Here is a 113,823-nt window from a genome sequence, read left to right on the forward strand (position 1 = left end):
TTTCCATGCAGAGGAGTGTGACTGGAAATGTCAATCGAGACAAAGGGGAGGATTCGAGGAAAATGTATGGGGAACAGCCTGGGCACTTCCTATGGTCACCACCTACAGTGCACTTACTATGGTCATCACCTACTGAGCACTTCCTATGGTCACCACTTACTGGGCACTTACTATGGTCACCACCTGCTTGGCATTTACTATGGTCACCACCTACTAGGCACTTACTATAGTCACAACCTACTAGGCATTTCCTATGGTCACCACCTAAAGGATACTTATTATGGACACCACCTAAAGAATACTTATTATGGACACCACCTACAGTGCACCTACCGTGGTCACCACCTACTGGGCACTTACTGTGGTCATCACCTACTGGGCATTTACTGTAGTCACCACCTACTGGGCACTTACTATGGTCACCACCTACAGTGCACCTACTATGGTACTACAAATACCAGAAGAACAGTCCCAGCCCGTGCTCAATCAATAAATGGATAATAAGTAAAAAAATGTCTCTTACTTTTTCATGTGCAGGAATCGTTGGCACTTGCAATGGTCCGGATGCCCGGAGAGTCTTGTCCGGCTCAGACAAAATATGCAGGTTGAAGAGGTTCCAGCACACCGTACAATTGCTATTTTAAATGATTATTTGATTTTTATTATGAAGACATGCTTCGATTTAAAAACTTAATGGAAAACACATCAAAAGTCCCAGTGCAGACAGGATGGGGGGGGGGGGGGGAATAATAAAGCCTATGCGTTTCGGGGGTATAACCCCTTAAAATAGCAATTGTACGGTGTGCTGGAACCTCTTCAACCTTGTGCATTTACAATGGTCACCACCTACTGGGCACTTACAATGGTCACCACCTACTGGGCACTTACAATGGTCACTACCTACTGGGCACTTACTATGTTCACCACCTACTGGGCACTTACTTTGGTCACCACCTACTGGGCACTTGCAAACACACTTGCATATTGTATGACTTTTCTTTTTTTTTTTTTGGTATTTGCTCTTTGCTTGAAGTCCATAATGCTTGATTCGCATCTACGCTTGGGTTTCCGTTCAGGGAGTCCACTTGGGGACCGCCCGAACATAAACCTAATCCACATAAAAAAGTGGTTACTCTAGGAAACCCACGGACCCCATACGCTGAAATGGGGTCCATGTGATTTCTGCTTGGTTTCCACACGAAAAATGCAGAGAGAAACGTACTGCTTGAATTTTTCATGCAGAGGGGAACGGAGTGGCCCAAGCGCAGATGTGAACTGGGGCTAAGGCTTGGGCAACATGATGACTTTGGCCACGACTCCTCTCACGTCACCATGTCACCCTGCTACTCCTCTACTAATGTAAATGAATGGAGTAGCATGATTGACCCGGAGGATGTTGCAACTTCTTGTTGCAAAAACATTGAATGCTATTCGATTTTTCTAGGACTAGAAGTCATGGTTGCAACATCCTTGGGTCATTGCCAGGAAGCCTTAGCCTAAAGATATCATTGCAAATGTGTTTCAGATGAGACCGCCACCTAACTGGTGAGAAAGGAAGGAGACAGTGTTACATCTATGGCAGCTTTAGGGGCTGATGGTGTCTGCTCAGTACAACGGGGGTGAACATGTGCTCCGGCTCTCTGAATACATAGCACGAGATTCATCTCTGTCCTTCTGTCATTAAATAAAGACAAGGTCAGCGTCTTATCCAGACAGCAAAGGAAGTCCGGAATAGAAAGTATAGGAGGTGATAGCAAGCTAAGGATGCAAGAGGAACACATTCACTTATTTCTGCTTGCCTCCATACATCACCTACTTATGAATTATGAGTATTAATCCATAGTAAGCATTAAAGACAAAATTCAGATGAAGGAGAATGATCCAAATAGTGCGATGGAGGATCTGTCACCTCTCCTAACATGTCTGCATTAGTAAATACTTGTATTCCACCTTACATAACAATTCTGTATTGTGTGGTCCTCTGTTACTCCTCCTGGAAATGTATAAATACTTGGACTACTGGGTTATACTGTTCCTCTGGTCAAATGAATCTGTCCCTACATGTTCAGACAAATGCCCATTATTACCCAGAGTCTGTAAAGACACACTTTATCCATAAGTGGAATGGTAACATACAGTTGTTAAAGGGGTTTCCCAGTCCTTAAAGGGATTCTATCAGAATCCAATTTTTTAAGACTAACACGTAGGAATAGCCTTAAGAAAGGTCATTCTTCTCCTACCTTTAGAAGTCTTCTCCACACCGCCGTTCCGGTGATATTCTTGGTTTTCTGCGGTATGCAAATTATTTTTCTTGCAGCATTGGGGGCGTTCCCAGTGCTGCATGGAAAATCTCCATCGCGCCTTATCTTCTTCTGGAACGCCTTTCTGCCACATCTTCTTCCAGCCTGGTCTTCAAAATCCTAGGCATGCGCAGTCGGCTCTGCCATTAGGCTTCGGGCAGAGCCGACTGCGCATGTCTGTGGCCATTTTGTTGTGGCCATTTACACGAACGTACTGTGTAAGCAGCCACAAGAAAATGGCCGCAGACATGCGCAGTCGGCTCTGCCCGAAGCCCAATGCATATGTAATCCATATGCATGAAATATATAATAAATACACATATACAAAGTAAGGGTGCATTCACACTGAGTAAACGCTAGCTTATTCTGAACGTAAAACACGTTCAGAATAAGCGGCGTCTAAAGCAGCTCCATTCATTTCTATGGGAGCGGGGATACGAGCGCTCCCCATAGAAATGAATGGGCTGCTTCTTTCACTCCGTGCAGTCCCATTGAAGTGAATGGGGAGTGCCGGCGTGTACGCTCCGGCATGAGCAGAGCTTGCCGTACACGCCGGCACTCCCCATTCACTTCAATGGGACTGCACGGAGTGAAAGAAGCAGCCCATTCATTTCTATGGGGAGCGCTCGTATCCCCGCTCCCATAGAAATGAATGGAGCTGCTTTAGACGCCGCTTATTCTGAACGTGTTTTACGTTCAGAATAAGCTAGCGTTTACTCAGTGTGAATGCACCCTAAAATATGACCTACATTCAGTGCACAAGATAGTAAACCCAATAAATAAATATACTCGCGCTCGTAGTGTGAGCCTAACACGTGAAATATTGGATCAAACACGTAAATCCCTAGAAATCCCTTTATCATGGTTCAGTTTTACCGTGAGCAGATCATAGAAATCCGGCACAGTCTGCCTATAAGTAATAGTTTGGGTCTCGAGGCTAAGTGATGATAGATGCATTATGCATTAAATGCTTATCTGTCAATATTCCTGAATTCAGACGCGGCCAAAATACACCCTGTCCCCAGTTCACCCTATCTGGGCAAAAATATAAGCACATTGATAACCATGCTGTCATGGAGGACTCCAAAACTTGTCTTCCGTCACCTGTTTTAGGATGGCCACATATTACACTATAAGGCCCAAAGCATGAGGAGTATACTAAGGGTGAATGGAGTGGCCTCCCATACCCATGGCTTCAAGGGTGGGCCCACAGCCATTGCCATTTTAATGTGATTTTGTCATGTGAATCATTGCGAAACAAGGCTTTGTACAATGCTCCCTGGCCCAAAGACTTGATGTACATTGTGGTTACAGCAGTTCTTATCTGCAGGACCTACACACATAGAGCCACATGACCATATGTCTGCAGGTCCTATTACTATTGAAAAACCTGCACAGGTAAGATCAAATGACCATATCTATGATGAACTTAAAGGGTTTTGCAACACCCAGGTGATTTTTTTTTTTACATTTTTTATACTGAATAGGTCAATAGTATCTGATGGGTGGGGGTCCGACACCTCCCAGTGCTGGAAGTCTATTCAGGTAATAGGCTTAGAACTGCAGTAATTCAGTACCACTGTGAAGTTTCTAATTATGTAATGTATGAAAAAACAATGTTATCCTTTAAAGCTGAATGCTAGATATAGTTGCTTATGCTTGAAACTGCTATAATGTTATATGATAAGATGGCGCCTGCATCCAGGATGGGTGCAAGAAAAACAAATGCTTGGCTTGCTGCCACAAGACAGCTCCCTAATGTCACCACGCAGAAGCGGGAGTAGCTGGCTATATATGGCACTGCTTAAACGTTTTTCTGTTTGATTGAGATGTACCATACCAATCAGGGATGAATATGAAACCTTACGTTGTTGTTATATCACTTCCCTTCTCTGATACTATTTAACTCTGTGGTCTCAATAAAAAGTGTGTCAGCATACATTTTAGCTGAGAAAAGAATGAACACCAATACAGAGTGCTGTGACTTCTTGACTGCCAGCCCTCAGCTTTATTAATTAGGACAACGACAGTTACCTGAGATTAATGGTCAATTAGTCATAAACGCAACTATGACCCTATCAGCACCACTACTGCCTATAACTTGAATAGGAGCAGTATTGTTCCAACCCTGTCATGTGCTGTAGGCAACCATTGGGATCTACTGATAAGTGCTGGACTCCCACTAACCCCGTTAAAGTAAACTTCTGTGTCATATCCGCCTCAAAACCCTGAACAAAAAGACGGCTTCCATTGAAATCAATGGGAGCTGCTCAGGTCTTTTTTCTGGGAGCCGGTTTGTTCCAGCTGTTTTCTAAAGGAAATAATCTGCACTTTTGTTGTGTCTGTGAAAAGCTTTACTTCAACTAGGGCAACAAGAAACTTCTTCTTCTATGAGATTAGTATAGAAAAACCTCAAAATGCCTCTATATTATGATATTGCAGATTGCAACGTATGGTATTTTATCCTACTGGTGGCGCTATCTATCAATCTGGCCATTAAACATCCCCTCTCGATTTGGATGATCAAGTCTTGCAAAATATTATCCACACCAATAAACTTACCACCTTGTGGAGCTATTGGACTGGTTTCTTGTCCGCAATCCCGTGGAGTCACCATTCTGTGGATATTTACAATGTCCATGATCCAAATTCTCAGAGTGATTTTCCAATGGGAGCATTTAAAGGGTTAAAAAAAGAGGAAAATTAACATATATGGATGATTTCCAGAATATTAATTGTTACACAATTATTCAGATACCCTTAGATTTAGCTATTATGATGGAACAGAAAAACTCTCATATCTAACCATCTGCCCCAAATTAGGTTTTCAAATGGACCGGACAATTTCGAAGATTCGCCAGAAGATGGCGCCACCATACTAAAGAAATACATATTGTATGAAATTTGCCACCTCCTCCCCTCAGGTATTGCGCTTAATGAGTTAATAATTGGGCACCATTTTTATGTAAAACATGTATGGAATGAAATTTAGCAGGATATTTGCAATTTAATCTCTCTTGAAGCTGCTAATAATGAGCGCTATAGCCAATTTAGCTAATAGATATTTCTTTACCCTCAATGTAACAGAATATATATGCAAAGTGCTGTATACTGCAGTGAAAGCTTCACACGTGTCAGATTTGTGGCAGAAATTTTTGAAGAAAAGAAATGACTGAAAACCTGTCGTATAGTGTACACGTGCTCTATGTGCTAGGATTATATACAGATTGACTAGAAGAGACCATCAGCTACAGCAGGGGTGTAACTAGCAGGGTAGCCGACATAGCAGCTGCTGTGGACCCCGACAACCAAGGGGCCCATCCTCACTGATAACTGGGGTGTGACTACTGATAACTATGGATGAGGATGTGGAAGACTGACCGTGCCTCCATTATTATGCTGGGACATCATAATAACTGCGTGTGACATCATTATAATTACTATCTTCATACACTGTGATGTCACAGTACACATAGTGATATTTTTGTGTGTGCACTATCCCTGTGCTATGACATCATAGGGGTCATTATCCCTGTACTGTGACATCATTGTGTGTATTATCCCTGTACTGTGACATCACTGTGTTTATTATCCCTGTACTGTGACATCACTGTGTGTATTATCCCTGTACTGTGACATCACTATGTGTATTATCCCTGTACTGTGACATCACTGTGTGTATTATCCCTGTACTGTGACATCACTGTGTGTATTATCTCTGTACTGTGACATCACTGTGTGTATTATCTCTGTACTGTGACATCACTGTGTGTATTATCTCTGTACTGTGACATCACTGTGTGTATTATCCTGTACTGTGACATCACTGTGTGTATTATCTCCGTACTGTGACATCACTGTGTGTATTATCTCTGTACTGTGACATCACTGTGTGTATTATCTCCGTACTGTGACATCACTGCGTGTATTATCCCTGTACTGTGACATCACTGTGTGTATTATCCCTGTACTGTGACATCACTGTGTGTATTATCCCTGTACTGTGACATCACTGTGTGTATTATCCTGTACTGTGACATCACTGTGTGTATTATCCCTGTACTGTGACATCACTGTTTATTATCCCTGTACTGTGACATCACTGTGTGTATTATCCCTGTACTGTGATGTCACCGTATGCATTATCCCTGCAGTGTGACATCACTGTGTGTATTATCCTGGGACTGTGACATCACTGTGTGTATTATCTCTGTACTGTGACATCACTGTGTGTATTATCCCTGTACTGTGACATCACTGTCTGTATTATCCCTGTACTGTGACATCACTGTGTGTATTATCCTTGTACTGTGACATCACTGTGGGTATTATCCCTGTACTGTGACATCACTGTGTGTATTATCCCTGTACTATGACATCACTGTGTGTATTATCCTGTACTGTGACATCACTGTGTATTATCCCTGTACTGTGACATCACTGTGTTTATTATCCTTGTACTGTGACATCACTGTGTGTATTATTCCTGTACTGTGACATCACTGTGTGTATTATCTCCGTACTGTGACATCACTGTGTGTATTATCCTTGTACTGTGACATCACTGTGTGTATTATCCCTGTACTGTGACATCACTATGTGTATTATCTCTGTACTGTGACATCACTGTGTGTATTATCTCCGTACTGTGACATCACTGTGTGTATTATCCCTATACTGTGACATTACTGTGTGTATTGTCCCTATACTGTGACATCACTGTGTGTATTATCCTGTACTGTGACATCACTGTGTGTATTATCCCTGTACTGTGACATCACTGTGTGTATTATCTCCGTACTGTGACATCACTGTGTGTATTATCCCTATACTGTGACATTACTGTGTGTATTGTCCCTATACTGTGACATCACTGTGTGTATTATCCCTGTACTGTGACATCACTGTGTGTATTATCCCTGTACTGTGACATCACTGTGTGTATTATCTCTGTACTGTGACATCACTGTGTGTATTATCCCTGTATTGTGACATCACTGAACTGAAATCATTATGTGTGTTATCTGTAACATGCCATGAAATCTGCATGGATATGTGCCTAGCCTGCCGATCTGTACAGATTTACAGAGGAGTTTATCTATTACAATGAGAAGATACAGGACATAGTCAGCGCTCCTTTCTAGATTTTTTATAGAATTATCCATCTAATATCCAGGGTTATAGGGTGAGGCTGTGATTGTGTAGTATATTCTGGCAGTGGTCTGGATCCGCTTTATATGCTTAGGATTATGTATCCTTGGCCACTACTGACACATTTGGGCTGTCATTCATGGCGTCTCTGGAGACTGGCACAGGTTATGGCCGAATTCACCCATATAAATAATCAGGGGGTTGGCAGCGGACATTCCTCACTACTTGTATAGACCGCACATTACTGACACAATATTAGCCAACTGCTTTCTGGAACATATAAGGAAAAAAAATCATTATAGAATTATATCATACAATAGTCAGTCTGCAGCTTCAGCACAATACACGTAGAGAAGGAGACGGGCAGGCAGCATGGGGGGAGTCATGCTTCACCAATCTGTCAATCGTCAGCGAAGGAGGGTGAAAGGCAAGATTGGCAAGCTGTAGACAGGAGCTGTCAGCAAGGTGTTACGTCTGATATGTAAATCTGGCAGGGTTGCTCTTTAATGTCATGCATGGATGTTAGCCGACATGGCCTCAATATCACCGCCTCACAGCGCCTATGTATGTTTTACACTTATCCTGACCCTGACTTTACACATGACTAATGGAGAGTTCCAGCACTGTCGGGACTGATATCCAGGGAAACATATTCTGATAGTGGCCCGAGACCCTTCATTTCTACAAGACTGGGCAAGAAGACTAGGATATAGTATAAAAGTACTGTCCCCATCCAAGTGTGCTGAAGCCAACAAGATGAGGTTCCCAAGGCTCCTACCATAGGATATAGCACAGCAGGGTCCTATGTTACTTCATATAGTGTAGGGCCGTGATGGCGCGGGTGTCAGAGGTGGCACTCAGAGCCCTCTCTTTGGGCACCCATCTATAGAGCAGATTATACTGTGTGGGGGCCACTGTGGAGCAAATTGTACTGTGTGGGGACCACTGTGCAGCAGATTGTACTGTGTGGGGGCCACTGTGGAGCTGATTGTATTGTGTGGGGCCACTGTGGAGCAGATTATACTGTGTGGGGACCACTGTGCAGCAGATTGTACTGTGTGGGGGCCACTGTGCAGCAGATTATACTATGTGGGGGGCTACTGTGCAGCAGATTATACTGTGTGGGGGCCACTGTGCAGCAGATTGTACTGTGTGGAGGCCACTGTGCAGCAGATTGTACTGTGTGGGGGCCAATGTGCAGCAGATTATACTGTGTGGGGGCCACTGTGCAGCAGATTATACTGTGTGGGGACCACTGTGAAGCAGATTGTACTGTGTGGGGGCCACTGTGCAGCAGATTATACTGTGTGAGGGCCACTGTGCAGCAGATTATACTGTGTGAGGGCCACTGTGGAGATGATTGTACTGTGTGGGGGCCACTGTGGAGCTGATTGTATTGTGTGGGGCCACTGTGGAGCAGATTATACTGTGTGGGGACCACTGTTCAGCAGATTGTACTGTGTGGGGGCCACTGTGCAGCAGATTATACTGTGTGGGGGGCTATTGTGCAGCAGATTATACTGTGTGGGGGCCACTGTGCAGCAGATTGTACTGTGTGGAGGCCACTGTGCAGCAGATTGTACTGTGTGGGGGCCAATGTGCAGCAGATTATACTGTGTGGGGGCCACTGTGCAGCAGATTATACTGTGTGGGGGCCACTGTGCAGCAGATTATACTGTGTGGGGGCCACTGTGCAGCAGATTATACTGTGTGGGGACCACTGTGAAGCAGATTGTACTGTGTGGGGGCCACTGTGCAGCAGATTATACTGTGTGAGGGCCATTGTGCAGCAGATTATACTGTGTGAGGGCCACTGTGGAGATGATTGTACTGTGTGGGGGCCACTGTGGAGCAAATTATACTGTGTGAGGGCCACTGCAGCAGATTATACTGTGTGGGGGCCACTGTGCAGCAGATTATACTGTGTGTGGGGTCACTGTGGAGCAGATTGTACTATGTGGGGACTACCGTGCAGCAAATTATACTGTGTGGGGGCCACTGTGAAGCTGATTGTACTGTGTGGGGCCCCCTGTGGAGCAGATTGTACTGTGTGGGGGCCACTGTGGAGCTGATTGTACTGTGTGTGGGTCACTGTGAAGCAGATTGTACAGTGTGGTGGCCACTGTGGAGCTGATTGTACTGTGTGGGGCCCTCTGTGGAGCAGATTGTACTGTGTGGGGGTCACTGTGAAGCAAACTGGACTGTGTGAGAGTCACAGTGGAGCAGAAAGTTCTATAAAGCCCCATTCGTATGACCATATTTTGCAGGTCTGTAATTGTGGATCCGCACATTATTAAGGTTAAATTGCTGTGTTGGCACTTTGTGATAATTTAGTGGGTTTTGGGTTACAGTTTGGGCACTCAGTCTCTAAAAGGTTCGCCATCACTGCCCTAAGGCCTCCTTGTGAATGAGTGCCAGTGGGCTTGTGACATTGGTGCTTCATTCACTTGTATTGGGTGACAGGCAGCACTGGAGATCACAGTCCCAACAGCCCCATAGAAGTGAATGGAGCGTCGGTCACGCAACCACATTGGCGCTTGGTTCACAAGGAGGTTTTAGGGGGACTTTTGTCAGATTATTGGGGGACTTCAGCCATCGGACACTTATTCCCTGTCCTGTGGATAAAGTTTAAGTGTCTATAATGGGGCAACCTCTTTAACCGGTTAAAGCCCTCATAACAACACCATTTATATTTGTCATTGAGTTTGCTGGACTTAGTCATTGGGATGATGTGCTATCAAATGTAGGTATGACTTGTAGGGTGTAGACATTGGCACTGACTGGCACTTCCACCCATTCACTCCCCAGCTACACCCACTCCACGCCCCAAACTCTATATGATAGAGATCTGTTGCAAGGTTATTCTTGCTGTCAAAAAACTCTGAACCCGAATTGGGAACCTGACGGGCACCATTAAGAGATGTCAGGATCCCGGTAACCTAATAGGACATATGGAAAGTGTTGTCCTGATGGGAGAATCCTATTAATGATCAGTTCCAAACTGGGAATGGTTCTGAGTCAACAAGGGGGACGTATCATCACTTCCAGGATCCCGCCTGGTCACCCCAAATTTTGATATGATTTAGATTTCACTTCATTTTGTTAACTGACAAAATATTAACCCTTCTATTTCTGAAATCGTTCTCACTTTCCAGTTTTTTTCTACACCCGCCTAAAATATTTGCACGTTACCATATATCACCTATACTGATGATGATATCATTGCATTACGTATTATACAACAGCATGTTTCATAGCCTAATATTCTTTATTGTTTATTAAAGAAAAATAAAACCCATCTAGCTATCTAATAGGCCGTGTTGTACGCTATTTACTGCCGGGTCTGAACCACATCATGATGTATAGTGCAATGTGTGCTAAATAAGCAAGTAAATGAGCAGAGAATGGCCCGCGGAGCTCTCCGGACTGCACATTATGCAAGTGATTGAAGTTTTATTATGATTCATACTGTCTTGGAATCCACAGCTGTAATCCTGGCCAAGTGGCGACGGCGGCGGCAGCTACCACAGCTGACACCAGAAGGCATTATACACGGCCACATCAAACAATGCCGACTGCTGGCAGCAATACGGAAAAAAGGCAAAAACATTACTGAGATTTATTGTGTCAAAGAGTGTATTGTACAATGTAAACACACACCTACAAAACTCAGGAGCCTGGAGGTATCACATTAGACAAGTGGATGTGAAATAACTATAGACAGGGGTGTAGCAATACGGGGTGCAGAAGTACAACCCAAATGCTACTCTATAACATAAGGTGGCATACGGTAAGTGTACGGCCCTATATTTTCATATATTTTGCACTGGGGCCTAAGAGTGTCAAGTCACCCCCCTAGTGGCGTAACTACAGTCTTCTGGGTCTGGGTGCAAACTTTTGTCTGGGGCCCCTATTTCCTTCCTAGAGCGAATTCTTGATAGCGCCGGTTACGGGCACTGCAGCGATATCTCAGATACTTGAAAGGGGTACAGCCTTAGTACCCACAACTGCAGTTATCAAGAATACGGTGAGTGAGCAGCGCAGCACCCGGCATGTAAACAATACTGGGACAGTATAATATGCTCCACAGTGGCCCCCACACAGTATTACATGCTCCACAGTGGCCCCCAAACAGTATTACGTGTACCACTGTGGTCCCACACAGTATTATATGCTCACAATGGCCCCGGAGTGGATGTTCAAACCAGGACAGGTGAGTATAAGTGTTTTTTAAATTTTTATACACCTCCCCTGGGCTGGCATTTAATGGCCCCTTTCCATTAATAATATGTATAGCAGTCAGGAAACAAGGCTTTCTGCGGTCTCCATGGTCGGTCTCCATGACCTCTCTGGGCCCGGTCGTGCTCCCTGTGACCACGATCATTATGCCACTGCGCACCCCTGTCTGTTTACCCTGGAATAAAAATCTGATCATGACCATGTTCTTCCTGTCGGATGTGGCCCATGTGCTCGTCATATTTCTCAGACTGACCACAGCCCTATGAATGGATCTCACAGCATCATAGTGAGCTCCTGAATGGCCGGAGCATTACCCCACGTACAGTAGTGGAACTCTCATTTGGGAACTCTCTGCATCATAACCCAGAAGGATCCAGTCTCTTCCATCCAACGGCATTGGTTAGTCCAGGGATGGTGTAGAAAATAAAAAAACTTTTATACTCATCTTCCGCTACTTCTTTTGGGCCTCCTCACTGTGTTTGGTGCGTCAGTCTCCCCAGTGACGTCATGTGCCGAGGGTCAGCATAGTGGTCTGTGATTGGGCCTCAGAGGTAACACCGAGCGTCATGTTGTGCAATGACCCCGAGTGCATGACGTCATCAGGAGAGAGCCAAATGCCACTGGGAGGCCCAGAACTTGTATTTTTTTCACCTCCCTGGGCCTCCACCTATTAGACTCTGGGGTCTGAAGAGACCCCAGAGTATAATAATTTACCGTAAAGCGTATCGCGGCAGCCATATTAATTCACCCAACACAGGTTCCCAATTGTTTTGTTAAAAACAGAACAATTTGGGATATTCGGGTCCAACCCAGCTTGTGATGAGGCAGGTCGCCCATCTATGTTTTTTTACATTTGGGTGAATGCAGCCTAAGACTGTGTGGTATACATATGATATTTTTCTTGGCCTGCCACTTCTGGGCTTAACAAGAACTGTCCCTGTGGTCTTCCATTTCCTTACTATGTTCCTCACAGTGGAAACTGACAGATTAAATCTCTGAGACAACTTTTTGTATCCTTCCGCTGAACAACTATGTTGAACAATCTTTGTTTTCAGATCATTTGAGAGTTGTTTTGAGTAGCCCATGATGCCACTCTTCAGAGGAGATTCAAATAGGAGATCAACTTGCAATTGGCCACCTTAAATACCTTTTCTTATGATTGGATACATCTGGCTATGAAGTTCAAAGCTCACTGAGGTTACAAAACCAATTTTGTGCTTCAGTAAGTCAGTAAAAAGTAGTTAGGAGTATTCAAATCAATAAAATGATAAGGGTGCCCATACTTTTGCACCGGTCAAATTTTGGTTTAATGCATATTGCGCATTTTCTGTTAGTACAATAAACCTCATTTCAATCCTGAAATATTACTGTGTCCATCAGTTATTAGATATATCAAACTGAAATGGCTGTTGCAAACACCAAAATATTTAGAACTAAAAATGATTAAGATTAATAGGGGTGCCCAAACTTTTTCATAGGACTGTATATAAGAGTGTGAGAGTAATGGACGTCACTGTATGCCTATACCTCCATGCAATGGGAAACCCTACTATGACAGACACCACAAAACGCGGTGTGAAAACAGCCTAAAAGGCAATAATAGACACAAAAAAATCCCAATTTTTCAGAATGACTGAACTGTTCACAAGATTCTATTATGATGGATGTCTCGGTATCTTCCAAGACAAAATGATTTTGCCTTCCTACAGTAACAATATATTAATCATATTTTTGTGGGCTGACATCTGTTCTACATGCTCCACTACTGCAATGAAACCATCAGGATGTGAAATGCTGCTGACACTCTCCTTATCACATATTACCACTAAAAGTCCTTGGGGCTGGTGATCTGTCTTCATCAAAGGGACAAGAAGTAGCTAAGAGCATAATTTATGTAAATCCTGGAGTCTGATGATCATCTTGTCTTCGTTTGGAGATAGGCAGGCCAGCTTTAGACAGAGATGCTAACGCAACAAAAGACTATATGGTAGCCTTAAAGCAAAGCCGAATCCCCAGCTGCCTAGCAACCCTGCCAGAACTAATGGTCACAAATGAGATTTAATGGGATATTGTGCTCCGCATCCTACAAGCTGTAGTGCGTCTTCATTACTGGGAAGAACTAAGCTTGTAGCGAATGTTTAAAGGGAACCTGTCGGGAGCATCAATGGCCCCAACCATAGTCAGCATGAAATCCCGATAGGGTTCTCACCCTTGTCTAGGAATGAGCAGGGAACGGGGAGAAGAGTAGGCAAGGCAGCTTCTTGTTGGCTTGACTAGATCGATAAGTGTCTTCCTATACCTTCCTGAGACCTGTCAATCAAGCCGAGCAGGGAGAAGTCAGAAGGGAGCCGGACAGACTCTTCTCCCCATTCCCGGCTATTATGGGTTGCTTGTAATGTTGGGATTTCATATTGCCTGTAGTTGGACAGTATCAAGCTCCAGGCTAAGGGGTAATCCAGGCTAAATAAGTGATTACCTATCCTTAGGATAGGTTATTAAAGAGTTAAAGATTGGTAGGAGTCTGACACCCGAGGCCCCAGGTAGATCAGCTATTTGAGAAGGCTCGTCAGTACTTACCAAGCACAGGGCTGTACACGTGTATACTGTATCTCAACTCAGCCCATTCACATGTATATGACTGGTCGGACCATGAGAACAATGAATGTGACCTGTGCAGCGGAAGGGCGCTCTGGACACTTCAAATGGCTAATCCGCGTGGGGGCAAAGTGCTGGACACCTATGGATCTTCTATTCTAAGGTCGAATAATAGAAAAAGTGCAAATTTTTGGCAGAAACAGCCATATGCCTTTTTTTTTAAATTAAATTCTCTTAGTGGGGCAAATTATTAGGACTGTGTAAAGGTTAGGCCTCATGTACACAATTGAGGCGGAGTGGGGGGATGGATGGCATCCAACTGTCTTCCACCCCCATTGATACAGGATGAAGCATTGTACGCTCCCTCAGACGGCATACTCGGTCATGTGCATGTAGCCTAAAATTAGACAATCTTAGGCTCTATTCAGATCATGGCCATCCATTTACATAGACAGCAATGTTAAAAACAAACAAACAAAAAAAAAGGATCAGTTGGTATTTATTTTTTTTTGGAAAAACAAAAAACATTATATATATATTTATTTATATATTTAGATTATACAGTCCTATGAAAAAGTTTGGGCACCCCTATTAATCTTAATCATTTTTAGTTCTAAATATTTTGGTATTTGCAGCAGCCATTTCAGTTTGATATATCTAATAACTGATGGACACAGTAATATTTCAGGATTGAAATGAGGTTTATTGTACTAACAGAAAATGTGCAATATGCATTAAACCAAAATTTGACCGGTGCAAAAGTATGGGCACCTCAACAGAAAAGTGACATTAATATTTAGTAGATCCTCCTTTTGCAAAGATAACAGCCTCTAGTCGCCTCCTGTAGCTTTTAATCAGTTCCTGGATCCTGGATAAAGGTATTTTGGACAAACAATTCAAATTCAGTTAAGTTAGATGGTTGCCGAGCATGGACAGCCCGCTTCAAATCATCCCACAGATGTTCAATGATATTCAGGTCTGGGGACTGGGATGGCCATTCCAGAACATTGTAATTGTTCCTCTGCATGAATGCCTGAGGATTTGGAGCGGTGTTTTGGATCATTGTCTTGCTGAAATATCCATCCCCGGCGTAACTTCAACTTCGTCACTGATTCTTGAACATTATTCTGAAGAATCTGCTGATACTGAGTGGAATCCATGCGACTCTCAACTTTAACAAGATTCCCGATGCCGGCATTGGCCACACAGCCCCAAAGCATGATGGAACCTCCACCAAATTTTACAGTGGGTAGCATGTGTTTTTCTTGGAATGCTGTTTCTTTTTGGACGCCATGCATAACGCCTTTTTTTATAACCAAACAACTCAATTTTTGTTTCCAAAATGAAGCTGCCTTGTCCAAATGTGCTTTTTCATACCTCAGGCAACTCTATTTGTGGCGTACGTGCAGAAACGGCTTCTTTCTCATCACTCTCCCATACAGCTTCTATTTGTGCAAAGTGCGCTGTATAGTTGACCGATGCACAGTGACACCATCTGCAGCAAGATGATGCTGCAGCTCTTTGGAGGTGGTCTGTGGATTGTCCTTGACTGTTCTCACCATTCTTCTTCTCTGCCTTTCTGATATTTTTCTTGGCCTGCCACTTCTGGGCTTAACAAGAACTGTCCCTGTGGTCTTCCATTTCCTTACTATGTTCCTCACAGTGGAAACTGACAGGTTAAATCTCTGAGACAACGTTTTGTATCCTTCCCCTGAACAACTATGTTGAACAATCTTTGTTTTCAGATCATTTGAGAGCGGGCTGTCCATGTTCGGCGACCATCAAACTTAACTGAACTTGAATTGTTTTGTAGAAAGAAATGGTCCAAAATACCTTTATCCAGGATCCAGGAACTGATTAAAAGCTACAGGAAGCGACTAGAGGCTGTTATCTTTGCAAAAGGAGGATCTACTAAATATTAATGTCACTTTTCTGTTGAGGTGCCCATACTTTTGCACCGGTCAAATTTTGGTTTAATGCATATTGCGCATTTTCTGTTAGTACAATAAACCTCATTTCAATCCTGAAATATTACTGTGTCCATCAGTTATTAGATATATCAAACTGAAATGGCTGCTGCAAACACCAAAATATTTAGAACTAAAAATGATTAAGATTAATAGGGGTGCCCAAACTTTTTCATAGGACTGTATTTATTTTTTGAGTTGCCATTTTGTGACATCGGTAAGATTTTCATATGTCAGAGGGTATGTATGATGGTTACGTATGATGGGTATGTATGATGGGATACCATTTGGGGTGTTCCCCACTTTTAATTCCTTGGGTGAAGCAAAATGGTGAAAAAAAAAGCCTTTCAGCCATTTCGATTTTATTTCCACTACAGTATTCACCGTATATTTTTTTTTTTATAGACACCATTTTCAAACTTGAGGACGTCTAATGTATTAATTTTTGTTTATTTTTAAATATTTTTTTTTAATTTTTTTATACCTTTTAAGGTAGCTTAAACCTGCAAACTTTAGATCACCTGTATCATAGACCGCAATATTACTGTGTTGCAGTCTATGGAGAACCCTATGTAGCTGATGAAGCATGAAATTGTGCCAATACTTCTCTCCACATAGTGTACGACCCCCCCCTCCCAGTGGCATCGGTCACCCAAATAGCACACTCATTAAGCCTGCAGTCACACAACCGCGATTCATCCCTGTAACGTGGTCCGTGTGTGGTCTGTATGTCGGGAGCAGGACTCCTAGCAGTATAGTTATGTATGATGTTAGGAGTCTCTGCACCCCAGTGACACACTGTCCTGGACTATAATTACTATGGGATAGTATGTCACTGGGGTGCAGGGACTCCTAACATGATACGTAACTATACAGCTAGGACTCCCTCTACCAGCATGATTTTCAGGCTGGTAAGTCCGGCCAATACACAGACGGGTGAAATTTGGTTGTGTGACTGCAGGGTTACGATATGTGGTTTCTGCCTCAAAATCAGCAGCAAATTCTGCCTGAACCACTCTCCATAGACTTCAATAGGAGGCAGATAAACATAAGCCTCACAGGATTCTGCTTGAGAAATCCCATTAGGGTCAGTGCACACTGAGTTTTTAGCGCTGATTTTGACGCTGAATCCGCCTCAACATCGGCCTCCTGATGAGTTCTATTGGGATGCTTTTTTTGGAGGCTGATTTTGAGGCGGATTCAGCGTCAAAATCAGGGCCAAAAAACTCAGTGTACACTGACCCTTAAAGGGAATGGCAGGTGGAAAATTCAGGAGCGGAATTTGATGAAGTGGAAATATTCAGCTTCAGAATGTGAACATACCCTAATACTCTCCTATACGAGTCCCTAATACTAGTCTTCTCCTATAACCCCCCTCCCCCACTCCAGGTTAGGCGCTGTACACATGACAGTGTCCGTGTATCACGCTGTGACATCCGTGTGACATCCAGGAATAGGCCCTGTCCTGATGTGTGTCATGTGTATGGGGCCATAGACATGTATGGGTCGGTGTCTTTCCCTGTGACTCCCTGCCCCCCTCCACTCTCTGCTCTTTCCTTCTTCCTCCCATTTCCCTCCTATACTCTGCAGTCTGGGGGTTTCCTCCCCTTCCACTCGGGTCACATGACCTCATTTAACTGTCTGCATTCCGGCTGCTACCTTGTTATCATGGTTACCGACTGTTTACAAGTCACGTGATGTCTATAGCTACCAAATATGGGCGTAGCTTAGCGCAGTCCAGCGCTGTGATTGGTTGGGGTAGAAAAGGATTACCCGGGAAACAGGCAGGGGGCGGAGACTGCGGGAGAAACCCGGAAGGAAGGAGGAAAGTAAACATGGATTGGGGGCGGAGCCTCATCTAGACGGAGGCGGACAGCCGGGGAGCCGGGACCGGACAGTACCGGAGACGTGCTGTATACGGGAGAGGTAGAGCTGGTGTATGGCGGGTGTATGGGGAGGGACACTGTGCTTGTATGTAATGGAGCCATGATAGAAGGAGCACGGACACGTCAACAATGCTGAGCTCACTTTACTGCTGACTGCTAGGACAACACATCCCTATAGGAAGCTATAGGAGGAAAGGAGGACAAAGACTGACCTCCAAGCTCCATAGTGTCCACCAGTACAGCGTGTCTACAGCAATCTGATCAATTAAAGGGATTGTCCATAAGCTTGTCTACATGAATCTGATAAATTAAAGGGATTGTCCATAATCTTGTCTACATGAATGTGATGAATTAAAGGGATTGTCCATAATCTTGTCTACATGAATCTGATAAATTAAAGGGATTGTCCATAATCTTGTCTACATGAATGTGATGAATTAAAGGGATTGTCCATAATATTGTCTACATGAATGTGATGAATTAAAGGGATTGTCCATAATCTTGTCTACATGAATCTGATAAATTAAAGGGATTGTCCATGATCTTGTCTACATGAATCTGATAAATTAAAGGGATTGTCCATAATCTTGTCTACATGAATGTGATGAATTAAAGGGATTGTCCATAATCTTGTCTACATGAATCTGATAAATTAAAGGGATTGTCCATGATCTTGTCTACATGAATCTGATAAATTAAAGGGATTGTCCATAATCTTGTTTACATGAATCTGATAAATTAAAGGGATTGTCCACGATCTTGTCTCATGATTAGGTAATGGACAAGTAATGGTGTGATCTAGGGACAAAAAGGGAGTTACAGTTGAATTTCCCGCTGTTCGAGCCGCCATACCAATCCTTACCACTAGGTGTTTGTTTACAGGTATGGAAGACATTGACTGTATGTCAATGGATAGATGTTATCCCCATAATCTGTATGTTAATATACAGTGTCAATGGGCCTATCTGCAATATATATCCACATATCCCACCTCTGGGACACGTACCTATCTCTAAAATGATTCCCCCAGCCTCCATGCCCTGGCTCATACCTGGACATGACATAGCTAAGAAGACTTTCCTCCGTGGATCACTGTTCTACGCTGTTTCTGTAACTCCCATTCACTACTATATGATTACGGAAACTGAGCTCGGAGGGCTTGGCTGTTTCCATAAGTCCGACCATCGAGAACAGTCTTCTCAGCGAGGTCCCTGTCAGGGGAAAGAGTTTGGGAAAGGGTGGACTCATTTCAGATGCAGGTCCCAGAGGTGCATATGCCATAAATGTCATACACTTTAATAAAGGGTTGTTCCATTATGGACTCCTATTGCCTATCCTCTGGACAGGGGATAAGTGTCTGATCACTGGAACACCGGGCCCCTCAATGATCAGGAGGACAAGGCACAGAGAGTTCCCCTAAAACCTCTTTGTGAAGGGAGTGCCAGTGCGCTTGCATGATCAGCGATTCATTCACTTCTATGGGGCTGTTGGTAATGTAACTTCTAACAGCAGCCTCAGCCCTATAAAAGTGAACTGGTCACGCAACCGCACTCGTGCTCTATTCACAAGGGGGACTTTCCAATCCCTGATCACTGGAGGACCCGGCATTTGGCACCCCAGTGGATTGCACACTGATCTCCTGTCCTGTGCATAGGATATGTGTGTCTATTATGGCACAACCCCTTTAAGGCCAGTGAAAAATTGTGTTCATTTTGCAACATATTTTTATATTGTCTGCCACTGATTCGGGGGTGGAAACTGCCCTGTAAATCCGTGGCAAATCCTTCTGTGTGAATTTACCTTAAAGGAATTTCTGACATTTTTAAGCTGTTTTGCTAAAGGAAGACAAGGTAGGGCTACTTTAACACTGCGTCTAAGGATATGTTCACACGTAGGAATTTGTTGCTAATTTAGTCCACTATAAAATCAGCTCCAGATGTCGCCCTGAATCTGCTCGCCATTGTTCTCAATGGAAAATTGAAGCAGGATGGATAAGAAGCTAAGCGTCCTGCTCGATCTTGGTTTAGATTCTGTTCCTGATCAGCCGCAGTACCTGAAGCTTGAGACGCTGCTTATTAGACTCATTCATCTGAGAGTGAAAGGATGGAAAGCAGAAGGGGCACTGAACCCGCCCTATGTGTCCGCGGAAAACAGCGATCCCCTGTGTGCCATGCAATCTCCATCAGTGTCATAAAAGTGAATGAATTGGTTATCATGCGAGCAATCTACTGCGTCATTCACACAAGGGGCCAGTGGTAGGACCCCCAATGATCACACATTTATCTCCTATCCTGTATATGTGTGTGTGTGTATGTAATATATTATACATAAATTAATTACATAGGATTTTTCCTGGGAAACTTCTATTAGAGGCATTTTTGATTATTTTTCACACAGATAAGAGATTTATTCTTGCTTCCTATAGGTTGAGAGACTTTAAAAATTCTACATGACCCTCAACGCTTGCCTTTTTTTTTTTTCTTTCTTCTGATAAGACAGATGGCAGACTCTCCCCCATCCTCTATGTTTTCCATAGCAGAGTTCCCACCAAATGAGCAAGGTGCGGCTCTGCCTGGAACGGATCCTCCATCTTCTCGAGATGTAAAAGGACATCGGAGTTCCCCTAACCTGAGACGAAGCAAAGGTAAGGCTGTACTGTTTGTTGTCTCTATAATATAAGCAGAGGCATGTTTTAAAGGGGCAGAAGATGCTCACGGGCGGACACTTTTCAAACCCATTCAAATGAATGGGTTTGAAAACTGACTGCCGGTTTCCATCACCTGTCCAGTTTCTCGGGCAGAAGACGTAAACCTCCAAAACGGAGACCGGGCGCCGGTGTGAACCCGCCCTAACATCTAAAGTAAAGTACAAAACGTAGGAGTGACACAAGTACTGCCAGAAAATCAAAAGTTGTCCGAAAGTTTAGTTCTTTAATTGTTAAAATGTAATTTTCTTTTGTAGCTTCTTTGCTATACAAGTTGATGGGGTAGGGATGCACTAGCCAGTTTACAGTGGCCGTATATATACAACTTTGCGCTTTTTATAGGAAAAGAACCCCGTATGCGAGCCGAATCTGCTTCAGAGGCCCAGGAGACAGACTATGTCGGCGAGCTCAGTCAGTTTCGCTCACGGTCACAATCTGCACCATCTTCCCTAATGGTTGCTGCTCGGTATGGACGAGAGCTAAGAAGAATGAGTGATGAATTTGATCAAAGCTTCACGGTAATCCCTTTGCCAGGGTTGGTCCATAATGTAAAAGCCATTCATTGACAGATGGCAAGCACCACAGCCAGAGCCATATTCCCATCTGGGCATTCCAGGCTATATACACAGGATATGTCAATTGTGAGACTCACGTTTTTCGCAGTAGGAGTCCCCTGTCCCTCGTGTCACAACTGCACTGAAGGAGGAGATGGCCACGCATGCACAGATCTCCACCATTATTCTTGTATAAGTGAATGGAGAGATCCAATAAACCCATATAATGGCAATCTGTGGCACACAATAATTAGTGAATTTACCTGAATGGTGAGAGAAGGAAACATTTATAAGAGTCAGTAAAATGTATACAAATAATAAAAGTAACAATCATAGAATGTGTAACACAATTCAATCACTACATCTTCCATTCTATAAACTATTTTCAGGGTCTTCCTCGTCCAAAAAGTGCAAGTGCAGCAGCTCAGATGACCGGAAATAAGAGTATACGGCAAATGATACTTGATTTATTGCGATGGAAAGGCAAAGACAAGAGCGAATCAGAGAGTGAGAAGAGTTAAATTTTCCCTGTGGAGGAGCAAAGTGAGGTAAGTCCACTTCTACATTGTGCAATGGTAAACCGAAAATGTACAAAATTCCTTTTTATCCCATTTTGTCTCATCATAGTTAAAACCATGAACTCGCCCCCTTACCAGCCAGATGCCACCATGGCTATTGATCAAGGCATCTGAAGAGCTGAGCTGCCGGAGTCTCTGAGTATTTTCCATCTCCGGCAGTGAATCACAGGTCCTGTAACATGACAGTGTTGTACTACGAGGGTCCATTCATACGGAGGAATTTGGTGTGGCATTTCAGCACTGAAAAAAAAGCCTCCCATTGACTTCAGTGGGTTCCTTTTTCTGCTAGAAGTCAATGGGAGGCTTTTTTTTCAGCGCTGAAATTCCACACCAAATTCCTCACCATTTTCCTCTTTGTGAATGGACCCTGACAATCAGCAGACCTACTATAGTGTGGGACGTCTATGTGATTTATAGGTAATCTATTAACAGAACCACTAAACATATTGACGGCACTTAATCCCGGTATTCGATGCAAGAATGAGTTGTTGTTTTTTTTATTATTTATTTAAGACATTCCATCCCTAATGTTTTGGTCAGACACCGCGACTCGCTTCCTGGAAGTAGCAAGCTTTCCCCTACAATGGAAACTTTTGGGATAGAATCTACTACTTGACTATGCTTTGACTATGCTGTGTAAGCGGCCACAAGAAAATAGCTATCCCTATGTGTGTTTGGGGTTTTCTCCTAAGAAGTAGGACTGGGCAATTATGTTCCAAGTCTTGATTGACTGAACGTTTTGCCTCCATTACAATTAATGGGACCCTTAGCTGCCCAGCAATGTCATGCCAAGCCATTGAATTTTGAATTTCGGTTATTGTGACATCCTGATTGGATAGTGTGTGGTTAGTAACAGTAATGGTGTGACATATGGATGAAAGATAATTGATATCAGATCAAGAAATTGAGCAGATTGTCTGGCGTTACATCTTGGATTAATAGCTTCTCTCTCCCTACAGCTGCGACGAAAGTGACCGCGGTCTTCTTCACTACTTCAGCGACATGACAATGAATGGTCACTCATAGCCGTTACCTTAAGATGGACTGAACTACTGAGATGAATTTATCTGCATGAAGACGTGGGCATCCCACATGAGCGTATACGCTGAAGTTACCCAATGTGCCACTATATATATATTTAAGGGTTTTTGCAGTTTTTTTTTTTTAGTATTTTAAAGAACAAGACATTTTATAAGAAGAGCACAGAACAATGAAATGTGAATTTGAGGAATTTTTTTTATCATATTTTTTGTGCCGACCTCATTTTAATAGGAAACTTTTATCACAATGAGGAATGTGGTTATTTTATACAACATTAGAAGCAACTATATCATTTCTACCATATACATGATCAGTTTTCTATAGATGGAGCTATGGCTCATTGTGCTGCTTCAATCATATTTGCATCAAATAAAATAATCAGGTTTTGTTTAGATTGTAGTTTGTTTTTTGTTTAATCTTATTAAAGTGAACCTGTCAGGTGAATTCTGCTGACCTATTGGAGAAGCTGAGCTCTGTGATATATAGGGTTATGGGATAGGAGAGAAGCTGAGCTCTGTAATATGTAGGGTTATAGGATAGAGGAGAAAAGCTGAGCTCTGTGATATATAGCATTACATGGTAGAGGAGAGAAGCTGAGCTCTGTGATATATAGAGTTATATGGTAGAGGAGAGAAGCTGAGCTCTGTGATATATAGGGTTATATGGTAGAGGGGAGAAGCTGAGCTCTGTGATATATAGGGTTATATGATACAGGAGAGAAGCTGAGCTCTGTGATATATAGGATTACATGGTAGAGGAGAGAAGCTCAGCTCTGTGATATATAGGGTTATAGGATTGAGGAGAGAAGCTGAGCTCTGTGATATATAGGGTTATGGGATAGAGGAGAGAAGCTGAGCTCTGTGATATATAGGGTTATAGGATAGAAGAGAGAAGCTGAGCTCTGATATATAGGGTTATGGGATAGAGGAGAGAAGCTGAGCTCTGTGATATATAGGGTTATATGATAGAGGAGAGAAGCTCAGCTCTGTGATATATAGGGTTATAGGATAGGAGAGAAGCTGAGCTCTGTGGTATATAGGATTATATTATAGAGGAGAGAAGCTGAGCTCTGTGATATATAGGGTTATAGAGGAGAGAAGCTGAGCTCTGTGATATATAGGATTATATGATAGAGGGAGAGAAGCTGAGCTCTGTGATATATAGGATGATATGATGGAGGAGAGAAGCTGAGCTCTGTGATATATAGAGTTATATGATAGAGGGAGAGAAGCTGAGCTCTGTGATATATAGGGTTATAGGATACAGGAGAGAAGCTGAGTTCTATGATATATAGGGTTATATGATAGAGGGAGAGAAGCTGAGCTCTGTGATATATAGGCTGATATGATGGAGGAGAGAAGCTGAGCTCTGTGATATATAGGATGATATGATGGAGGAGAGAAGCTGAGCTCTGTGATATATAGGGTTATAGGATACAGGAGAGAAGCTGAGTTCTATGATATATAGGGTTATATGATAGAGGGAGAGAAGCTGAGCTCTGTGATATATAGGATGATATGATGGAGGAGAGAAGCTGAGCTCTGTGATATATAGGGTTATATGATAGAGGGAGAGAAGCTGAGCTCTGTGATATATAGGATGATATGATAGAGGAGAGAAGCTGAGCTCTGTGATATATAGGGTTATATGATAGGAAAGAAGCTGAGCTCTGTAATATGTAGGGTTATAGGATAGAGGAGAAAAGCTGAGCTCTGTGATATATAGGATGATATGACAGAGGAGAGAAGCTGAGCTCTGTGATATATAGGATTATATGATAGAGGGAGAAGCTGAGCTCTGTCATATATAGGGTTATAGGATAGAGGGAGAGAAGCTGAGCTCTGTGATATATAGGGTTATATGATAGAGGAGAGAAGCTGAGCTCTGTGATATATAGGGTTATATGATAGAGGAGAGAAGCTGAGCTCTGTGATTTATAGGGTTATAGGATAGAGGGAGAGAAGCTGAGCTCTGTGATATATAGGGTTATATGATAGAGGAGAGAAGCTGAGCTCTGTGATATATATGATTGTATGATAGAGGGAGAAGCTGAGCTCTGTCATATATAGGGTTATAGGATAGAGGGAGAGAAGCTGAGCTCTGTGATATATAGGATGATATGATAGAGGAGAGAAGCTGGGCTCTGTGATATATAGGGTTATATGATAGAGGGGAGAAGCTGAGCTCTGTGATATATAGGGTTATGGGATAGAGGAGAGAAGCTCAGCTCTATGATATATAGGGTTATATGATAGAGGAGAGAAGCTGAGCTCTGTGATATATAGGTTTATAGGATAGAGGAGAGAAGCTGAGCTCTGTGATATATAGGGTTATGGGATAGAGGAGAGAAGCTCAGCTCTATGATATATAGGGTTATATGATAGAGGAGAGAAGCTCAGCTCTGTGATATATAGGGTTATAGGACAGAGGAGAGAAGCTGAGCTCTGTGATATATAGGGTTATATGATAGAGGGGAGAAGCTGAGCTCTGTGATATATAGGGTTATATGATAGAGGAGAGAAGCTCAGCTCTGTGATATATAGGGTTATATGATGGATATCACAGAGCCCAGCTTCTCTCCTCTATAATATAACCCTATATATCACAGAGCTCAGCTTCTCTCCTCTATAATATAACCCTATATATCACAGAGCTCAGCTTCTCTCCTCTATAATATAACCCTATATATCACAGAGCTCAGCTTCTCTCCTCCATCATATAATCCTATATATCACAGAGCTCAGCTTCTCTCCTCTATCATATAATCCTATATATCACAGAGCTCAGCTTCTCTCCTCTACCATATAATCCTATATATCACAGAGCTCAGCTTCTCTCCTCTATCATATATCCCTATATATCACACAGCTCAGCTTCTCTCCTCTACCATATAATCTTATATATCACAGAGCTCAGCCTAACCTACTATATTCATATAGTATACTAGCAGTTACCCGTGACTTCGTCTGTGGGTTGGTGGTGGCGCTGAACCACTTATATTTCTTGTCCCCCCATCTCTGCACCCAGTTTCTTGTCCTCCCATCTCCGCCCCCAGTTTCTTGTCCCCCCTATCTTTGCTCCCAGGTTCATGTTCCCCCCCTACATCAGCCCCAGTGTAGTTGGACTCACCTTGCCACGCTCCCCCGCCGCTCGCTCACTGCACATAGTTGTCGGGCGGCTGGCTGCGTGTGGCATATATGAGGCAGAGCGGGGGCCGGCGTCAGGTTGCTATGACAGCCGGAAGCCTTGCGCTGCCTCCCTGGCCTGTCAGTTTTTCGCGTCTATTGCAGCCTAGGCAGGTAGACTGCAATAGAGGCGCCGGTATTATACAGTGCATTGCAGAATACCGGAGCCTCTATTGCAGTCTACCTGCCATACGCAGCCAGCCACCCGACAGCTATGTGCAGTGAGCGAGCGGAGAGAGCGGCGGGGGGGAGCGTGGCAAGGTGAGTCCAACTACAGTGGGGCCGATGTTTGGGGGGGACATGGAGCTGGGGAATGTGGTTGATCCCTGGGGACACCGACCTAGGGACACCCCCTCCCTAACCCCCTGTACCGACCTGTTATGTGGTGAGTGGTGTTCAGTCGTCTCTGGCAGTACCATGTAGTGACACCGCACATGCTGGACGACTATTCCATTCATTTGAGGGTCACAGTTCTCAGGTTCTTGTGATCATTAGGGGCCCAGCAGTAAGATCTCCACCAATACCTATAAGTTTCAGTCTTGTGACGACCGCTTTAATAAATCCATCTAAGGCTATTGAACAGTTATAAAATGTGCTGTAACAGTAATTGGACATATAGATTACTGTCACATTGGCAGCATTTTGTTAGATTTGTCATATTCCTCATCTACATATTCCAGATAGTTCCAGAGCTAAACCTTGCATATGAATCAGGCCTTGACTGTCATTTTGGCTGGTTCATTTCTACTATTAAGAAAACAGAATCTGCACAATTGTGATTTATGGGCAAAAAAACCTGCAATGTAAATTACTGCAATAAGCCGCCCGGAATAGCAGAGGAAATGCTTCATTACATGCAGGGCCGACGACGCTTTATCTGGCTAGGAGTGTTCAGTAAAACATGAATATTGTCTTCTTTCTTAATCTGCATATCACAATGTATTACCGGGAGACTCGCATAGTTAATTCTGATTAGGAACATTGAGCATTGATCATAGTATCTACACAACACCGCCGCCACCTAGTGGCCAGATCACAGCAAAGTACTTCTGTAGCGTCAAATGGCACAATCCATTTTACGTGGAGATTTCAATTCATTGTAATAAAGATCTATTCACACTGCAGTATATTCGGGGAATTGCCAGGAACGCTTCCAACAGATACTTTGGACCCAAAGCAATCAATGTTTTTATTTATTCATGTCACTTGCATATTCCGCAGCATTCACTGTCAGCGCTCATGTCTGTCCCTGCGCCCATTTGCTCTCAGAATCTAGTTTCCCCATCCCAAACACACTCTAAGGCCAGTTGTAGATGAGTCTTATATAGGTGAATCCATGCACCTATACGGCAGCTGCGAATCCCAACCCGACAAGTCTGTGCAGGTCATGACGTTCATGGTTGGGCTGGAATTTGCACCCATAGGGCGCTCATGTAAAAGTGGTCTAGGGCCGATCTCAGTATGATTTTGGGGCGTAACCAAAACACAGGAAGAACATGCAAGCGCCATGCAGTATCCATCACATGGTTGGATGCCCCACAGCGCCAACCACTGAGCCGCCACATGCATGCCAAAATAATAGGGCACATTCATAACGCAAACAATTGTGCAATTTTTTGTGCATACCAGTTTAGCACCTTTTTCTCCTCTATTTGCCGCTCAAATCACTTTCTAAAAAAATGGTGTTCACCCCTAAGGGTAAGTTCTCACGGGGAGCATAAAGGTGGATTTTGGCAGAGAGTGACGCGGGGAGCGGGGTCAAAACCCACCTGCTACAACTGTCGGAAGCTTCCCGGCTCAAATGAATGGGTCGACACCAGAGGTTGCGGACGCCGCGGCTTGACGAGCCACAGAATCCATCTGGAGAAAGGGCAGCTCGCTTCTTTTTCCCGTGAGCTGCAACATGCCGTAGACCACCATTGTGAGGGGGCGGTTTATGACGTGGATTACATGCCATAATCTGCCCCCTCTGTGCCTGTGTGAACTAGCCCAAACATATTTAAAGGGGTTATCCACTTTCTAATATTGACGGCATGACACCTTGGACCCCCGCAGATCAGCTGCTCTAGAGCACTATGGTAATGCTTACATGGTGGGAGACGTGCTGCAGTACCTAAAGCCACCACCACACTTTGTACAGTTAGCAGCACAGCTCCCGCCATTACTAGTAGCCATGGTGCCTCAAAGTAGTTGATCCGCAGGGATCCTGGATGTCAGATCTAATATAGATGGCCTATCCTAAGAATCAGAAAGTAGATAACCCCTCTAACATATTGACTTCACAAGATATGCCACAATTATTAAGATGTCTGTGCCTTCTGAGGTCGGGGGACCCTTTTAGTCTCCTAATATTTTGTAGTCAAGGAACAACATATGCAAATTTTCCCAGTGCCTAGGCCGAAAAGTACATGCAGTGTGAACAGAGCCCAATCTACTTGTTCTCTGGCTGCAGCTTAACCACACTGAAAACAGCACAAATACAAGCATCTATAGACGGTAGAAGGTTGCACCCGTCGTCCAAGTGCTAAACATATGCTGAGCGGTAATAGTCTGAACACCATCGCTGGCCCCGGAGCAGAGTGCTGGAACTGTGGGATAGAACGGAGAAATGGGCAAAGACGCCAGAGACAGCTGCTGCCTGTTCAGCCTTTCAAAAACTGACAAGCCGACCAAGACTCTGACAATGTGCGGACGCATATGTGTATTATAATATACTAGTGGGAGTGAAAACAGACATGGATTAGAAAACGCCAAGTTTCTCTCTTCCCTGGGGAGCGTGTATTCTACCATCGCTGCTTTTTTTAAATTGTCTTTTTGACCGCTTTATCTTATCAGATGGTATTTTGCAGGGGGAAAAAAAATCCCATTAGGAGATGTTGGCGCAGATTTAGTCAAAAATGCCAAAGAAAAATGCGTAGGATTTTGGCTAAGTCGCCTTTGGTACAGCTTAGGGTAAGTAATGAGGGGTTTGAGCAAGTTAAACTTGCAGATGGGTAGACCCTCACCGATCGGGGAACAAAATAGCCCTGTTGCTCAGAGTGATCATCAGGCAGCGATCGCTTTATTTCGGCTCCAATACGCCCACTGAAATAAATTGAATGGCGTGCGTTGCCCGACCACCGTGTTATTTAGAACAGGGGACTAAACAACCCTGCCCTCCTGACTGGCGGAGGTCTCAGTCGTCTGACCGCCTCTGATCAGCTAGATATCCCATATCCTGTGGATAGAAGGTAACTTGTCACATGGAACGTTACGGAAACCCAGCTTTTTTTTTTTTTTTTGTGCAGATTTTGTTGCTGTTTTTTGAGGCAAAGCCAAGAGTGGATTGGGCAGACGGGAGAAGTATAAGAACTTCCTATACATTTCCCATTCCTTTTCTAGCCATCCTTGGCTTTGGCTTAAAAACCGCATCAAAATCTGCAACGTGGGGCCTTAGCCTAAAGATCACGTGGCACAGTCGCAGCGAGTTAGTCGCACCGCTGGAAAAAAAAAACGCAGCACAAAGTGTCTTGCGCTTCGGGTTTGAACCAGCAGCAGATCTGGTTCTGGCTAGGGGTCCAGCACGGTTTTCAACATTTGCAATGCAAAAACTGAACATGAGCCCTGCTGTAGGGGCTGCACCTGCAGAAAAGAACAGCAATTTTTGCTCAGTTTTTGCAGCTGGTGGAACCGCTCACTTTGGACATCCTGCACTGGACCCTTAAAGGGGTTGTGACACTACTGTCTACAGAATAGGTGACATGAACAAGCTCCTGAAAATCCCCCTATAGCCTCCCTGTGAATGAAGCCCCGATGCACTTGTATAAACGGAGCTCCATTCACTTCTATAGATAACTGCAGCCCCCAGAAATGAATAGAACGCCAGCCATGGAAGAGCAGCTTGGCTACTAGCCTTAGTCATATTCCAAGGCTTGTTAAAGAGCTGGACATTGACACCAGTAGGTGGCGCTAAAGACACAGATCTCCTTTACTGTGTAGTAAGGGTGCATTCACACTTCGGATACACTGACTGATTCTGAACGTTGAGGGTGCGTTCACACAATGTAACGTGGAGCGGCCGCAAAATAACGCGGCGTATACGCTCCTATCTCCCATTGAAATGAATGGGAACATTTTGAGTGCGTAATCTGCCGACACATGTATACGTGCCAGATCACGCTCCACGTTACATCGTGTGAACGCACCCTAAAACACGTTCAGAATCAGCGCGTATAAAGCAGATCCCATTCATTTCAATGGGAGCCGGCATATGAGCGCTCCCCATTGAAATGAATGGGCTGCTTTTTTCTCTCATTCCGAGCCATACGCGCGAGCGCTTCCCATTCACTTCAATGGGAGCGCTTGTAGAGAAAAAAGCAGCCCATTCATTTCAATGGGGAGCGCTCATATGCCGGCTCCCATTGAAATGAATGGGATCTGCTTTATACGCGCTGATTCTGAACGTGTTTTAGGGTGCGTTCACACGATGTAACGTGGAGCGTGATCTGGCACGTATACATGTGTCGGCAGATTACGCACTCAAGATGTTCCCATTCATTTCAATGGGAGATAGGAGCGTATACGCCGCGTTATTTTGCGACCGCTCCACGTTACATTGTGTGAACGCACCCTCAACGTTCAGAATCAGTCAGTGTATCCGAAGTGTGAATGCACCCTAAGACCTGCCTGCACATCTATGTGAATGTTCAGAGTACAGAGTAATAACACATTGAGTCATTAACGTAAAACATCTTTATTAATAAATGTATACAGCGTGGCGGTTTGTAGCACATACTTAGTCCTGATGTATCATCCAATGCTGCAGCTGTATTGAATTGTTCCATAAGAGCATGGTCACACACAGCAGATTTGTTGCAGAAAAGTCTGTACATTACAAGGGGACGTATAAAACAACTGCACTCGGATAACTGGAATCGATTCAATTGCAGATATTCATGCCATAAATCTGCCTGGTGTGAATATACCCTAAGGCTAGGGTCACACGGTGGAATTTCCTCAGTGAAAACTGCTGCAAAAATTTACTGCTAGCTGGAACAATAAACCTCCTGATCTATTTCTGCGAGTGAATGGGAATAGGGAAGGAAGATTTCCGCATTGGATTTAGCATGGCGGGTCCCACTGCAAAATTCACCACGTGACCCTGATCTAAGAGTTATAAGACACAGAGGAGTCTGGATCAGGACGAAACGTAGTAATATGGCTTCCTTCACACAACCATAGTGGTTTTTAGTGTCTTGCAATCAGACTTGTATGATCCCCTACACTTATACGTACCACAAGGCCGCAAAAAACGCGCACAGGAATGCAGGTGTCCGTACATTGATCCGGAACTGCAGTCGTGTGAAGAAGGACAATACACCCAATATAGTACGCTCCACACTACTAAAGGGACCCGAACAATGTGCAGGGAAAGAAGGCGATGAACAAGTATTTCAGAGAGTTCTTGCAATCTAACACCTTACAGGCAGTCTGGCAGCTGCGGAGATAACATACAGAACATATCCGTTGCCTCGCTGACCGGGTCAACACCCAAATCGCTTACAATCGGATAGTATATAGGCACAGGAGAAGTTCTATATGAAGGGATAATCCAGTCCCCCGGCATCACCACCCCACAGATCTGCAAATGTTCCCTCCAATATTTCTCAGCCTGCATAATTACACTGTGTGAACAGGAGCGACACCAGAACAAGAGAGATCACAACTAAGAATTATCCTTAATTAAATCCATTACCACATACAATTGCAGTTAATATCAATTCGCAGGTTTTGACACTTGTTTTCAACATGACGTAACTTTTTGGTTAAAGCCGCCCTTCGGTGCACAATAAAAATTTCACACACATACTGACAAACAAGATTTTAGTATTTCGGCTTGTCCAATTGCCAAACCCCTCTTCATTTTTGTAAAATGACCCCCAGGTTCTTGGGTTGCACCATGCACAGGGGCAGGATTATTATTAAAAATCTAATTTCTGCACTGCCATTTCCAAACAGGGGGCATGGCAAGGGCCTGCAGGGTGCACGGCCTGGTGGAGGGTGCGCATTATTTATGAGGCGACGTGCACCTTGTCATCCCCTGCAGCAATGGGATTATGAATAGACCTTCATCAGACAACGTTGCGCAGGAGGGATCAGGAAGAGGACAGTTGTAAGCACTGATGTCTGATGAAGGTCCGAGACACCGAAACGTCACATGTCAATTTTTGGATTGCCAATAAATGGGAAATTTTCTTGCATGCTATTTTGAGTGCTGGAATCTTTTTGGCTAACCAAACAGTGGACGGAACCGGAAGCAATGTCTCCCTGCACGGTTGTGTAGTGCCTGTTCCAAGTAAATGGAGCAGAGCTGCAATAATAAAGTACGACTAAAGGGGGTGCAGTCGTACCAGGGCCCAGGAGCCTTCGGGGGCCCATAAGCACTGGCATCAGTATTAAGGTTGTAGCTTCCATCCGGCCCATAAGCCAAGGAGACCCACAGATTCCCCTAACCACACTAAGGTGGATTAAACTCCTTAGCCCCCGTAACCATCACTATCAAGAATTCACTGTAGGGATGAGGGAGGGGGCCCCGGACAAAAGATTGCACCGGGGCCCACAAGACTTTGGTTACGCCACTGACTATTACACAGTATACAGAGCTGTCTGCTTCCTGGCTCTGTCCACTGTAGAGTTCAAGCGCTCAAGAAAAATCATCACCAAATCCGTGGGGGTGTGAATAAGACCTTGGGGAGTAAGATTTCAAAATGATACCGTATATTTGGCCTATAGTAAAAAAAAAACCCGTCACCAAGTCCCAACAGACATAAGAATAAAACCTCCTGCCAGTCTGCTGGTCCTAGGCCACCCCAGTAGGATCCCAGCAGTATTTCTTCTCGGTGCCATCGCCTTTTAGGAGTTCGACTTCTTCACTACTCAGCTCAAAATCCCAGACGTTAAAATTCTCCTTTATTCTGACTGACGAAGAAGCTTTAGGAATAACCCCGACACCTTGCTGTAGAGCCCACTTGAGTAACACTTGGGATGGAGTGCGCCCGTGTGCTTTCGCCACTTTGCATACTTCTACGTTTTCCAGAAGATGCCCACAGCCCAGGGAAGAGTAAGCCTGCAGGTGAACGCCATTTTGTTGACACCAACTGAGAAGAGAGGTTTGCGGGAGGCGCGGGTGAAATTCCACCTGTAGAACAGCGGGTGGCACTCTGCACGATCCTAAGAGCTGTGCCATGTGAGCCACTGTATAGTTAGACACACCTAGAGCCTTTATGGCGCCAGTCTGATACACGTCCTCCAAGGCCTTCCAGGTCTCTTCTCTAATAGCCGGGTTACGGGCATCGTCGCTTCGCCAGCCCTGCTTCCCCGGCCAGTGAATGAGGTAGAGGTCCAGGTAATCCAAACCCAAATCAGACAGACTCTTCAAGCAGGCATCACGGGCCCCGGGGCCTAAATCTGAAGGTGATAACTTGCTGGTAATGAAGATATCCGAGCGACTTAAGCCGTACTTGGGCAGCAGCTGGCGCAACGCTTGGCCGAGATCGGACTCATTACGATAGACCGAAGCTGTATCAAATGAACGGTAGCCATATTCCAACGCGGCATCTACAGCCTGGGTTATACTTTCTAGTCCCCTCATACGAAATGTGCCCAGGCCAAGAAGGGGCATGGTCACCCCATTATTAAGGGTCACCGTCTGCTGCTGATCTGCAGGGGAAGAGAAATCACAATCCATAAGAACAAAAGAAATCGTACAAGACGTCTCAGGTAGAGATGAGCGAACACTGTTCGGATCAGCCGATCCGAACAGCACGCACCCATAGAAATGAATGGAAGCACCTGTGACGCTGACATTGCCGGGGGCCGGCCAGCGTCACAGGTGCTTCCATTCATGTCTATGGGAGCGTGCTGTTCGGATCGGCTGATCCGAACAGTGTTCGCTCATCTCTAGTCTCAGGTATTCCTGCAATGCACAAAACATACATGAACAACATACACAACCTGATACGGGATGTGCCACGAATGACACGCACTCCTCTAACCGGTTTTCTAGAACAATTCCTCCATTTTTTTTTTTTTTTTTTTACAACATAGCTTACTACTTTCTTTTCTATAGGGACACAATGAAATTGCCCAAATCCTTTACTTCTGACATCCCCTTGAAGTGGAAAGTCAGCGGGGCCCCATACCCATCAGAGAGTTGGGCAGCTTTGCTAAAATTGTAGGTTTGGAGACATTAAAGGGGTTGTCCAGCACCAGATTGACTTTTCATATTGATGACCTATCCACTGGATAGGTCATCAGTATGTGATCTGTCCTATACCCAGGTCCCGCACAGATCAGCTGTTCTAGGACCCCCCTTTTGGGTCTGCAGCTCAGCGGCCCCTCCCACTGGTGGAATTGCAGCACCACTCCTTTAATTTGTTAGCACCCATCCACTAACAGCTGATCTGTGTGGGGTCCAGGTGTCAGACCAACCCTGTATGAAAGATCTCAAACTCTTTAGGCTTTTACCATATGATGTATCATTGCCATACAAGGACTGTGCATGGTCTGGTAAGGATGTATTCAGATGGTGCACAGCTTTTATTGCTGAAAAACATTTAATGTTTGTAAAACCAGAAGTTACACCAAAAACCGGATGCAGTTCTGAGTGCATTGTCTGAATACAGCCTAATACTCCCCTCCCCCACCTTAGACCAGTACTATTTCCTTGATGTCACCTACCTACTGCTATCTCTGCACCAGGATAATGTCGCCCCCTAATTCAGTTTCTTTGGGCTCAGCTGCTGCAGAACAGCTTCATGCACCAGAATGGAGTACTATGGAGCAGGACAGCAGCAAGGGATCAGTGATGCCCATTACAAGGAATATGACAATCCTGCACAAGTGCACCTCCCACTAGCGCCCCCCACAGTCCATGCCGTACCCCCTTCGTGAAACTTACCGCCCTGCTTATCCATGTCTACAGACTACAGCACGACGAAAGTCACGTGGATTGAGGGGGCGGGGTTACGAAAGCCCCGCCTTCGGTGAGTGACGTCCCGGCTGATCCCGCCTCTAGGCGGAGCTGTGCGCTGATGACTTAACCCTTTGTGGTGCCCTGGCTGTGGCCACACTGCGGTCGTGTCATACTAATGTCTGTGTACACATTAGAGAAACTTTCCATGCGGTTGTTTCTTCAGAAAAAGACATGTCAGGCAAAAATCACACAGGAAGTTTGGAGCCGTTTATTATGAGGTGTGAGTGACCTAGTCCTGCTGTGGCACTACAACTCCCAGCATGGCCTGACATGGCACCAGAACCTGTGACGGACCAACCAGTCCTACAACAGCTAGGGCAGTGTTCACACCTTGTGAATAATTCTGTTTACAATGCGTCTAATTCCGCAGCTTCTGAGCCATTTCTGTCCAGAACAATGACGGAAAGTTGCCGGACTCCATACTAGTCACTGGGGAGGAGGATTCATCAAAGACCATGGAAAAACCTGGTCACATGGCTCACACCTGGTTCCATGGTGTAATGGTTAGCACTCTGGACTTTGAATCCAGCGATCCGAGTTCAAATCTCGGTGGAACCTGAAGTGTTTTTATTTCTACATCCAAATTCTCAGCCCCTCCTGCCGCCTCCAACTCAAGAACATCCATCAAATCCGCTCCTTCCTCAGCCCAGAAACTGCAAAGATGCTCGTCCAGGCCCTCATAATCTCCCGCTTAGATTACTGTAACACCCTTCTCCGTGGCCTCCCGGCCAATACTCTCGCCCCCCTCCAGTCCACCTCAAACTGTGCCGCTCACTTAATCCACCATTCCCCCCCCATCTTCATCGGCTGCTCCCCTCTGCCAGTCCCTCCACTGGCTACCTGTTGCCCAATGAATAGAGTTCAAGTTACTAACACTGACATACAAAGCCATCCACAACCTGTCCCCTCCATATATCTCTGACCTCATCTCCCGCTACCTGCCCACACATAACCTCCGATCCTCCAATGACCTCCTACTCCGCTCTGCTCTCATCCGCTCCTCACACAACCGTCTCCAAGACTTCTCCTGTGCATCCCCCATACTCTGGAACTCCTTACAAGACACATAAGACTGACCCCCACAATCACAGGCTTCAAGAAGGCCCTGAAGACTCCCCTATTCAGGAAGGCCTACAACCTCCAATAACACTATCACCGCACTGCTATCTGAACTGTCGCTACCCTCATCTTATGTCTCTACCCCCCCCCCCCCTTCCCTCATAGATTGTAAGCCCTCGCGGGCAGTGCCCTCTACCCCACTGTGCCAGCCGATCACTGTTAGTATTGTATTTGTTTTGTATATTTTGTGTACCGTATTTAAACCCCAAATGTAAAGCACCATGGAATTAATATAATAATGTACAGCACCACAGAATTAATATACCGTATATACTCGAGTATAAGCCAACCCGAATATAAGCCGAGGCCCCTAATTTTACCACAAAAAACTGGGAAAACTTATTGACTAGAGTATAAGCCGGGGGGGGGGGGGGGGGAATGCAGCAGCTACTGGAAAATTTCTAAAATTAAAATGGTCGGAGTTTTTGGGTGCAGTAGTTGCTGGGGAAGGGGAGGGGGTGTTTTGGTTGTCTGTCGGCCCCTTCCCTGAGCTTGAGGACTGAGTTTTTTTCCCCCACTTGGAATTCAGCCTGGCTGACTATAGGGGATCTGCAGTGCTCCTATTAACCCCTTCCCGACGGAACAGGAGCACTGCAGATCCCCTATATTCAGTAGACCGGGCACTGTCAGACACAGGGAGACCTAATGTGTATGTGTTTCATAGTCATTTTCTACTTTTACATGTATTCTAGGGAAAGGAGGGATTTACAACTTTTATTTACTTTATATTTTTTAAAGTTTCTTTTTTTTTTTTCACTATTTTATGGGAGATTCTATACATTACTATTGCGAATGGTCATAGACCCCCCCCCCTTCCCAAAAAAAAAAATTTCTTTTGCTTGACTCGAGTATAAGCCGAGGGGGGATTTTTCAGCACAAAAACTGTGCTGAAAAATTCGGCTTACACGCAAGTATATACGGTAATAATATACAGCACCATGGAATTAATATAATAACGTACAGCTCCATGGAATTAATATAATAATTTTTAGCACCATGGAGTTAATATAATAATGTTCATCACTACGGAATTAATATACCGTATTTTCCGGACTATAAGGCGCACATAAAAACCTACGATTTCCTCAGAAATCGTAAGTGCGGCTTATAGTCCGGTGCGGCTTATATATGGATGGAAGCGGCGGCAAAGACTGCGTGCCGCTTCCATACATACATAAAAGGCACCGTAAGGGTGCATTCACACTACCGAACGCCGGCGTGTATCACAGCCGTACACGCCGGCGTTACAGCAGGGCTGCCGGACACTTCCTATTCATTTCTATGGGAGCAGGCATGCGAGCGCTCCCCATAGAAATGAATGGACAGACACTTCCCATTCATTTCTATGGGAGCCGGCATGAGAGCACTCCCTATAGAAATGAATGGAAAAAAGCAGTCCATTCATTTCTATGGGGAGCGCTCGCATGTCGGCTCCCATAGAAATGAATGGGAAGTGTCCGGCAGCCCTGCTGTCACGCCGGCCTGAAACAGAACGTGAAACTTACCCAGCGGTGCAGGGCGGGCGGGCGGGCATTCAGGCCTCCTCTGCCTCCGATGTTCCGTCCTTCTCCTCCGGCGCTCGCTGATAATGGCCGGGGCGCATGCGCAATATCATAATGCTTCTACTGCGCATGTGCTCTGGCCATTATCAGCTTGCGAGCGCCGGAGGAGGACGGAACATCGGAGGAAGAGGAGGCCTGAATGCCCGCCCACCCTACACCGCTCGGTAAGTTTCACATTCTGTTTCAGGCTTTTATTTTAAAACGGGGGGGGGGGGGGGGGGGGGTAGTTTAACCTAACGTTTACGGTTGGGCTCTATCAGCATGATTTTGCTGATAGAGCCCCTCCTCGCCTGCCGAGCGCTTCCAATAGAAGCGGCTGGCACGCGGGGGGTTAAGCGGCCGCTGGCAAAGTCTGCCTGCCGCCGCTTTCAATAAGATATAATGCGCACCGGACTGCGGCTTATAGTCCGGTGCGCCTTATATATGAACCGAGACGGACTATAAGGCGCTCATGGGCAATGCGGCTTATAGTCCAGTGCGCCTTATAGTCCGTAAAATACGGTAATAATATTCAGCTCTACGGAATTAAAGGTGCTATATAAATAAACAATAATAATAATAATGATAATTCTGCACTGTGGGGTGACATGTTTAAGGGGTTATGCCATGAAGCAAGAACAGGGGTCCTTTTCTCTACTGCAAATTCAACTTGACCACAGCCAGGCTGAATATGGGGCTGATTGGTGGTGAACACTGGCGCCCCCATTCATTCAATGGCAGTGCTAGAGATAGCCAAGTGCTGTACTTCAGCTGTCTCCAGTGCTCTTATTGAAGTGAATGGGAGAGCCAGTGTCAGGTGGTCAGTCTCAATGTACAGTGGGATAAACCATTTTTGGGATTGGTGGGGGTCTTAGTGGTCAGGCCCCCATTTTTCCTTATCCAGGCCTTTGTATGACCTGTGTTTTCTGACGCAGGCCTGTGTAATGGCGATTACATCAAGTGAGTTATATGCTCACTGCTGAGTACTTTGCTTTTTGGGGCACTTGGTGCTGATACTTGAGCCCCCCATTCCTAGCAGTATTTGTAAAGACACTGTGACATCACTCATATGGGCACACCAAGGGACTCTATTAGTACATTACACGGTACGGCACTATTTAATTGGACACCATGATGTATTATATTTCATGACAGTTTGGAGTAGTTGTGCTTTCTATAACATATAGTCCCCGTGTTCTCATAAAAATAATAATACAAGTGCGATCCTTCCTCTCCCTTTATACACATACAGTAAGAGGACACAAAGGAATATTCAACTTTATGATATATCTTATAGCTGTCTGCATCAAGCACCTGTAGAGAGATACACCTGGTAGTGTCTTCTATAATCTAAGGAGACATCAAGTCTTAGCCATGAAATACCAAAAATTATGTAAATGCCTGTCATTATAAAGCCGGCTCTATAAAGTGTGGCATTCCTATTATTATCTCGCCCCTCCCAAATAGTAAGAAGATGATGCCTATATTCATCATGGAGATAGGGTGAAGTTCTTTAAAGGAACACTAAACCTACAAATCAACGATGTATATACAGTGTGTAAACTAGGAAAAAAATTTAGGGGGAACTCTGAAATAAAGTCCTCCCCAGCCACCCCCTCCTAAAGGCTGTGACCGACCAAACAACGACCACCCTAGCCCTCATTCCCGCACACTCTATTATGCCCCATAGTGGCCCCTGCACACAGTATTATCCCCCATAGTGGCCCCTGCACACAGTATTATGTCCCATAGTGGCCCCTGCACACAGTATTATCCCCCATAGTGGCCCCTGCACACAGTATTATCCCCCATAGTTGCCCCTGCACACAGTATTATGCCCCATAGTGGCCCCTGCACACAGTATTATGCCCCATAGTGGCCCCTGCAAACAGTATTATGTCCCATAGTGGCCCCTGCACACAGTATTATGTCCCATAGTGGCCCCTGCACACAGTATTATGCCCCATAGTGGCCCCTGCACACAGTATTATGTCCCTTAGTGGCCCCTGCACACAGTATTATGCCCCATAGTGGCCCCTGCACAAAGTATTATGCCCTATAGTGGCCCCTGCACACAGTATTATCCCTCATAGTGGCCCCTGCACACAGTATTATGCCCTATAGTGGCCCCTGCACACAGTATTATCCCTCATAGTGGCCCCTGCACACAGTATTATCCCCCATAGTGGCCCCTGCACATAGTATTATCCCCCATAGTGACCCCTGCACATAGTATTATCCCCCATAGTGACCCCTGCACACAGTATTATGTCCCATAGTGGCCCCTGCACATAGTATTATCCCCCATAGTGGCCCCTGCACACAGTATTATGTCCCATAGTGGCCCCTGCACATAGTATTATCCCCCATAGTGACCCCTGCACACAGTATTATGTCCCATAGTGGCCCCTGCGCACAGTATTATGTCCCATAGTGGCTCCTGCACACAGTATTATGTCCCATAGTGGCCCCTGCACACAGTATTATGTCCCATAGTGGCCCCTGCACACAGTATTATGTCCCATAGTGGCCCCTGCACACAGTATTATGTCCCATAGTGGTCCCTGTGCACGGTATTATCCCTCATAGTGGCCCCTGCACACAGTATTATGCCCTATAGTGGCCCCTGCACACAGTATTATCCCTCATAGTGGCCCCTGCACACAGTATTATCCCCCATAGTGGCCCCTGCACATAGTATTATCCCCCATAGTGACCCCTGCACATAGTATTATCCCCCATAGTGACCCCTGCACACAGTATTATGTCCCATAGTGGCCCCTGCACATAGTATTATCCCCCATAGTGGCCCCTGCACACAGTATTATGTCCCATAGTGGCCCCTGCACATAGTATTATCCCCCATAGTGACCCCTGCACACAGTATTATGTCCCATAGTGGCCCCTGCGCACAGTATTATGTCCCATAGTGGCTCCTGCACACAGTATTATGTCCCATAGTGGCCCCTGCACACAGTATTATGTCCCATAGTGGCCCCTGCACACAGTATTATGTCCCATAGTGGCCCCTGCACACAGTATTATGTCCCATAGTGGTCCCTGTGCACGGTATTATCCCCCATAGTGGCCCCTGCGCACAGTATTATGTCCCATAGTGGTCCCTGTGCACAGTATGCCTCATAGTATCCCCTGCACTGCCCCTTCTTCTTCCATATCCTTTTGTCCAATGATTCATTGGCGACTTGAACCTACAACGTCCCTGTAAAATCAGACAAAACCTAATAATCCAAGTAATCTGAAGAGTTCCACAAGGGCATCGAGATGTCTATGAAAGTAATCCTATCACGTGTATGATGAGGAACGAATCTATGGACGTGGAATATTCCTGGAAATATACAGTTACATGGTTTGATAGTTCGCAATGCAGCCAGGTAACAGGTCTAATGTAGAATCCTTGTTACTAAGAGACATCACAGGAAGTTTTATTACAGCTCGCTTTAAACAAGTGACATATAAGACGATGCAGAATTGGAAGCCTTTCCCACCCACAATCTATAAATTACTAATCTTCTCCTTCCACATTACAAGCGCTCCGGTACGTCTCCTGGCCCCGGGGCCCTCCATTATTTGTCTTATTTATCTCTCTCCTGTACCACATAAATACATATCTAAGACTGCAGAGTCTGCATTTACACTTACAGCACGAGACATCCATTGCCGCTGCTCTGCCACAATGGATTAGTTTGGATGTTTTAGAGGCGTCACAAAAGTTCTATTAAGTACAGTAGGACATCGGCGGCCGTAGCTGCAAGGTAACAAAACACTATTAACAAATGGATCAATATATCCCGCGCCATAAAATGGTGTAAATATGGCTGTTAAATTGACGCAGATTGTAAGCGCCATTTCACATGCATCAGATTTGAGTCAGAACGTCTTATAATCATATCCAAATTCCATATAAAACCATATGAGAAATAGATGCAAATCTTTGCTCGATCTTATGGCAGATAGAGAATTTGAAGCAGAATTTGCAAATTCCACAGCAGATTCTGAATTGCTGAAGCAGAATTTTTAGATTCTACAAATTCCACCCTGATCACCGAACCTTCTCGCACCTTGCTTAAAGTCTACATAAAGGGACTTAGAAATACTAAATAAATGGTTTTGCCATATTGGACAGCACCTATAAGAGAGTAAAGACTGCTTGCGCCAGCCGGATCAGCTGATCAGCGTGGGGTCCATGTGTCAAACCACCATCAATTTCATGCTGATGAATAATCCTGTGGATAGGTCATCAATATCCAAAACACATGAGATCTTAGACAACGCCTTGAAACACTTATACAAACACAGACTTTCTACAGCGGTTAATAATGGGATGTATTCCACCACAACTGACTTTCTACATCAATTGCAGTGAATAGTGCGGAGTCTCTTGCGCTCCAGTCTCTTACAGAAAAATAAAAAAAGCTATAGGTCTTGGTATATGAGGTCAAAAAACACAAAAAAATGGTTTGGCTATTAAGACCTAAAAGACTGGAGAAATATTAATTGCATAAATGATACAGTAGTCAGATAATATGGTCATACATCGCCCACATGGTACTGCATGATTTATTGGATGATTCAAATGGGAACTCCCTGGGGAACTTGGATAGTTAATGGAAATATCCTTGGTAGTCTGGGGTGCCTAAGGTGAGTAATGGCAATATCCCTGGTAGTCTGGGGTACTGAAGGTGGTTAATAGCAATATCCCTGGTAGTCTGGGGTACTGAAGCTGGATAATGGAAATATCCCTGGTAGTCTGGGGTACTGAAGGTGGTTAATGGCAATATCCCTGGTAGTCTGGGGTACTGAAGCTGGATAATGGAAATATCCCTGGTAGTCTGGGGTACTGAAGGTGGTTAATAGCAATATCCCTGGTAGTCTGGGGTACTGAAGCTGGATAATGGAAATATCCCTGGTAGTCTGGGGTACTGAAGGTGGTTAATGGCAATATCCCTAGTAGTCTGGGGTAATGAAGGTGGTTAATGGCTATATCACTGGCAGTCTGGGGTACTGAAGGTGGTTAATAACTATATCACTAGTAGTTTGGGGTTCTGAAGGTGATTAATGGCAATATTCCTAGTAGCCTGCAGTGCTGAAGGTGATTAATGGCTATATCATTGGTAGTCTGGGGTTCTGAAGGTGGTTCATGGCAATATCCTTCGTAGTCTGAGTTGTTGAAGATGATTCCTGGCTATATCACTGGTAGTCTAGGGTGTGGAAGGTGGTTGATGGCTATATCATTGTACTCTGGGGTGCTGAAGATGTTTAATGTCTATTTCCCTAGTAGTCTGGAATACTGAAGATGGTTAATAACAATATCCCTGGTTGTCTGGAGTGCTGAAGGTGGGTAATGGCAATATCCCTGGTGGTCTGGGGTTCTGAAGGTGGTTCATGGCAATATCCTTGGTAGTCTAGGGTGCAGAAGGTGGTTGATGGCTATATCATTGTAGTCTGGGGTGCTGAAGATGTTTAATGTCTATTTCCCTAGTAGTCTGGGATACTGAAGATGGTTAATGACAATATCACTGATCGTATGGGGTGCTGAAGGTGGGTAATGGCAATATCCCTGGTGGTCTGGGATGGTGAAGGTGTTAAATTTATATTCCTGATGTCTAGTACAACGCTTATTTTGTCTTAGTATAATCTCAGTCAGTTTCTTTCTCATGTGCTGCAGTGACAATAGTGCAGGTCAGGAGAAGGAGAGGACTGTGTTGTCCTTAAGCAGCTGCATAATTCTCTATAATCGGCGTGGTGTCCTGACTATATGGGCACTGCACCAAGCAGGAAAGATTTCACCATAACTGTTATGTCTTATGGTAATCTTAAAGTGATAGTTCAGAATTAGAGAAATAAGGCTGTTTTCTCCCCCAAACCAGCACCATGAGCTGTCCACAAGGCGTGTATAAAGACTGGCTCTAGCTTGTGGTAAGACCTTCATTCACATCTCTCAGGTTATGGTCACGGAGTTTGTCTCATGAAGAGTCCATGAGAAGCCAAGGATAAAAAATTCCTGTATGCTGACTTCTTCATCAGGGAAGAAATAATGGATACTCGATGGATCCCATTATAGTCAATAGGCTGTCTAGGGATTTGTTATTGTCCATGGGATCCATTCTTCTGGACATTGATGTAAATGCACCCTAAGGTTTCTCCTGTGCTGCACCTGAACTCTAGAATGCTCTTCAATCTAATGTCTAACATGAATCTTTTGTGTTTCTCCATACTGGTGTGTATAACATGTCTCAAATATCACACTATGAAATGATATTCTTCGATTTTCGCACCCTTTCCCTTACAACCTCATACCCAACTACTACCCCGCCCCTCTCTCCTTTACGCCTCTCCAGAGTGCACTTTCTACCTCGGCTTGCACAGATCACAGCTGGATAAATGGCTCATTCAGCACTGTGTACAACTCCCTAGGTATTTGCATGTGTAGCCGGTTCACAGTACTACTACCAACTGTATCACAACCCTCATCCTCACATGTTCTCTATGCAAGGACTGTATGCTATATCCAGCGTATACTGATACCTAATAGGCTGATAATAAGGGGTTAGTCAATGGGGACAGCCATGGGTTAGATGCGAGATGAAAAGCATGCCAGGGAAAATGAGAGGTTAAGTCATGTTCTGGCAGGTGAGAGGTTAAGTGATGCTCTGGCGGCATGGGATTAATTTCTGATATAAATCCTGTCACGCTTTCTACAGTCGCTATCACTGGAAAATGTTCTCATTGGTAAGCTGGTTTGGAATTTCGCCTTGTGCAGATGGACATTTGCTGCATGTATAATAAAGGATATATTAGTATGCATATGTTTAGTATTAGGTATTTGCAGCCTACCCCCCGTATCGTGTATATGCTTTACCTCACTGCACATCCATATTGTTCGACATGCATGGAAATGACATATGTTCCTGCAAGTGTGTCTATGTACATTATATTGCTTGTGGAAGTGAGAGAGATGTAGATATAAGATGACAATCTCCATACTGTCTTACTCTTCTTTTCCCACGCTCGCCTCTTTTTCTCGTATATCTGGTCTCCTTTCTCACCTCCCTCTGTTTCACACACATATATATTCTGTCTCTTTCATTGCCTCTCTACACTCCTCTATCTCACACATTCTCCCCCTCCCCTCTCTCTCTCTCCCTCTCCCATCACAGTGCAGTGTGTATACGCTTATAGCTGCAGTATACAGGGACATCGAGATTTTTTTGTGCGAGCATTGACACAGACGCGCACACTCATGCCTGTTCACATGCCAGCAGACTTATGTTTTCACACATGCGTGTTCTCACACACGCCAGCTTGCCTTGGAGCTGAAAGGAAGATGCACAACGGTGGATTCACAAGGTGACGACTCTTTGCAAATTTGGGGGGAGAGGGAAGAGTGGAAGGGTAGGGAGGAGGTCTGCAGTAGAATGAGTGGAGAGGGGAAAGTGAATCAATAAGCCCCCGGTATTATGAGAATGACTGAGGAAACGCGTGGGGAAGAAAGGCAGGTGCACATACCGGGCTCAAGACGGGAAGGAAAAAGGTGAGAGGGGGCAATTGGCTATTACACATGGAAGGAGGGCACGAGTAGAGAATACAACTAGCCAGGCTACGAGCATGGGTCAGGAAAAAGAGGGACATGAGCAGGGATTGTAAGACCCAGTAGGATCAGACACACAGGGAAGATAGTAACTAAGGAGAATGGAAAGGAAGAAAGAAGGGAAGGAAGGAAACAACTTATAGCTGGGAGAATGAAATTCTGCAAGAAATAGGACAAGGCGGAAAGAAAGAGGATTACAGAATTTATTATGTAAAGGAAAAATAGGACCAGGAATGAAAAAAAAGGCCTTATGGCATCAAATCCTGAAGTTCGGAGATGGAAATATAACATAAATGATCGGGGTGGAGGAGAAATTGTCATAGCTCAGTTTTATGGCACAGAGAGGGGATCGTTTCAGAGCATCAGGTAGAATGACAGCTGTCAATCATTCTATCTGTCACCCAGCATCAGGCGAGGGGCACTGGGGTATGAATCATTCCTAAAAAGATGTGGGTTCACTTGGTCTATCAGCGTCAGAGAGGCTTGTACTCCATATCCTAGGGATGGGGCATGGCTAGGGAATGACATCCACTACTTACTTTTTTCCTATCCAAAGTGACACCGGAGAGGAGATTTCCTTAGGTGCGATGTCAAAGCGTCTTCCGTGTCTATTAGGGAATTGCACAAACAGCAATTACCTTGTATTCTTCTATTATTGGAACGGCTCGACGCAAAACCTTCTCTATAATAAGCCTTCGGGGCTGCGGGGAATATAAAGTCATCCGTGGTCGCTGGCAAATTCATCAGCTGAACGCTCTCCTGTCTAGGCTGACACTAAATCTGGGGGGATTATGTATTCTCCAAGCATTTGGATCTCTCATGCTTGTAAATTGACCGTATCCATTACTAGGTACATATTAGGGATTTGTTAGTTATGCAACCCCTTCATGCTACGTTCACATCTCCGGAGTTATCTCCGATCTTCTGACCTATTACAGGACCAGAAAAACCCTGCGTGTAATGATGGACAGCAATGGATCCCGAGGGATCCCATTAACTATAATGGGGTCTGTTGGCTGTCCATTATTTTTTTTGTACAGAGGTTGTCAGAAAAAAAGTCAGGCTTGTAGAATTTTTTTTTTGCCTGGGAGGCAGATGTGAACATAGCTTAACATATTACTATAGCATCACCCAAAGTGGACCTGGAGTTTAAAGAGGATGTGTTACCTCTCCTGAACTATCTACGTGAATACCAAACGTGGAGCATTTTCTCTCTGCAGAAATCTGCACTGTGCCACCCCTCTGTTATTCCTCCTAAAATCTGAACTAGATGTTAGCATGTCCCAATGGGGCGGGTCCCAACGTGCGTCACAGTCTGCAGGAACACCCCCTAACTGGTAATAGCCAGTTGTCAATATATTCATAAATTTCCAGGAGGAATAACAGAGGGACAACACAACCTAGCGTTATGCTCCAAAACTGTTATTTCATGGGCAAGTATTTACTAAACCAGACATGTCAAGAGCAATACTAGGGTTATGTTTCCAATCATATACTACAGAAATTGCATAGAGACTTTTCTAGGACGATGTCAGTGCTACCTTGTATGTCTTCAAGTATACTAAAGGGAATCGGCGACACTGAACATGGTGTATGATCTTCAGACAGCATGTTATAGAGCAAGAGGAGCTAATGAGATTGATATATAGCTTTATGGGAAAAGATTCAGTATAACATGTAACTTATTATGGGCATAGGAGGCCAGTAGTATCTATCTATCTATCTATCTATCTATCTATCTATCTATCTATCTATCTATCTATCTATCTCCTATCTATCGTATCTATCTATCTATCTATCTCCTATCTATCTATCTATCTATCTATCTATCTATCTATCTATCTATCTATCTATCCTCTCCTGCCTTATGTCTTAGGGATCTTTTTCCACTAAAATATCTATTTTATTATAGATTGACTCTTCAAAACACATCAGCCTGTCAGCAGAGAAACATTGTGCAAATAATCCTCTAAAGGTCCAGTGTAGACGACACTTCTAAAAAGAAGAGGCAGCGCTCCACATTTGAAGGAAAAAGTGGTGTGTTTATTCACCAAACTGCTGCAACATTTCAGTCCATCTGGATTCTAATGATACGGACTGAAATGTTGCAGCAATTGGGTGAATAAACACATTTTTCTTCAATTCTAGAGAGCTACCTCTTGTTTTTGGGATCTTCTGTTGATTATTGTCCATACTTATATATACTATATATACATATTTATCTACTAGTAGCTTCTGTTGCATTGATGTTCTCTGCAGATGTTGCATGCACTATAGCCAGGGCAGATCCATTCTGGGGTGACAGGGTCTGTGTTTACATGGGAAGCCCCCACAATGTAATGACCTTTATTACCGATACTTGCAGGATATACTACTAGTACAAAGGTCCTTTTACACAGGCAGACATGTCATTTGGTGATCATTTAAAGGGCCTTTCCATTGCTTTTATGGGGATGAGTGATTGCTAATATTGACGATTTGCTTTCAATAGCAATATTTTTTAGGCTTGTGTAATAGATGTGACCAGTTGACAAATGGGCATTTGCTACCTTGTTCAGATGGTGCAATGATGAACGAGTCCATTTATAGCCCAATGTAGTCCTTCTAAATGGTTACTGGAGCTGACCATAGCAAAGTAGTAACTAGACTTTCCTTCATCTAAGACTAGTGTGACAATTGGGGGTAATTTAGCATCAAAGGTAAGCAGGTTTTCCTGGATTTACAGAGGTGTTGGTGGTGCTGAGTGTCAAATAAACAGCACATCGGGTAATGCAATCCAAAATAAGAGGCTTTATTCAGCTTACACAGGTGCAAAAAACCCACACACAGGGCACTATCTCACTTTTTGAACCCTCACTAGTCTAATGGGGTAAGATACTCTCACATTTCTTCTCCCCAGTCTGGCTCAAAGTCCTTTCTGGAATCCAGTCCTCTTGGGACAGACCTCCTGTCTGTCTCTAACTGGTCCACCTTCCACCTGCTCCTGCAGGTCACCAGCAGCACTCCCTCTCTGGAGTTGGGCTCCTTTTGGATACCAGTCTTCTTGGGACAGACCTCCTGTCTGTCTCCAACTGGTCCAGTCCACCTGCTCCTACAGGCCACCAGCAGCACTCTCCTGCTGTGTGCACTCCCTCTGGAGTTGAGCCCCTTTCTTTCTCATGGGTGTGGTCAGAGTCCTTTTTAACCCTGTTTTGGGTCGCTCTACAGCGCCCTCTAGGTTCACACCCTTACACTAGCTACACATGGTGGGTTCGGCTCATGATATACAGATGACGTTGACTGTATTTCCTAGTCTGGGGTCCATAAGATGCAAACCAGACATCAGCCATATTTCCCAGATCAAACTCTGAGTCAGGACCATAGTCATCTATGATGCTAGGATTCCCTAATTCCATGAAGTTGTCCCTACTGTCCTGTGCTGTCGAGTCGTGGAAAAGAAGGGACTCCTAGCTTCATGGATAAATATAATACTAGGAGAACAGTTTCCAACTCAGGCCTAATGCACTTGACCAAGTGTGTAGGCCGAGGTACCCCGGGGGCCGTCTGATGCTCTGTTCCATTCCAATAATCATAGATCTGGTCCTATCCTGCTCCATATCATCAGAACAGAAGACCCATCGTAGTGAATGCATCATGGAAGGCACCAGTGACTTAACTAAGTCTTGTGGGCCCCAGCGAAAACTTTTGTCCGTGGCCCCCTACCTCATATCTACAGTGAATTCTTGATAGCGATGGTTACGGGTGATAAGGAGTTTAATCCACCTTAGGGCCCCTTCACACGGCTGATACGCTGGCTGCTTTAGAACGTGTAAACGTTCCGTAGCAGCGGCGTCTAAAGCAGTTCCCATTGTTTTCTATGGGAGCCGGGATACGTGCGCTCCCCATAGAAATGAATGGAAAAAGCAGCCCATTAATTTCTATGGCGAGCGCGCGTCTGCCGGCTCCCATAGAAAACAATGCGATCTGCTTTTAGACGCCACTGCTACGGAACGTTTACACGTTCTAAAGCAGCCAGCGTATCAGCCGTGTGAAGAGGCCCTTAGTGTGGTTAGGGGAATCTGTGGGTCTCCTTGGCTTACGGGCCAGATGGAAGCTGCAATCTCAATACTGATACTAGTGCTTATGGGCCCCCTAAGGCTCCTGGACCCGATGCAATTGCACGCTCTGGAAGGCACTCAAATGACACTCACATGTCACTCCGAGTGTCATTCAAGTGCATTCTGCTGCAAAATCGTCCCCCACTCCAGACGGCAGACTTGGTTGTGTGCAGGGGTCTTCATTTTTCAACGGCCATAGCCGACTGTGCAAGTCCATGGACAGGACTTATTCACATGGCGCTGAATAATGGCTATGCGACAACCATTTTTGAACACACAACAACATGGCCATTATAGAACCCATGTAAGTCAATGGGTCTGACAAAAATAGAACATGTCAGTATTTTTGATGGGATCTACCCCTTTTCCGGCTATGTTCTTCTCAGGGGCGCCTTTTTTTAGACTAGTTCGCCTGTGGTGTATATATATCCTGCAGTTTCACCTCCTTGTTAAAGTATAATTTCCATGTGAGTGTATGTCTACCCAGCCGTTCCGACATTGGTCAGGGGTTACACCAGGCAGACTTTTCCAATGCCCAGTATATTAACAATGCAGGAATCTGGTATCGGTGGGCACATTACGGCGTCATTGCCACGTTCTATAGTGTGGCCTGATTTAGCACAAGGCAGTTTTTACGTTGGCATTTTAGATGCAACGACACAAAAGCTCTCTCCATACAAATGAATGGGGAACCGCTGTGAACTGACATGGATGCAGCAAAAGGAAAAAGCAGCTTTTCGAAATCTTGCAGCATCTGGGAAGAGTAGAGAAAGGACTGGTGTGAAAACCTTCTCCGCAGGACTCAATGTTATCTCAGCTCCCCGTGTCACATAGAGCTTAATCGCTCGCTCGCGCTGAATGTTTTTCTAGAAAAAGTCACATGAAGTGTCGAAGCCAAAAGAAGAGAAACTGTTAAGACAATGTTGTAGTAAGAAAAAAACATCACCCCTGGTTTCGGGTCACAGCGTTGTCGCTTTACGGCTATTCTTTTTAAGATGTCTTTGACCAAATTTCGGATAGATCAGTAGCGCAGCACGCCATTGTGTCTTCCACTTGCTCACCTGTCAAAAGTATTTGATGTAACGGGCCACATCTGTCACATTCACGGAATGTGCAGCGTTAAAGTCGCCTGATGGCGCTTAAGTGCTGCTTCTAATTGGAACCACTTTAACTAATAAGTTAGATGACTCCATTTACGAGGGATCTCTAATATACGCCATTTACGCTAATCTCTTGTGGAGTAATATGAGTAAGGGAGCATTAACAAGACTCTACTGTATTTCCGATCACTGATAGCTCCTTACTTAGGTGTTTCGGCACTTGGTAGAGGATACAGTCGGAGTAGGATAACCTATCCAGTGATGAGATCCAATCCTGTTAGATGATATTTTCAGAAGACAGGTGTCATAAGTAGAGCCCCTATTATGCTGACAGTGTCCCTTGTTACGGCTCCTTCCCCTCCGTATACGCTCAGCTATCACCTGAATATATATTTCTCCTTCTTAATGTAATCCATACTGCCCTTGTTGTCATGGAAATCATCTCTCCGAGCGCTGACTTCCTCGTGAGCTTGTGATGGACTTGCGTTTATACTCAGCAGCCAATCAGAAGAGACAGAGCTGCGGCAATTATTAGGCAGTGGGCGTGGCTCAGACTACCGCTAGTCATGGTGCCTAAGCTGTAATAACAACTAAAGCTAAAGGGGTTGTCCAAGAATTACAATTTTCGGCAAGAAAGATGAGGAAGGTGAAAAAAGAACCATACTCACCCGTCCAGCAGCTCCTTGGGGCATATTGCTCGCTGCGTGTGACCACTGAGGTCAATCGGAAAGGACATGGGACGCCACTCTCATATGTCACCTTCCTTTCCTTAGGATGCTAATGCAAGGACTGTGGAGGTGTCGCTGAACTGGAGCACGATGGGGCACTCTGGAGGATCGGGGACAAACAAGTGTGGATTGTTATTTTTATTTTTCACCTTCCCCAAGTCTCCTTGATGAAACTTGGACAACCCCTTAGGGCAGGGGTGGGCAATTAATTTTCCCATGGGGCCAAATGAAAAATTGTAACGGTTCTAGAGGGCCATGCGCGCAGCGGCAAATTTAGCTCCACCCACTTCTCTGCTGACTCCGCCCATTCTCAATCATTTTTCCATGTGCCCCACAAAGTAAAATCCTCCTACAGTCACCCTAACATTATAACGTTTCCCTCCAAATGTCCCACAGTATTAAGTCCCTCTCCTGGTGCCCCAGTATAAACTGGGAGAAACTGGAGGGGACATTAAACTGGGGCAGCTGGAGGGGGACATTAAACTGGTGGCAACTAGAGGCAGACATGTCCCCCTCTAGCTACCCCCCATGGTTTAATATCCTCCTCCAGCTGCCCCAGTTTAATGTTCCCTCTCCATGTGCATTCAGTGTAACTGCCTCCTTACATCTGCCCCTAATCCCCCCTCTTGCTCACACATGCTGTCTCTTCTCTCTTTATCATCCAGCAGCCCCCATTGCCGGAAGCTTGCAGAAAGCACACAGTCCCGTGTGGCTCCGCCCACTAACGAGTCATAGCCTATCCTGGTGATAGGCTGTGATGACATCATCACAGGTCCTTGAAAAAACTTCCACTAGCTATGCGGCCGCATAGAAGCAGTCAGAGGGCCGGATGTGGCCCGCGGGCCGGTCATTGCCCAGGTCTGCCATAGGGTATGATCACACGGCGGAATATGCATTCCGCCATGTGAACACTTCCACATGGCTAGCTGCGACGGGTTTCTGATGCAGTGCAACAGCATCCCATCGTGGTATTCCACTCCGGATTAGGCCTGAAGAATGGGCCTAATCAGGAGGAAGCTTTGTGCCACGGATGCCGTGACTGAGACAGCTGCTGAATCCGCGGCAAGATAGGGCAGCTCGCTTCTTTTTTCTGCTACTAGCTAGCGGAAAAAAGAAGCGAGCGGCTCCCGTTGAAGTCAATGGAAGCCGTTTTTGGAGCCAGATTTTGAGGCGGACTCTGCGTCCAAATCCTCTCAGAAAAACTCCTTTAAAAGGAGCAGCCAAGCAGGAGGAACAGAGAATAGTTATGTTTAACCCCATGACTATTACTTTAACCCCTTGCGGCACACCAATTTTTGAATTTTGATTTTCGATTATTACTCACCGTCGTCCCCCCCCCTTCCCCCCATAGCCATAGTTTTGGGTTTTTTTCTTTACCACAGACCCATACAAGGGGTTAATTTTGTAGTAAAAAAAATTTCATCACGAATTAGTATGGTGCCATTAATATTCCATACGATCTAATGGGAAGCTGGAAAAAAAAATCATGATGGGGCGGAATTAGAGAACAATTGCATTTAAGTGACTTTCTTGCAGGTTTCGTTTTTACGGTACTCACTGCAGCTAAATTGACATCATCTGTATTCCAGGGTTTGATGCGATTACGGAGATACCAAGTACCATATTCTGACACCTGTAACTTCTTTATATTTCCGTTAATGGGCTATATAAGGTGTCTTTTTTTTTCGTGAGGCCAGATATACTTTTTATTTATGTCATTTTGGGGAAGGTCTGTTGTTTTGTTCAATTTTTAATCAAATTTTTAATGGAGGAGAAACTAAAAAAATGGAGGGGGGTTTGTTTATTTTTTTTTTGACTTTTTTTGCAACACAGGGTGTCTGGTTACTAATACAGTGCTCTAGCGCCACCTATACTAGAAATATTCAGGAGATACGCATGGGAGCCTGATGGATCGTCACTCCCGGATCTCATTCTGATCCACGGCAAAATAGCAGCACCATCAGAAAAATGGTGCAGAATATGGCGGCTGCTCAGCTCTTATATGTACCATACGTACTATAATGCGGGATGTCAGAAAACGGTTAAAGTTAAGCCCACACGTACTCATTTGAAGAGTTTTCAGCCTTTGTGTTAGTGCTGAGATCTCTCCACAGATTAGGAAGAAGAGCGCCCTTCATTGTTTAGTGGCTGTGCTTGGTACTGCAACTCAACCTCATTCAATTAAATAGGATTAAACTGCAAACAGACTATGTGCATAGTGAGTGTAATGTTTGTGAAGTGGGGCTGCCAAGAATAAGTCGTCAATAAATAAGTCCTGGCTGGAAAACCTCTTTTAGGCTAAGGGCGGGTTCACACCAGCGCCCGATCTCCATTATGCAGGTTTCCGTTTTCTGTCGGCAGAAGACGGAAACCAGCATTCAGTGTCCGCCGGTGAGTGCCCGTGAGCGTCTTCTGCTCTCTGCGGCGAAATCTTTTTTTTTTTTTTTAACCGGACACAAAATCCTGCATGTCCGACTAAAAAAAAATCGCTTTCGCTGAGGGTTTGAAAACTGCCTGCCAGTTTACTCTCCTGTCCAGTTTCTCGGGCTGGAAACAGAAACCTGCAAAACGGAGATCGTGCGCTGGTGTGAACCCGCCCTAAGGCCCCATGGGACGACCCGCAGCTATAAAGCACTGCGGGAAACACCACGGCGATAACGCATCATGGTTTTTACTGCAGAGCTTTAATCAGAAAGTTTGCAGATTTTTCCTCCGTGGACTTTCTGTTACAATTACATCTACGGAGAAACCGCTGGCATTTCCGTAGATATAATTGACATGCTGCGATTTCCAAAACTGCAATGGTTATTATCGCAAAGTGGGCATGGGATTCGCAAGAATCCCATCCACTTTGCAGTTACTGTAAAACGCCACGATTTTTCCCGTGCTGTTTCCACCGCGGGCAAATCTCGGCATTTCCGAGGGTCTTTTATCCCCTCTGCACCATTTAATAGCCACCACTCCGCTGATTCCAGCAATTTTTCCTCTAGCCCCCACCATTCCTGAGCAATCAGTGCTGTTAGTTTTGGTGCCTGATATACTATTTAGACTCAGGAGGGCGGCATCAGGCAGGAGCAGATAAGGGGTGTGATTGTGAGATTCTTGTAGACTACCATTGTATTACAAGCACTAGTCCAATGGAGACTCCTAATGATGGAAATCCTAATGGGTGCCAATGGGTTCTATATAAATCTTCCCATCTCAGTTCCTTGAAAATGGATGATGGTGTGAGCTCATGGACTTCACAAACCTCTTTGAATCCATGGTAGTTTCCTTGTCAGCTGACTACATGAAAGTCTGTATTCTGAAGATCTATCTCAAACCAGTAATGGATTCACGGAGCCGCAGAGGGGAATTAGAATTCCTAGCAACTCCACATCTTTATTACTCCATTCCCCCGGTTTGCAAAGGGAGAGATTCTGTTCATAGCAACATTAGAGAATTACTCTTTATACATTGCTCTAATGCTTTAGAGTAGGTTAGCTGAAAGCGATGCTATAACTTCACTTTATGTGTTAATTTTACCCGGGATTGAATATAACCTTCTAAAGTACATGGATGAATTGCCAACAAGCACAATAAAAGCAAATGTATTATACATATATTATAGAATCCTAGATTTCAAGATAGACATAGTGATGTCTTCACATTTCAGGAACAGACTCAAGAGCCAAGACTGAATTCTGTATGGTACCCAAGTCTAGGAAAGTGTCTGAACATTTCTGTACAATACCCCAGTGTGTTTGGGCTTGTATGCAGGCAGAATATATTATACAATCCTTATGTGAAGCGACCACCCAGGTTCCCTATGCAGAGGGATGATATCCGCATACTAAGTGGGAATACTCCTACCCAACATGGCGCTCTATGGAATGGTAAAAGTAGATAAAGTAACGCAAGTTAAAAGACTGGAATAACTAGTCATCATGATAGGCTCCATCTAGATTTCGGGTACACACTATATAAGTGGAGAACACAGCCAACTCCTATGAAATATTAGGAGGGAATTTACTAAACTTGTCATATCAGTTACCAAAAACTGTGCCAAAAATGCCCCATTTGGTCCATTTTGTGTCTTGTTGGCTACTGTTAAGAAAAGTGGGCAGAGCAGGGCGGAGGATGAAGGTAAGCTGGGGTGGGGATGTATCGGTGTGGTCCAGTTCACATCTGCGTTCGGTTTCCATTCCACTTGTAGACCTCCCGAACAGAAACCTATACGCATAAAAAAGTGGTTACCTAAGGAAACTCGCAGATCCCATAGACTCTAATGGAGTCCATGTGGTTTCCACATGAAACATGTGGAGAGAAAAGTCCTGAAAGCAGCACTTTTCTTTCCGCATGTGTCATCCGGAAACCACATGGACCCCATTGCAGTCTATGGGGTCTGTGGGTTTCCTTATGCGTATAGGTTTCTGTTCAGGGGTCCGCAAGTGGACTCCACAAATGCAGATGTGAACCTGGTCTCAAACAGAATTACTATAACGTGTTATACCTGAAATTTACACCAATCCAGCAACCTGTTACGTTATGGGGGTACTAACTGGTTTGAAGATAGCGGCGTGGTCTCTATGGGCTCATGCACATGACTGTGTGTATTATCAGTGTGCTATTTGTGTTTTCACCCCTTCATTTCTACGTCCCCATACACATGACAGTGTGTTCTCGTGGACCCATGAGATTGTTGAATACAGCTGTGGAGGTGCGGGGGAGTCGCACACGAATGTTATGTAAAGTTCAATCATGGCCTGGCCAAATGCGCCTCAAATTTCCATTTCTGCCCCCCTGGCATCCCGCAATGGAAAGCCACAGCTCAGATGAATGGGCCTGATCTGCCATGGATTCCGCGGCAGGATCAAACAGGGCGCTTATTTTTTTAGCATCCTGTGTGAATCTTTGCCTTCCATTGAAAAGAATTTGGTAGAATTTAGCGTGAAATTCTACCATGTGAACAGACCCTAAGTGGTAAAACAGCTGCAGTAACACCGTGCGTGACTATTAGCGACGGGCATCAGCTTTTTATGGCACAGGCTCAGCTCCACCATGTATAGCAGATGTCGCCAAGGGGTTAAATATGTCGCTTTCACAGGTATAGGATTTGTGCTTCCGCTTAGCGCCTATTTTCCATATTGTAGCATTACATGGCTGCCATCCGCATGACTCAATGCCTATTAACTAAGTCAGCCGCGTTTTAATTGCCATTCCTTACATAGTGGGCGGGTCCATATACGTAAGCCCCTCCTACTAAATGTAAATGTGGAAGTTATAAGCAATGTGTCATGGAGCCTACAGACATAAAGGTATAGTTAGTATAAAGGCTGTCCAGAAAACAGGTCACTCAGCCAAAGATCGCAGTGTCGCTCTCCCTACATCGTTTGAATGTAAGTACATTTGGTCACAGAGTTGCAACTTTTATTTTATATGCAATGCAGGTAGGGGGCGACAGTGAGATCTGTAACCACTGGGGCAGGTTTATTAAGATGGGCAAAAAGAACAATTGTCTTAGTTGCCCATAGCAACCAATCACAGATCAGCTTTCATTTTGTATTCTGCTCCTGAAAAATGAAAGCTGCGCTGTGATTGGTTGCTATGGGCAACTAAGGCAGTTTTGCTTTTAGAGAGCTTCAATAAATCTATGGTTTAACCCCAAAATCTTATATTTTATCCGGTCCTTGAGAGGGGCAGTCAGCACTGTAAAATGACATCATACTGACTGCCAAGAGGCCCAGGATAACACTACTCCGTGGCTATGACTTCTGTGGCCTAGTAGGGGGCAGCACTGTAATGGCACTTTTCAGGTGAATGAATCTTTATATAGTGCATGGACTGTAACCAAAAGCTTATTAGGCCAGTGGCGTAATGATGGTGGTCGCAGGGTCGCCCGGCCGGGTATGAAGCACACAGCCAGCTGGAAATGGCCGGGGCCCTGACCCTAGTGGTCGGAGAAAGCCTTGTTCCCTAACCACTATACATATTGTTAATTGTGACTGGGCTGGGCCCCTTTCCATTAAATGCTAGCCCAGGAGAGGTGTAAAAAAAATTAAAAATACTTAGACTCACCTGTCCTGTAAGCCACTGTGGAGCACATAACACTGTTTGTGGCCACTATGCAGCACGTAATACTGTTTGGGGACCATTGTAGCGCCCGTAATACTGTTTGGGGACCATTGTGGAGCACATAATACTGTTTGGGGACCATTGTAGCACCCGTAATACTGTTTGGGGACCATTGTGGAGCACATAATACTGTTTGGGGACCATTGTGGAGCATGTAATACTGTGTGAGGTCCACTGTGGAGCACGTAATACTGTTTGTGGCCACTATGCAGCATGTAATACTGTTTGGGGACCATTGTGGAGCACATAATACTGTTTGTGGCTACTATGCAGCATGTAATACTGTTTGGGGACCATTGTGGAGCATGTAATACTGTGTGAGGTCCACTGTGCAGCACGTAATACTGTGTGGGGTCCACTGTGGAGCACATCATTCTGTATGGGGTCCACTGTGTAGCACGTAATACTGTGTGAGGTCCACTGTGGAGCACATAATACTGTATGGGGTCCACTGTGTAGCACGTAATACTGTGTGGGGTCCATTGCAGAGCATGTGATCTGTCCCAGTATTGTTTACATGTTGCTGCTGCGCTGCTCACTCACCGTATTCTTGATAACTGCAGATGTGAATACTAAGGCTAAATTCGCACGGGCGGCGGTGGGGCAGATTTTGGCACCGAGAATGACGTGGAGAACCGCGTCACTCTCGGGTCAAAACCTGTCTGCCACGACTGTCGCGGCTTCCCCCTCCGGGGTTGGCTCAGATGAATGCGCCGACTCTGGAGGTTTCTCCCGCCAGGCGGATACCGCGGCTCAATGAGCTGCGGAATCCACCTGAAGAAAGGGCAGGCTGCTTCCTTTTTTTTGCATGTTGCCGCTCACGGAAAAAAGCAGCCTGGTGTTCTCCATAGACCACCATTGTGAGGGGGCGGATTATGACGTGGATTACGCGCCATAATCCGCCCCCTCTGTGCCCGTGTGAACGGGCCCTAAAGCTGTACCCCTTTCAAGCAGGGGTGAACCTAGCTTTTTTGCTGCCTGAAGCAGACGACAGAAAGCCCTCCCCCCCCACCCCGAGGAGGGGGCGGAGTGGAGGGGGCGGAGCGGGCGGGGTGGACGGGGCAGCATTAGCAGGCAGAGAGCAGGCAGGGAGAGGACCTGCTCTCTGCTAAGGGGAGGCCGCTGGAGCAGCGCTGCATCTACAGGGCCTCCCCAATCCACCGCTCGCTTCCCGTGCTGGGCTGCTGAGACAGTGACGCTAAGCCAGTCCAGGACAGCTTGTTCTGCATTGGCTTAGGTCAGCAAAAATGCCGCCTCCCCCGGGGACCTGGCATAGCACCACCTGAAGCGGTCGCTTCAGGTCGCCTCATGAGAGGTGCGGCGCTGCTTTCAAGTATTTGAGATATCGCTTCAGCGCCCGTAACTGTTACTATCAAGAATTCACTCTTGCAAAATTCTTGAAGCTGATAGCATTGCTTATAGAACTTGGACAGTGTACAGGTTCATTTCATAGAGACGAAAAAGGCGACGGACTCTCTTAGGCACCGTGGGCAATCGGCTGAATTTTGATAAAGTGCTTTTAGAGAGTGGGTACGAACAACTTTAGTAAAATAGAGGTTAATGAAGTGATTTATTTAGATGCATTGGGAAGTATTGACCTGTGTGGGCTTCACTTGTAATGCGGGAAGGCTCCGGCTGAGCTGATGATGGCGAGAAAATTAAATTGGTTGGCCTTGTGGACCAAAAATATAGAGCGCTCGTGGCTCTGCCTATGTCATGAACTTTGTATCGCTTTATCTACAAATATAAAAGTGACGTGGTGTTTGCAGCATAACAGCCAAAAATAGAGTAGGTTACATTAGGATATTCTATATATCCTTATGTTCTCTTACGTCACATTGGTTTTGGTGGATCTCTGCCAGGGTGCTCTGATTCACAATATGTTAATACAAGCAGTGAATAAAGTGTAAAGGTTCAGAATGGAGGATTATTTCTTGCCATGCAGCTTACGTTTCACACCATGAAAGCCGTAGCAGAATCCTAATACATGCATCTGTAAAATCACCTGTACTATTCCACATACACACAGTAACTGCTCTTAGGGGACTCCACCAGTATGTCATTGCCGGGAATAAGATGTCAGATATATTGCCGCTCAGAGATGAGGGATTTTCTCCATCTGTCATTGTTATAACCTGGCCTGTGTCGATCTCCTCGAGAACAACCTGTCCATACGTAGACTCACATATGCATTATTCAGCATGTACCCCACTCAGTAAATGTAAGAAGTGCAATATTTATCCATCCCTTTGTCAGGGATTGTACACAGTATAAAATGTCAGCGACAATTAACGGTGTACGGCTTTCCTCTTATTGCCGGCTTCAAGCATGTGTCAATGTGATCAAGAGGGGAAGGAAAAGGGGATCTCAACTGTCCGACTGTAATACATGTATGGTAATGGTTATGGATACCCCAAGAGACACGTGATCTTTAAAGAAGAACTCTGGCATAAGAAAGATTTTCCTATATAGTGAAGTATGGGGTATTATTATTAAAGGGGTCATGGAATTAGAGACACTTGATCCCCTATCCACATGATAGGGGATAAGTGTCACAGTGCTGGGGGTCCAATCACGTTCAGGAAACTGAAAGTCGCCCCCAAAGCTTCCTGTGAATGAAGCATCAGCACACATGAATGATCGGTGCTCCATTCCATGCTACGGGGCTGTCACTGGTGCTTCATTGACAAGGAGGCGTGGCGCTACTAGTGGCCGGGTTTCACACTAGTGGCCGGGCTTCTGTTCTTCAGGTCAATCGGGGGACCTGAAGAACATTGGAGCGGACTGTAAAAATAGCAGACACCAATGGAACCCAAGGGATCGCATTTACTATAATGGGGTCCAGATGGTGTCCATTGGGTAGTCATTCTTTTTAATTGAAGTCGGTAGACGTAAAAGTCAGGCTGGCAGAATTTTTTATTGGTGATTTTAGATGAATCTGAGAAAGATGGACACCTCAGCCTTTGCAGGACTTTCAGTTCACCATTTTCCTTATCACTGTGGATAGGGGATAAGTGTCTTTAATGGGACAAGCCCTTTAAAGAGTAATGTAGAGGATGTTGTATATACCTTGTGTATTGATGTGCTATTTATGTGCTGCTGCTACTGACCCCAATGATATGTTTCCCCTAATACAGACTACATGAGATCAACGGGGCAGAGTCTTATCACATTGCACTTACTGTTATTGAAAGGCAACAAGTGATAGATCAATGACAAAAAAACTTCTGCCCCCGAAACCTCACTGCAGAATCTCAGTGTATTCCTATGTGATGAAGCTTCACATTGCCCGAATCTACCTCTTGCTTCTGAATGGTTTACAAGCAGTGTGAAGTTTTATAGTGTAGGATACACTGGAGATTCTGTATACAGCACCTACAGATACTACATACTTTGAAGTTGGTAAAATAGGAATATTTTAGGAGGGTTTCCAGGACCCCCCAGGCATTTTTTATATTTAAGACCCATCCTGATGATCTATCCTTTGAAGTCTGGGGCCCAGAAAACTTTGTTAAGACGTTCCTCTGCTTTGCCCTGGACCTGTCCCCAGTCTATCCAGCCCTGCCCTTAACCAAGTGGAACCTCTTACTTGGGGGAGCTAATACACACCCTATTTGTCGGCTGGCACATGACGAAATTTACAAAGCCTTATCCAAAAAGTTACAGATTATCCCAGAAAGTCTGCAAATTCATGATCTAGGGTAGTTTTAAAGCTCTGTAGCTAGTCATTGTATAGGATAGATAGATAGATAGATAGATAGATAGATAGATAGATAGATAGATAGATAGATAGATAGATAGATAGATAGACTAGTTGGCCACTTGCTATAACCAATATTTTTGTTTCTTTTTAGGTGATCCAGTTTTCCCTTGACCCTATGTTCCCTTCTTTCTCCACCATGTATTTATCCCTATTTTCCCTGCTGCTCTTCCCTTCAATCCTTGGTGCTTCTACACCTGCTCCAAACGTTTCTACATGTGGACCAAGCCAAAATGAAGTGTGCACAGATGGCGTCCTACTGCCTGCATGGCTACCACATCCTCCATCCACTGGGGATCGGGCAGCAAGGGCCATTGTCTACTTTGTGGCACTTGTCTACATGTTCTTGGGAATGTCCATCATAGCTGACCGCTTCATGGCATCTATTGAGGTCATCACATCACAAGAGCGACGAATTACAATACGAAGGCCAAATGGAGAGGTAACAGTGACAAGTGTTCGCCTCTGGAATGAAACAGTCTCGAACCTTACATTGATGGCATTGGGGTCATCAGCTCCAGAGATTTTGCTATCCATTATTGAGGTAGTCGGACGAGGCTTTGAAGCCGGAGACATGGGACCCAGCACTATCGTTGGCTCGGCTGCTTTCAACATGTTTGTAATTATTGGCATTTGCGTCGTGGTAGTCCCTGATGGTGAAACTCGCCGTATCCGGCACCCACGTGTCTTTGCAGTAACTGCATTTTGGAGTGTCTTTGCTTATGTTTGGCTTTTCCTGATTTTGTCCTGGTCCTCTCCTGGAGAAGTAGAAGTGTGGGAAGCTCTACTGACGTTCTTCTTTTTCCCCATGTGTGTTCTACAGGCCTGGTTGGCAGACAGACGTTTGTTATTTTACCGTTACTCAGGGCGAAGGGAAGGCCGAGCAAAGTATAGAGCTGGCAAAAGTCGGGGTGTTTTGGTTGGTGCAGAAGATGCGGGTGGACAAGAGGACGTTGGGGAAATGAGGATGGCTGGTGGTGAAAGAGGCGTAGATTTTGAAGAAGAAGAGGAAGAAGAACGAAGAGATATGGCCAGAGTGTTTAAAGACATGCGTCAACGATATCCGGGAAAAGACATGGAACAACTGATGGAGCTAGCAAATTACCAGGCACTTGTGCAACAGCAAAAAAGCCGAGCATTTTATCGGATCCAGGCCACTAGGATGATGATTGGGGCTGGGAATGTACTAAAGAAACATGCGGCAGATCAGGCAAGAAGGGCTTTGACAGATGGCGGGAACAGAGAGGGAGAGGGGGGAGGTAGAGGAGAGGAAGAGGATCCCTGGACAGAACTAGAATTTGAGCACACGCACTACCAATGCTTTGAAAATTGTGGAACGGTTAGTGTGTGGGTATTGTGTAAGAGATCAGAGGGTGAAGGGACAGTCCAGGTAGACTTTAGGACTGAGGATGGAACAGCCAATGCTGGCTCAGACTATGAGCTGTCAGAAGGAACTCTTATTTTCCAGCCTGGAGAAAACAAAAAGGAGATTCGACTCGGCATCATCGATGATGATGTGTTTGAAGAAGATGAACATTTCTATGTACAACTAAGCAACCCGCGTAGGGCACGAGGAGTGAGAGATGGACCTGGGCGTGTAAGGCTGGGGACAGGGAGGAGAGCCACAGTGACTATATTTGACGATGACCATGCAGGCATCTTTAGCTTTGAGTCCGGCAGCATGAGAGTTAGCGAAAGTGTAGGCACTATGCGGGCAAAAGTAGTAAGAGGGTCGGGTGCGAGAGGAAAAGTAGTAATACCGTATAGGACTAGTGAAGGTAGCGCCAAGGCTGGAGAAGACTACCTGGAAGTGGCTGGGAAAGTGGAGTTCCAAAATGACGAGACCACGTGAGTATTGCATTTCTATATTTTATGCAGTCTGAACCGATATTCTGCTTTTTCTTAACGCAAGTGCTTAGAGCAAAAATCGTAGTTGTCAGATTCCTAACAGTTTTCATAAAATATAGATAAGGTCAATGTTTTATACTCTAGCGGACTAGCTGTGGTGGAAGAGTGATTGAAAATGCTTTTACTGGCATAAGAGAAAATCTATCCATTTAGCAGTATCAGCATATAACCCTTTTTGTGCGCCCTCCACCATAAATGTGCTGTACTAACCTCAGAGCCTTAATGCTCAGCATCATAGATTACGGCATCGTAACCACCTGCAAGGGGGAATTGGGCCATGCGCAAACAGCTAGGGATGCAGCTTTAACCCTTGTGATGTGCAGTCAATCGTGACTGCAGCATCAATAGGGGAAGGGGACTGGCAGTTTTAAGGCACGGCCTGGTCTGGACCTAAGTAATCCCATTTTCCTGTCCTGAGCTAATACCTATTGAATGGATTACATTTACTAAAAAAAAAATAAAAATCTAAAGCTAGATGCAAATGGCATAAAATAGAGTCAGTACTATCTTCTCCTTGGCGCTGGGCCTGGGCTGACCCTTCTGGTCCCTGTGTACCTGCAGACAGTATATACCTACGGCAGCCACTACATGGTCACAGAGGTCTCTTACCATACTATTGGCATCAAGGCTCCCATTATTGGACTGCAAAGCCATTAGTATGTCACATGACCACAGCAGCCATTATTTAGCTGCATATACTTAGCGGCAACTGTCCCGAAAACTCACCTGCAAAAAGAGGTGACCTCCTGACATCTCAGATGAGTCTGTGGCCTGTTGGAATTCCTGCATCTGTTGGGTCATATTATTTGTGACATGGGCACTTAATGTTCTGGTTCTGGTCATATCAGAAAAAATCGGCATGGCCATAGAAATATTTTTCTGGGTGAAGCCCCACGTTGCGAAAACGCACTGCATCGGCATCCAGTTGCGGCTAGCCGTTTTTTGGCCAGGACTCTGAGGCAACCACTGCGTCAAAATCTGGTCCAAAAAACCCTGTGTAAACATACCCTCAGCTTTACTGCGCATGTACCTGTACCTGAGGTCTTGCGCATGCGCATTGAAGCTGAGCTGTGTGTAGCTAAGTGTCCGAAATAAACTTGACAGGTTCTCTTTAAGCTTGCACATTGATTTACTATATGGAAATGTTCTATGACATGCAAATGAAGCTGTCGAAATCTCATTCACATGCACGGGATGCAGATTGTCATCAGATTTGGCACTGTGTGAACATACCCTAACACATCAATACCAGATGCTGATCTGCACATAAGTGATAACAAATATCTTTTCAATGCTGGTCGGGTTAAGTGCCACGATCTAGAAAGTTGCAGAAATGACATCAGAAGTGGGAGACCCCTGGGAGCTTTTAGTAAGTGAACAGATGCAAGGCAATTTGTAGCTGTATGCGGTCAGGTCTGATAATATTTAGGTAATGGAGGTGCTGAACGAACCTTCCCATATTGAGGGTATTGTGCCGAGCGAGATAATGTTAATTGTATGCCATTCTAGATGGATTTGTAGCCTTCATACACGAATACAATGCTACAAACCAATGCAGTTAATGAGATCTCCCAAACAGAATGTGCAATGAGGGCATTCATGAACCCAGAGCAATGCTTCAGGCAGCCCGGCATATGAAGGTCTGCTGGAACATAAGACACAACAATCCGAAAGCGGGAAGGGAGGAGGGCAGGGGAATAGCGCCATCATAAATGTCAAATATGAAGACACACTTAGCTGTCTGCTGTAAATGAGAAAACGGATTACTCTATAAAATGGTTAATTGAGCCGCACAAATGTACGTTAATGCCGAGCATGCTCACTCCACAAGCCTGTTCCTGGAATCCAGCTCTTCCTTTCAGTCTACGGCTCTAATTAAAGGGATTAAATAATTTAATTAAAGGGGCTATTGATACATAAGTGCTTCCTGCCCCCCTACATAACACATATCTCACAGAGGCCTACTTGTTTAATTCAAAGGCATGCTAGCTAACGACAGCAGTGGAGCGCCCCTTTAAATGGTATATGTCCGATCCTTTCTTCCCCTTAATACAGCTTTGTATAGTAGACTGAATTCAATGTGCAAACATACTTTTAAAGTTTTATCAGGGTTTGCCCACAAGTGCCCAGTGGGTGGTCCCAAACTCAACAAGTGCTAAGGCACTGCCTTAGGCCATCCCCTTGATCTTCATACCTCCCAAGAGGGACAAAATCTGAGTAAATGTATGTACGTATGGTACATCACACCTCTAACTGCTGACCATGACCCAGTTCCTTTGTGCCCCCATAGAGTAATAGTGTCCTCCTTTGTGTAACACAAAAAGAAGACTCCTATTGACACATTATAACAGCCCTTTAGTGCGATATAATACCCCTTTAGTGCCCTTACACAGTGTAATTCCCATACACAGTATGATGCTCCTTAGTGCCCACACAGTATAATGTCCCCATTTGTTTCACCAACAGTATAATGTCCCCTTGTGGCCCCCACATATTACAATGCCTTCCTTAGTATTCCCACACAATATAATGTCCTCTTAATGCCCCCTACCATTGCCCCCCCCCACAGTATAATGCTTCCTTGGTGCCCCCATACAATATAATGCTCCCTCAGTGGTCCCTACACAATATTATACCCTTTTGTGGCCCACACGCAGTATAATGCCACCCATCATGGCCACCACATAGTATAATGTTCCCTATGTGCCCCCCACATTATAATACCCCCCAATGTCCCAAACAATTTGATGCCATCTTTTCCCTTTTTTTGTAATCCTTGGTCAGTGCATGCACAGTCTGTATTGTGATCATTGGCATCAGAGGTGAACACGCGCCACATCCACATTCAATGGAGGGGAATGAATTTTCGAGTTGGAGTCATCAATCAAAGAGGAGGCACAAGACAGGATTTACTGAGGACACCCTGAACACTGGGCGAGCTAAGAAAGCCCATGGGGCATTGGTGACCTCATTTGCATATCTGATAAAAGTTTTTTATACTGCAATTAGACCTTTGTCCATTGCCACAAAGTATGTTTGCAGATCTGATCCAGCCCATTAGCCAGCACTATAATTAGCTTACAGGGCATAGCGGAACGCAGAAATTCTCTCTAAAGTAATTTATTGTTGGGTTTGTTTTTTTTGGATGGAAAGTTGTTTTTAATCTTCGGTACTATTACATATAGGTCATGTGCACCCCGACATAATAATCATGCCGCCTTTTGTGCCACAGCCTCCCTACTTGACTGTATACTGCTTTTTTGCCATTATAAGGGTAATGTTCTCTTTTCTGACAGTGGAAGGCTGTGCATCACAAATCTTCTTACTCCAGTTCACCAAAGGGCAGGGGTCATAAATTTATGATGCACAGACTGTCAAGAGCAATCGGAAAGAAGATCAAAGCCGTCTACCCAGCTCTACTGTGACCTAACTTTAGGATATATCATCAATATTTGTAGCCTGGAAGACCCATTTAAAGTTGTGACATCTGACAAAAGTCCCCTCCCCCATCAATCCAACACCTACATCAGCCATGTGAAAAATTGCTTAAGTGAGAGTGAGGGTGCTTTAGGAAGGGGGAGCTCCATCATGTCGTGACCCCAATGATCAATTATTTATCCTCTGTTCTATGGATGAAGAACAAAAACTTTTATGTGACCTCACCCCATTAATGGAGGAGATAAAAAGGACAGAAGTGAAAAATGCAATAAAAGCAACTAAACTTATAGAAAATAGTAATATTGCAATGTTATAGAAGAATTGGTGCAGCTCAGATACCAGTTCCCAGGGTGACTATAACCTCTCCACCGCATACATTAATACCTCGGCAAATACACTTAGTGATGTCACTGTACTAAAATAATTCATACAGCTGTGTTACTGCACATGAATAATGCACACAATGATGTCCTCCTGCCGCAGGAAGAATAACCACAGCAATGTGACATTATATGTGTAATATCCATGGCAAAGTCAGGGAGTGTGGGGATGTTATAATGCAAAGATAGTAAAGTTATAATACAGCATAAACAGTGAGGCATTAAGTATAAGAGTTACAGTGATATCATAGGATAGGAAGGATTCACACAGTGATGTCACAGGGTATGAAGAATGTGCAGTGATGTCATAAGGGTAGGAATTATTCACACAGTGATGTCACAGAATAGGAAGGATGCAGACAGTGATGTCACAGAATAGGAAGGATGCAGACAGTGATGTCACAGAATAGGAGGGATGCAGACAGTGATGTCACAGAATAGGAGGGATGCAGACAGTGATGTCACAGAATAGGAGGTATGCACACAGTGATGTCACAGAATAGGAGGGATGCAGACAGTGATGTCACAGAATAGGAGGTATGCACACAGTGATGTCACAGAATAGGAGGGATGCAGACAGTGATGTCACAGAATAGGAGGTATGCACACAGTGATGTCACAGAATAGGAGGGATGCAGACAGTGATGTCACAGAATAGGAGGTATGCACACAGTGATGTCACAGAATAGGAAGGATGCAGACAGTGATGTCACAGAATAGGAGGGATGCAGACAGTGATGTCACAGAATAGGAGGGATGCAGACAGTGATGTCACAGAATAGGAGGGATGCAGACAGTGATGTCACAGAATAGGAGGGATGCAGACAGTGATGTCACAGAATAGGAGGTATGCACACAGTGATGTCACAGAATAGGAGGGATGCACACAGTGATGTCACAGGATATGAAGAATGTGCGGTGATGTCATAGGGTAGGAATGATTCACACAGTGATATCACAGAATAAGAAGGATGCAGACAGTGATGTCACAGAATAGGAGGGATACACACAGTGATGTTACAGGATATGAAGAATGTGTGGTGATATCATAGGGTAGGAATGATTCACACAGTGATGTCATAGGGTAGGAAGGATTCACACAGTGATGTCACAGAATAGGAAGGATACGCACAGTGATGTCATAGGGCAGGAAGGATTCACACAGTGATGTCACAGAATAGGAATGATGAACACAGTGATGTCACAGGATATGAAGAATGTGCAGTGATGTCACAGAATAGATGGATAGGTGATAAGTTGATACCGTAGGACATCTTCTCTAATGATCAATGTATCCAGTGTCAGACGGAGGTCCTTGGGCTCACCTGATGAAATAATTTCTCCCACGTTCCCCAGGAGTACACTTTAAATTCAAGTGCCATTATTAGATTAGAGCTCGGGCTCATCAGAGGATTCTATGGTACTTTGGTGGGCCAGTATGACACTGGGTGTATCTGTACTTGAAATTTTCCAGACTTGAAATTTTCCAAGACTTGAAATTTTCTTGACTTCTTTCCCTGACTGGTCATTTTTAATAAATAGTTATGAAGGGGTTGTGAGTATTTTACGTCTTTGTGCTGCAGTTTTGGCCATTACCACTTGGACTGATCCCAGATATAGGCATAGTTATAATTCAGGCAGTAATAACTACATTTAGAGGACTTCCTTCTGATGAGATCACCATAGGTCATAAGACAGATATCAGATCTGCGGGGGGTCTGACTCTGCGCAAACATTTGCAACTTTGATTTCTGCACCTCTATCTCCACTTTTCAAAACTTGGCGGGAAAGCGGGTGTGGTTAGTCTGTCTCAATATCTGTAGTCCAGATTTATCAACTGGGAGATTTCACAAAAATTGTTGTAAACGCAGTCCAGTCAGTGGGTGGTGTAAAAAGTAGAGTAGTAATTCAGAACATGCACATTTTTTGCAAAGTTTTGGATTTTTTTAAGGTATTAAAACTTAAATAAAACTATATAAATTTGTTATTTGTTATTCCCAAAATTGTACCAACCCACTGAATACAGGTAACATGTCGTTTCAGTTGCACAGTGCAAGCCACATAAACGAAGCCCATAAGAAAGTCGCGCAAACGCAGTTTTTCTCCAGTTCCACTCCATTCTGAGCTTCCATTACATTGTACGGAACATTACATGGTACCATTATGAAGCGCAATTTGTTCCACAAACATTAAGCCCACATATAGCTCTGTGAATGGAAAAAGTTACGGTGCTTGGAAGGCAAGGAGCCAAAAATCGAAAAATGCCTGCGTCGTGAAGGGGTTAAAAATTCCCCTAATGATAAATTTCCCCATTTGGGCCCTTAGCAATGAACTATAAGAATTATTGGTGTTGAGAAGGACGCACATAGTAGCACACTAATAACACTTATGCCCCGTCACACCATATGCGATTTCCCAAGCCGGGATTCTTCCTTAGGCTCAGATTTGAGAGATGAATGACTATTCCCAGCAGTATCTGCTCCACTGCTACATAGCGAGCTAAATGAACTTCTACAATTGACTATCCTGCAGAGAATCAATTTCATAATATACACCCCCTTCAGGTGTAAGAACCGAAGTTGAAGTATTCAAGAGCAGCAATAATGAGAACAGGGCTTAAAAGACCGATTGAGAAGCTATAAGGGCAGAGAATCCGAGAGGCTCAGATGACTTCAAATCTCTAACAAGAGAGCCGACATCAAAGAGGTTCACAGAGAATTAGGAGGAGAGCGCTCTGTGTGTAATAGAAGTCCTCGCTGCACAGTTTTCAATTGTATATGCTCCAGTTGAGAGGCACAAGGGCAAGGTAGATGCTATAAATACTCTCACATAGTTGGATTGATAATGGGCCATTTAGCGAGTCTCCTGCCCTGGCTAACTGCTTCTCCTATTATGGCACCTCTTGTGATGAGCCTGTTGCAAGGAATCATGTTGGAGATTACTATCCGTCAACTCATCTCTTTTAGGGAAAGTTGTCATGTTTAGAGCCCTTTAATTTTTGATGGTTTGTCCCCTACTTTTCTGCTATTGCACATTTTACACTAATGGGATGAGGATCTAAAGGGGTTTTCCAGTTCCACACTGGTGACCTATCCACAAGATGGGATCTGGTGGGATCTGACACCCAGACCTGACGCAGATTAGTTGTTCTGGCAGTCTCCAGGTCCCGAAAGCTGTTGCAGTGAATGGGGAACATGTGCAGTCTGCTTCTATTCAAGTAATAGGAGTAGAAATGCTGCCCTTCCACTGTATAGTGGTGGTTCTGGGGAACTGCAGCTCCATTGCTGCACATGCTCCCTGTACACTGCAGCAGCTCCAGATCTGTGTTTGGCTTGGGTATCAGACCAGATCTGTGTTAGGTTCAGATATCAGACCCCAACTGATCACATATTGATACTCAAACCACTTGGGACCAGAAAACACCTTTAGTCTAAGGCCCCCGACAGAAACGCTTCATAGTTTTTCCTGCAGCCGTTTTCACAGACTTTCTCCATTAAACAAAATGACTTCTGCACAACACAACCCCATTTATAAGGCAAGAAGTCCCACTTATTAAACCTGACAGGGCACACCTGTGAAGTGAAAACCATTTCTGGTGACTACCTCTTGAAGCTCATCAAGAGAATGCCAAGAGTGTGCAAAGCAGGAATCAAAGCAAAAGGTGGCTACTCTGAAGAACCTAGAATATAAGACATTTTTTTGTTTTTTCACATGTTTTTGTTAAGTATATAATTCCACATGTGTTACTTCATAGTTTTGATGCCTTCAGTGTGAATCTACAATTGTTATAGTCGTGAAAATACAGAAAACTCTTTGAATGAGAAGGTGTGTCCAAACTTTTGGTCTGTACTGTATAAAGCCTAGAAAACCCCTTTAGAAAAGCTCAGAACTGTTCTCTCAAACAAACCCACGCTTATTTTTGGCAAAGCGAGACTGCGCATTTTTATTTTCATATAAAACATAATGAGGCCGCATACTCTAGTATACCCGTATACTAGAGTAATAAAAGGCCATCATCTAAAAATAATACATCTTATTGAGTTATTTTGACTTGAAATGACATTAAGGCCGGGGGCCCCACCTGAGAAACGCGGCAGAAAAAAATAAATCCTACAGCGAATCCCATCCACACGTTGCAGAAAAATAGGCGCAGCAGATATGCTGCGATTTCTAAAACCATTGCGGCTTAGGAAATCGCAGCATGTCGATTATACCTATGGCGGTTTCCCTATAATAGAAGCAGAAAGTGTGCAGCGCTTTTCACAGAAAGTTCTCAGAGGTTTCCTCTGCAGACTCTTTGCTTCCAAGGAAACCACCAGCATCTTCGTAGGTATAATTGACATGCTTGCAGTGATTGTAAAACGCATGGGAAAACATGGCGTTTCTGCTGTGGCCAAACTGTGGCTTTTATACCATGTGGGACCCCAGCCTTTGGTCTGAATGGCGGCCTCAATTACAAAAAGTTAGTTACCCATCAAATTGTGATATTTTAGTCTATGTGAACAGTTACCCTCTAGGTAGTACCAGGATATTCCAAAAACATCCACCAGCATCAGTCACTGTTCATAAGATAAGATAAGATAAGATAAGATAATCCTTTAATAGTCCCACATTGGGGGAATTTCAGTATGTAACAGCAGCCTAGTAATACAGATACAGGATAATACACAGTAATATAATACAGACGTAGACACACATAAGCTGAGAAGAGACGATATACTAGGAGTCCATGGCAGCTAAGGAATGGAAGAAGAAAGAAGGAAGACTTCATAATCATAATCATTAGTTCTCTGTGCGGAGTGTCTTCGTTTGGTCTGATGTAGATTATACAGCCTGGTCGCGGTTGGAAGGAAGGACCTGCGATAGCGGCTCCTTCTCAATCTTGGGGTGAAGCAGACGGTCACTTACAGTGCTGCCAAGTCCCATCAAGGTCCCATACATGGGGTGGGATTTGTTCTCCCGCATGGAGGTCACTACAGACAGTATCCTTCTGTCACCCACCACCTGTACTGGGTCCAGGGGGCTCCGCAGGACAGAGCTGTCCCTTCTGATCAGCCTGTCAAGTCTATTTCTGTCCCTGGTTGATATACTGCTCCCCCAGCAGGCCACACCAAAAAAGATGGCTGAAGCAACCACAGAGTTGAAGAAGGCCCTAAGAAGTGGCCCCTGTACTCCGAAGGCCCTCAGCCTCCTGAGCAGGTAGAGCCTGCTGTGGCCCTTTCTGTGCAGCGCCTCCAGGTGATCAGCCCAGTCTAGTTTATTATTGAGGAGCACGCCCAGGTACTTATAGGTCCTGGTTCATACATAGTTTAGAGATAATTTAATAGGAAACCATTGACCTATCTTCATGTCTTTAGAGAGACTGAAAAAAATGTACGACCTGGAGAACCAACAGAGATAAGTGGAAACTCCATGTAGAAGTAGAATTTATATTCAGCCCCCTGATGGTAACAGGCTGAAGCGCTAACCAGTCGGCCATCTTGGTTCTCCAGTAGACTTGTTCGCTTTTTACTACTCATCTATATTTTATGGTGAATATATTATTAACATAGGCTACAATCTCAGCGGCGCGGACAAACTCAACACTGCAATATTCCGAAAAGACAGATGAATCCATGAAGGTTAAAAGAAGGCAAAAGAAGATTAAGGTCTCATGCACACGACAGTGAAAAACAATTGTGCGGCTGCCATTGTTGTAACATCTGATACACATCGGGGCACATTTATCCCTTCGTAGTTTTTAGACATATTTATGAGTCTGTCGTCCGCACCTTATAAATATGGAGGGTTTCTAGAGGCGGCAAAATCCTGACTCAAATACCATCCAAATAAAAGTGTCAAGCCAGTCGTATTTTCTGTTTTCTGGCTCACACTGTTCATAAATATGTCCTGAATGTCGTACGCCATAAATCTCCGTACAAAGTTAGATAGAAAAATTGTCGAACTTCTTTTGATAAATATGCCCCATTGATTTCAGTGGGGCTTTTCATTGTCCGTTTTTTGACAGTTCGTTTTAAGGGACCGTCAGATATCGGGACATGTCCTGTTTTTGGCCTTGAAGAGGCTGAACCACGGGTGCAAAACCGCCATCGCATCCGTTTCTCGTGGACATTTTTTACTATATTCATATGCATATAGCCTAAGACTTTGTGCAGACAATAGCGGCAAGCACCCGTTGTTAATGGATAGAGAATAACGACGGGACATGTCCTATTTTTGGCTGTTTTCACGGCCTGACAGGCCCAATACAAGTCAATGGAGCAGATTTATTAAAATGGTTTAAAAACTGTCTTAGTTGCCCATAGGAACCAATCACAATGCAGCTTTCTCTTCTCAGGAGTAGAACAGACGATGAAAGCTGCGCTGTGATTGGTTGCTATGGGCAACTTAGACTATTTTAATAAATTGGGCCCCAATGGATCTGTTTTCAGTGTCTGTCAAAGCGGATTTGCATGTGACAGCCATTAAAAACAGGACCAAGGGGTAGGGTGAAAAAAGACCAATGGTAGAAAGTCAGACAGATAGAAAATGGATGAAAAATGCTGACGCATGGATAGAAAGTGGCCATTAAAAGCAGACCGTTTCATCTGTTTTTAAAGGGATCCTATTAAAACTCATTTTTTTCTCACTAACATGTTGGAATAGCCTTATGAAAGGCTATTCTTTCCTTACCTTTAGATGTCTTCTCCGCGCCGCCATACGGGATAAATCCCAGTTTTCTTCAGTATGCAAATGAGTTCTCTCGCAGCACTGGGGGCGGGCCCCAGTGCTCAAACAGCATTGGGGGTGTCTCCAATGCTGCGTGAGAACTCTCCAGCGCCACCTCCATCTTCTTCAGGAACGTCCTCTTCACGCGTCTTCTTCCGGCACAGGCTTCAAACTTCTAGGCTTAGGGCAAAGCTGACTGCGCATGCCTGCCAGGCACAAGAACATGGCCTCTTACATAGTATTGTAATCGGGCATTTTTCTAGTGGCCGGTGGGCATGCGCAGTCGGCTTTGCCCTAGGCCCGATTCCTAGAAGTTTGAAGCCTGCACCGCAAGAAGACGCCTGAAGAGGACGTTCCTGAAGAAGATGGAGGCGGTGCTAGAGAGTTCTCTCGCAGCATTGGGAACGCCCCCAGTGCTGGTTGAGCGCTGGGGCCCGCCCCCAGTGCTTCAAGAGAACTCATTTGCATACCGAAGAAAACCGGAATTTATACTGAACGGCGGTGCGGAGAAGACATCTAAAGGTAGGAGAAGAATAGCCTTTCTTAAGGTTATTCCGACGTGTTAGTCACAAAAAATTGCGTTTTAATGACAGGATCCCTTTAATATTAATTCTTTCATCATTCATGTGTGTATTGTCTAAAACTTTGATGTCCCATTTCAGGTTGGGGCCCCACGTGGCATATCACAGCAAAGTGGGTGGGATTCTAGCAAATTCCATCCCCAGTTTGCAGAAAAATATGCACAGCCGTTGCGGTTTTGGACATCGCAGTGTGTCAATTATATCTATAGAAACGCCAGCCGTTTGCCTATAAGTATTAATGGTATCTAAAGGTCCGCAGAGGAAACCTCTGCAGACTTTCTGTGAAAAGTGATATGGGAAAAACAGAAATGCGTTGCCGCCACGTTTTTCCCGCAGCGCTCCCTGGGGCCTTATCCTCATTTACATCAGTTTTTTTAATTTCAGAATTCTTCCGCTCACAAAAAGTAGATGGTGTGAACAGAACCTAAAATAACTGTGAAATAAAGTGACTGCGGGAGAAATAAAAGGAAAACGTAGGGCGAAGGGAGAACGCGTAAATGTAATGGAGTATAATGAGGGGAGGCAGAAAGTAACTAATGATAAAAAAACGAAACAAGCACAAAGGCATGGAGAAGAACGCGGAGATTGATGCTGTCACTGACTCTTGGTCAGTAAGCTTGGGAGGGGGTGGAAGCTCTTAAGAGGCTCCTCACGTATATTGTTTGCCTAGAGATGGTGCTCAGTATTCAGGAGATGTGCAGAAGAAGAAAGGAGGGGGGAACCGAGGTAAGATTGGACGAGGGCTCGAGCGTCGGTGACAGAGACAAAAAAAGGCACAGGATAAATGAAGGAAATAAAGTTGAGGATTAGTGTTCTGACTCAGGTCAATGAGACATAATTCACTGCGTGAAAGCTCATTTTCCTGGAGAGAGTTTTCCCTCGGACGTCTATTCAATCACTAGCGATTTTATTAGGAATATTACTAGATTATATTGTATTTTATTACATGATATTTTCTCATTTATAAGCATCATAAAATCTCAAAGTTATTTTATGAAAGGTCGTGCATTGACATATTTTGGTCACACGACAAGACTTGGTCTTATTTTAGGCTCTGATCACCCTGGCATCTTGGCCTCTCTATATAGTAAAAACCATTACAATAGGAAAGAATGGTCGTATGACAAATCTGAACAGTGACCAACACTCTGCATTGACTTATAATGGGGTGTGTTGATATTTCAACAAGGTTTGAATACTAGATTCGAATGCTTCGCTCCCATAGGAATGCGTGTTAGCGGCCAGCGCTTAACCCCCTTGCTGTTCGGCCGCTTACACGCATTCCTATGGGAGCAGAGGTATTCGAAACTATTCAAATACTATTCGCTTATCTCTATTCCAATATACTCCGTACTAGCAAGATGGCCATAAACTTCAGATCCTATCAAGCGAATGTTCCCGTCCCCCATATACATGTACTCTTGACTTGACTCATCTCCACTGATAATCAGATTCCAATGCACATTCGAGTTCCATGTTGTCTGTATATCTGCATGTGCCGAACACTTTCATTTACTACATGGGTACTACATGCAACACTAGTGTCCCTGACTTTGTTGTTTCAGGCAGAGAATCAGTTTTTTTCGATGGATCCATCCAAAAACTGATCCGTTGTGTTTGTTGGAATGCATTTTTGTTTTCTACTGAAGCCCATGTATTAGATGAACACATCAGTTTTTAAAATATTTAACTCAAACTGGTGTGAAAGCAGCCTTAGGCGGGATTCACATGAGTTTTTTTTGGTCCGGAACCTGAGGCGGAGGCCATCTCAGGTTCTGGACCAAAAAACGGGTAGCTCCGGATTAAGCCCAATGAATGGGCCTAGTCGGGAGGAGGGATTGTCTGCAGGCTGAATCGCGAGGCGAATCGGCCTGAAGAATGAGCATGTCCGTTCGTTTGTTTGGCTCCCGGAGAAAAGAACTGACTGGCTCCCATTGATTTCAATGGGAGTGGTCTTTTTGGTCAGGATTTTGAGGCGGATACGGCCTCAAAATCCTAACCAAAATACCCCGTGTGAACTTACCCTCAGAGAGCCCATATACAGTCCTATGAAAAAGTTTGGGCACCCCTATTAATCTTAATCATTTTTAGTTTTAAATATTTTGGTGTTTGCAGCGGCCATTTCAGTTTGATATCTCTAATAACTGATGGACACAGTAATATTTCAGGATTGAAATGAGGTTTATTGTACTATCAGAAAATGTGCAATATGCATTAAACCAAAATTTGACCGGTGCAAAAGTATGGGCACCCTTATCATTTTATTGATTTGAATACTCCTAACTACTTTTTACTGACTTACTGAAGCACAAAATTGGTTTTGTAACCTCACTGAGCTTTGAACTTCATAACCAGATGTATCCAATCATGAAAAAAGGTATTTAAGGTGGCCAATTGCAAGTTGTTCCCCTATTTGAATCTCCTCTGAAGAGTGGCATCATGGGCTACTCAAAACAACTCTCAAATTATCTGAAAACAGATCATTCAACATAGTTGTTCAGGGGAAGGATACAAAAAGTTGTCTCAGAGATTTAACCTGTCAGTTTCCACTGTGAGGAACATAGTAAGGAAATGGAAGACCACAGGGACAGTTCTTGTTAAGCCCAGAAGTGGCAGGCCAAGAAAAATATCAGAAAAGCAGAGAAGAAGAATGGTGAGAATAGTCAAGGACAATCCACAGACCACCTCCAAAGAGCTGCAGCATTATCTTGCTGCAGATGGTGTCACTGTGCATCGGTCAACAATAGAGCGCACTTTGCACAAGGAGAAGCTGTATGGGAGAGTGATGAGAAAGAAGCCGTTTCTGCACGTACGCCACAAATAGAGTTGCCTGAGGTATGCAAAAGCACATTTGGACAAGCCAGCTTCATTTCGGAAGAAGGTCCTGTGGACTGATGAAACAAAGATTGAGTTGTTTGGTCATACAAAAAGGTGTTATGCATGGCATCCAAAAAAACAGCATTCCAAGAAAAACACTTGCTACCCACTGTAAAATTTGGTGGAGGTTCCATCATGCTTTGGGGCTGTGTGGCCAATGCCGGCACCGGGAATCTTGGTAAAGTTGAGGGTCGCATGGATTCCACTCAGTATCAGCAGATTCTTGAGAATAATGTTCAAGAATCAGTGACGAAGTTGAAGTTACGCCGGGGATGGATATTTCAGCAAGACAATGATCCAAAACACCGCTCCAAATCGACTCAGGCATTCATGCAGAGGAACAATTACAATGTTCTGGATTGGCCATCCCAGTCTCCAGACCTGAATATCATTGAACATTTGTGGGATGATTTGAAGCGGGCTGTCCATGCTCGGCGACCATCAAACTTAACTGAACTTGAATTGTTTTGCAAAGAGGAATGGTCCAAAATACCTTCATCCAGGATCCAGGAACTGATTAAAAGCTACAGGAAGCGACTAGAGGCTGTTATCTTTGCAAAAGGAGGATCTACTAAATATTAAGGTCACTTATCTGTTGAGGTGCCCATACTTTTGCACCGGTCAAATTTTGGTTTAATGCATATTACACATTTTCTGTTAGTACAATAAACCTCATTTCAATCCTGAAATATTACTATGTCCATCAGTTATTAGAGATATCAAACTGAAATGGCCGCTGCAAACACCAAAATATTTAGAACTAAAAATGATTAAGATTAATAGGGGTGCCCAAACTTTTTCATAGGACTGTAGTATAATGTCCCCTTAGTGGCCACACACAATATAATGCTTCCTTATTACAATACTTAATGTCCCATTTCTAAAATAGTAAGTAATACAGATAGAACTGCAATCTTGGTGTCATATGTAAGACGAGAATCTCATCTTTCATACGACACCAGACTCACTGTTCTACATATGAGATATAACTGTTTGAAATGACAGTTATCATTATACAAGTACATCCTGGTACACCCATGAGCCACTGTATACTGAATAAAGGAGAAAAGAAGATTACAAAATGTATTTATGATACAAATACCAACAGAAAATCAAAAGTTCAGATACGCTTTAACTTGCTACAGAGTTACAAGCTCTTGAACTGAGAGTAGCACAAAAACCCATAAAGACTTGGCCTGACCACTTGGCATGGAAGGACTACACAAATCTCTGACCTCAACCCCAGATGTTTGGATCAAATGGTATAGATACAGACACACTCCAAAATCTTTCAAGAGGAGCACAGCCATATGAGGGGCTCAACTCCATATCAGTACCCATAGTTTTGGAATGGGATGTCCAAAAGCTCTATTTACGGGTGATAATCCAGTGTTCACATGTTTTGGGTCATGTGCTATACACAATGCTACTCATTGCCATATTCTGATATCAGAATGTGATGATTATATATTATTTACCTATGATATATTATTTACTTATTATATATTATTTACAGAAATGCTAATGGAAAATTCCCATTGATGCATATAACATAAGCGTCTGACAGCTTGGAGAATCCACTGGTCGGACGTCACATTAGTTTTAAGTATTGATGAAGGTTTTAATAACCACCAATATTGGAAATGACAAAGAGATAAAGTAGAACAAATACCTAATGGGGCCATAGGATTGCCTACTGCCCCCTTTCCTCTTAAAGGGAATGTGGCACCAGAAAATGACCCATTTTTTTTCCCAATAAAGTATTATGTTAACATATTTTTTAAAGAAGTTTTGGTAGGTTTTAAGGTTTTTCCCTGTTATTTTTTATATTAGAAGAAAATAAAAAATGCTGTAGTTTTGGCTAATAAACTAGAGAATCTAGGGCTGAAGAAGAAGTGGAAGGAGTGGTCTGACCCATAAGAGTTATAGGAGCTCTGGGAAGGGATATCTGGCACATATGGGAGCTATGGAAAGAGTTATTTGTCACCTAGAGCTGGGAAAAGAGTGGTCTGAAACATATGAGACATGGGCTGTGATCTGTCACATGGTAGGGCTGGGAAAAGAGTGGCTTAGCACATAGGGGTCTGGGAAGGATTGGTCAGGTACATAGAGGGCCTGGTAAAAGGCAAGGTCTGGCACATAGGGGTCTGCAAAGGAGCGGTTTGGCACATAGGGTTCTGGGAAGGAGTAGTTGGGCACATAGGGGTCTGGGAAGGAATGGTTTGGCACATAGGGGTCTAGGAAGGAGTAGTTGGGCACATAGGGGTCTGGGAAGGAGCGGTTTGGCACATAGGGGTCTGGGAAGGAGTGGCTGGGCACATAGGGGTCTGTGAAGGAGCGATTTGGCACATAGGGGTCTGGGAAGGAGCGGTTTTTCACTTAGGGGTCTGAGAAGGAGTGGTTTGACACATAAGGGTCTGGGAAGGAGTGGTTTGGCACATAAGGGTCTGGAAAAGAGTAGTTGGGCACAGGGGTCTGGGAAGGAGCGGTTTGGAACATAAGGGTCTGCAAAAGAGTAGTTGCGCACAGGGGTCTGGGAAGGAGTGGTTTGGCACATAGAGGTCTGAAAAGGAGTGGTTTGGCACATAGTAGAGCTGGAAACAGAGTGATCTGGCGCATAAGGGGGACTGGGGAAGGATTGGTTGGGCACATAGTGGGGCTGAGGAAAGAAGGAGTCCGGCACATATTAGGGCTGGTGAAGAAGTGATATGACACATAGTGGGGCTGGGAGAAGAGTAGTCTGGCGCATAATACGTTTGGGAAACAAAGGGGTCTGGCACATAGAGGGGCTGGAAGAAGAGTGGTCTGGCACATAATGCGTTTGGGAAACAAAGGGGTCTGGCACATAGAGGGGCTGGGAGAAGAGTGGTCTGGCACATAATGGGGTTGGGAAACAAAGGGGTTTGGCACATGCTAGTGGTCTGGTACTCAGGGAGGCTGGTTAAGGAGTGGTCTGGCACTAAATAGACCTGAGAAAAGTTGTTTGACACGTGGGGGCTGGATAAGAGTCTGGCACTTAGGGCTAAGGAGGGAGTTGTTTGAGGACTAGGAAAGGATGGGTCTGACGCAGAACTGGAGAAGTGGTCTGACACATAGATTGGATTTGTTCATTCATGCTTAAAAACACAATGAAATTACCACACTGTGCAGCTTGTGGTGGAAAAAAACACTATATTATGTTGTATCTAGCCGGTGAACAATGTACTTTTTATCTGCTTTTAGCTACAAACTACTTGTCTAAATTCAATTCTCTATTTAATTAACTGTAATTTCTGGATTGTTGCGCACAATGCATCTATAAATATGAGATTTTAGGCACACAATGACATTATAATATACTTAGGTTTTACAACAACGTCAATAAGATCTAAATTTGGCACATTTTCGCTACCCGCTCTATTTAATTCTGGAACTGACTCATGCCATCATGTCTCTTAACAATGAATTCAGATGCTTTCTCGCAATTTATAACTTTCTGGGGCACCTTCATTAAATTACAGAGTGGGTAGATGCACGAGTAGCATATAATTAAAGAATAAAAATAGGGTTAGTCTGGCTGTCACCTATATAAATCAGTCTACTAAATGAAGCGAAGAGTGAAATATAGAGTGAAATAATTTAGTATATACTAAAGGGTTTGCCTCAAGACAGACATTGACATTATACTGCTAGACGACGCCATCCATGTCTGATCGGCAGGGGTACAAATAATGGGACCCCTGCTGATCGCCAGAACTGGTGCTAAGAAGATCTCATGTCCTCTCTTCAACCTTCTTCGAAAGCAGCATTGTTGACCTATTTTGGCCAATGGCGAGCAATGGTTGGCCATTGGCATAAAACCATCTACAGGTCTCCCACTCCTATAACCTTACATAACACTGCACACACCACAACCAACAAGTGAGTTGTCCTAGTAATTGGAGTTAATCCAACCTAAAAGCTTGGCTGGTAGTCCATGGTGCCCTATATTCAGGAATACGTATTAATGTTATGTGCCTAAAGACAAGCCATCAGGGCTCACAATGTACATTAGTATGTCTTTGGAGTATGGGAGGAAATCTACGCAAACATGGGGAGAACATACAAACTCCTAGTAGATATTGTCCTTGGCAGGATTCAAACCCAGGACTCCAGCACTGCAAGGCTGCAGTGCTAACCACTGAGCCACCATGTGGCCCCTAAGCTTCTTTTCTGTTGCCGAATTTGCTGCATTTAATTGAGCCAAACCCAGAAGGAATGAGAAATCTATAGGAAGTTCTTATACTTCTCCCTTCTGCTCAAATCCATTCCTGGCTTTGGTTCAAAAACACACAGCAAAATTTGCAATAAAAAAGCAGCTTTTCTGCAACGCAGGCTTCAGCCTAAAGCTATGTTCACTTCCGTGTTGCAGAGTCCATCATAAACCATTGACAAAAATTAATTATATTTTTGTCCAGCTGTTATAGCTAATGGATTATGACGGACTTGTGCCTGTTAGTATTTCCACTTCTCTATATCTATAATGCAGCCACTCCCAGTGGTGGCGCTGGCACACCCAAGGTTGCCGCAGTGCTTTGGCGACAAAATGGCAGCATGTTAACTCTATCTGCGTCCTGAGCCTTTAGCTTCCTGCTCATTCAGGCTGTGACTAGTGCCGTCTGTAGCTCGATGAAGCTCTATCTCAAGAGATATGGGAGGAGAGTAGCCAGAAGCTCCATGGAAGCTTGGTTTGACTTATTTTTTTTATTAGGTTGTTCGGATCCAGTTGAACACGGGGGGAGAATGATTCTGTGTGGGGGCCAATAAGGGGCATAATAATGCGTGGAGAACACTAACAGAGCATTATACTGTGTAAGGGATCACTGTGGTGGAATGATATTGCATGGGGTTTAGGGAAGGTAGCTCGGTAGAAGCAGTGGTGCGGACCCAAACAGTCAAGACAGGGACACAATATATACAGCCAACAGGAAAATAAATAAATCTTCACTTCAGGCACAAAATGAGCAAAAACAAAATGCAGCCTTAACTTCAGGCAAAAATAAAACAAATTCCTGCTCGTCCGAGCGACTAACTAAACAGAAGTAATAACTATATGTGTGGCTTACTACCAACCACACAAAAAACACAAGCAGGGGTGAACCTACCCCTTTCGCCGCCCAAGGCGAACTACAGAAAGCCGCCCCCCGGGAGGAGGGGGCGGAGCGGGCGCGACAGAGCGAGGGGGCGTGGCGAAGCGAAGGGGGCGTGGCTTAGCGGCGTTCGCAGGCAGAGAGCAGGTGCGGAGAGGACCTGCTCTCTGCCTGAGCGTGAGGGGAGGCTGCTGGAGCAGCGCTGCTCCAGTGGCCTCCCCAAATAACCGCTCGGTGCTAAGCCAGTCCAGGACAGCTTGTCCTGGACTGGCTTAGGTAATCAAAAATGCCGCCCTCCCTGGGGTCCTGACATAGCGCCGCCTGAAGCGGTCGCTTCAGGTCGTCTCATGGGAGGTGCGGCGCTGAACACAAGCACACATTGGTCTCACCGTGCTCAGGGTTACAGGACAGACCCAGACACCACCTCTCACTCCATGGATCTGCCCTGAAGTGCAGGCTCTGCATCCTTTTATGGGCCAGTAACAAGCCACAGGACCCACACCGGGACTGAAACCTATTCCAGACCTTCACTGGAACACACATAAATCAGGAATCTGGAGCTGATATAGCGGGACTCAATCACTTTGCCTGTCATCTTCTCACAGGGGCCACTAAGGGGGCATTATTTTGTATGAGGCCACTAAGAGGACATTTTAATTTTAGGGGGCCACTAAGGGGGCATTGTACTGTGTGGAGGACACCAAAAGAACATAGTGATGATAAATTTACTGAACGTGGATGACATATACTGTGGGTGGTTGTTGATGGTGAAAGATGACTTTTGATGTGTTCTGGGTGGTGGTGGTTTGGAGGGTGCATTCACACAGTTATTTACATTAGAAACAAGGCAGACAGGATTACAATGAAAGATCATACCTGTACAGATAACACCCATAGTGATAATAGATGATGTCACATCTTATCTAATCCCCCTCCCTGGAACATGTGCTATTCATAGTAGCGGTATTCTCTTTTTAGATCACGTGATGTGCACACAGGTATGCAATTCATGACACGAGTTTCTTATCCTCTATAACTATTCCATTCATTGACTACAACTGAAATTCCTAGGAAATTGATAGACAATGAATTTTGGGAAATTGCAACTATTACTTATATAATGAATATGTGTTATTTGCTCCATGAAAGCAGGATTGTCCTACAATGTCCCGTTATCATGTATATGTCATATAAGGGAAGAGCAAAGAGCACAAAGTTATCGGAGCACCTGTAAAGTCACTATTAAAATATTCCGTGTGAGGCCCAAAGTATAAGCCAAAGGAGGACAAAGGTGTGAGATTAATGCCTTGATTTAAGATGTATATGTAGTGTTGGCCGAAAAAGCTTCTCTGGCTGCCAATCTAATACTTAAGTCCATTATTCCGGATCCATTGAGAAAGCTTTTGTTATGTAAAAGGCTCAATTCACTGAAAATCACTTATAAAATGATTTTGAATACTTTCAGTATTTTTATTGTAGCTGAATTGTCATCGAATCATAAATAGTTAAATCTAAATTTTGGCAGCCACCAGGGCTTCTTATTCACAGCACAGGGAAGTAGTGTAGCTATATATGACCACTGTGTGTATTATCCCGGTATTGTGACATCACTGTATGCATTATTCCTGTACTGTGACATCACTTTGTGCATTATTCCTGTACTGTGACATCCATGTGTGTATTATTCCTGTACTGTGACATCGCTGTGTGCAGTATTAATGTACTGTGACATCACTGTGTCTAATATCTTTATACTGTGACATCACTATGGCATACCTCCCAACTTTTGAAGAACCAAAACAGGGACAAAATGTGCGGCACGCTTAGCGCGCAGTGGCAAATTCGGCCCCGCCCACTTTTGTGTTGACTCCGCCCATTCTCATTAATTTTTCATGTGCCCGCACACAGTATAATCCTCCTACAGTCACCCGTAAATTATATGTCCCCCCTCCATCTCTGCCCTCAGTTTCATATACACCCTTTATCTGCCCCCAGTTTCATGTCCCCCCTCCATCTCTGCCCCCAGATTCATGTCCCTCCATCTCTGCCCCCAGATTCATGTCCCCTCCATCTCTGCCCCCAGATTCATGTCCCCTCCATCTCTGCCCCCAGATTCATGTCCCCTCCATCTCTGCCCCCAGATTCATGTCCCCACATCTCTGCCCCCAGATTCATGTCCCTCCATCTCTGCCCCAGATTCATGTCCCCTCCATCTCTGCCCCAGATTCATGTCCCCCCATCTCTGCCCCAGATTCATGTCCCCCCCATCTCTGCCCCCAGATTCATGTCCCTCCATCTCTGCCCCCAGATTCATGTCCCCCCATCTCTGCCCCCAGATTCATGTCTCCACATCTCTGCCCCCAGATTCATGTCCCCACATCTCTGCCCCCAGATTCATGTCTCCACATCTCTGCCCCCAGATTCATGTCCCCACATCTCTGCCCCAGTGTCATGCCGTCCTCTCCTTCATCTGCCCCCAGTTTCACCTTCCACCTCAGTGTACACATTACACTTACCTTCTCCTCGTTCCCTCGCCGCTCTCTGCACGCCTCTCTCTCTCGCGCGCGCACAGTTGTAGACGCAATGTGAAGTCATCACATTGCGTCTACGCAGCCAGTAGGTGGCGTTCAGCGGCGAAGCAAGGAGCTGAACTGTGTCAGCTCCTTGCTTCAGCCGCGTATGTGTTCAACTCAGATCTGCGTCCTCTGGACGCAGATCTGAGTTGAAATCGGGACATACCTCCCTCCAACCAGGACCGCGGGACACGTCACTGGAATTGTGAATGTCCCGTGGAAATCAGGACGGTTGGGAGGTATGCTATGGGCACTATTGTGGATTCACACCTGCGTGCACGTGTTTCCTTTCTTTTCATCCGTCAGAGGACCAGAACAGAAAACCAGATCCATTCTATGAGGGACACAAATGGGGCCTAAGGGACACATTGACAATAATGGTGCCTGTCAGGTGTCCATTGGAGGTTCATCCTTTTTAACTAACATTACTGGATCCAGTGATTTCTGACAAATCTATGTTGGAGACTGTGGCTGTGTGTAAAGGAGAGCAAAATCATCATACACTTTTCAAGTTCTGGTGCTTAAGGTGGTCATGGTGGCATGGGGATCTATTACAAGTTGTGCTATGGGGCCCCACGGTTACTTGTTATGCCTCTGCCATAGGCCTTAGTAATAGGAGCTACATAGTGATCACAGAAATACCAATAGCTTCTAGGGGACAAAATTCTAATATGTCTAAAGCCCCTTATAATTTACCCAGATTTTAATTGCCCCTACATATGTCCCTAAGAATAAAGATGGCGGCCGCCTTACAGCTCAGTCCACGCAGTTGCTGAATACCACGAGTACACAGGTATAGACATGGGGATCTCCGGTACCTGCATTGGTGCAGAGCCGTACTCAGCAGGTACACAGCAGCTGCTATTCTATCCTACTTGTCGCAGATGGTAACCAGGCTGAAATATGACCCAACCCTCCCCAAAAATTAAAAATCAGGCCCGTCCCTTTAAGATAAACCAAAGACAACACAATCTGTGCGGTGCAATATGAGGTTCAAGCATCATTTGACAGAAATAATGAGATTCTCACAGACCTTGACATTGCTCATAAAGAATAAAAAATGGTACATTGTATGCTCATACCGTATCAGCAAAGCCAGCAATTCCCATTAATTAGGCAAGAAAGAGCAATAAAAGAACAGTCCGTAGAGAAAATACACGGGGCGAGGGGCGGGAGAAGTGGGGGGGTAATTGACGTAAATAGGAGAAAAATAACATGGCATCCTATAAATGGTGCGCTCTTAAAGGGAACTGGCTAAATCTCCTGACATGACAGTTTTATATATTCTTGTATCCCCCATGTGCCGTTCCTCAGCAATTCCTCCTGTAAATGTTTGTAGAAATGGACAACTGTGTCTTAGCATTGCTCTTGACAACTGGGGCATGGCTGACACTGTCCGGCCAGTTGTGACACAATATAATGGATTACGATAGAGATGTAGCAAGCTTTAACATGACACTTGAAGAGACTTTTCAGGACTTAAATTTTGTTGCTTAGGGTAGGTCTTCTATATCTGATTGGTGGTGGTCCGACACCTGGGACCCCACAGACCACAGAGTTCAGGCAAGCCCTGCAGCCTTTCACTGAATACAAAGCACAGCGCCATACATTGTATATTGGCCGTGCTTAGTATTGCAGCTCAGCCCCATTCACTTGAACGTGACAAGTAACATAACATAGATGTCCCTTGCAGCAGAGGCAGCGTTAACCTGAACGCCAGTGTCACTTTCCAAAGCTGATATGTGGGAATCCCTTGTGTTAATAGGTCATCTATTGAAGAATTTGGTGGTCTGACATCTGAGACCCCACAGATCAGCTGTTTGAAGCCGCAGCGGAGTTCTCCAAGCACCACTTCTACTTCACAGGCCATGGGACATCATGTTCATCAGTCAGGTGGCTTGATCACAACTCATTCAAGTGAATAAACTAAGCTGCAATACCAAGCATAGCCACTAAACAAATGTATGGCTGTGTTTGTTAAAGGGTTTTTCCCATCTCAGTGTTTTAACAGTCTGCCTGCTGTCTCTTCTTCTCACTTCCTCCTCCTCCCTCTTGCTGAATGGGCCTGAGAAGTCAGTCTCACAACACTTATGCACATAGAGAAGGACTCAGTGTTATCTGTGTGATTACATAGAGAGACAACAGACTCAGCTTTATCAGCAAACTGCAGTTAGCTGAACTGATTGTCCTGCCAGCACTGAGTAAGTGACATCACTTGTCCTTTCACACATATATTATAGCAACACTATGTAAACAATGTGAGGAATAAATTCACATAGCATGCAAACAAAGCAGCATTTCTAAAGCAATATATTTAGGAAAAGTCTTCAGTTTACATAAGCTACCAGTATAGATAAGATCCTTGATATGGGACAACGCCTTTAAGTACTAAACAGGCTACAGCTGATCCTTGACACCTGCTGATCCTTATGGATAGGTCATAAGAAGACACTAGAATAATAATAATACATTTTATTTATATAGCGCCAACATATCCCGCAGCGCTGTACAATTTGTATGGTTCAAACACAGACTAAAAGAGACATTACAAAGAAATAGTCACTTCACACGATGGGACTGAGGGCCCTGCTCACAAGAGCTTACAATTAATGAGGTAGAGGGGGTGACACAAGAGGTAGCAGGGGCGGCATTGCTTATACAGAGGTCAGACAATTTTCTAATAGAGGTTACTGTCATTACACAAACATAAAACTGTATGAGCCGTCACCAGTCGTGTCCTTTAATGTGCAGATGGTGCCTGGATGTATAAAGTTAGTCTGAATCGGCATCATATCCTGTGGGGTAATGTGGGAGCGGGAACAGCGGAGGGTTCATTTTAGGAATTCTAATTACGGTACAGAAGGATTTACATTAGGAATTGTGATAGGCCTGTCTGAAAAGATGTGTTTTTCTGCGTTTGAAGCTGTAGAAATTGGGAGTTAATCTGATTGTCCGGGGTAGAGCATTCCAGAGAAGTGGTGCAGCTCGGGAGAAGTCTTGTATACGAGCATGGGAGGTTCTGATAGTAGAGGATGTAAGTGTTAGGTCATTGAGTGAGCGGAGAGCACGGGTTGGGCGCTAGACAGAGATGAGGGAGGATCTGTAGGGAGGTGCGGCATTATGGAGAGCCTTGTGGATGAGGGTGATAAGTTTATATTTTATTCTATAATGAATAGGCAGCCAATGTAGTGACTGGCACAGACCGGAGGCATCGCTGTAGCGTCTAGCCTGATAGATGAGCCTGGCCGCTGCATTCAGAATAGATTGTAGAGGGGAGAGTTTAGTGAGGGGAAGACCGATTAGTAAGGAGTTACAGTAGTCAAGGCGAGAATGAATCAGAGAGACAATAAGTGTCTTTAGTGTATCTCTGGTGAGGAAAGGGCGTATTCTGGAGATGTTTTTGAGGTGGAGGTGACATGAGCGTGCGAGTGATTCAATATGGGAGGGGTGAAGGAAAAATCCGAGTCAAACACAACCCTGAGGTAGCGGGCATGCTGCCTACGAGTTATAGTAAGGCCTGAGACAGCAATGAATATATCAGGGACAGATCTATTAGATGGTGAAAACAGTAGTAATCTTAGAGAGATTTTGTTTCAGATAGAGTGAACCCTAGAAGACAGTTGTAACAACCAGCAAACTTTACCTTGACTTTTTCAATCCCTTTTGTAGAGGGTTTTCACGCTGTAGTAAGTTACAGAAGTCTACTGCAGAAACCTCCACTGTATTTATTGCTGCAGTTTCTATGTCATTATTGTAAAATCCCTTTAAGTCGAGAATTGTTGTTTGTCCTTTAAGTAATAATATATTTTCCCTTCCCATTGTCGCACATTACCGCTCGGAGCCGGCACCAGTGAAGTGTTCTCAATTATATTTGCATATTCCATTTGTCGTGTTGTCGCAGCGGGAACTGGTTAATTCTTCATGTAATTTCATCATTCTTGGGAGATAGAGTTACCCATGAAAGAACACTAAGCTAAATTATATTAGACATTAATCTATAGCTTTTATGTCTGGTTCAGATTACATTAGGGGCACGGATGTGTCCTCAGCCCTGGGGTATGTTCCAAAGCTATGCTGAACGCAGATTTCAGAGTCCGCTCTGAGATTGTGGTCAGACAGTGTATAGATGGTACATGTTTGACACCTTTGTGCAACTATACTACCTGTTGGTAGGTTAATTTGAGCCAACATTTTGGCCCACCATTTATAAGCCCTGTCTTTTACCTAATACCTACCCACTCATTGAGCAAAAAAAAAAAACATTCAAACTCACCTTCCCTTACCTCTTTCGGAGAGTCTGGCAATCTCTCTTCGACTCATCGGTGATGTCATGGGTCTCAGCGTGCCCATGTGACCACTGGTGGCCCAATCACAGGCCTCAGGAAGTGCTCGACACTGCAAACCAAATTGAGAGATAATGTCTATTATTTTACTGATTCTATCCGTGAGCGGTCATTGGTTAGCCCAACCCCTACACTTCACTAAAGAGAGACATCTGCATATGTGGTCCCTTCTTATATATTGTCATTGTGGTCTCAGTCCTACATGTTTTCCCAGTTATACAACTTTATTCCATCCCTGAACGTACAGTAGTCATAACATGACTATGACAGTCACCTAAAAAAGGTGGAACATTGGGGGAAATTTATCAACACCTCATTTATTAAGAGGCCTGCTGGTCCTTTTATTAAAGAGGACCTTTCATGTCCTCGGACACATGCGGTTTTATACACTGCTAGAAAGCCAACAGTACGCTGAATGCAACAAACTGTCGGCATTCCCGTTATGTGCCCCGGGGAAGAGCCATCAGTTCTGGTACCGATTGCTCTTTACTGTCAGAAGAGTGTTCCTGAGCACCCCCTTTTGACAGTACTGTGTGTAGAGCTATACTGGGAGGGGGTGTTCCTTACTGTCATGACGCTGAGCGGTGAGAATTGCCCCCCCTCCTGACAGTGCTCCTCTATAGACTAATACTGGTGGGGCGTTCCTCACCGCTCAGCGTCATGGCTGGGCAGTAAGGAAGCCCCCTCACAGTATAGCGCTACACACAACACTGTCAGGAGGGGCGTTCCAAGCTAGACTGTCAAGAACGCTTTTCTGACAGTGAAGAGCTATCGGTAACGGCACCGATGGCTCTTCCCCCGGGCACATAATGGGAAAGCCAACAGTGCGCTGAATTCAGCCACTGTTGGCTTTCTAGCGGTATATAAAACCACATGTGCCCGAAGACATGAAAGGTCTAATACGTTGCTACAGATGGAGTTTAGAGGGCAGAGGTACTTGTGTATCATTGTATACAGGTTAGATGAATGGATGACCAAAGACAGTACGGCATTGACTCCAAAATGGCGGAACGTCGCTGCAAAGTCTGGCCCCTGAGCGGAGAAGTAGCGCAAGATACTTATCTACCAAGCAGAATATCAGGTAGTCTAATAAAACAGAACATTCATAGACGTCTATCAAAATCCTAAAAATGTGTGTCTGTATGTTAGGTTTCCATCTCTGTATAATTCCTGATCCGCAGGATGACATCTATCCACCAGGAGAATATTTCTGCAGCAAATACATAACTTTATGAATGAAACATTTCGACTAAAAATAGCTCCAGAGGATTTGACTAAGATAGAATATTCTCAGGCTGTAGAGGACAAAGTCGGGATCCATTACATAGAAGGGATGTGGCCGGGCTACAACTGCTCTGAGGCCTAAACTGAGGCTAAAAGCTTTGTAGGGTGAAGTCCTGATGCGTGAAGTGAATGTATATGATTTATGGTCCGTGGGTTTAACACAAAGAATATATGTCTTCTTCCAGGAGGTATATTGAGATACAGATCATTGATGATGAAGAATATGAAAAAAACAAGAACTTCTTCATTGAACTCGGAGAACCAGAAATGCAGAGAGGAGGTAAATTGCTGAAGAAGATGGAAATGAACAGACAAGTGAGAAGTAAGCAGGGATCTATGGTAGGGGAGGAAGGAGGACTAGCTGAGACCGAGCTACGCCTTATTACGTCTATGTACAACCTCTACGTTGTATGGTGTTGTATTGGGGGCACCCATAGACTTCTATATGGGCCTGCTCTACCTCCATAGACTTCTGAAGCATATTGAGCTCTTTTTTCTAAAGGATTGTATATGGATAGACATTGGAGCCATGGTTCTTCAGAAGAACGGTAGGGATTCTGACAACTTACAGCCCCCTTTCCAAAGGGTTACTGAGGCCTAACACAGGCTAGAAAAGGAATCCATTAGAGTTCACCATCATCATCATTATTATAATATAGTGACATTTTGGTACTTATTTTGTATAGTTAGAGTTGTTAGGTTGTATTCACATTTGTGTTTGAGGGTTCCCTAGGAGCCTCTGTCGCAGATTGTGTCAAAATGGAGGACAAAACAGTGTAGCATATCACGCTATTTCACAAGGCCCCATGATCATAACTAGAGATGAGCGAACACTGTTCGGATCAGCCGATCCAAACAGCACGCACCCATAGAAATGAATGGAAGCACCTGGCACGTACACTTTGACGGCGGCCGTTCACCGTGCCAGGTGCTTCCATTCATTTCTATGGGTGCGTGCTGTTCGAATCGGCTGATCCGAACAGTGTTCGCTCATCTCTAATCAAAACCGACCCTATTATAGTCAACTGGGTCCATTGCCCTTCAGCAGTATCCATCATACTAGGGATCCAGCACTTCCATTACATTCATTGTTCTCATGATGGGGCAAATCTACAGAAATAACCAAGACAGATGTGACAAAACTGTGGGCCGTTATCTCCAGGAAGGGACCTTGGTGTTGTCTTCCTTTTTTCCATTCAAGGCAAATCTGCATTATGTTCTTTTTTTCGTGAATGGTGACAGGCTTGAAGCTATAAGAGCACATATGCGGAAAATTGCCCAATGCCCTGAGAGTTTATTCACATGTCCGCGCTTTGGGCACATGTGGTATTTGTGGCAATGACATGTAGCACACGTTCCATGCGCTGTCTGTGATTGTTCCATTTTTCACATTTGTGAAGAACAGATCAACTTTTTTTTCTCATTTTTTCTACTTTTCTATAGCTTTGGGTCAATGAATAATGGACAGCAAATAGATGGCATCCATCCAAGCTGCCAGTTTCCCATGTCCCCAAAAATACATAAGTATAGGACCCATAGATTTTAATGGAGCTCCACGATTTACAAAATGGATCAAAACAGAGCATATCTCTGTTCTTTTTTAACAAACCATTGGTCCATAGAAAACCAATAGACATCTGCTTGTGCCCATTAACACGATTGGGTGCACTTTTAGATTTATAGGTGCAATAGCTGGTATCCTCCTGATGCAGCTCTGCTGAACAGCAGCAATCCCATTTCTTAAGGTAAAGTTCATGCTGACTTTGGTTAACCTGTGATGTTTTCCATATAGGTGATAGCGGTGTAAAATGGGTGGTGTGTACCAAAAGTGGTGAGGAGATTGCAGGAAGCCCCAGTCTGGGGGAACATCGCAAGATGGAAATCATCATAGAGGAATCATATGAGTTCAAGGTGAGATGAGAATCCCACTCTTGGCCACAGGATAGAAATCCAAAAAGGGTGCCCGATCTGCCCTGAGGTTCACAGATATGGTCGTAGGTACAGGGGCCATCTGACCGTTACCCTCACATTCTGTTATTACACTTACATCTCCAAAAGATGAGCAGGGATTCCTCCCATCTCCTGACCTCAGAACAACACTTGGACTGCCTGTAGCTGAACCAAGTCCTCAGCCCTATCTTAGTACTTCTCCTAACCTGGGGAGATAGCTAGCACATCCTCCTCCCTACTCCTCGCTCCTGACTAAGGAAGGAAAACACTTCTTATCTCCTCCCCCTCTGTAATATATCCTTATTCAAGGGACATAAGATCTCTCAGCCCAACCAGCTGGTAGGTTCCATCCAAGGCACAGTTACATCATACATGTATCTTGACGCAAAATACTGAAAGGGGTCATCTGGGCAAAAATGTAATATTTTAAATAGACTGATGGAGATGGAAAAAATGTAAAATACTCGGGTGCCTCCTAGCACAGTCTGGTCCTGAGTCCGTTGATGTCTTCCGGGGGAAGTTCCCACCAACATGACTGCTGAGGCCAGTCAGCAGCCTCAGAAAAGGAGAGCTGGCACTTCAAGAAGACAGCAGAATTGGACCGTGCTGGGAGGACCCCGGAGCATCGGGGACAAGTGATGTTTTTTTCCCCTCCCCCAGCCTATTTAAAATTGTTTTGCATGAACAACCTCTTTAAGGTACCAGTGACATGGAAGTCCAAGTATTTAGTCCTTTACCAGCGCCTTCACTAGGATGCTCCAGTTGTCTCTTTATGGGCCACTGTTGGCCACTGTTATGGGTCACCCTGGAAGTCACACTGTCATGAGTCAGTATTGATACTGTTATGGGGCACTGTGACTGTCATCTATATACTACAACCTATGGTTCTTTCCGTCATCCTCTCCTCCTTTCATCTTATATAATAGAGCACAGTGGACAAGCTGATAAAAAAAGCAAACTTGGCTTTGGTGGTTGGGAGCAGCAGTTGGAGGGAGCAGTTTGTGAGCGCCGTCACCGTCAGCGCAGGTGAGACTTTTACCTTCTGCACATGATCACTCTACTCACAGTCATTTTCAATGGCGTTGTCCATAGCTTTCTAAGAACACAGTAAAGCTTTACATTTAGTCTCATGCTTATGCCAGCACACAAGAAGGCTTTGCACCGTGGCACACTTAGTTTTATATTACACACTAACCCAAATGCTCACTACTCTTTGCACACATGATTTACATGCACACATGCTTTTGCACATTTCTCCAACCACTAACACTGCGTCCCCCTCTCTCCACCTTGCACATGTCCTTTCCGCTGGCATGCTACCCTACCCACGTGTTCCTGTCTTTTTCTCTTCTTCTGATATTTTCCATTCTATTCCTACCTCTTTTTGTTATTCAATCTGTCCATGAATTTTTATTTTTTGCTCATTTTGCCTCTGTTCCTTGCTTTGGCGCTGCCCTCTTCTTCCAAACCCCCCAATCCCGTTCTGCATGTTCCATCCTGGGCAGGAGATGATGATGATGAGGAGAGCAGTGAGGAAGGGCTACCCAGTTGCTGTGACTACATCATGCATTTCCTGACCGTCTTCTGGAAGGTGCTCTTTGCCTTTGTGCCTCCCACTGAATACTGGGGTGGCTGGGCCTGCTTCCTGGTCTCCATCTGCATCATTGGAATCCTCACTGCTGTCACTGGTGACCTGGCTGCACACTTTGGCTGCACAGTTGGCCTCAAAGACTCCGTCACTGCTGTGGTCTTTGTTGCCTTGGGTACATCTGTACCAGGTATGGACTGCTCTGTAAAGTAGGTCATAATGTTTCTCTGTTTTGGGGTGGGAGATGATGTCACTGGGTGGCGGAAAACGTGGGCAACTTATGGATGTAGAAATCCTTTAAGGCATTGTACATTCCTTGGGCTAGTTGTTGTAGAGAGTCTTATAGGTCAAGTATTTTAGGCCGGGTTCTCGCGGAAGTTTTTTGGTCCGGATTTTGACGCGGAATCCGTGTTAAAATCCAGCTCAAAAAAACTGCCTCCCATTCACTTCAATGGGAGCCGGTCATTTCCTTTTTCCCTGAGTGTTTTTTTCCCACTCGTAGAAAAAAGAAGCGACATGCCCTTTCTTCAGGCGGATTAGCCGCGGACGGCCGCCTCGCGACACTCTCTCCTGACTAGGCCCATTCATTTGGGCCTAATCCGGAGCAGAGTGCCACAACTGGATGCCGGTGCACTGTATGCACTGCATCGGCATCCAGTCGCGACTAGCCACTTTTTTAGACCGGATTCTGAGGAGGCCTCCGCCTCAAAATATGATCAAAAAAAACTCCTGTGTGAACCCAGCTTAAGGGCCCCTTCACATGGCGTAAGCGCTTGGCTCATTCCGAGCCGTACATGCGAGCGCTTCTAAACACTTCCCATTCACTTCAATGGGAGCGCTCGTAAAGCCGGCTTTACGCGTGCTCCCATTAAAGTGAATGGGAAGTGTTTCGAAGCACTCGCGTGTACGGCTCGGAATGAGCCGAGCACTTACGCCGTGTGAAGGGGCCCTAACTGGGGGTGGGGGGTGGGAAATGCCTCTTTTGTGTCACTTATTTCTGGCCTTTTAATAAGTCTTGCCACACGACTAAGGATATATGTCAAACTGAAAGGGTATACTTGTATGCCAAACCAGACACACCTAAGTCATGTTACCAGGCCTGTTAAAAGTTTAGGGCCCAATCACAAATTCACCAAATTCTGCCCCTCATTTTGCCCCCCATGGTTTTCAATGACAGGCAGGGATCAAAGCAGGATGCTGAAGCAATAAGCGTACTGCTCGATCTTGCTGATTCAGCTGCAGAGCCTGCGACGATTCAGCCCATTCATCTGACGCTAGGTTCACACTAGCGTTCGGGTCACCGTTCTCAGCTTTCCGTCTTCTGTTGGCAGAAGACGGAAACCTGTCAGACCGGGTCCGGCCGTGAGCGGTGGTGAGCGTTTTATCCTCTCCGCCACGAAACCGTTTTTTTAAAACCGGACACAGAGTACTGTATGTCTGACTCTGTGTCCGATTTTAAAACCCTTACCATACCCTACTAGAACCCTGGAGTCTTCCTATTGGGCGGCCTCGTTGCACAATCTTTAGTAATCTCCTGGACCCAACATATATTGGGCCCTTCTGTAGTAATGTTATCTATGGATACATATCTTATTCTGATATTTAATCATTATTAATTAATATTTGACCCCCGATCTCATAATGTAAGGAGAACATTTAAGTAGAGATTAAAGGAATTAGAAAGACAGTAGTCAACGTGATGTATGTGTGAACTGTATCCTAAATCTGCATAGTGCCTTTACTTAATGCTGTCTCTTATTATTCCCTTTAGACACATTTGCGAGTAAAGTGGCAGCAGTCCAAGACCCTCATGCTGACGCTTCCATTGGTAATGTGACAGGTAGCAATGCAGTCAATGTATTCTTGGGCTTAGGTGTTGCATGGAGCATTGCTGCTATATTCTGGGCCGGAAAGGGCAAAACTTTCCATGTGTCCCCCGGTAGCCTGGCATTTTCTGTCACGTTATTTACTGGGCTTTCTCTTGTCTGCCTCTGTGTTCTCCTTTACCGCAGACGTCCGCCAGTAGGAGGAGAACTTGGAGGTCCTCGACTTCCCAAAATCCTGACTTCCCTTATATTTGTTGGGTTGTGGCTGGTGTACATCTTACTTGCATCACTGGAAGCCTATTGCCACATACCTGGTTTTTAAAGACTGTTTGTCCTACTTTGGGTTTTGTCTTCCCAGGAACTTTTTGGCCAATTTCTAGACATCTCAACAATAAATTGCACAACCGAAATGACTGACGACAACTTATTTAGCCTTCGGCAACATATCATTGCTCTTCACTATGTTGTCTTCCCAGGTTTCCATCTCAGTCTAGGACAATTTTGTCAATTGAACCTTTAAGGGTAAAACAAGACGTTACTGTTCTGCCTTTGTCGCAACCACACAATTTTGGAGAGCACTGTTATTTTCTGGACAGCTTGGACAACTATTATTTTTGGGATTGTTCTGACTGCGCGAGATGATAAGTAAGAAATACCATCATCGGAAATACAACTGCCACATCTAGAGATGTTATTCCACTGCCAGGAGCAGTCCACGAAGAGATTACTCTCAAAGACAGTCAATCCTGTTTTCTGTTTCTTGGGTTATTGACGTGACACAAAATTAACAAAAATGACCACATCCAGGGCTTCCATTGTCCGCCGTGGACAAAATGGGGTCTTCCTTTGTAAGGAATTGCCATGGAATCAGGGTATTGTTGGACTAAATAGCAGGGCAGCTATCATTGTGAGTTCAGGTCTCAATATCCTGCAGAGCCAGTGGGGGCAGATTTAATACGAAAAAAAAAAAATCTACGGCTAAGGCTCCATATAGCAAAACGCAGCTAGAAAAATCAACAGAAATGCATCCAATTTTTTAACGTAGCGTTTTGCATCGAGTTTTTGCGGCTTTTTTCAACAACTATTAAATATATGGGGAGAATGCTCACGATTCCACAGCTAAAATTAACGTGTTTTTTTTTGTTTTTTTTTAAACTTAGCTTTTGCGCAGGTTTTTTTTCCCCACAATATCCAGATGAATTTAATGAAATCTCATCAATTTTGCTGGTACTGTAAAATACTATGTTTTTATTCCACTGTGTTTCTGCAGCAGGCAAACGTGTTGCATTTTTGCAATGTAAGGGTGCATTCACACGGAGTAACGTGCCGTGTGAACTGGCACGTATAGGCAGTGTGAGATTTTGAGCGCCTTATACGCTCCCATTGATTTCAGTGGGAGCCTGGATCATATACGCCGCGCCGCCGCAAAATCACGGCCGCAAAATAACGCGGCGTATACGAGACTAACTCCCATTGAAATCAATGGGAGCGTATACGGCACTCAAAATCTCACTCGGTGTATACGTGCCAGGTCACATGGCACGTTACTCCATGTGAATGCACCCTAAGGCCTTAGCTTTAGGCTTTATTTACATAGAAGATCTTTAGGCAGAATCTGCTGTGATCCGATGTGAACATAGCCTAATAACGCTTGAATAATGAAAGCTACACTATACGGTAATTGACGGCTGTGGACAGTGCTGATAAATTGGGCCCAAACTGGGGCAACATGGTGACTCAGTGGTTAGCCTTGCAGCGCTGGAGTCCTGGGTTCGAGTCCCACCAAGAACAACATCTGCAAGGAGTTCGTATGTTCTCCCCGTGTTTGTGTGGCTTTCCTCCCATTCTATAAAGACATACTGGTAGGAAAAAAAAAGCACATTGTGATCCCTATATGGGGCTCACAATCTACAAAAAAAATAAAAATTGGGCCCAAACTATATCTGTTGCCCATTGCAACCAATCACAGCGCGGCTTATATGTTTCAAAAGCACTATTAAGAATGAAAGCTGTGCTGTGATTGGTTGCCATAAGCAACAAAGACAGTTTCATAAATCATTCCTACAACTTTATTAAAAAAAACTTCAAGTAGGCTGAACTTGTATAAACGTATAAGAAATCGTCCAAAATACATCCTGAACAGACGATTCTATATACATCTCCGCAAAGGAGAGGTATCGGGAAGCTGTGGGAAAAAAATATCGGAAAAACGGTCGCCAATATTCCCAAAATCCGGTCCCCCCACATCACAGACTATAATAGTGCATGCTGCAATTTTTTTCACAGTTGTGTGCATTCTAGCATACACTACTATTGGCTTGTGTGATGTCTATTGTACACACAGACGGCACACGGACAAAAAATGCGTCCGTGTCAATTACGCCATAGACATGAAACTGTTGAGAATGAAAGTTGAGCCACGTCCACACAATCTCAGGCTAAAGTATCAGTAATAAAACGTGTTTGACTTTCTATGGAAGATTTTTGCGCAGTGGGCCATCGCAAAGTAGACGAAAAAATTTGACAGAAATAAAATTCTAATTTCTATCACGATATGGGAACATCTAAATTTGCACATTACATCTAGACGGACTTGAAGGTTGTAACATAAGAAGAGGCACCTGAATTAGTGACCGAAGGCAGAATTAGGAGGCCGAAGAATGGCGGCGAAGATAAGCGCTTAGGGTTTTACTTGGCACTGTGTCAATATGATTGTTCTCTGTGAGTTCTTTGCACGTAAACTCACTGTATAACCTTTATAACAATGTGTATGTGTGTTCGGTACGTTATAATGTGCGTACAGCACGTATGTAACATGTTAAATGGTGCTGTGTAGGGTGTGCCATTACTCAAGGGTATCGTGTTTGATTTCTAGGATGTGAGGGTAGAATAAAAATACGCTCTTAGACACGTCTGTAGAATCTGTGGAGAGTGCGGTATAACTGTTGCGAATTGTGGTGCTACATTACGGTATATGTGTTTTATGTGACTACCTGATACCGCTGCGTAGTCGGTATTACACGACTCATCTGTGCAATACAGTTCTGTGGTCAATGCTAACAACTGAATGTATATTTCCTACTTGTACTCCTGAAACTGCCCGCTAACTATCTGATCATGTACCCCCGGTTCAAGGACAAGTTTGACCCCGAAAGGTTGTATCACATGACTGCTAGAGATGATGGCCGCAACTCTTTATGGTAAAAAATTTTAACAATGTTGATAAATTAGAATCTTGAAAAGTAGAAATCATATTTAGGATTCCGTTCCATCTGAAGGACTAGCTGTCGTACCGTATACTGAACCTATATATTGTATGGATAAGCTAGTGGGAAATGTTTGGTAAGGGTTTTCCATGGCCTTGAAAGGGTTGTACTACAAATATACTTATCCCCATCTGTGGGGGTCCTGATGTTGGGCTCCCGCAGACCAAGGTATAAAATAAGACATCTGTGCTTAAATATTGGAAAATACATTCAAAGAAGTTTATAAATAAAAACATTGCTGCTTTTTTCTTCTCAGGAGGTGACATCATGCCTGTTGGTCGCATGGCCATTGTGCAGCTCAGTCAATGGAATGGGACTGAGCTTTATCATTGTCATGTGACCTATGGATGTGTTTTCTCTTACTGAAAAAAATAAACAGCCGTGTTTTTTTAATCCTGAATATCCCCTTTAACGTGTTTGGGACCTGTTGCCAAAATTATAACTTTACAGTCCTTTACATATACATGATATAACTGGCTTCAAACTACAGCTCTGTGATATATAGGGTTATATGATAGAGGAGAGATGCTGAGCTGTGTAATATATAGATTTATATGATAGAGGGAGAGAAGCTGAGCTCTGCGATATATAGGGTTATATGATAGAGGAGAGAAGCTGAGCTCTGCGATATATAGGGTTATATGATAGAGGAGAGAAGCTGAGCTCTGTGATATATAGGGATATATAATAGAGAGAAGCTGAGCTCTGTGATATATAGGGATATATGATAGAGGAGAGAAGCTGAGCTCTGTGATATATAGGGTTATATGATAGAGGAGAGAAGCTGAGCTCTGTGATATATAGGGTTATATGATAGAGGAGAGAAGCTGAGCTCTGTGATATATAGGGTTATATGATGATAGAGGGAGAGAAGCTGAGCTCTGCGATATATAGGGTTATATGATAGAGGAGAGAAGCTGAGCTCTGCAATATATAGGGTTATATGATAGAGGAGAGAAGCTGAGCTCTGCGATATATAGGGTTATATGATAGAGGAGAGAAGCTGAGCTCTGTGATATATAGGGATATATAATAGAGAGAAGCTGAGCTCTGTGATATATAGGGATATATAATAGAGAGAAGCTGAGCTCTGTGATATATAGGGATATATAATAGAGAGAAGCTGAGCTCTGTGATATATAGGGTTATATGATAGAGAGAAGCTGAGCTGTGATATATAGGGTTATATGATAGAGAGAAGCTGAGCTGTGATATATAGGGTTATATGATAGAGGAGAGAAGCTGAGCTCTGTGATATATAGGTTATATGATAGAGAAGGGAAGCTGAGCTCTGTGATATATAGGGTTATATGATAGAGGAGAGAACCTGAGCTCTGTGATATATAGAGTTATATGATAGAGAGAAGCTGAGCTGTGATATATAGGGTTATATGATAGAGGAGAGAAGCTGAGCTCTGTGATATATAGGGTTATATGATAGAGGAGAGAAGCTGAGCTCTGTGATATATAGGGTTATATGATAGAGGAGAGAAGCTGAGCTCTGTGATATATAGGGTTATATGATAGAGGAGAAGCTGAGCTCTGTGATATATAGGGTTATATGATAGAGGAGAGAAGCTGAGCTCTGTGATATATAGGGTTATATGATAGAGAAGAGAAGCTGAGCTCTGTGATATATAGGGTTATATGATAGAGGAGAGGAGCTGAGCTCTGTGATATATAGGGTTATATGATAGAGGAGAGAAGCTGAGCTCTGTGATATATAGGGTTATATGATAGAGGAGAGAAGCTGAGCTCTGCGATATATAGGGTTATAGGATAGGAGAGAAGCTGAGCTCTGTGATATATAGTGTTATATGATAGAGGAGAGAAGCTGAGCTCTGTGATATATAGGGTTATAGGATAGGAGAGAAGCTGAGCTCTGTGATATATAGTGTTATATGATAGAGGAGAGAAGCTGAGCTCTGTGATATATAGGGTTATATGATAGAGGAGAGAAGCTGAGCTCTGTGATATATAGGGTTATATGATAGAGGAGAGAAGCTGAGCTCTGTGATATATAGGGTTATATGATCGAGGAGAGAAGCTGAGCTCTGTGATATATAGGGTTATATGATAGAGGAGAGAAGCTGAGCTCTATGATACATAGGGTTATAGGATAAGAGAGAAGCTGAGCTCTGTGATATATAGGATTATATGATAGAGGAGAAGCTGAGCTCTGTGATATATAGGATTATATGATAGAGGAGAAGCTGAGCTCTGTGATATATAGGGTTATATGATTGAGGAGAGAAGCTGAGCTCTGTGATATATAGGGTTATATGATAGAGGAGAGAAGCTGAGCTCTATGATATATAGGGTTATATGATAGAGGAGAGAAGCTGAGCTCTGTGATATATAGGGTTATATGATAGAGGAGAGAAGCTGAGCTCTGTGATATATAGGGTTATATGATAGAGGAGAGAAGCTGAGCTCTGTGATATATAGGGTTATATGATAGAGGAGAGAAGCTGAGCTCTATGATACATAGGGTTATATGATAGAGGAGAGAGAAGATGTCATACACCATTTTAGGATTTGTACCAATAAATGAGATTTTGCCCCGTCCGGTCTATTGTGTGATCTGCATTCTCTATAATCAGCTATGAGATACGTCAGAAGAATCTGTGGATAGAGGATAGTGGGAATCAGTAAGTTCCTCGTCTTTCATACTCCGGAGGAGCTCGCTGCCCTGACTAATTCTCTGTAAGTTGTATTATATTGGAATTGATAAATCCTCAGCCGGCTGTAATCCTCGTCACTTTTCGCTGGGCCTTTGTTATAGTCTTTGCTGCTTTGTGCATTCGAAAACCTACGTTGGATATAAATATAGGGTGTGAAGAGTCTGGCGGACATTGACAGCGTTAGAAAACGGCAAGCGTTCATCTTGCTCCAGAACCCACTTGCGCAGCATCTCCAGCCTTCTTTGGCTCCGCTAGAAAGCCTCAGGGCACCAGATACGAGTCCTTTGATTAAGACTTGGACTGACTGTCAAGACGGAGTGCCAGATAAATTCCTCGGAGTCTTCCATCCCTGTATCTAACCAGCGCATACACATTGACGCCCCCATGACCTGAGCTGCACTTTCCATCATCTTCATATACATTAAACAAACAATTTTGATTAGTTTCCAATATTTTATCAAGGAGAATTTGCAGATTCACAAACCTGACTTTGTTATTTAAAAACGGGTTCGGAATGGCACAAAAATCACAAAAAAGTGTTTTCTCTCCAGTCCCTGCTGTTGTGACAATTCCTGGGTCTTGGGCATCTACTTACATCTTTGGATCAAACCATCCGAACCCAAAACAGAACGAATCTTCAGAGGTTCACCCATCTGTAATCGTCATCCTCATTCAGGAGAGTGCTGGCCGACCAGGGTCAGAAAGGGGCCAATTTAACTGTGAAGCCACCCCTTTCTGTCCTCACATAACTATTGCCAGTTAAGGGTTCGTTCACACTTACACCCCTGTCCAGCATTTGTCATTCCACTGGGTTTCCATTCTCAGCCCCGGTGAAACTGGACAGAGGACGGAAAACTCTGCGGTCAGCTTTTAAACCCATTCACTTGAATAGGTTTCTAAAGGTAACCACCGGTGTCCACCTGCGGCCTGTCCATGGGAAAGTGATTTTTTTTTTAGCCGGACACAAAGTCCTGCATGTCCGACTTTATGTACAGCCGGAAAAAAAAACGGTTTCCCTGTGGAGAGGCCGCAAGCAGACACCGGTGGTCAACCTCAACAAACTCATTCAAGTGAATGGGCTTTAAAGCTGATCACTGATTACCCATCCCCTATCCAGTTTGGCTAGTGCTGAGGACGGAAACCTGGCAGAATGGCAAACACTTCTCATCCTATTATTCGGCAATATTATTACCGTATATACTCGAGTATAAGCCAGATTTTTCAGCACAGTTTTTGTGCTGAAAAAGCCCCCCTCGGCTTATACTCGAGTCTCTCTCTCTCTCTCTCTCTCTCTCTCTCTCTCTCTCTCTCTCTCTCTCTATATATATATCAATGTATAGAATCTCCCATAAAATAGTGCACAAAAAAAAAAAGAATAAATAAAAGTTCTAAATCCCTCCTTTCCCTAGAATTCATACACATTAGGTATTAGGGTAGGTTTTTGACTATTGCCTACCCCGTGAAACAGTCCGGGGGTTTCTCCGTGCAGCCCATTTGCTCGTAAAATAGATCCAGCAATACATATACAGGTCATTCCATGGTGGTCAGAGCTGCATATATTCTGCTTTATACACATTAGGTATCCCTGTGTCTGACAGTGCCCGGTCTACTGATTATAGGGTATTATAGGGTTAATAGGAGCACTGCAGATACCCTATATTCAGCCAGACTGAATTCCAAGTGGGGGAAGAAAAACCCCAGTCCTCAAGCTCAGGGAAGGGGCAGACAGACAACCAAAACACCCCCTCCCCTTCCCCAGCATCTACTGCACCCAAAAACTCCGACCATTTTAATTTTTGAAATTTTCCAGTAGCTGCTGCATTTCCCCCCCCCCCCCTCGGCTTATACTCGAGACAATAAGTTTTCCCAATTTTTTGCGGTAAATTTAGGGGCCTCGGCTTATATTCGGGTTGGCTTATACTCGAGTATATACGGTAATTTGGAAGGCTTTTTGAAGCTGAAAGACTCTCTTTAAGTGCTTAAAGGGGGTTACCAGACCCCAAATTGTTCTCTTTATTATGACTTGTTTCTGCCATATAACCTGTTTAGATGCCCCAAAAATACGTTTTCGAAACTTTATACCACGTTGGGGCCCATTTCAGCATTTGTTTTCAAGGATCACTTCCCTATAAATCCCGTAGTTCAGTGCAATGTGCTCACACTAAATACTAGCGCCATCCTGATGTCAGTCTATTCAGTCCCCCTCCACCTACCGGTGCCATATTGACACGCATGGACAATGGGTGACAACAATATCATGTTTGTCCATTCACAGGATCAGAAGTGCTATAACTGTAGGTAGTGTAGACGGAAGTGCTAAAATCATGTCCTGGAGGGATCACATGATCAGGTGACTATACGCCGATCACCGCAATATACAAAATACAAGTAATATACAAACATACTGACTGTGAAATTTTCATTTTAGCCGGGAAGATCCATTTAATGGAAATCCTACCTGTTACGGAGTCTTTAAGTGTTTTTGGTGCAATAATGTGTATTCTAAGCATCAGGTATCATTCGCAATACGCGCGCCAATCGTTCTGTAAGGTCAATCTCGCCATAGACTTAGAGCTAATTCAGCAGATACAACCACTCTGAGCCATAGTCTTTATATGTACAGTATGGGTTGCCTATGTTGTTTCCGTTCTGTTGAGATATTGCGGTATGTTGTTTATGTTGTAACAGTTTGGGGATTTTTTTTGTTTTGTGGCTGGCAATGAACAATATCCCACATGGCTGCTCGCTCCAAAATCGTACATGTGGTCTACATATGGGGTTCAACCATACATACCCTAAAACCAGAAAAAAAAATCTCAGCTTGTGTGCACTTGAAAACAATTGTCATAGGGCAAAAAATGTGTGAAAAAAAGATGCCGGTCTATGGTCTATGGCAAGTTGTAGAAGGAGGTTACACTCTATAATCACTTCTACAATAGTTTGCCTTATTGATGTCAATGTGATGGTGGTTGAGTTTGGTTTGGTTGATCTTGGGGATTTTTGTAGCTATATCGACCCAGTACCACATGTGCACTATGTGTGACTATGTTTTCACGAATGTCCTGCACACCCTAATGTTTTGAGGTATTTGTACCAAATGCTGGGCTATGTTTTGGTAACTTGTCTCGACTAGTGTGCCGAGTGTGTGGCATCCAACGCCGTACGTTAGTCCCAAGAAATGTACGTCTTCTTATATTGTTGAGAGTCCACCTGTTATTGGGTTAATGTCACATCCCGTGTCTCTGTTATAACAATCTGTAAATGTGCTGGACCTGGATGTGATGTCACATTCTTGTTGTATCACTGGAGAGGTTTTACCTTGTCTAGCCAATAAAACAGGAAACCTGAGTAGTCACTGTCATGTCTGATGTCTTAGTCACTTCTATGTCACCCTCACGTTAATGTAAGTACACGTTAGCTGAGCTGCCAGGTTCTCCAGAAGATCAACAAGTTCTTCTAAATTGACCTCGTATATATTGACCTTGTATATAACTGAAGCCAGAATCTTGAGCATTTGGTGGTCTGGTGAGAGTAGCATTGACCTGAGATAAGCACCTATAGGTCTCACCTTTATATATCTATATAGTCAGTTACTATGTACATGACAATGGTTGATTGAAGGCCATGATCTACATTCTCGTATCAAGCTATTCTTCCTAGGCTCCGCAATTGACCAAGGTATTGTTTGATCTTCCTTGTTCTTCTCTCTCTTAATCTTACTGTAGGTTAAGACTTTGACAAATGGTCTCGAAGTTCAAGGAGGAAGAGAACGGAAATGAGTTCCTACTGTTACTTGGTTCCCGTAAGTCCTCCATGGCAGCATCACCGGTGGTGTAATGACCCAAGTGACAGCAACAGACGTTAGGGTAAGTTCACATGGAGGAATTTGAGATGATCTTTTGGATTCCATGATGGCTTAGCAGTAGACGCCACTGCAAGATCAAGCAGGTTGATCATTTTTTCTCTAGGGTTGAGTGAAAAGATCGGATTCCGATCCCGATCTTTTCCTGCGGGATCGAGGTCGGAGGTGATTTCCCACAATGCTTGGCTATTGGCCAATCATTGTTAGCTTTTCCCACATTGATTGGCCAGTAGCCAAGCATTGTGGGAAATAACCTCCAACCTCGATCCTGCAGGAAAATATTGGGATCAGAATCCAATCTATTCGCTCAACCCTAAATTAGTGACGTGTCCGTTACTGCCTCCTGTTGAAAACAATGGAAGGCAGATTTAAGGTGAAATTACGAGTAGAATCCACCTTAAAATCATCTCCAAATCCCTACGCGTGAACCTACCCTTAGCCGCTCCTTCTTCTCCTACCTGGTTCAGTGCTTTCCAAATAACGACATGACCAGTACTATAAACCCATACTTGTATGATACACTAGGTTTCCCCATATGGACCTGAAAGAGGGAAATCCTGTTTGCTGCGGACCTCATAGACTATAATCGGGTCTGCCGATTTTATACCAAAAGCGGTGAAGAGAAAAGCCAACACCTTTGGCAGTGACTTTCCTATGAAAACAAGGGATTGGGTATATTGAAATCCAACATGTCCAATCCTTGTTTCCCTTGCTGAGTTGTACACCTCTATACACATTAGATAGTCAGTCCGGTCTGACATTCACGTAATGTAATGTGAACAGAGCCTAATACATCATGTATAGAGGATATGTGAATACTTGACTATGTCACATCTGCTCTGCTCAGAGATACATGTCACTACGTGTTTTCTCAACCAGGCGGAATCATCTTTATTCAGCACCGAGTCTTGGCTTCATCTCTGCCCATTTTTATCAATGATGTGACAGGTTTGTGTTATTTCTCACTGGGTAGAATAATAGTAGACTAGACTATACAATTTTAGCCTTCACGAAAAACAAATGAAACTTGACTGACGTGTGAAGCTTCTCTGAACTTACACCTTATGGATGTCAACGAGTCTATATATGTTGTTTGACAGTAATGGAGACCTACTCACTCATCTGGAGATTGTAGAATTTACACACAAAAAATAGCACAATATAAAAATTATTTCAAATATATCATTAGATAAGCAAGTACATAGAAGACTTTCCTTACTTGGTAAGCTGTGAGATTTGCAGAATCCATAACACAGCAACGGTTTGCAGACATGTCTATGCAGACTGTGGAGAATCAACCCCTCCCCTGTCCATTCACTGTGTGATGAGAGAAAAGGACTCCTCCACTCACTGAGATAAGCAAGATGGAATGGAAGGTATCAATGGACGGACTTCCTTAGTAACAAGAAAGTAAGAAGTCACTTAGCTAGAAGGAGACACCTTTAGAGAACTTCATTTTGGCCCAGAATCACATTCTCTATGAAAGTCAGTGACCATTTAATATTCTAATCAGGCTCTCCACTGTCAGGTGGGCGGTCCTGCACCTGATGTGACTTTGCAGCGTAATGCACTTGGATGACATTTGGAGTGACTTCATTCCGTTATCCATTCATATTTATGGGGGATTTGGATTTATATGACTGGATGGTATAGGAATGTATAGAATGTATAATGGAATGCTCTTGGATGACGGTTGGGTGTAACCTCATCCGAGTGCAAACTTGGCCCCACATCGGTTGCACGCTTGGTCTTGTGCTTGGATCTAAGAAGACAGAACATGAATATCAGATACACCAAAAATACACAAAGTTCTTTCGGGAAAACTGAAAGGTGAAGTTGACTATTCCCGGACATTACGTAGTTTGGGACATCTTCATAGAAGAACTCAATAACCAGAACGGCCCGAGCATTTTGGACATTGCTCGTTGGATCTCTATAATACAAAACAATATAAGTAACCAAAAACTTGGGATTTTTTTAACCCATGCATGCTCCTGCACTTGGATCTTCTTAGCACTTTTCTTTGAATCTATGTGGGTCAGCGGAAAGTAAATCTTTTATTGATCCCCCCAGAATGGGGGCGTCAGCACCTTCAGCTTCTCTCTTTGAACAATATTCTGACAGGTCGAGTTAGCCTGTAGCCATCAGAAAATGAAGTCATACAGGAAATTATATTCTCTTTGTAGAATCTCAAAGGGTTTCATAGAAAAAAAATCATAGACCACCAATACAACGTATAGTACACTTACAGGGGTATTCTGGACCCAAAAAATTCTACCCTATCCATAGGGCCAGGGGAACTTGCTGATTGGTGGGGTCTGAACTCTGAGACTGTCACCGATGAGAAGAATGGGACTACTTTGCACCCCATTTTGAATGGAGCAATGGTTGAAAACACCCGCTCCCACTCCACTTTAAGGGTCCATTCACACTGAGTTTTTTTGGCAATGATTTTGATGCTGAATATGCATCAGAATCCACGTGGGAAAAAAAGCCTCCCATTGACTTCAATGGGTTCCTTTTTCCGCTGTACGCTTGGCTATCTCTGGGGTTCCCGTGCTCGGATCTCCTAGGATCAGAAAGTGAGGGGTTTAACTTAAGGGGGTTCATTTATTTTCACTCCAGGTCTTATGTATGACAGTAGGCACCGTGCACACCTCCTTGTATGGAGCTTTAGAGAGGACCTGTCACCAGGTTTGGGGCCACTAAACCACCATTATGTTATTATGCGGCTGCAGTCCCAAACCTGTCAATAGCAAAACCAAACTTTTATCAAATGTAAGAAAATCAATAATATGACTTAATGACAACGAGTCCGACGCTCATCTCCTTAGCTGAAGGTGCGTGCGAAGCGCGGAGATAAAGCTGAAGCTAGTACTGTGCATGCACATAACGCTTAGGGGATGGTTCTCGGACTCCATGTCTATTACAGTGGTTATCCACTTTCTAATATTGATGACCAATCCTTGGGAGAGACCATCAATAGTTGATTTGTGAGGGTCCGACACCCAGGATCCCTGCTAATCCACTGCTTTGTTCCCTCTCTCTGTTGTGGCGGCTTTAGGTATCGCAGATAGACTTTACTGAGGCAGTAATGCAATACCTAAAGCCAACACTATGGCAAGTAAGCAGTTTGGCTCCCGGCATGTCCACACTATTGGGAGCTGCACTGTCCCGGAGCAGATGATATGCAGGTCGTCCATGTGTAGCACACCCACACATGTGATATTAATGGCTTATCCTAAGAATTGGTCATCATATTAAAATGTGGATAACCCCTTTAAGCTATATATTTGATATAGTCAAATTCAGGACCCTCCCGCTGCATCATTTCATGCTGGTGGCTTACTGACCCCAAACCTGGTGGGCTTATTACTTTTTATAGTGCCGCCATCTAGGTGCATGGGTACTTCACTATAACCCCACATACCTCCCATTTCATACCATGGTACATCGAGTCCCCGCAGGACACGTCCAGCTTTACAACCTTCTATGGCTTGGCTCAGGGGTTCTCAGATCTGCCATGTATAATGAGGGGTTAATCCTATCACAGAAGTTGATGACATTTCCTTTAAGGGATGAGACGATTCATAACCCTTGGATGAAATATGTGACATGACCGATAACATTTTGCTTTTGGTAGGAGCTGCCGAGGATATAGCGTATATTGACACCTCGACTAAAATGACGGCTCATTCACATGTAGTAAGTCTGATATCCAGAAAAGATAGTACATGGGACGTATCCAAAAACCCAATGTGCAGAAGGTGTCATAGCCACAAAAAGTCTGAACATAGACAAGGTTTATTTTCTTCTAATCCTATCAAGACATCAACATGTGCAACCGTGCACCAAAACTCTCCTGGATCCATCCCTATGGGAGTACTAGAGAGCAAGCAGAGCCGATACGCACCGCACAATCCTGCCGACATCTGCACAGCTGCACTAGTGCCAACAGGAAATCGGCCATTTCAGCAGCCGGCTTTGTGGGAATATGAATAGTCAATCAATCATCTTCTGACAGTTTTTCGCTTCTCCACAACATTTACCACATTTCATTTGCATCTCAGTCGAGAATAATATTGCTTTGCACCTGTGCATTGTTAAAGTGACTGTAAATCATAGTAAAGGTGAGCCACCGGTTATAAAGAGATTTCCAAAAATTTGTAGCACAAGGGAAGTCAAAGAAAACGGATATTTTACAGAAAAATGCTTCTTTCTCCACCTATTAAGATGATCTCCTCCTGAACGGATCACTCACTCGGAATTTACTGGCATAATCCATACATGGTTGTTTGTACAGGAGAGATCGGGTTACAACACATAGAAGTTTATGGAAAGGGGAGGAGAGAGCAGCAGACTATCTGCTATAATGTCTCCCATTCACATTCACTGATCTGTGTCTATTACATACACTCAGAAGCAGCAGCATGGAGGACATTATACAATAGTACTGAGTAGTGTAGTACACTGTGTGTCTTTCTAGTTCTCTGCATGCGATTTCTCATTCTTCTCCCACTCCATTGACTTCTATCGGCAGCTACGTAACCAGACTTTTTAGTAACGTTGAAAATAAATCTCTGGAGATGAATTTTCATCAATGAACTGAGAATCAGTCATCAGAGCAGAAGGTGAGAGAAAAAGAAAAGAGGAGATGCCTGATAAGTGGAGAAAGAAGCATTTTTCTCTGAATAGAAGTTTATGGAAAGGGGAGGAGAGAGCAGCAGACTATCTGCTATGATGTCTCCCATTCACAGCATAGAAAAACAGGTGATTCTGATCTGTGTCTATTACATACACTGAGAAGCAGCAGCATGGAGGACATTATACAGCAGTACTGAGCAGTGTAGCACACTGTGTGTCTTTCTATCTCTCTGCATGCGATTCCTCATTCTCTTCCCACTCCATTGACTTCTATGGGCAGCTACGTAATCTGACTTTTTAGTAACAATGAAAATAAATCTCATCTCTGGAGATGGATTTTTATCAATGAACGGAGAATGAATCATCGGTGCAGAAGGTGAGAGAAAAAGAGGAGAGGAGATGCCTGATAAGTGGAGAAAGAAGCATTTTTCTCTGATAAGATATATTACAAAGTTTCTTACCTTCGCTTATTCTACGATTTATGAAAATTTTATTCGGGTTGGGGGTACACTTTAAGAAGGAGACCCAAAATGACCCACCCACACCAAAAAAAGCTTCCAATTTTTTTTACTGGACGCAAACGGATACAACACGAGTTTATTGAACGTGTTATAAAGAACGGATTCTTTGCCCGTATCATGGTGCTAAAGTAGCCTACCATCCGTTTGTCTATAGCAAACATACGGTATATAATTCAGTTTGGCGGTATTGGGTTTCATTAGATATCCCGGTTATCGCTGTAGTAAACCATGAAATCCATACTGACAATCCATGGCCGTCTCTCTGCTATTTGAGATGCATCTCATGTTTTAGTGTAGCCAGTAAAGGGATAATAAAAGGTGGCATAAAACAATCACATTACTGGACATCGGCCAGTTTAGTCCTGAAGCAATTAAAATCCCGATTCCAATCATCTTTGGTCATCTTTCATGGTTGGTGGAACAACATACAAAATCAATTCAGGCCACTTAGACTTATGACAGCCAAAAAGACTGATGAAAGTGTCTGCGGGCAGATTTATTCCCCCACACAGATGAATATGGAACGGTTTCTAATATAAAATTCCTTCCATCATAGGCCATGTGAAAATGGAAAAACTCTGAGCGCTACAAAGACGTGTTTCAATGTCACTTGAAGGACAACCAGAAGTATGACTGACAAATCAGCAGTAGGTATAGTCCAGGGGATGATTCAATGGACAGATTAGCCATTGGATATCACAGGATTCCTCCACAAGATGTATAACAGAACCATAGTTGCCACATGTCTTGCTGAAACAGTCCTGGCACGTCCCAGCTCAAAAATAGAGCCATTCTTGGTGGTGGGACCTAAACATCCCCATGCCACCAATGGCGAGTACGTATAAGTCCATACAATGTTTAACTGCCAACTCCCCTAAGTCACACTGGCAGTCTAATACTTTGTGTGTGTACTGTGTGCAGAGTCTCCAGTGTAATTCTATGATATGCAGCTTCACATAGCTCTCCATGCCTACTGCTTGTAAGAGTTGATAGGGAGAAACCACACAAGCAGGAGCCAGGGGAGATAGGCTGAAGCTGACCACCTTTTTTTTGGAGTCACACAATACAAGTGGATTGAAACTGTAAGATCTTTGACTCTACAAAGCCAAACGGCATGATGGGAAATGTAGCCTGCATTAGAGGTGGTGGAGAACAGAAGCGAAACATGAAGCTCCAGTGCGTCCTTTATAATGTATTGTTTATAGTACCGGTCTCCGCACAGGGGCGCGGTAGCGGCTGCCACAGGGCTCGGGACATTAGGGGACAAGGTGGCAGTCGCTAACACTGCAGATTTTTTTGGTTTTTTAGGTTTTTTTGTTCACCACGGGGCCCCACCCTTCCTAGTTACGCCACTGTCTCCGCATATTGGAAAGAGACACCTTATGAGCCATCTAAGATGCAGAGAAGGGGTTTGGAGCCACCAGGAGCCCAACAGCAGGCAGCAAATAAAGCATCATGTACTGAGTTCTGTACAACCAACGTCATGAATCCAGAGACTGACACGTTCAGAAAGTGATGTCCACAGTGCAGTAGCGGAGTATGAGCAGGGCTAATTATAAGCGCCCCCTAGGACAGCCAGTCAGAAACATTACAGACGAGATCTCTAGATCAGAGCTTTGATCAGAGATAAGAACCTCAATCCTGCGTCCTGACGAACCCCCCGGCTTTCAGGAAACATTATTTAACCCTACCTGGAAAGTGCAGGATCAGCAGAGTGTAAGAATAGAGATGAGGGAACATCCAGACATCGCCTCCTTTTAATATCACAAGATTTCTGTCTCGTTTAGAGAAATTTCCTGCCTGGAGGCAAAAACTGCCATAACAGATGACTGTAAAAGTAACACGTCCCCCTCCTCTTCATCAGTCATTACATGTGCCACAGAAACGCACAATGTGTTATAGAAGTGGGGAACACCTGCCAAGCACGGACACCAAATAGTCACTGACAGATGCAGCAGAGCCGGCTCGGCGAGCGGTGTCCCCTGTGCTCTTTTTGACATCTAATCGTGTGTCAAGGGAACAAAAAATGAGACAAAAAATATCCAGAAAAGTGAACATAGCTTAGAGGAATAGTCATAAGATTTGTACCTACAGTATGCAGCCATGAGGATGAGTAAGGGAAGACGTATCTAACCTGTCATACAAGTTGCTTCACATTTTTAATGCGGTCACCTACTGTTTGTGAAGAGGTCACGGTCACTGCTGAGGCGGTGTGATTGCAGAGGTCACCCAGCATGAATGGGATGTCGCTGATGATGTCACCAGGGGAACCTGTAGGCAGAAAAGAAGAGCTCCCCCAGCTGGAGGCGGAGGACAAGGGAGAGGCGAGTAAAGGGTGTTTTATGTTCTTGGTCCCTTTCGCAGCCCTGTTAAAAAGCCCTGTTCCTCTTTAAGGAAAGATCGATCATACAATACAATAGGTAACAATAATCGGCATTTACACAATTGTCACCAAACAAAAACCCCGAATTCTCAAAGAGTTGCTTTATGTGATATGTAATATTCCCAGCCTATAACAATGAAGAGGTGACTAGACTTCTCTTATCTACTCCATGATATTATTGAGTCATTTCCCCAGTCTTGTAGCCAGAAGTGGGTGTGGTTTACTAAAGGGGTGGAGCTACTAACATTTTTGGTCCCTTTATCATATAATTATAGACATTCCTATCTTAAAGGACATCTTAGGAAATCTTTTGAACATTATACATTGAAGACAATCAATCAGCAACCATTGTAGGTGAGCTAGGAGAAGTAGGTCATGTCACCTGGAGACTACAGATATCGAACATATACCAGACATATAACAGAATATTATTACCTACTAGCATCTGCCTCGACTTCGTCTGCGGATTGGTGTTGGCGCTGAACTGCGTATAGTTGGCCAAGTGCGGTTTGTATGATCCGCGGTGTGTCCCCCCGCCCCTCCTTCCGCCCCACGGTCCCCCTACGTACAGCTCGCCCCCGGCCAGCCCTCTTACCCCTCCCGTGCCCCAGGCCCCCC

The 113,823-nt window shown here is 44.3% G+C and overlaps 3 protein-coding genes, 1 long non-coding RNA gene and 1 other non-coding gene across 7 annotated transcripts; 4 read left to right on the forward strand and 1 right to left on the reverse strand.

The window, feature by feature from the left end:
• The first annotated feature begins 18,076 nt into the window (after nt 1-18,076).
• On the forward strand, nt 18,077-23,407 carry BAD (BCL2 associated agonist of cell death). Of its 2 annotated transcripts, none has more exons than XM_075280517.1 (5): nt 18,077-18,178; nt 20,634-20,782; nt 21,185-21,360; nt 21,786-21,944; nt 22,934-23,407. In XM_075280517.1, exons 2-4 carry the CDS (start codon nt 20,638-20,640, stop codon nt 21,915-21,917), a joined length of 453 nt encoding a protein of 150 aa, XP_075136618.1. In that variant the 5' UTR covers nt 18,077-18,178; nt 20,634-20,637; the 3' UTR covers nt 21,918-21,944; nt 22,934-23,407. The 2 variants fall into 2 exon arrangements, with proteins under 2 accessions (XP_075136618.1, XP_075136617.1); XM_075280516.1 differs by having other exon boundaries at nt 20,638-20,782.
• A 7,539-nt stretch (nt 23,408-30,946) lies between these two features.
• Nucleotides 30,947-35,171, reverse strand: LOC142212558 (putative oxidoreductase YtbE). Its single transcript, XM_075280518.1, has 2 exons — nt 35,139-35,171; nt 30,947-33,898 (listed from the first exon to the last, which is right to left on the reverse strand). Exons 1-2 carry the CDS (start codon nt 35,152-35,154, stop codon nt 33,039-33,041), a joined length of 876 nt encoding a protein of 291 aa, XP_075136619.1. The 5' UTR covers nt 35,155-35,171; the 3' UTR covers nt 30,947-33,038.
• Nucleotides 35,172-35,699: 528 nt separating this feature from the next.
• Nucleotides 35,700-35,771, forward strand: TRNAQ-UUG (transfer RNA glutamine (anticodon UUG)). The gene has a single exon. It is a non-coding gene; the product is annotated as a tRNA-Gln (tRNA).
• A 9,332-nt stretch (nt 35,772-45,103) lies between these two features.
• Nucleotides 45,104-96,786, forward strand: LOC142213222 (sodium/calcium exchanger 1-like). Of its 2 annotated transcripts, none has more exons than XM_075281487.1 (7): nt 45,104-45,241; nt 61,376-63,129; nt 90,667-90,761; nt 92,274-92,392; nt 93,358-93,457; nt 93,937-94,209; nt 95,791-96,786. In XM_075281487.1, exons 2-7 carry the CDS (start codon nt 61,400-61,402, stop codon nt 96,165-96,167), a joined length of 2,694 nt encoding a protein of 897 aa, XP_075137588.1. In that variant the 5' UTR covers nt 45,104-45,241; nt 61,376-61,399; the 3' UTR covers nt 96,168-96,786. The 2 variants fall into 2 exon arrangements, with proteins under 2 accessions (XP_075137588.1, XP_075137589.1); XM_075281488.1 differs by lacking the exon at nt 45,104-45,241 and adding an exon at nt 45,322-45,425.
• A 7,480-nt stretch (nt 96,787-104,266) lies between these two features.
• On the forward strand, nt 104,267-105,150 carry LOC142212559 (uncharacterized). The gene is made up of 2 exons (XR_012717201.1): nt 104,267-104,655; nt 104,694-105,150. It is a non-coding gene; the product is annotated as an uncharacterized LOC142212559 (long non-coding RNA).
• Nucleotides 105,151-113,823: the final 8,673 nt, after the last annotated feature.

Source organism: Leptodactylus fuscus, chromosome 7 (genome assembly GCF_031893055.1).
Source record: "Leptodactylus fuscus isolate aLepFus1 chromosome 7, aLepFus1.hap2, whole genome shotgun sequence".
Lineage (NCBI taxonomy): Eukaryota > Metazoa > Chordata > Amphibia > Anura > Leptodactylidae > Leptodactylus > Leptodactylus fuscus.

Excerpts from the sequence above, each read along its gene's own strand:
- BAD (XM_075280517.1), top strand. The coding sequence starts at position 20,638 with ATGGCAGACTCTCCCCCATCCTCTATGTTTTCCATAGCAGAGTTCCCA. Across the intron at positions 20,783-21,184 it reads TAACCTGAGACGAAGCAAAG|GAAAAGAACCCCGTATGCGA; the intron begins GTAAGGCTGTAC and ends CGCTTTTTATAG. Across the intron at positions 21,361-21,785 it reads AATTTGATCAAAGCTTCACG|GGTCTTCCTCGTCCAAAAAG; the intron begins GTAATCCCTTTG and ends AACTATTTTCAG.
- LOC142213222 (XM_075281487.1), top strand. The coding sequence starts at position 61,400 with ATGTTCCCTTCTTTCTCCACCATGTATTTATCCCTATTTTCCCTGCTG. Across the intron at positions 92,393-93,357 it reads AGGAATCATATGAGTTCAAG|AGCACAGTGGACAAGCTGAT; the intron begins GTGAGATGAGAA and ends CTTATATAATAG. Across the intron at positions 93,458-93,936 it reads CGCCGTCACCGTCAGCGCAG|GAGATGATGATGATGAGGAG; the intron begins GTGAGACTTTTA and ends CATCCTGGGCAG.